Source organism: Stigmatopora nigra, chromosome 2 (assembly GCF_051989575.1).
Source record: "Stigmatopora nigra isolate UIUO_SnigA chromosome 2, RoL_Snig_1.1, whole genome shotgun sequence".
Taxonomy (NCBI): Eukaryota; Metazoa; Chordata; class Actinopteri; order Syngnathiformes; family Syngnathidae; genus Stigmatopora; species Stigmatopora nigra.
Genome location: NC_135509.1, coordinates 10895615 through 11029075, shown reverse-complemented (window position 1 = coordinate 11029075; position 133461 = coordinate 10895615). Strand labels below are relative to the sequence as shown.

At 38.7% G+C, this 133461-nt stretch overlaps 7 protein-coding genes and 1 non-coding gene across 14 annotated transcripts; 2 read left to right on the top strand and 6 right to left on the bottom strand.

Moving 5' to 3' along the window:
- Positions 1–9777: 9777 nt before the first annotated feature.
- Positions 9778–34859, top strand: kitlga (kit ligand a). Its single transcript, XM_077743410.1, has 10 exons — positions 9778–10186; positions 26967–27077; positions 27460–27516; positions 27973–28125; positions 28595–28772; positions 30034–30093; positions 30880–30977; positions 31080–31189; positions 31282–31336; positions 31508–34859. Exons 1-9 carry the CDS (start codon positions 10172–10174, stop codon positions 31310–31312), a joined length of 813 nt encoding a protein of 270 aa, XP_077599536.1. The 5' UTR covers positions 9778–10171; the 3' UTR covers positions 31313–31336; positions 31508–34859.
- Positions 34860–48200: 13341 nt separating this feature from the next.
- Positions 48201–59014, bottom strand: tmtc3 (transmembrane O-mannosyltransferase targeting cadherins 3). The gene is made up of 14 exons (XM_077712339.1): positions 58787–59014; positions 57889–58102; positions 57492–57710; positions 56567–56666; positions 56040–56155; positions 55631–55803; positions 54154–54406; positions 53306–53454; positions 52899–53019; positions 52713–52824; positions 52516–52619; positions 52282–52451; positions 51599–51825; positions 48201–49452 (listed from the first exon to the last, which is right to left on the bottom strand). Exons 2-14 carry the CDS (start codon positions 58075–58077, stop codon positions 48674–48676), a joined length of 2712 nt encoding a protein of 903 aa, XP_077568465.1. The 5' UTR covers positions 58078–58102; positions 58787–59014; the 3' UTR covers positions 48201–48673.
- Positions 59015–61287: 2273 nt separating this feature from the next.
- Positions 61288–89106, bottom strand: LOC144193436 (centrosomal protein of 290 kDa-like). 4 transcript variants are annotated; one of them, XM_077712334.1, is made up of 32 exons: positions 88885–89106; positions 88536–88613; positions 88165–88222; positions 88049–88095; positions 87830–87964; positions 87598–87651; positions 87057–87203; positions 86788–86970; positions 86635–86724; positions 86376–86498; positions 86161–86284; positions 85471–85628; positions 85196–85358; positions 85016–85116; positions 84888–84954; positions 84472–84581; positions 84321–84386; positions 84165–84240; positions 83675–83760; positions 83526–83600; positions 83392–83467; positions 83180–83289; positions 83028–83102; positions 82882–82957; positions 79756–79888; positions 79585–79677; positions 79333–79438; positions 78912–79046; positions 78601–78659; positions 78323–78408; positions 78148–78257; positions 61288–62181 (listed from the first exon to the last, which is right to left on the bottom strand). In XM_077712334.1, the coding sequence occupies exons 1-31, from the start codon at positions 88987–88989 to the stop codon at positions 78166–78168; spliced, it is 3087 nt and encodes a 1028-aa protein (XP_077568460.1). In that variant the 5' UTR covers positions 88990–89106; the 3' UTR covers positions 61288–62181; positions 78148–78165. The 4 variants fall into 4 exon arrangements, with proteins under 4 accessions (XP_077568460.1, XP_077568461.1, XP_077568463.1 ...); XM_077712335.1 differs by lacking the exon at positions 83526–83600; XM_077712337.1 differs by lacking the exons at positions 88536–88613; positions 88885–89106 and having other exon boundaries at positions 87830–87988.
- LOC144193435 (centrosomal protein of 290 kDa-like) lies at positions 61899–78050 on the top strand. 4 transcript variants are annotated; one of them, XM_077712331.1, is made up of 51 exons: positions 61899–62049; positions 62149–62206; positions 62287–62333; positions 62870–63010; positions 63383–63436; positions 63593–63613; positions 64148–64294; positions 64372–64554; positions 64635–64724; positions 65099–65221; positions 65315–65438; positions 65701–65864; positions 66265–66427; positions 66504–66604; positions 66675–66741; positions 67082–67158; positions 67252–67327; positions 67418–67539; positions 67682–67834; positions 68139–68291; positions 68378–68493; positions 68579–68681; positions 68854–69084; positions 69279–69452; positions 69558–69860; positions 70039–70190; positions 70288–70399; positions 70529–70984; positions 71386–71550; positions 71616–71726; positions 71846–71980; positions 72053–72292; positions 72347–72454; positions 72542–72741; positions 72992–73205; positions 73270–73407; positions 73474–73686; positions 73757–73873; positions 73986–74128; positions 74250–74405; positions 74590–74704; positions 74803–75402; positions 75591–75719; positions 75800–75862; positions 75940–76098; positions 76167–76286; positions 76441–76610; positions 76696–76837; positions 77151–77197; positions 77321–77397; positions 77475–78050. In XM_077712331.1, the coding sequence occupies exons 1-51, from the start codon at positions 61945–61947 to the stop codon at positions 77702–77704; spliced, it is 7608 nt and encodes a 2535-aa protein (XP_077568457.1). In that variant the 5' UTR covers positions 61899–61944; the 3' UTR covers positions 77705–78050. The 4 variants fall into 4 exon arrangements, with proteins under 4 accessions (XP_077568457.1, XP_077568456.1, XP_077568458.1 ...); XM_077712330.1 differs by having other exon boundaries at positions 76696–76843; positions 77475–78049; XM_077712332.1 differs by lacking the exon at positions 63593–63613 and having other exon boundaries at positions 76696–76843; positions 77475–78049.
- Positions 89107–90429: 1323 nt separating the features above from the next.
- rlig1 (RNA 5'-phosphate and 3'-OH ligase 1) lies at positions 90430–93567 on the bottom strand. Its single transcript, XM_077709452.1, has 7 exons — positions 93361–93567; positions 92646–92763; positions 92449–92544; positions 92199–92315; positions 91870–92070; positions 91346–91515; positions 90430–91269 (listed from the first exon to the last, which is right to left on the bottom strand). Exons 1-7 carry the CDS (start codon positions 93448–93450, stop codon positions 91081–91083), a joined length of 981 nt encoding a protein of 326 aa, XP_077565578.1. The 5' UTR covers positions 93451–93567; the 3' UTR covers positions 90430–91080.
- A 181-nt stretch (positions 93568–93748) lies between these two features.
- Positions 93749–96490, bottom strand: lyve1b (lymphatic vessel endothelial hyaluronic receptor 1b). Its single transcript, XM_077710754.1, has 6 exons — positions 96371–96490; positions 95542–95704; positions 95266–95405; positions 94531–94824; positions 94321–94402; positions 93749–94181 (listed from the first exon to the last, which is right to left on the bottom strand). The coding sequence occupies exons 1-6, from the start codon at positions 96441–96443 to the stop codon at positions 93971–93973; spliced, it is 963 nt and encodes a 320-aa protein (XP_077566880.1). The 5' UTR covers positions 96444–96490; the 3' UTR covers positions 93749–93970.
- A 3312-nt stretch (positions 96491–99802) lies between these two features.
- Positions 99803–127399, bottom strand: eif4g2b (eukaryotic translation initiation factor 4, gamma 2b). Its single transcript, XM_077735278.1, has 21 exons — positions 127275–127399; positions 107282–107392; positions 106669–106734; positions 106065–106190; positions 105774–105876; positions 105556–105687; positions 104777–104843; positions 104538–104689; positions 104356–104466; positions 104004–104186; positions 103786–103927; positions 103504–103670; positions 103314–103427; positions 102939–103067; positions 102682–102786; positions 102340–102555; positions 102006–102264; positions 101574–101778; positions 101201–101409; positions 100972–101093; positions 99803–100861 (listed from the first exon to the last, which is right to left on the bottom strand). The coding sequence occupies exons 1-21, from the start codon at positions 127397–127399 to the stop codon at positions 100796–100798; spliced, it is 2910 nt and encodes a 969-aa protein (XP_077591404.1). The 3' UTR covers positions 99803–100795.
- LOC144193462 (small nucleolar RNA SNORD97) lies at positions 103131–103282 on the bottom strand. Its single transcript, XR_013325773.1, has one exon. It is a non-coding gene; the product is annotated as a small nucleolar RNA SNORD97 (small nucleolar RNA).
- Positions 127400–133461: the final 6062 nt, after the last annotated feature.

Genomic DNA, 133461 nt, shown 5'->3' with positions numbered 1-133461 from the left:
GGCCCCACGCCCCTCGTATTTGCCTATTAGCCACAAGGGGGAGCCCTATTGAAATACTGTGGGTCACTTAAGGTGCACTTATTGAGCCTTTTGAATGCTTTTCATCCTTTTGGATTAGTGACATTTTCTTGGTTATAATTGAACACACAGCTCTTTCAAAGCCTTAACACTACTTAAACATGAATGTAAACACATTAAACAATTGGAATATGGTCTTTGACACAAGGTGAGGCCATTTTCGTGTATTCACGTGCTTCTGGTTTGTTAAACCCTTCAAGATGTTGTGGATGTCTTGACATGTCACAGTCACCGCAAATAGCCTTGAGGTTCAAGCACAAAGTTGAACAAACTCAAGAACAATGGAATATTGGTGGTCTTTTCATGGAGTTCCTTCTCATGCCATGACTTGCTTATTTCTCGCTTCTCGGTCATTTTTAGGAAGAAGGTAGCACAGTGGTTTTTATTCTTGTCTGGCATGTTACCGATTCTGGGTTCTAATAATGTTCTCTTAGACAAAATGTGTCGTATGACCCCCCCCAACCCCCCTGCCACCCCCAAACCACTGTCTTCATTCAAAAAAAATGTCCAAGTCGGGTTCTTAGAAAATCTTCAATTGCTGTCGGTGTGAGAAAGCTTGTATCCATTGTTAGCAAACTGAAGATCTGCCAATTCTTGTATTCTACTCACTAGAATTCTGTTATTTCCGATCTGACACGTGTTTGTTGTGGCCATCTCCTGCAGCACAGGAAACCTCAATGCCAGATGTGTATCAAGCATTTCATCTTCCACTTCTTCACGATGGATCCCAGGTCCTTGTGTTGAGTGTATCACTGTCGTTTTTCAATATTTAGTCATCTAAATATGTGGGTAATGGTTGGACTTGAGTATTTAACCTCACAAAAAGAATCATACTACATTCTGAGACCCATTGAACATGCAGATATAAAAATATCTTCACTCAAGATGTTTGACAATTGACTATTGTGCAATACACTTGTTTTAGTCTAGATTAGATTAAAATATTTTTTCCTTATCTTAAGTTTATTACTCTTAAAACTTCCATTTTGTAGTTTTTTTGTAATGGGAATAATAATCCATTTAAGCCTTCATCAGAATTGTACAAAAACTTGTTTTGGATATTTTATGCCGAATCTATGTCTATCTCTTCTCGATAGCACCTATTTGCCAATCTGGTGTCTTACAAATGTAATCAGTTGATTGCAGTCAGATGCTGCTTTTTTAAGCTGTCTCTGCTGAATCGGTTGGTTAAACACACGACCCACAGCGGCTCTCAACAACCCGTTTGGCGACTCCTGTTTGAAATTGTCGTGTAGGTTCTCAGCAGCTCAAACATCAAGTTCCAATCAGTCTTCAGTTTTAAAGGTAATTTACCTTATGTGGAAACATTATAAAAAAATTGCACCTGCTTCCTAGTGGATTGTTCAAGCGGATTTCAATTACAGTGAAAGAAGTGTCAGCTAGTTTCCCTTACAAATGTACTCGTGTCGGTTGGAAAGGAACAGATGTTTGTCCAACTTTGGTGAGTTTCCAGCATTTATCTATGCACCGTCTGACAAGTCGAACTTATTGTTGCCAAGTATTTGCACGCTCAGCATTTCCACATCAGCGTGCTCCTTAATTGCATAGCAAGTTGCAACATAGTGCACCACATTGGCAGCAACAACATGCCAGGTGATATCTTGCCGCCTGCCACTTAAGTAGATTAGCATTAATGCTAAAGCTGGGGGGAGTGGGGGGTGATCTCGGGTCGTCTGCTGTACCAGCACGGGTCATGAACTCTTTCCGTCAAATCCCTTTAAATGTAGAGGCCACCTGGTTAAGTTCAAATGGGTTCTTACGCGTGCTCACCAGTAGTCTCTTCAGTAGAGGTAACAAAAAAATCCGTCCCGACCCGACCGGGCCCGTGGGTATTAATTTTTGGTCCGGGCCGAAATTTAACATGATTTGCAGGCCCGAGCCCGGAGCAAACCCAAAATTTCAGGAGGAGTGGTGATTTATGACTGATTAAAGCCTGTGTTTTGTAACGAAATCTAAGTTAAACAAGGCTGTATGAACATTTACATCTTTTATATGATATTATAGATGTTTGACAATATCAACTGTTTATAAATGCCTGCTCAGCGTCGAGGTGCCAGTCTTGACTACATTGACTATGCTCCGCCTCCAATTGCAATGACATTACAGCGTCTTCTGTTTTATCCCAAATTCCAAATGATTTATTTTATAACAAGTTTTCCTTAGTTTAGTATCCACACATTGTTTTACTAAACATTTTTATAAACTTTTTTTATTCAGCGAGAGAGAAGCAGAAGACACTTCAGTTCATGTTTGACAATGTATTAATCTTTATAGAAGCTGCCCTTACTTCTAATACTTTCAACTTTTTTCTTTGCATCCTCCTCCTGTACACTAGCCACATTACATCAAGTATATTCTCCTAGTTTGACCTTTTACCCTCTTCCCTGGCAGTTCCAACCTCAACATCCTTCTACCAAAGCCTCCTCTCCTCTGGACATGCCCTATGTAGTTTCTCTGACCGTATCTCCCAAAACCCCTAACTTTCACTGACCCTCTTAATCATTTCTCAATTGCTTTCTTAGTATTTTTCCCAATCCTGATGTGTTTGACGTATATTTTCTGGGGATTTTTGGTCTCTTGGCTTACACAATGATGGGGGATAAACAACCAGCAATCAGTGTATAACTTTGTGTCCAGTAAATGGAATTAAACCAGGAATGTTTTTACGGCATCAGTGGACTTGCTCTTGGACAATGCTTGTTTTCTTTCAAGTTATTATTTTATCTGGTTGGATCTTAACAAATGAAAGCCATGCGTCTGCTGATTGCATGCATTTTGCTGGCCGGAGAATGAGAAACATTTTCTCAGCAATTGACTAGCGTAACACAAGCCGACAGCTGAAGTGCTATATACGTAAATGTCCTATCTTTTTAATGTTTTTTTTTATATGCATGAGGGGTGGATTTAAAACATATCTATAATAATTGCCAGTAAAATGTTTGATAAGAATAGATGTTTGAATATTTAATTTACCTTTAAAGCATCACTTTAATGGATTATACTTCATGCCAAGTATCCCTAGTAGTGACGTCATTAATGGCTCCTTAAATCCTAAAAGAAATAAAGTACACTCAGATGAATCAGTATAAATAGAGCAAATGTATTTAGCACGATTGATATCACAATAACAGCTCGTATTGGAGCAAAATTAAAGTTACAATGCCATTGGCGCTAGAACGCATGTTAAAGGATGTGACCTGGAAACCAGATTTAATGTGTGTTATCAACCCACAGTGAGATTAAAGCATACTCTCTGAAATAAATAATAATGGTCGACTAGCAGCAGTGATTCTGGTTTGTAATCACATTTTCTTAATCCTTTTCCTCCTACTGTATAAATAAGAATCTTGTCCCCGGCTATCTAAAGAAACCGGTTCTTTGCATTTGGCAGGCTTGATTCCGCACCTAGAGAGTGCTCTTCATTACCTTTTTTTTTCAACATTTTACGCAGGAATGTAAGAAATGACCTATGATTTATATTGGATTGTTTTCCCCTCCCAATTGTTATAAGTTAGTTGTGTGGCTGTGTGTGGGCACACTGCCATGGCATACTGGTTGTGAGTAAAGCTTCCCGAGTCTTCACATGTGGGCGTGCATTTTTGTCTGTCGACGCATGTTTTTAAGTGTTAAAATGCCCCTTCTCCTTCCCAAATCAAGCAAATTCCTTCCCATTAGAACTTGCTCTGGTACAGATAAGGATCTCAATGGTAGGTAATGGATGCTTCTATTTTGAGTGATCATAAGCCAGCATCAGCACCTCCAAAATATCTGTGACTATGCCAGACTTAAGGCTGGAAGGAAACCAGTTTCACATACTTTAATACATTTGCCAGGAAATCAGCAGGGGAAAAATATCAGATCACACTAGCTATTGCATTCTTATGCTAATTAGTGACATTTTTTCTAGCCCCTGTCAGTTACCAAGAGTTTTTCCCCCACACAGTTTTTGAACAGGATTGACAATGAACAACAAATTAGACCAGGCGTCTCCATACCAGTCCTAAAGTGCCACTGTGGGTCTTGTTTTTTTTTGTTGTTGTTGTTTTTTTTTTGCAACTGATCCAGCACAGAAAGTTTACCCAATCAGATTTCTGCTATAACAAGCCTCAGCTGACTGCAACGACCTGATTACACTTGTATGACACCAGATTGGTGAAAATTGTCTTTTTGTTTGGTTGGAATGAAACACTCCTGCAGCCCCTTGCAAATTATTTTGGGACCCCTTGCATCATGCTGTCAGAAATGTAAACATATATTTATTTCCAACATTATGGACTCAATGACAAGATGGTAAGTTTATTCTTGAGAAATCAAACATTTAACATATACAACCATACAAACCAGTGTAAATGTTTGTCAAATTTTTATTTTGGTTGTGTCATGTGCATGTGTTTAAAATCTAAGCTAAGAAAAATAATGTGTTCCCCTAAAAACTTTAAAGGACATGTTATGATTACAGCAACCCATACTACATGTCTCGTCTGAGTGTGAAAGTATGAATTAGTAGTCAGGATTCCTGCACTTATAATAATAGGACCAACACTGGTATGCTTTGTAGTGCAGTTTAATGTTCCATGCGTTTTTTCTTAGGGAGAATTGTGACAGCCTAGGTTCTTGCTGTATGTAAAATTAAGGGTAAGGGGTTGAAAGAGGATTGATTGGGATTGGCCTGAGGATTCATGATTTTTTTCTCTCCCAAAATATAGTGTTCCTTGCCTAATGCCTACAGTTGGCTGGCGTAGGCTCAAGATGACCCTATGACCCTTGTGAGGATAAACAATGCAGAAAATGAATGAATTGAGAGAATAGAGAATCCCTTTGGAGCTACGAAAGATAAGGTAAGTTTGAGTTTTTAATGACTTAACATTTTTTTAAGTCATCTATTGAACAGTTGCATAGTTGCGATTTCTTGTCAATGATAATATCAACAATCGTTGTCTTTCCCTGATTTATGCATTCTACAATCTTTTAAAGACACAACACTATGATTGCTGATATTGACTTTTTATACACTGTATTAGAATGACTGCAGGCCTTTTTTTTAAAAGCCTAATTACAATATGACGATTTATCTTACTCTTACATATATCTTATCAGAACACACAGACACACGCCACCTTGTAATCAATAGACTTTCTTGCACCAAATCACACTTCAAAACTTGACTAATATTCGCTCGTATGATTGAAATCATTCTACTTACATGTGATATATTGTGTCCAAAGCCAAGGCTTAATTTAAATCCTCGAGGCAAGGCCATCGGGTCAAGCTCCTGATGGTCATGTACCAAATTATGGGTTCCGGAAATAAATACTAGATGTAATCTAAATTACAACACAAAGAAAGCCCACATGAGGGGGATGATGACTACATGTCCAGAGTGAAATTGTTGCTTCCGATGTAGCTTTGAAAATGTGGTCACTGGAAGGTTACGGCAAAAACAAGGAGAATGCAGTATTTCAAGTTTTTGTCATCACTTACTGGAATGACCTGCAGGTCTTCCACAGTTAATGTTACCGGTTCACAAAGATTTGTCATTTTGCTAAGTGTGACGAATTGCATTTTTTTTCCAACATTTTTTTTCCTACCACCATTCATTTTCTACTTACCCTCCAAGGGCTTGGGGGTGCCGTAGCTTGTCCTAGATAACATCAGGCTGTAGGCAGGGGTACACCCTGAATTGGTTAGCAGCATTACATACAAACACATACACTCAATCATACCTAAGAGCAAATTTGAGTGGTCTTTCAGCCTACCTACTGGAGAAAACCCACACAGGCAGAGGTATAACATACAAACTCCACATGGGATGGCTGGTCCCCACCAGGGGTCAAACCCTCAATCTTAGAATTGTGAGGCAGACATGTGAACCACACATTCACTGTGTCAACTCCCTTGTCACTAATAAATGTCAAATTGAATGAGCAAATTGCTATCACCACAATCGTGTGGTTTTCTCAGTGCAAGTTGAGCCTTAGTCCACTTTGCCTAAGGTCATTTTGATGACTGTTTCAAATTTCAACTTGCTTCCTGTTTTACTCTTACAGTCGTAAATGCTAGCTTTGATGTGAACAGGGATCAGAGAAAATAAAGTGAATGAGCTTTGATAAAAATCAAGCACAAAAATGTTTTCTAATTATGCAGATGACAATAGAGCATTATGCCGCATCCTGCCTTCATCTGATTTTGCTAAAACGTTTCCCTTGAAACTCCTGAGATAAACTGCAGCACTTGTTTAACTTCCCTGCATGTTATGTGACCATGTTTTGATGTAGGAAACAGTTTTTTTCTGAACATTTTAGTTTCATTAGAAGGAGTCTGGTGTTAAAGTATTAGCCATTCACAATGAGAGGACTTCTTTTATTTCTTTGTTGTCGTGTAATGATATATTTTATGATACTTGTGCAGTTCCCTTCACTACTAAGTTCCTCACTTAGACATTTTTTAATTGTACTTGTTTTAATCATATGAAATGGATGTCGAAGGCACACAGATCAGGAATTCACTGCCAGCTGTAGTTGCTCCATCATCGAGGCTTTTCATAACCTGAATATTTCAAATTTAGATGCTTTCGTAAGTAGAAGTACGATTGTATTCACACCATGAAAGTCCATAGTTTTCTTTCTTTGGTCCGGACCAAATTTACCTCCCAATCGGACCATATTTAAGTCAAAACTTTGACATGTTATGTATGAATTTTGTGTTTTAATTTAAAAACTTTTTTAAAAAAAAGTTAATCTACATTTGGTGGGCAAATGTTCCTTAAATGTGCAAGTTTTTAGCAAAATCTATAGTGAAATTTGCAATTTTATCAGTCCTGAATGGCAAATATGCACCGTTTCAGATATTTTGCAGTGGTTGCGTTCCTTTCGATTTGCCGGAATGTTACTTCACATCTTGCCTTGACTGACAACAAAGGTTTTGAGGGTTTACCGGTTTGTGTCACATAAACAGGTGCTCCAACTGACTCAAATAGGGAATCCAACTGGTTTTGGGTTAGGTTCAAGTCTTTAATTTGCAATATGCAAATGTTTCTAGCATTGTTTTACCAACATACCTCAGGGCATTGCTTGCATATCTTTGTTCAGCCTTTTGTGTGATTATTTATCTATTTTTTGGACACGTTTCTTTTGTTTACTCCTGCAGGCAGTACATAATGTCGTTCAGAAGCAATGACAGGATGATTATCAGAGACATTGTTAAAACCCTGCCCGCCAGGGCAAACACACAGCATGAGAGCTGGCTTAGTGGCTTTATTTTGCAAGACTTGTGTCTCCTTTCCTACACTTAAAGCCAAAATGATGAAATCCCCATTCTTAAAGTATGATTTAATTTTGGATCCAAGCAAAAAAGGCAAATTGGACATTTTCTAAAGAGAAAAAAAATCACTCAAAATGCCACGCTTTTATTTTTAAACTCACTTGGTAATAAAAACCTCAAAAAGTTGACCCAAGTTTGGCACTCGCTTGCTTGTTACATAGTTTCTTGATTGGGCGGTGACTACGAATCCACTAGAAGTGTGTGAGAATATAAGTGCTCCAGAATATACCCCACCCATTCTGAAAAATAAAGTTCTTGCTACTAATTCAAAACAATTAGAATTCCATTATTTATTAGTGAAAAGTCAAAATTCCTTATTTCTTAACACGTGATCATTCCTTTTACACCGAGATCAAGCAATTGTTGGGTCCGATCTTGTTTTAATGATGTCCTTAAGTGTGGTCCAGTGGACTGGTTAGCATGTCGTCATCACAGTTGGAGATAGTGCGTTTGATACCAGGCCCGGACCTTCCCGTGTAGAGTTTTCATGTGTTGGGTTTCTCCGAAAAACCCGGTTTTCTTCCAAACCCCAAAAACATGCAGTGTAGACTGGCTGACCACTGTGAATTGCCCCCAGGTATCAGTGTGAGCGTGAATGGTTGTCCGTCTCCTAGTGTCCTGCAATTGTCTGACAATAAATTCAGGGTGTCACCCCACTTGATCCCTGTGAGGATAAGTGGTATATAAAATGGATCCCAGGCTTTTTGACAGCAGTCTTTATTCCTTCCCCAATGCAACAATATATTCACTGTTACTTCAAGGCTACATTCTTTTTAAACAGTTCATTCACTCTATTCACTTTTTTTATGAAAGAGAATGAAAAGAGGAATTCCTGTCCCAGTATTTGTGCACAAAAGTGTATATACACGCCAACCTACGTACAGTATATCCCGTGGTGACCCAAGAAAACACGAGTGTTATTAGCTTGAGTTTATTTCCTTTGTGTCACATGTGGGTCCGGAGGCAGAATCTCAGTCATGTGTGTGTGTGTTTAACAATAATGAAAAAAGAAAACAAATCATTTTTGGATCATGCAAAAATGTTGGTGGTCACATGTCCCCCCCCCCAACGCTGGGACAGTTTCCGACGATGAAATTTGACAAGGATGTCTGTTGTAGTCCACCGAGACAAATCTGTCTACTGATAAAGACACTCTGTTATAACCTCTGCCCTGACTGCATTCATCTGTTTCCAAGTGGAGAAAAAATACTGCAACAGTCCTAAAAATGTCTGCATGAAATTTTACTCTTAACGGCCGATCAATGTTCTTTTATCTTGTATCGTAAGGTCAAAAAATAACTGTGGAATGCTATGTCATTTCCACAGAATATGGTTTGGATGCTTTCTGAGATAGTTTTAAATTCTTTGAATATATGGTACATACATACCTAAGATTTTGTATCTTATCGTTTTTTTAAAGAATTCAATTGCAAGCTAATGTAGATCGTAGCAGTTCGTGTTTAGCAGATCTGTATTTAGGGAACTGTTCTTAAGATTATGATTGCGATTAAACCAAGCTTAGAAATTATATAATATGATCATCATTTTCTAAACACTAGTTGGGTCTTTTGCTATGATGCTGTTTATTCATGAAAAAAAGTGATTGTTTCGTGTTCTTGAGCAAATTTAGTGCTAACCAAGACTTTTCAAATTTGCCATTTCCAAGTCCGAATCGCTTTTTTTGTTTTGAGAATCTGTCGATAGCGAGTCCCGATCCGATACCCCGAAAATGAATGAAATAGAGGGAAAACTTACCATATCCCATATATATCCGAGGCTGATTTACGATCAATTCCTATCCGATTTTTGATCGTGGACATCCCTAACCCATGTAAAACCATTACTTATTGGTCGGTTCGTAAAGGGTTAAGCGAGTAATGGGTTTTCCTCACCTGGGCGGAGAAAGAAGGAGGCTGTCTCTCACTCTCTTGCTCTCTCTCGCTCTCTCTCTCTCTCTCTGCCCCCTCACTCTCTCCCTCCCTATCTCTCTCTCTCTTGCTCTCTCCCTCCCAATCTTTCTCTCTCTCTCTCTCTTGATCTCTCTCTCTCTCTCTTTCTCTCTCTCACACACACTCTCTCTCTCTGTCTCTTTGCTCTCTCTCTTTGACCCCCCCCCTCTCTCTCTCTCTCTCTCTCTCTCTCTCTCTCTCTCTCTCTCTCTCTCTCTCTCTCTCTCTCTCTCTCTTTCTCTCCTCTCTCTCTCTCTCTCTCTCTCTCTCTCTCTCTCTCTCTCTCTCTCTCTCTCTCTCTCTCGCTTTCTCTCTCTCTCTCTCTCTTCCCCCCCCCCTCTTCTCTCCCTCTCCTCTCCCTCCCCTCTTTCTGTCTCTCGATCTGCCCCCCCCCCCCTGTTTTTTTTCTGGCAGTAGTTTGAATATTATAAAGCTTTGCGCACTCTTTGCACAGAAGCCCCCTGGATTTACGCGCCTTGAGACGCTCTTTGCACGCCGCCTGCAACTCACTCAACTCACGCACACACAAACACGCGCACATACACTCACTCATACACACTCACACCCACACACAGACACACACACTCACACCCTCACTGAGTCCACTCGTCCTACCACATCATTCTCCTTCGGTTTTTTTTTTGTGATTTTATTTTATTTTTTATTTTTTTCCCTCCTCTTCTCGGATACTAATTTTGACGCGTTGGATATGTGCACACAAGATGATGACAACCCCTTTCCTGCCCGTAGAAGTAAAATAAAATAGGCTTTTGCGCACTGTAGCCTCTCCCCTGTCGTTCCATATGAAGAAACCAAAAGTAAGTGTTTTCTTTTCTAGGTCTTAACTATTATTGCAGGCATGCATTGTTGCATTTTTTTCTACTTGTTGACGCATGGGATCATTTAGCACGTACGCAGATCATTTTTAATGGCGCTCCGTGAAAGATCGACATGCGTGTACACGCACACGCACATGCACACGCACACAACCGATTTTTATTAGGATATTGCGTGCGTTTAGAAGCACATTGTATTGTGAACATTGATGCCAACTTGAAATCGATCAAGTAGTGAAGATTGTGTGTCATTACGCACCAATAATGTTATTTTCATTAAAAAATAGTGCAATTTTGTTGTCTTTTACTTGATTTATAAGGGTGATGAGATGTGGTCCTTGAATGGACAGTTGGCTCAGGGCTGTACTATCATCATTTGGTCCCCTGATAAGCGCTCTATAAATAAAAAGTGATTATACACAGCATTTTTGTTAACACTTTACTGCATTAAAGAAGGGGATTTCTTGTCCACTTTGAGTCGTCAAACATGTAATCGTTTTCTGAGATGTTGATGTTTATACAGCATAACTGCCTTTTTAAAAATGCTGTTAATTCGGCATGTTTTATGTTAATATTTATACCTGATCACTCTTCAAAATAGATGTTTTAAAACTGGTAGCTTAATACCACTTTCACTGAGGTGGTCTGGCCTCGGGGTGGAATAAGTGGTGGGTTCCCAAGATTATTCACGGTGGTGTGAGTGTTTTGGGAGGTCACTGGACTCCCCTGGCCCATTCCTTAGGATCCCCAGGGAGCATTGAGTCCACTTCAGCAAGTTTTTTTTCTCCTGATGTGATCCATGAAAACACCACATCTCGCACAGTGGAATATAAGCCGCACCCTCTGATTTCAAAGATGCTTAATTTGCGCATTGATGTCTTATGTATTCATTCATTTTAATAAGCCTCTTTCAGCTAACTATGGGCAGTAGGCCACTTGGATTGCACAAATATACATAAACATGCACACATATGGAATATGTGGACTTAAAAATTATTTAGTGAAACGACAGCCAACAATAGCATTTAGTTTATTGAAACAAAATGTTTTATTCTGAACAAAAAGAATTATAGCCTTGGCGCCATTACACCATGTTGAACGATATAAATATAATAAATATTTCTTCACTTGGATTCATTCCTGGGCTGATAGTATATTTTTTTTAGCAAACAACCAAATGGAGTTATTTTCTTAATCTTTAAAACCCTTAAATTATTCTGAACAATTAATTGAGTGATATATAACTGATAGTCACAGTTCATAAAAAAATGTTGGCACATTTTGTTATGCTTCAAACAAAAGAATATTTTTGGTCCCTTTAGAAGGTTTCAATTGCATCGTTTAAACACACTAATATATTTATAAATATTCTCTTGCCACCTGCATTGTTACTACAGATAGAATACGCCACCCAAGCTCAAATCCCTGCCACATCCATTTTAAGTGAATTGCTTAAACAAAAACAAAAAAGTTCCAAGTTGGAATCTGCCCTGAAACCCATTGATAAAGAATGTACCTGCAGGTTTTTTTTCCTTCCATACACCTGTCTTAACTAAATAGGACATCCAAAGAATTTCAAGTGTTCAACCTAGCATGCATGCTGTGAGAATGTGGGAGGAAAATTGCCTACATGGAAAATAAAAAACCCCACATGGGCCTGTGAAAAACATGCAAACCACACTCCGCAGAGCCGAGGTCGGGTTATTAAACTCTTCGTTTTAGAACTGTGAAGTGTCATGCTTAACAGTCATCCACTGTGCCATCTAATGGAGGTTTTCTTTCTCCATGTATTCCCTAAAGTGATAATTTTTATGTAATCAGATCATTTATTACCCATGTTGGCCGTTGGGGTTTCGCTGAGTAATGGCCCACCCAAACACTGGCATGGTTGCGACTCAAATCGTACTCGAGTGATTTTGAACAGCATGTAGAATCCAGCATTGACTAGCCAGGCTTGACAGCAGATACTGAGTGATAGAATGAAGAGTGAGTTTCCCTTCTAACTTATTAGTGTTTGATTTAATTTCTGTGGCTCCTTGTTCCAGCCTTCTTTTAAAGATTGAATCTGAGCTGTTAAGATGGCAAGTTGTGCTGCATTCTTTCTCATATATCTCATCATATGTATATTCTATGGCTCATTAGTTTTGGTCATCATAGGAGGAAGTCACTTTAAAAATTGTGAATGATGTCCTCTTTGAATTTGCACCTGTTGTTTGCCTGGATTGCTTTTGAGAAGTTGTGGTTTCAAATCTGGTCTGAAATCATTTGATGATCTTGTTAATTTTTGCCCCATTATTTATCTTTGTCATTTAATAGCGTGTAAGTAACAATTTGTCATGAAAATCCCCAGAATATCTTTTTCAAATGATTTCAGTACCAATCCTTAACCTACTTATGGGCTTCATAAGAAGACAAGTTATTACTTCCTTGAGACGATCGTCCAACGGAGGGGTGCTGGCAGAGTATCACTTGCCCGCACCTTTAAACCACCGTCTAACGACAGTGAGAGAAACACTCCCGCTGATAGGCCCCTCTTTATTATATGCCTCAAGGCATATTCTGAATGAAAAGATCAGCTCTACCTGCTGTTTTTATTGGATTGTTTTATAATCATGGCTTTAAATGTTTTTTCCATGAATTGACATAAAGGGAGCATTTTAAAATTGCTGCCAAGCAAGTTCTTTTGTTGCCAAATGCAGTTGAGCGCCAGTTTGAAAAGCTTTTTGGCTCATCTACAACACGTAGTACAAATCACTGGTATACTGTTGTCTGGAGAAAGTTTCTCTGAACAGTAATTATGATTGGGAAAAACATATAATAAAAGCCCTGCTGCGACCACCAATGATGAAAATGAAAATGTTGTTGAAGTGTCTAAATAGTTAAGTATTGTGTAGGAAATTGCAACCACACAAACACTGCTAGTATAAGCCTCTTAATTTTGATGTCTGACTGAGCGGTGAGCTGAGAATCAAACATAAAAGGAAGTGGACCAGCCTGTTAGCAGACTATTTTACTGTTTTAATCAGAATATTTTTGACAAATGGAGTGTGGCCAATGAGTTGGATTGTTTTTTGGAATAAACTTTAGAAAAGTATACTGGTGTTACATGGTTTGCATGTGGTATAGCAGTCCTAGTTAATAGCATAGGAACAAAAAAAAAGCTGTTGTCCAGCAAGTATCGCCAAAAGATTACTAGTGAAAAAGCGCTGGTTTGATTTCAAATGGTAAATTAGTAGATTTTCAATTGTCAGTTTTGCTTGTAGAAGTCATTGGTTGTAAATGTAAGATATTTACCTTTTTAGTAGATCCAATGTGAATGGACCCCAAGACGAATCCATGGCGTGACCGTGTCTCACCTTTTTTGAGTCCTAGCGACCTTGTTTTGGTATTTCAGCCTTTGGTTTGAACTTGTAAGTTCTTCACAATGTATGGCCAATGTTGTATTCCATGATCAAACCAAAAACAACTCGTCTACATACTCTTGTTCCTATTGAAACATACGCCCTCTGCTGGTTTGTACACTCTTGTCACTATCGTTTTATTTCAGAAAACTGATAGTTATATCGTAAATGATTATTTTTGTGTATTTCTGGGATGCATCAGTCCCTGCACACACCGCCAATACTCCCAACCTTCCCATGGACTAAACCAGGGGTGGCCAAGTCTTGACAGATAGGACTGAATTGAGGCTCTCGAGGACCGGACTTGGCCACCCCTGGACTAAACTCTCCGGGTAATCGAAGCATGCAATATGCACTTTAAAGCCAGGCATCTGTATTTTAACAAGCAGTAGGATTTTTGCAGAAGGGGCCAAGAAAAGAACTGAACTTTTAAAGCAATGTCATGCTGAACAGGTAAAATGGCTTCCAAGATCATGAAAACTAACGTAAAAAAAGTTAAAGGGACTATTTAAAGGTTATTTAGCATGTTGTATAGCTATAAGCCTCCCATTTTCATTTCAACACTTTAGATTTAACATTTTGTCTTAGATCACTTACCATGTCCATCTTCAGGGCTTTACGTATTTATCAGCATGTATTTATCCGTGTCAGATTATAAATGTGACGCAAATTGTTCCATGGGGCTGTTTTTATTTTCCACAGCATAGTTACGACAGCAGATCAAAGTGTTGGAATTCCAGCCGCAGTTTAGTGGTTTTAATTTAAAATAATATTCAAAAATAAAAAAATTAAAATATAACAGATGAAAAACTGAAGACTTGCCTGTTATGTATTTGGTTATTGGAAGTGAATCTAGTGCGTGTTTGTTTCGGACGTTCTCAGAAGCAAGATGCTAAGATGAGACTTGGTCCTTTGAAGTGGCACATTTTAACACAACTTCTGTTTTTAATATTCCTTGTCACGTTATTTTTTAAAATGTATATGCTTAGTTTGACGGTCAGTAATCAAACTTTTGCCCCTTTTCAGATAGCATTGCACTTTATTTTACGTTAGATCGGTGAATACTGAAACCCTACCGATACCATGTTTTTATGAAAATATACAGTATTTAATGATAAATTTCAAGACTGATAAATGAGTATAATAATAATTCTTGTCGCCAAACAGTATTTGACCATAATTTTCTAGCTTACTAGAGAAAAATTAACATATTTCAGCATTTTTCTCACTTTTTAATACATTCTTCCCACTTTTCTCTTCACCCTCATTTCAGTCTCAATGTCGTATTGGGGGTCCGTCCAATACTAGTAAATCAAATTGCACCTGTTTAGTCTCAGAACTGTCAGGGCGAAGTTCTAACCACTAATCTGCTTGCCACTTATTGTGTTAAAACAATTGCTGTTGGTAATTTTGAGGGATTTTAAAAAAGGCATCTGTGAAAAAGAAAATTATGGGGCCAATGTCTGACACTTGGCACTCACTTGTCTTGCTCTGTTCAATCTTGAGGTCTGTCTACAAGGAAATGTGGGATATTTCTCTGTGTGTTAGACTCTGCCAGAAATCCAAAGACAAGGGTTGGGAGGAATCGAAGTAGTATTTTTATGGTTGCGTGTGAACGGCTGATGAACCCCTAAATCTTGTATTCCATGTTTGGTGGACCAGCTTTGTATGACATCTGCATGTAAAGGATCAGGTGTATATGTTTTTTTACTCTAAGCCACACCACAAAGTTGTTTTTATTTATTATTTATAGGAGACAAAGTGTAGCAGCAAGAGTGAATAATTATTTGGACTCAGATTTTTTTTTTTTTTTACATGAAGCTTCATACCTGTCCTGTCACTTCTCCTGTCTTGTTGCATTGCAATTGTAACTTTCCAAATACATATGTCAAATCAGAAGCTGGCACGACATTCAGCTTTGGAAACACGCCAATTTTGCTGGAGTTAATTATGAGCACATAAATGCTAGCTTTATTCATTTATACAAGTCTGTGTACAATCTAGTGGGGGGAAAATTGATATAAACGTCCAAAATCCACGTTTATGTTTCACTTTTGAGAAAAAAGATGGTTTTCAGCTATCTGACTTTTGTTTCAAGAAAATGGGTGCCAATGGGGGGCTGGATTTTTGTCCTCTAAGGTGTTTCAAACTACCGTAAAATTACAAAAGAGTTAAGGATGGACTCAAAATTTTGTGTTGTATGTTTAAGAAAAAGGAGAAGAAAGTGATGAAAGGTTACTTTTTGACATGCGAATGTCTCCCATGCAGATTTAATGATTAAGAATTTTGGCAAATAGCTGACGGGGGTGAATTTTCTGATACCCATCCGGTTGTTTTTTATAAAAGCGTTGTCATCTCTTCTTTGATGTAAACATGGTTTTAATTAAGCCAAATCACTTTTAATCATGATTATTTTTCCTTTTGCTTTTTAGTAGCATCAAATGAATTGCTGCAGCATAATTTCCTGCAATACAAAAATGGAAAGAAAATTGGCAGCAACCTGATTACAATCATAAAAAGGATCACAAAAACTTCAAATTGATAATTAATACATCTTACAAAAGCCATGTTACCGTGACATATTTCAGTTTTTTTCCATCCATCATAGCATACATATTTTATGAATGTATGGCAGCCTTGTTAAGATGCATAACTCATTGATTGCGGTTGACGGTGATATTCGATTGTTCCACTCACAGCAAAAAAATGAGCTAAAGGATGCAAAAGTAAACGTTACAGGACATCCATTTGGTAGAATTGTCACATAATATCTTGTGTTTGTCAGATAACTTGACCTCTGTTTAAGTTCATCCCTCAAATAGATGCTGTGCCTGCGATTAAGTGCGGCGTGTTATCGGCTTACGCTCTCTTCAAATGCGTAGGCACCTTTTCCTGCCAAGAAAAACAAACAACTGGTAGTAAATTAAATTATTTCCGCATATACTATATCATCTTAATGAAACGTATAGCTAGCAAGGAGCACATACAGTCGCATTAATGTTTACATGAAGCATTCGATTACCATTAAATGGTTTGGTTTATTCTGTACTTACAATTTGAACAGTCATAGTTGGCGTTTTTCTTGTTTGAGATTTCAGCATGCATTCATTTGTGCCCAAGTGTGACAGTGTGGAATCACAAAGTAGGGTTTTAAAGCCCCACTTTGCACATTCATACTTGGAAGGGCAATTTAGAATATTCATTCAGCCTACCATTCATGCTTTTGGGATCCGGAAAGAAACCGGAAAAACAAAAAACCCAACCAAGCCCGCCTAGAAGACGAAAACTCCACATAGGATGGTCTGAACCTATTATTGAACTTTCGATCTCAGAACTGTGTGCTTGACACGCTAAACACAAAATAGTAAGATGAAAGTGTTTCACAAGTCCAAAAAATGTGAGGCTGTACTGCACAAGTTCAAACCAGACGCTGGAGCACCATACCACCGTGACTCAGAAAACGAGACAGACTGGACATGCAGCTTTGGCTCCATTCACATCAAATCTACTGAATACATAATAACCATTTTCTGATAAAATCATTGATTCGTTGGGGAAAAAAACACTGTTAATGAAACTAAACAGACGAGAATGTAGTGCAATAAGGTGCCATACCCCACTGATGTGGGATTAAAACTGTTTTTTTTGGCGCTTTTCGCTTTAGTTTTTCAAAGAAAATTACTTTGGGTTGTGGCTCAGCGAAGTCCAATATCGAATTCAGTAAAGGTTGATGAGTCGAGGCCAAATTACCCTTGTTTCTTAAACTTCTTATTTATAGATCATCTTGAGTGAATGTTAATCAAGTTGTATAATGTTAAATAAATCCGACAGATTGACGGAAACATTAAGAGGACAACAAGTTAAAAACTCAAATGACATGTTGCCATCCTGTTAGTTGCCTTTCGGATTAGTAAGAAGACTCTCTCTAGGTCCAAGTGTCTGTCTGTCTGGCTCCTGTTCTTCTTCTTCATCCTTATTAGATCGAACACTTTAAGTGCTCTTCAGCAGACGGGCAGAGCTCAAAGGCTAAATTGATTAGAAAATGCAGACCAGTGAGTGATCGAGCAAGAGAGAGAGAGAGAAAGAAAGAGAGAGCCCATCAACAAGGGGCAATGCGTCACATTTCCTGTTTTTCTTTTCTTGCCTGTTTTGGTATTTAGTCATTTTATTCAACCAGCCAGTGGTCTGATTTTGATCAGCATGACTGGTGATTTGATTTGGGGCAATAATAGACGTCGGAAGCTAATCTTCATCATTTCAGTGGCATCGGCCCCATCTGAAAATTGAAACTCTTTCAACTCTGGGAATTAAACGATTCTTTGGAACAAAAAGACTTCAAGGTTTCAAATATTTTTTCCCAAATTTTTATCATATTTTCATGATAACATCAGTACAGTAGGAAAATATCATAATTGCTCAAAATGTATGTATCACGTGTGATTTGTTTGGCCATACACGGTTAAAGCTGAGAGCGGGACAGACATTTTGAGGCAAATTTTCAGACTCTGAAGGAAAAGAGAACATTTGGAGAAGAGATATTGCTTTTAAATCAGCCTTTACTAACCACACGCCACTATTGAAAAAATAGATAAAGTTCACAATTGATCATTTCCTTGCTTTAAAGGACCAACAGGCTGTTGCTTTTTGCTAACCAGTATTAAATTGTCTTTCGAAACTTGTTGCCTGGGATCATTAGAACTTGTGTTATGTAGCAAGTAGCGGAAATGGCCAATTGACTTTTAAATGGAGACATTTTTCAGGCATTTTGCCTGTGAACTTTTAGTGCTTATGTATGGTAAAAATATGCAGAATTATATCCGTTATTTTCATTACAGCTTATCGAAATCAGGCTTGATTGTGTGTTGGATCTGTCTTTGCCGACTTCAGGCTTCAGTCTGGATTCCAACCAATTGAGATCTGAAGTGAAATAGTCTCCAGGGCTCTATTTTCCAAAATGCCTGGGATGCATTTATAAACCATTTGGCAAGTGGTCAAAAGTTTGCACTTATTCTCTTCTCACATGTAATTCGGAAAGCCAAGAATCTTGTCAATTCGGCGTTGTCTGTTTATTCAAGACACGTAAGATTTCGTAGCAGTAAGATGGAAGCTCAAGAAGAAGGTTTATCTTTAATATACACTTGTGAATTGCCCCCAAGTGCATGTTATGGTATTGGGAACCATTTCCAATCAATTGTTTTGTTTGTCAGTGATATCGCGTTACCTGGCAAGCTCTGGTCTCCAGAATTTTGTGGTTTTGTTTGAACGTGTTGCTTAATGTCCCTGCCTTGCTCTCGTTGCAATTGGGTCAACAGTTCAGAGACGGAAGAGTGTGAAATTACTGCGGTGTCAATTTGTTTTTAAAAACTGCTTTCGGTGTCAACTTTAGAGTTTTGGAACAAACTATGCCGATAGTCTTTAATCTTGCAAATCTGGTGTTGTAAACAAACTGTTTGACTGGTTCTCTGTGATCATGTGATCACAACAGGCACTACCGTCAAGTTAAATGTGACTGCATCTGTTCGTGCAGCTTATTGCTGGGAAAAAATGCTGGAAATACAGCAATTAAAAACGGAACAGCATGAGACCAGGAATTGGTCCTGATCCGGACTAACTTCTGCCAGTGATTTAATAGAGCAGCGTGGGTGGGGTCTGGTATCCCGCTCTATTCTGAGTTGATGAGGTTTAGATAAAATTGTGGACACATCTATGGGCACTCTGACTTGAGATGCAAGATGAAAAATAAATGAGACCGCTGGTTTGGTTTTGTGGAGCTTTTAGATCCATCCCTCTTGGCTTAGCATTACATTAGCCTGCATTTAAAACTTGCGTGAAATTGTGTTCCTAAGTTGACAACAGTCATTTGTCTTCTTTTTTTATTGCGTTTATCTCGACCCAGCTTGCAATTCTTTCATAAGTCCTTACATATGTGATTTATTTTGTCCAATCAGATTTCAGCTTCCTCGTCATGAACATGCAATCTGCCCAGTGCATTCAGATACAATATTCATTCATTCATCCGATTATCCTAAATATAAAGTGTGTGAGTATATCTAGGTTATTCACCAGAAAAGTTCCTACAAATTGAAAATGTCTGAGCAAAATTTTAATGCTAAATTTCATATTTTGAGGCATCTTGAAATGGTCACCGTGCAAAAATGGCTGCGTCTTGAGAAAGTCTTTGGATCAAGATACCTAATCTCACCTTGCCAAATCAAACCATGGCTTTTATCACTGCAGCAACAGAATGGCTTACAAAAGAAACTTCTGCCTAAAATCAGTCATTGGAGATCAACATCTGGATGACTCGGGAAGCATTAATCATGGGTGCCACTAATCCTCGTGATGAAAAGTATCATGAAACAATGAGAGAGGACCGGAGATTAGCGTGAAATCATGGAACCCGTCTCATGCGAAGCACTGCATGTTCCGCTTTATGGGATTACGACTAGCTAATGACGCATTTTAGTGGCGACGGGGGAAGGGTCGACGTGGCTGTCATTCGTGGATCAGTCACGCAGCCCACTGCTCACTAGGCAGTGTCATCAGTTCACTTTACTCTTAAATGATTCCCCTTAATTCAATTGTTTTATTTCATTATATATCAGAAATGACAAACACACATAAAGGATGATCACATGAATGAAAAACACAAAATTCAAATAAAGGGAACATTTAATCATTAGTTTTACCCATTTTAGCAGTGATCAGCAAATTTAATTCCACCAATTTGCTTTTAGAGCCCGAAAAAAACATTCACATCTAAAGTTATTAGTGTTCAAACCCTCCTTCCATCTTAGAACTGTGCGGCCAACCCTTGATCTCAAAACTGTGAGGTGGACAAAATATACACATAGTCACAGTGGCAAGATTAGTTAAAATCAGCATTTCACAATTATTGCGTACCCTTGATTTCTAGACAAAAGCTGAGCTGGACTTTTTATGTTAATATTTTGTATACTTTCCATCATTTTGGTATATGAAAATGTCTATAAGTCTCTATTAACCAACCTAGCCAGATTTCTGCATCTTTTTCTCAAGGGGAAAGTGTGTCAGTGACCATAATGTATGTGAGCGTTGAAAATGATTTGATTAGTTTTGTCCATCTTTGAAAACCAGTTCGGCGTCACTCGATCATTTCGAAAGTAACGTTTTTGTTTTTTTGGTCTGGATCTATGTAACGTAACCTTCTCTCTAGGAAATGTACTTATAATTTAGTCATGATTTGGGCAAGTTAGTAGCTTTCGCAAAGTAAATGTTCGGGTATTTTCTCAAAATGGGTATTTCACAAAAAATGTTGAATTGTTTGTTGTGTTGTTTTTGAATTCCTAGGATAAATTGATTTAAGTCATGCTCTGTTCTCACATGATAGATCAAAGTGGAACGGAAAAAAAAATTGGATGAAAAAGGATTTATGTTTTCATCTGAAAATCTGCACAGGGATGTTGATTATCCCGTGCATCTAACTTGTAGCAGTACCGTATCGTGAGTTTGTTGCCAAATCTTTGTTTTCCTTCAAAATGTAGGAAGCAAACACATCAACAACTGTCTTTGATCGCAATAGAAATAGCATGATTAATTAGCACACAGCCCAACTAAGTAGATTTAATTATGTATGGAAACGTGGTGCCATCATTTGCCGTATGCAACCCAGCTGATCTCCTCCCATGGTAAAAACCTCTTCACACTTCTGAAGGGTTTGCTTGCCAAAATTCACGGAAACAAAACTTTGAGCTGCAAACCTTTTTAGTAAAAGTTTCCGAGATGAAGTATAAAATTCATACATTGCATCTAGGGGGCATCGTATCTCATGATGACACGTGAAAAGTGTCTGGTTTCCGTGGAGTAGCTAACATATGCTTCAGATTTTCTGGTCTTCGAACTTCATTCCTTTGCCTTGTATCACATGTTTGCAGTTGTGGGGGAGTAGACGCAATGTCTCAAATGTAAAATAAATAAATAAAAATTAAAAAAAAAAAGCAATTTTGGCGGGGGATTTTGTACCCTTGGGCCATAAGAATTTTAACATAAGCATCATTTCCTTGATCCTTTAAAAAAAACTGTCTAAATTCAATCTTTTTTTGTTCTTGTTTAGGGACCCGACACAGACTCTTCACTTTCCATATCTAACATACTTTGATACTCATTATATCACCTAGTAGAATTGTTTAATTGTGTACTGACAACCAAAATGTTCCAACTAGACTTAAATAGTTGAGTATTGTAAGAGTCTCTACTTGAGATAGCCATCGCTTGGTTCTTAACTAGGCAACATCTGGCATTTAATAGCTAAATGATGCAGTGCAGTAATACCTCGCCATTTTGCGCTTCAATTTTCGTGGCTTTACTACATCGTGGATTTTTTTCTAGGGGAAATTTTTTAAGGATTTTTTTTTAAGTTCATAAAAATTTGAAAATTCACGCTGAAACTTTTAACCAAAAGCCACTCTAGCTACTAGGATTCAGCACTGAAGAAAACCTCCAGTTGAGGCCGAGTAACACTAAATTAAATGTTATTTTACCTTCGATTAAAGTCATTGTGTGTATTGAAAATATTTTTAAAAGGGATGACCCTACTTCACGTTTTTTTATTATCACGGCCTTGTCTGCACAAAGAGGTGCACACTGAAGCTTATAATCGACGCCTCAATAACAAGATTTGAAATACTGCTGGGGGTTCTGTAGTTCAAACGGAGGTTTAGTAATGTGAATGTTACATTTTTATCAAATAAATTGTTTGCAATGTATTTAGTTTGAAAACCCTAAAATCATATGATTTAAGCGTATTTGAACTACTTGAACTTATGACATGTTGCCATATTAGTTGTCTGTACAGCTTATATCATCTTGGTATGCTCTGTACTTTCCAATTAAGCATCTTCTAAGAAATCAAACCAGCTCAAGCAGGTTTGCCAAGAGTCATGCATACCAGCATGATAAAGGTTGCACTTCAGAGATCCTTTGGTCACAAATCTCATGGGTCTTGTAGACTAATTTTATAACTGGGCTTCTGTAACTGCTCTATTAGGCATGTGAAGAGAAACTAAATATAACAATTAAAGACTAAGCATCTGTAATTAAGTGAACGCAATTATAAACTACAAAAAGAATTTTAATCAACCAGTAATTAGTGTTTTAATTATTTTTTCATAATTGATGGAATATTTGAAAAAAAAACAATTGAACAATTTTTCTTACTATTTCTAATTCATTTAATAACAAATAATTTGTTTAGTCCAATTTAACCCAATGTATATTCCACTAATGGTCTACTGAATGATGGTTTATATTGAGTCATACATTGTATTGTGAGAATATGTATAGTGTTAAATAATCCTATATTCACTTTCCCTTTTTTCCATTTTTTTAAATTAAGAAGAATATCAGCTATAACTAGTTTAGAATTGTTGTTCCAGAAAATTGGAGTAAGCTCTTACATCTCCAACCTTTCTCAACTGCTTGAAAGTGAACTTTGCATGCAGTGTGATCAGCTTCGAGTCGAACTTTAAGTGGCTACAGCCCAGACCTTAGCCCTTGAGATCTCTTCCTTAGGGGCTACCTAACAGACTGAGTGCGTGCAAGGAGATCCAAACCCATCACTGATCATCAATCATATCATTTTTAACATGACGCTTTCAAGAGAATAAAGTAGGTTTTGCTGCAGTATGGACTTATTCTAAGAAAAAAAAGACACCTTTTCAATATCACTGCGCGATCTCATGACAACACTTACATCCTGTGGAACACGTGTCAATGGAAAAACAAGACATATGGAAGCTTTTCAAGTATACATCTATATGAGACTAGCGTATCCTAATAGGCTATGCCGGGCCGGAAAATGCTCCACGTCACTAGCGGCAGATGTGATGGATTAGTTTAGGGTTTTATTAAGACCAAAGGGGGTTCTGACAGGGGTGATGGGATGGATCTAATCTGGAAAAGTCTCGCACAGTCATTCTTGACCAAAATTTTAGCGTTAGTATGTACCTCTCTGTATTAGGAAATTACTCCAACTAAAATGTTTCAATATTTCCATTTCACTGTTTACTATTCATTCATTCATGACTTGGTTAGTTGCTGAATATTTCTTTTTTCTCATCAATACCAGTGATAGGCAAGACGTTTAAATGGTCCTCCATTCGATGACATGGCCTGAACTTTAAAACTAGGAAATCGTTCTTGTGTTGAGTTTACATGCTCTCCACAGGCTTGCATGGGTTTTCTCCGGGTACTACAGTGTTCTCCCTCACCCTTAAACCTGGCATGGTAGACTGGATGGATACTCTAAATTGCCCTTAGCAATGAGTGTGAATGTGAATGGTTGGGTGGTTTCGGTTCAGAAACTGAATTAAATGGGCAGGGAGAAGAATTTTTCAATACTATGAAGTACTTGAAGTTGGTTTGATGTTCTTAAGTTATCAATCTCACGACTCAGTGGAGACCAGGGCCGGCCGGGTTAAGTATCCCCACTTATTTTGACAGCTTGCACCTCATCCTGGCACATAAACTCAACGAAAGGACACGGGGGACACATTTCGATGAGCAGAGTCAAGAGAGCTGACATCCGCATGTTTTGGGAAGAGTCCAAATATTTAAGCAGACATTTTTTTTGTCAGGACATTCCTACGAAAGTACCAAGTATGACATTTAGAAATTGAATAAGATCCCGCTTTCTCTTTGTTTTTCTTTTTACGTTTGCATCCTTCCTGCTGCCTTGGACAGCACTGCTGTTTTCTGTTCTTCCTGTTGTGAGCGAGGCAAAGTGTGGATGTAAGCGCTTATCATGCAAATTGCAACAAGTTTCTGCGAGATCAGTGTGGCAATCCAAAACGAATAGCCCCAACAAGGCTCAGCTTGCTGACCTCTATTTGTGAATTGCTGGATGTGTGCTTTTTCTTCTATTCAGCTAAGCTTCACGTGCCACCTTAAATAAACAATATTGAGAAACGACCAGAACGGATTTCATCTTCCAATGAATGAAAGAATCTTTGACATACTTGACATTCTGTTAACTTAAGATGTTGATGTTGAATATCAAAACACACGACTTGATAGTTGAGCAGAGAATAGAATTTAAGCATTGAAGACTATTTAAAGTTGTCAACAATTCCATTTGTTCATCTATCACGACCTACTTACTCTCCAACAATCCTCTCTTTGTGTAAACTACAGATAGCATTTCAATAAAAATAGGCCTAGAGTTTTATCAACTTTGACAACAGCCTTAAACAAACATGTTAGTATATTTTATTTGGGTCTCCGGTCTTGAATAAACTTATAGTGATAACAATTGTTCAAAAAAAAGCTAATTGATGATATACATCTTTTGTAAACACAAGATAAGTAGTAGTAGTTTAGTGTCAATTTTAGGAAGTGTCCAGAATAGAAAAAAAAATCCTTGTGGTCATGTGGTTATTTTTTAGTCCGAAATGTCACACTTGGAAAGTTCTTCATTTGGCCGTCAGATACTAGTGAGGTCATTTTCTTGTGTACATGGTGTGCTGTCCTTGAGCGAGACACTGACTCTGGCCTTGATTGAAATGCATTTGCATAGAGGAGGCCACGCCCACGGCCACACTGCGCTGAGAGCTTTCATTTTATGTTGCAACTCATTGGATGCTAAAAGCCTTCGGGGATCCCCCTTGGCGGTGGTCAGAAAATACTTTTGAAAATGGAACAAAACCAAGCACCCGCAAGCTTTTAAATGTTAACGTGGATTGATGTGAAGAAAGCCTGCTGGTCATTTGAGCTTGAGATTGCTTGAACACTTGTCGGGGGAGTTTTACTATTTATCTTTGGCAAATGTAGTAGTGACAATTTTTTAAGTAGGAAAGGAGTAACACATAAAAATACTCGTTTGATTTATTTGATGAATAATTTTGCGTTGGACTACTGATGGGAAAAATGTCTGCTAGTCAAGACTGTCAAAATAAAACTTTTTCATAGGTTTGCCAATGCTGTGAATTGACCATTTTATAAATGACTATTGAAATGTGGGATTTCTGATTGACAGAATAAGGTATGTTTTTCCCATGTTGCAATTCTATGTGAACACTACTGGTCTGTCTAAGATTCAGAGATAAAAAGCAGAGCTCATTTTTTGTGGGCTTCTTTGATGCTTCATAGGATATTATGTCAAAAATAGGCAGGGAGGGCTGGAAGTAATCACTGAGCATTTTCCTTCCAACAAGATTGGATGTTCGTTGCTGTCATACTTAGCCAGTTAGTTAAAAATGACTAGGGTTCTGTGTTGTTTATCTGAGCCTAAGTATAGAATGATGTTGACCTTGGAATTTCATTACTTTGGAAGTAGATGTGGTGTTGAAGGCGGAGCTTGATACGTGGGAAGGTAGTAGTGCAGGGTTATGACGTTTTACACCTGACTGTGTTTCTTCTGCCAAAACTTGCCTTTTGTCCTGTTCTTTTTATTTTTTGGCTCTTTTGTGAGCACGGACCACCAACATAAAATGGGGTGTTGATGTTCCAACCTCCGTAATAAAACAACTGTGGTTTTGTGAATTTAAGGCTATGCCTGAGGCTGGGGGTGTAGTTGGAAAACTGGGCCCTGCTTCCCCCACTCTATTGTATTGTAAGTCATTTCAGACTTCACGCCAGATGCTAATTTAATGACCTGTTAACATGACGGCTTTGCTCAAAGTCAGTGCACCCTTTATATCCGGTCTTTACTGGTTTTAAAGCAGACACATTTTGATTTTTTAGGACAAGTGCTACTTCCCCTCCCAACAAAGGAACAGATATTGATGAGGTCGGGGACTCGTTAAATGAATTAGTTTGCTATTTCACTTTTTGCTGTAGTTATGAGTTATGAATTTCTTTACTATCACTGTTTAATATACCTGACAATTGTTTAAATAATTCATAAATTTTGGAAAATCTCATTGAATTACTAACTTGTTTGGTACATCCCAGTTTTTCATTGTTTTGAGTTTTGTGAATTTATATCAAGGTATCACATCACTTTAATATTATATTTTAAATTTTGATTGAATTGTGCATGACTATAAAATTAAATATAAATCAGTTAAAAATCCATAATAATTCCCTCCCTGTAATTCGCCTTATATTTAGTTTTTTTAATTCAATTGATATCGTTCCTAAAAATAACCATAGCTTTTTATACGAATGTGACCTTATTCTTTGGAGATTAACAGCTTCTTATTGAATTTTCAAGCAATATTCTATTTTTTGAATGTTCGCTAACAACATCAATGAGTCCTGTTTTTTTTTTCTTTTCTTTTCCGGGAATAGGCCATAATTGAAAGATTTCATTGGAATGTCCGACCTTTAGATCATGTGAGAGCATTATTGCCCCCTAACTTGTTGTTTACTTGTGTGTTTGTTAGATTCGGATACACGTCTGCGTCCATTTACTGCTGCTGATCACGCTCGGGGCATATTCAAGTAAATTTGACGTCAACCCAGTGACAGATGACGTGTCGAGACTCTCGATATTGGTAAGGACTTCAATCCAAAGCAATAAAAATGGCAGTCTACTTTTTGTGAGGTACTGGCATTGAGTTCCATTAAAACAGCCTTACTATATTTACATTTCAAAAAGAATAAAACAAGTTATGAGTACAAAGGGTTTTTCATGGGAGAGAGTGGGGGGGGGGGGGGGGGGGGTAGAAACTAAAAACATCTGGTTGCATCAAGAGACACCAAGCCTCAATATGTAGTTCAGTTAAAAGGTCCTTGAAAATGGTTCCTTGAAATAAACCCATTCAAGTATTTTATAGTAATTTGCCTTCCCATTCATGTTTAGCGCCAAGTTGTGTTTGAAACTTTCCATTGACTGTTTTTTTTGTGTGTTTTTGTTTTTTTGCTTTTTCTTGGCAGAAACACAATATTCCCAAAGACTACAAAATTCCTGTACATTACGTTCCGAAAGAAGAGGTAATACCCTTTTTTTCTTCACTGAAAGCCATTTTTGTTGAATGTTGCGTGTGTGATGCAAATGAATTATGCAAATGAATTGAAAGATGTTACTAGGAAGGGAAAGGGCAAGAATAGCTGGAATTTTATAAGGGAGAATAGAATGATATAAAGTTTAGTTGTTTAAAAATGTCTGGGATAGCCTCTGGCGGCCCTCGTGATCCTTATGAGGATAAACGTATCCAAAAAAGAAAGATTGAAAGTTATATTTACAGAAAAACAGTCAAAAATACCCAAATCTATTAAATAAATTAAGGAAAAATATAGATGTTTTTATATCGTCAAGATAGCATCAAAAAAAAAATGAATGAAAAAGTTTGAGCACTTAAATAAAGTTTTGTAACTGCATTAAAAAGAAGGAAGGCTGCTCATATGTTTCAACCAGTGCTGATTTGTGTTTTGATTTTGTATTTTCAGGGTGGGATGTGCTGGGTCAAGCTCAACGTTTTCTACCTGGAGGAGAGTTTACAAGACTTAGCACACAAATTTGGAAACATTTCTTCCAATAGAAAAGATATTAGCATATTTATACAAATACTTCAAGAGCTACGGCTGAACATGGGCTCTGTGGTAAGAACAACCTTGTTTTGGTTTTGAGAGAAATTAGATTATAAACTGTATATCATTAACCATTTCAGGGACTGTAGTCCATTTTTTTTCTTAAACTAAATTGTCATTGGCCTTTGAAAATTCCTTCCAGTTAAGGCCCAGATTACCACTTGAAATAAAATTTCATTTCTTATATTAAACTCATTGCATGTCATTGACTTTGATAGACGTTCCATTCATTTAAGTGCCATTGATAGTGCTTTAACGGCATTGAGTGAATGTAGAAACATTCTTTCACATTGATGGCAGCAGCCATTGAGTTAAAAAAATCATAATTTGTGCATGAACTGGTTAATAAACTCGACAATTTGGTGGGATATTTGCAGACGCCACGTTGAGATGATACACAGACCTTTTGAAACTTTAGATTTGGTTATTTTATCCAAGTCCATCCAAATCACGTGTGTGGTGTTTTTGTTTGGTCATGCAGGAGGCCGTCATGTACGACTTTGAATGCCACTACCGCGAGGAACGATGGCCCACTGAGCAATACTTTGAGTTTGTGTCCAACTTCCTGGCAAGCGCACAGCGCAGAGACGATTCTGACGACTGCGAGCCACCTCCCTGTCCCACCACGCCCCACACGCCAACAGAACAATATTTGGAAGGTCAGTGGTTATTCAAGCCTTCAGATGTTGACCCATCACTTTTCCCTTGTAATATTACATATTTTCTGTTAGCCATGAATTATTCTGTAGTTTTTTTATTTATTTTTTGTTCTACTCCCTGTCTCACAGTTTAGTTCCTATTTTTAATTGTGGTGCAGGCAAGCGTGGGATCAAGTCCCGCTTGGTGGCTGTGTGATTGTGCATTTGAATGGTTGTATGTCTATGGCTGACTGGCAACCAGTCTAGGGTTTAGCCTGCCTTTTGCCAGTCCGCTGGGATAAAGTCTGGCAACCCTTGCAAGGATATGCAGATGAATGAATTTTAAATGTACTTTTACTGTTATCATCATGTACAACTTTATGGATATCACATGTAAACGCTTTAAAACAAGTTACTTCAAGTTTTTCACTCATCTCATGTCTGCTAATATTCTATCATTGCGCCTGATTTAACTTGAGAAGTAATATTTTTTCAGAACATTTTTCCAGAACATTTTTCATTGAACTTTGAACCACTGCTTCTCGGCTCTGTGGGAAAGTTATTTTAGGAATTGGAACTTTGTCTTGGCCAAATCAAATGTTGATGTATCCCTTGTCCGCACAAGTATTGTAACACCACGCCGTCAAGACGAACGCTATGATTGCGTCTTACTTTTCATTCTTCTTTGCTGGATGTGTGCACGCACACGGAGTCGTTTGGACAATGTGTTTATGTGGAATTGACATTATTGTTTTGCTAACTTTGATGACATTCAAATTCAACAACACAAATCCTTGTCAGGATGGCGGGGTGCTAGACCCCATCCCAGCTGAAAGGCGGTCTACTCTTTCAACTTGTCGCCAGTCAGTCGGAGGCCACACCCAGAGACAGACAACCATTTTTTTCTTTATCACAATCACATCACCACTGAGGAGAAATCATTCCCATACTTGCTTGCACCAAAGTCAGGGAAATGAACCACTATACCAAAAAGTGACTCTAACTTTAATGACATGGAAAAAAAAACAATCAAAGATGCACTTTTGTTATTTTATTTTTTTAGCTTTTTGGAAACCTTGTGGTGTAATTGGAGAGTCAATCAGCTATAAAAAATAGATTTCTAAGTGATTTTTAGTGGGTATTTCTCAATTGCATTTAATGAGGTTGGCTGGATTGAATGTGAATATTTAATGTTTAAATCTTAACTTGGACAAGTTATGTAATTGCCACTGAAAAAAGAATTATTTCAAATCTATGAATGTTTTGTACTTGTTTGTTTCAGTACTGCCGTCATCCAGCAGTAACAACTCAGACTGCGACACGTTCTCAGGCTGCCATACGCGTAGGTTTTCTCATTCAATTGTGTCCTTCCTATATCCACCATGTGTGTGTGGGATGGGATGGGATGGGGTGGGGGGCTCTTTGAGTAGCTGAGGAACGAATCTAGCCTGTCTGTTTGACTGATATTTATTGGAACATTTGGTACCATTGTTTTGCTTTTGAGATTCCTCATGTCTAAAGAGCTTATTGTCCTGAACTCTCTGACTCACTAAAGCCTGCTTTGTCTTCATAAATTGTCATTTGACATCAGAACAAATGGAATGAATCATACTAATAGAAGATGTATCAGTCATCTGTAACAAGCGACACTGTTGCTAATCCCAATTTTTCAGCAAACAATTACATTTTCAGGGAGCTGTTTTAAAGACATATCCCATGACAAAGTGCAGACAATCATGTTTGTCTCTTTTGATAGGTCGTGTTAGTTTACGGTTTTAAAACAATTCATTGTTTCATTTAAGTCTAAAGAGATAGCAACTATTGAGATGCTGTAGTTTGTGCATGTTGAATCAATTTAATGTGTCTCAATGTGGATGAGATTGTGGCAAGACATAAATGCCACATTTACAGTCATGGTTTTTGCAGACAAACCTGTTATGTATCAATTTAGGTTGATGGAACTGTCAATGTAAGGTTGTCTTTCATTTGATGAGATTTTTTTTTCGTAATTATCTTTTTCATTCAGTCAAAATACAAATAAGACTTAATTGTATGGTTGTTGTTGCTATATAAATTGGCTATTGTTACCATTGTATTGTTGATAGTGATGTTAATTGTTTGTGTCCAGACCAAGAAAAGCGTTTGCTCCCAGAGATTGTGGAGCGAAGTTTGCTGTCCTTACTTTTCATCCCTTTTCTGGCGCTCATCTTACTGCTTGTATGGAAGGTAATTCATGCTATTCACCTTCTTTTGTCTTTTTTGTTTCCACCTGTCATTCAATTTTTGTGTGTTAACCTATTTGAAACCACCTTGACTTTCTCCGATCAGCTGAGATCGCGACAAAAGAGCCGAAGTCTTCCACAGACTTCCGGAGAAGGCGTTCTCTTCACGGGAACAGAAGGAAGCTCATCCCCGCTAGATTCGCAAATTACAGAAAAGTATTTCTTTTTCTTTATTTGTTGGGAACAGATGTAAAGAGTTGCTATTTCTTTCCCTTTTTTGACACCTTTCTTTGCTTTCCTGGTTCCAGAAATAGGTTGAAAATGATTGAAACTGTGTAAGGAACACTTCAACTACTTCAGCTGGTAAGATGTTAATTCACCTCTATTTGGATTATTTCCTCACTTTTAGTTGATTTTAACCTACATTTGTGCTTATAAAATTCCAGTTAAGGTTAAATTTAAGGTCATTTATTGAAATCTCATTCAATTCTTTGTCTGGTTACGTCACCGTATTTTGTGTTTGTGACTCTTCAGGTGCTGGAAGTGACATTCCATTGACAAGAAACTTCTGAAGTGATTAAAAAAACAAAAACAAAAAAAGAAAACCACCAAAAAACTTCCAAGCACAAAACCCAACGAAGACCTGTTTCTAAAACGGTTTCTCAGTTTCGACCGCTACTGCCACCATTTGATCTGGTCTGGTTGACCCTTCTACTGTACGGATACACTTTCCCTATTTCATTTGGAACTAGTTTCATTCATTAAGGAATAAGAAACGCAAGGGAAAAAGTCCATTCTTCTCCCAGACTTTATGGCAACCGTTCAAACTTCGAAGGAAGAAGAGAATGCCAAGTAGTTACTATGCTGATGTTTTTTCCCCCTTTTTTTTGGTCCTACCACTCCCTTCACTCAACGGATATCCCATCCTCTTCCTCCACATTCTCCAACACCATCATCTCTATTTTAGTCTCTTTGTGAAGCTTGTAAATTCTATTTATTTATTGCCATATTCCAGGGAGATGTTTCTCTCTCTCACACATTCCCTGTAGGAGTTAGCGGACTGTTGGTTGGTGATACAGAGCGGGTAAAGCTGAAAAACACGGGAAGAAAGAGCATATTATATACTATACATGACCATTTCACTTTCTGAACATTCCAGACTGTCAAACAAGTGAAAAAAATGCATAGCTACAATGAGCATGATTATTAAAAAATACAATAATAACAACTACAAAAGTAATAATTAAACCTCCCAACAGGAAATAAAGCAAATTATGGTTAAATTCTCATGGGAAAATTTCAAGTTTTTACAAATAAATTTGACACAGGCAATTGTACCTCATGACAGCAATTAAAAAAATAATAATATTAATAATAACAACCACACCCTTTTGCTATTTCAGACATCCCAAGTTCCAAAAAAACGATCCAATCCCCCCAAACCAAACCCACCATGCCCATACATACACACTTAAGCTACTCATTTTCACAACTGTATATTATTAACACATTAATAATAATGATAATTTAATGCATTACTTCATTATTGATCATTTAAGGTATTTCTTAATCAACTTAACCTTTGTCAATTTTATGACAGTCTTTAACCTGCAGAAATATAATGCAGGAAAAGGCATGTTAAACTTAGCCTACCTCAAAATGTCTTTTTACAATCATTAAGTCCGGAGTGGGCAATCCTGAAGTTACCATTGGTTGCTATGGGGTGATCATCCATAACCTTTAACTAGACAAGAATATACTATTATATTAGTATTTTCTGGTGTAAAGTTTTGTATTCTCGTTTCTTACTGGAGAATTTAACATTTCCCATTTTCTCGCAATATAATTGAAATAGGCTATTCCACACATGGTGCACGAGTTATGATTTTTCCTCCACATTCTCACTCGTATATGTATAAATATTTTCTTTTTTAATTAAAAGAGAAACTTAATCAAACAGACGCAATATGTTTATCCAACTCGCAAGCATCAGGGAGCTGCTACCAAACTCCGCGTACTCCCGAACTACTGCGAGACTTGGGATGTCTGCTATTTTCCTGCAGTGGTATACAATGTACTTCTCAGTCTCTTAATGTTTTCAGCAATTATCTACCAACAAGTACACTTTGCTGCATTTTAAAAGGAGAACAGAGTACATTTTGGGCTTTGAAAGTTGCTTTGTATTCAAACACAATCCACTAGTTATGGAAAATGCCAAAAAAGTGCCATGAATGAAATATGTGTATCCGACACACACATTTATCATAGCTAATCAACAGCAAATTGAAAAAGCAAGCAAAGTTTAGCACCAGCTAAAGTTAACCGAATAAAACGTCCAGTCTAGAAGACTTCACTCTTTTTGTTTTTTACTTCTATGCGCTTTTTTGACGTGCCAAAAGCTAAATGCACTCAAGCTATAAGCATGAGTCATCTGCGTAAATGCATGCATGCTTTACAAATGCAAAAAAAAAAATACAATTCATGTAAAATGATGAAAAATGTATTAAAAATGTTATATCCCCCCCCCCCCCCAAAAATATTTATTGAATATAATTGGATTGTGATATATCAAAGCATGTATATTGAGCGTAAAAAAAAACATTTTGCATTTCTAACATTGCAAAACTTAATTTAAAAAATAGGAGAAATCTAAATATTGGAGTACTGAAACAGAAAAATATATATCATTTTAAAATGTGTCATTAAATTGTATGCAGAATGAAAAATTCTATATGTATAACTTAAAAAATGGTCCATGATTGCATCAGGTAGTGTTACTACTACACCTATATAAGAATATTTATTATGCAATATTTTCTATTTACTGGCCTCATTTCAACTCAAGTGTAAATAAATTTTAAATGAACATTTTAATTTAAATATAGAGCCATATCTAATCTGTATTATTATCTACTGTAATTGGACCATTCCCTTTTTAATCAGAATCAAACGCTTGAGCCAACATTGGAATCAAATCCAGTTCTCGTTTAATGAATTTGAATGGAAGTTGACTTGGCGCAGCTTTTGACTGATTGGATGGACACTCATGTTTTCACTTTCGAGTGATTGTGTTGAACAATTGTTACAACCTTCCAATGTTGTTTCAAATTTCCATATGCATGTCTGACCCTAAAATAAATACATAAGCGAATGAGCCTAAATGACCAAAAGTTAACTCTAGCGCAATTTTATTTTATTTTTTTCTGGAGTTTTATACACTATTACAACTTATTTTGATTCACCATTCAACAGGGGATAACTGGACAGTTTCAACAGGACAGTCAATGGATGGATTTCTCATTGACTTTAGTACTATTGTACTATTCTATGTACATTTGGCCAATATTTCAACGGAGATTTTTTTTGTCATCGCTTTAAGGACTTCCTTTTCTTCTACAATTTCCCAATCCAGGATGCTACTGCTACAGTTCCGCCCCTTTATTTTTTCTTTTTCCACTCGCCTCGCTGTGACAGCCTCACACTGACTTATGAAGAAAGCTGTGAACGAATGGCAATGTGGCGTTGGTGTGTTTGTTTCAAGAACATTTACACACCTCCTTGAATTCTGTTGTTCCTACTTGTCGTGAATTACACCCCCCCCCCCACACCCCCCCCCCCCTCGGCCCCCCTCCAATTTTTTTTATTTTATCTGACAGTGGGACAATCAAGTCAGCTCCAGTTTTGAAAGTAAATCTGGATCACCCACAAAAAAAGGCAGATATTGATATTATTATTACTATGTTGATGATGATGATGAATTTGATGATGATGATGGTGGTGATGAATACCCAGCTGCTATTCTGGGGGAGAAGTCTACTGTAGTCTGTATTTTTGTATAAATGTAAACAAGCATACATACAATATGAATAAAGTACATGTATCCTGACTAATATGTAAATGACCTTTTCCAAATGGAAGCAAATATTCAGGCATTTGCTTTAGGCCCAAATACTTTACCATTGCCTAAAGGCTAATGTGTCAAAAATTGTGAAGGATTAGCTACAGAAAATGTTTCAGGAGGACCAGGGTGTGGCTACTTTTGACTTTTCTGGGGCTTCATGTAGAAAGGATTGCACGGTTCAACTCATTTGGAAAAGACTGTCAAACTGGGTTAAAGTCCCGCCAGGTTTTTAAGGTGCAAGGGGGGGGGGGGGGGGGGGGTTCCAAATGTCAAGACGTAGAGGGATATATACTTAGTTCCAAACATTTGGTTTGGGCCGTTAGGGAATCCCAAAGTATGCTTTTTGAAATGTTAACTAGGGTGTGTATTGGTGCTGCTGTCAGGATACATGGCTTAAAATGTTGGGAAAAGGAGCCTGTCAGGGATTTTCAAACTGTAGTAAGGAATGATTTGGACTAAGTGTGCAGGGATTGGTCCAGATGTATGCAAGAGTGTGTGCCAAGATTTAAACTGGCGGAAAATGTTTGTCGGGATTCCTAATCTATAGAGTAGTGTTTGAGAGTTTGGGGATTTTTTTTCCCCCTCAAGAATATGTAAAGGGTAGGAAGGGTAAACCAATTGTGTCAACAGATTAAATGTTGGTATGTGCACACGTGGGGATTTAAAGTATGAGTGGGAGACGTGTAGAAAATCAAGAGGGTGGAGAAAGAGTGATAAATTGGAGAAAATGAACTTTTGATGTCCATTGGTACGTTGTATTTGGAGGCATAAGTATACACATTAGTCTTATTTTGACATGATTTCTGAGGTCGAGTTATGCAGGGTTTGCCAAATCTTTCAAGATGTCTAAGGAAGAGAATCGCCGCTCAGAATGAAAGTTTTGGAAAAAGGCTGTCGTGAGTTAACAAAGCTATGGAGATGTGAAAGTAAATCACATTCTCAAACCAAACTTAAAATTCCTTGTTTGAAATCTTAACCTGCGCCTGAAACTCAAACGGCACGTCTTTCTCCCTATCTGTTTACCCTCACTGTCTGTCTCTCTTGCCTTCTGTGTCTATATCTGCGGCTTGCTGTCTTTCTCTGTTTGGCTCTCTTTTTCAGTCTGTCAAACAAAAAGTGTCATTATGCAGCATGCTAAAGGCGTGTGGGAATGAGCACAGTAGCGCAGTCACAGGTCAGGCCTTCTCAGCTTGCCGCAATGATGATGCGTCCTTGGCCATTATGCTGCTCTTCCCCGCAGCCACGGGAGAATACACGGCCCCCGTACGGCCCCGTCCCGAGAGGCCGTAACAGGAGGCTTATCGCCACGTCGGACTGTGCTGTAATACTCCTGTGAAAGGTCCGCCGGGCCGCCTCTCAGTGGAGACTGCTGGGCAGGAGGGAGAGGAGATGCTACCCAAAACAAATGCATCAAAAGTAAAGATTGTCATCCATCTTTTTTAGAAAATTTGCTTCAAATTTGCCTGGAATTGCACAAAACTCCACTCTATCACTAGGCGATCATATTTTGTGAAAACGATGACTATCCCTACGCCTGCAAGAAGGCCTTGGTTAAAGCAACAGTTTTATTGATGCCCCCAGAACTTATTGTGAAGGTTTCCAGGTAGATTTCTGACCCTGGCAACAAATAATGGCTGAAAAGTAATTGGTTAAATGCTTAAATATGAAAACACATACCTGGAAGAAACACAACCAGGGGGAAAGCAATGAAAGGAAGGTAAATAAAGGTGAGTTGATGTAAAGTACTATGTCAAAATTTTACTCAATATTTGGTGAAATAAGTGTACTGACATAATGTTTTATAGCATCAAGACAACAAAAATCCTGTCATCTTCAAAACATGGACATTGAGTTAGGAAGACAAACCACCTCGTGGAGCACGGTAAGCAAGCCACCATCTTTTCTAATAATAATAATAATAATAATAATATGGGCGTGGTTACGCCCACTGTGTACGAAGGTGCGTAAAATTAGACTAGCACACCACCAAGGTAAGTCGTTGAGCAATTTAATGGCCTAAGTGCATTTTTATCACGCTACCGGGATATTTTTTTAGGAATCAATTGAGCCCAAAACGCCAACAAATGTGTTAGTTTAATGCCAGGTTGAACACACTGTCGACAATTTAAGTTTGGGCTACTTTTCCCAACTGGCTGTGTGCCATATGTGGCTAGTTAGCCTTTGGTAATTTCATACATAAAATATGGGAAAAACTAATGTACCCTAATCTGGAAGTGAGTTCAAATACAACATTCGCAAGAATAAATTAAGTAGATTTTAATATTCAAGTTTTTTTTAAGAGGACGAGTACATCAAGAAACCTTCTCTCTTGAATGCTGTAATGTATATACTACTGTAGTATTTGGATTTGAGTACGAAATGTCAAAACCACCAGAAATAGATTAAAGCAAAGGAAACCATTCATTCATCTTCCGTTCTGTTTTAAAACCACAAAAGTACATGCACTAGATATTGAACAAAAACCCTCAGAGAATGTCCCAGTGACACTATAGCACCACATAATGGAGAAGAGAGACAGATATTATTTAATTTGAATAAATGTCTTTCTTTTGTGGGGACATGCATTCATATTGTGGGAACTTCCCAAGAAAAGAAACAGAGTTAAGAAAACTACAACACACGATGAAGGCAACAAGTCCCATGATCAAAACAATGTAAATGCCATCAGTGTTCGATGTGGAAATGCCGTAGGGATTATTAATTAAATTTGCAATAGTATTTGACTTCGATTAGTAACATATCGAAATCAAATGGGAAAGGGCTTTTGTAGAATTCTCTTGCTATGTTACGACTTTCATCCTCCTTTCCTTTCTACTCTGAGCTTGGGAGAAAATTGTGAATTTTTGCAGTATTCCAACAGGAGTACACAAAGTCAATGATGAAAAGCCGCCAGTCTCTGGCGTGGGAGGCCAAAAGAGAGGGCGGGGGTGTTTCTAGCGGCACTTAGATGAATCACTGTGACAAGCACACGCGCGACAACTCCAACCCCCGTCATCTGATCCCATATCAGCTGTGTTCTGTGTGACTAAGTGACCCATCCTTCTACCTTACCCTTTCAGCTCCTCTCAGGGTGGATGAGTCACTCACTCCAAGTAGTTCAGCAGCTCGCCCCCACAACAGAAGAGTCAATGTCAGATGACATACATGCAATGGACTGGTCCTCAGTCAATCTCCAAGCACATAGAAAAGGACACAAATGAAGAGCGGTGGCATGAAAAATACTGTAGAAGTGGAAGTCTTTAGCATGCATTTATTTTCCGTATGTTTGTTCGTAAATAAGATCAGTTCTTAGCCTCACAAAGGTCGTGGGTGGTGGGGGAGCCTATCCCGGCTGACTTCGGGCACCAGGCAGGGGATAACCTGAATTGGCCCGAGACCGGACATTTGGTCGCTGGTTTTTTGGTCGCTGTTTTTTTGGTCGCCGGTCTTTTGGTCGCCGGTCTTTTGGTCGCCGGTCTTTTGGTCGCTGGTCTTTTGGTCGCCGGACTTTTGGTCGCCGGTCTTTTGGTCGCCGGTCTTTTGGTCGCCGGTCTTTAGGTCGCCGGTCTTTTGGTCGCCGGTCTTTTGGTCGCCGGTCTTTTGGTCGCCGGTCTTTTGGTCGCCGGTCTTTTGGTCGCCGGTCTTTTGGTCGCCGGTCTCTTGGTCGCCGGTCTCTTGGTCGCCGGTCTCTTGGTCGCCGGTCTCTTGGTCGCCGGTCTCTTGGTCGCCGGTCTCTTGGTCGCCGGTCTTTTGGTCCCCATTGGTCGCCGTTAGGGTTAGCGTTTAATATCTAAGTACATTTGTACTATTAATACTATTAAGTTCAAGTGATTATGAACTTGGAGCTCTCACTCCAATCATTAAAAAAAAGAAAGAAGAAGATAAAAGCTCTGCCGGGTTGTCTAAAAGGATCTTGTTGGCGCGAGTGGGTGTTGTCACATTGTCTCGACTTCAATGATGAAGAGCCGCCTTCATTTCACTTCCACTTCAAAAAAGAGGGGGGAAAGATGATAGCATTTAAAGAGAAAACGACCTAACAAAAGCAGGGTTCGTCTTTTGGAGAGCGATGACATCGGGGACGTTTGCTCTTTGTCAGACGTCACACAATTGATAAGCATTTTGGAGCTGATATTAGATTGATTTTGAGAAGAGAAGAAAGCATGAGAACAAAAACAGCCATACAAATAACTTAAATACATTCATGCCCCAAACAATCAAACAGAGAATATATTTTTTTCAATGCAGGGAATGACCAAGATCACGAGTGGCAGAGATAAAGAAGCCCTTGACATTCATCCTAGGTCATGCAATTATTCAGCATTGCTCCAAGCATCTTGTATATCTATAGATAAATGATCTTTTGCCATCAAAAGCCCTTTTCATTGTTGATTGAAAGAAAGTTCTCAATTGTTGGTATCATTAAAAGGCCTTACTGTGGAACCTTGAGATGGTGAATATTTCAGTAACTACATAAACATGTTTTTGCTCAAGAAAATAAAATTAATATTACCAAGGTAAGTAATCTACTTACTGCAACCACCTACTATAAAGTAGTAGTATTTACTTAGATTTTACATCTCATTGCTGCTGTATGGTTGTCATACTTGTGTCATGAATATATATTGCATTTATGTCTTGTTCTTGTGGAATAGTCTGACCAAAGTAAGAATTTTCTAAAAGTGCCTGTGTGTTTTTCCTCTTAACATTGTTGACCAAAGTGATGTGCTGTGGTGTACTGTATACACAAAGAAAGCTATTCTTCTTCTTCTTCTATTCTTTGGCATCCCTCAGGATTGGCCTGTCCAACTCAAACAATAACAAGAACGCCTGAGGGAAACATAACATAGTTGGTTTGTCTTAGCAAGGGTGTTAACTAAGTTAGCACATGATCATTTTTGGAACACACTTTCACAAAACAAATTGAGACCGAACAAAAATGCCTGAAAGATTAAGAACCAAAACCACAAAGGAGAAGTAAAGTGTTGAGATTTCTTTAGATTTCCATAAATCTTCCATACCGCCCATCCTCGATAGGATTACTAGAACTTCTACACCACTTGGCTGCCATGATTTGTATTATTTTTTTCCACTTTTACCTGTTTAGTGAACTTTTGTTCATGTTTTATATACATATATATATATTATATATGTGGATGTAAAATTGTAAGAAAGATAAACCGTGAAATATGATATGTACGATATGATCAGGATTAGAGCTGAATTCCACACAACCACTTTGATCTAATGAGTAAGAACTTGCTGTTGAATGACGATGTTTTCTTTCGTTTGAATTTAAAAACATAAGGGTGTCTTTCAAGTCTTTATTCAACCCAAATATTTAGCTTGACTATGTAGAATGTGTGTTGCTGAAAAACAAAAATTGTGGATCAAAGAGGCCCACTGAAGTGTCTAAAGGGTGAAAAATACGAAATAAAGGTCATGGAACAGTGTCCTCGTTATTGATAAGATCTCAAAGCCACAGAAGAAGAAAATAAGGCCACTTTTCAAACAACACCTTTTCTCACACGGCATACAAAAATAAAAGTAAGAGTGACTCGACTCAAAGAAAGTAAATAAACAGTATATTGGTTTAAAAAAGCAATGTCATGCAGATACTGAAAAAGTCATGCTATCATACCTTATCACATGCCGTGTAAATCCATTAAATGATGACTTAATAACCTCCTCTCTAAATTCAAACCTTTTTTCATGAAAGGCAGCTGTATATTTCTCCCATGACATAAAAAAACTAAACCAAAAACAAAATTAACCTATCATGAAGTAAACAATCTGTACAGGAAAAGCCACATATTTGTTAAATGATGGGAACGCCCCAAAACAAACAGCTGGACAGCAACTAAAATAGCCTAATGCAACATTTATGTTTGAGGATAAATCAGGAAAAGAAAGAGCTTTCTTCTTTGAACGCGGCATTAGAGTTAAATATACTTTAACGCCCCTGATGGCTTCCATGTGCACGCAGTTGTGCCTGCCCAGTGTCATTGGAAACAGCTGGAAGCCAGCTACTGTTTGCAACAACTTGCCTGCCTGCGTTGGTTCCATTCAAAGAAAAAAAAAAAAGGATTCAAACTCCATCCTGAGGTCATCGACAGGGTATCTCTCTTTTTTTTCTCCCTTTCTCGTTTGGGGAGTTCAGTCATCATTTCAAATTTCATGGGGTTACTGCAAGATCTGGATCATTCCAGCCATTGGACAGCCTCAAGCATCGCATTGGTGAGTTGAGGCTGGGGGCAATTTTAGCACTAGTAGGCTAACTACCAATTTTTGGCTTAAAACAGTGGTGGTAAACATGCTGCTCTTGAGCTGCATGCGGCTCCTGGCGAAAATGAATGAGGCTATTTGCTTCTTATCATATTTTGTGTATAAAATGGCTCATTTTGTGCTTATCTTATTTTTATATGTTCTTAAAACACACTCAAATTTGTCTGGGCCCGTTAAAAACAAATAATAAATCATATTAAAAAAATAATTTGGTTAGGACGTGTTATGGTGAATAATATGGTTTTAATTGTGTGTTTTTGTAGTTGTGTCTGTCAGTTTTGTGCTTGTTCTTTGAGTCTCACAGTCTCAAATTTTTGCTCTTTGTGTCTAACTTAGGTAACGGAATGTATCTACTCTTGTAGTTTGGACCTGGAAAGAGTAACACCATTGAATAAGCCCTGGAGGGTGAGTTATCATGTTTGAGACATATTGCATAAAACATAAATAGATGTCATACATGGCGTGTGACTGTCAAATATACCTGACATGAAGAAATGTTTAAATGATGATGAATTTTCTATATTTGTACAAAAACGCCTGCAATTGCTGGCAGACGCCAATCTTGGAGCACAAGTGACGTCCAATCACCTTTTTTGTCCAGCAGGACTGCCTTTTCTCACATAAACATGGTCTAAAATGTTGAAGGCCACCCAAACATGGAGTATGAAATGTAAGGAGCAAAGTGAAGCTAATTTCCAACATATGTGCTAGTCACAACTGTGGCCAGGAATTGGACATGTTGACGTCAACATTTGTCTTTGACTGTCATATAGAGTGATGCAAATAAGTATTTGGTATGCCACTAATTGATGAAGTTCTCCCACTTAAAAGAGTAAGGCCTGCCATTTTCATCAGAGCTGGACCTCAACTATGAAAGATGAAATAATAACAATCGTTGATGGAAAAAAAACATGTTTTCAATGGGTCTGTGAAGTGGTTCGCTGCAGAGTAACAGAACAGAACATCAATGTTTGTCAATGTGCTGCTCGACTGTAGAGCAGAAAAGTGTTGATCCTTCAGCCCGCAGTATTTACTTCTCGACACGATAATTATGTATATACTGCAAATCATTTATTAAACAATTGCAGTCAAATATGCTCCATATGCAATCAATCATCAGAAACCAAATGAAGATTCATTAGAAGGGAGTCCAAAAAACTATCAGAACTGCTTTTAGTGATTGACATTTGACAACGAGGAAGCCAGAGATTTTCCATTTGCAATTATTTCAATTGGATCGATGAAAAGTGAAAACCTGAAGTGCAATTAGACAAAAAATGACGGTGTTGTTGTTGATTGCACAACATCAGAAGTTGAATTCATACACTGATGAAAGAGAACAGGAATGAGCAATACCTTTTGTACTGTCATACCTAGAAGGGGGGTTAATACTCCTCCACCTAAAAACCAAAGCCTGTTGAAAAGCGGATGACACGGGATCACCTAGAGGCAGATTGTGCGGAAAAATACATCTGGTTAACCACAGTTGCCGCCATTAGATTGAGGGAAGCCAGGTGTCGGTCGGGCAACTGATTTGTGGAAATACAAGACTTCAAGAACATGATCCATGTCCTAAGAAAAGGTCAAACAGGTGAAATATTCTCTATTCCATTCTGGGGATAAAAGTTAGCAAAAGGTAAAGCAAATACTAAAGTTCCAACTTCTTTTTTACCGACACTAGAAGCAGCCCCATTTACCAGAAAGAGTGGGATTTCAGATATCACCCCCGATTCAAGTCCTGTCAAGTTTTCCCACAGACCATCATGATTCTGTGGCAGGCCGTGGGGGGAAGTGTCTCCTGAGTCCAGCAAGTTCAAAGGCGCTGCCTACATTCCCTTCTTGCTCATCTCATTTCCCACTCTTTGCAACATTGTGTCAAAGCTTTCTACCAATCAGTCACGGACATTTGGCAGTTTGGGAGCACCTGGTGACCTCTATCTAACAACAGAGCAGCAAAAGTGGCAACAAATACAGATTAAACAATTATGACAACATACAAAGAAAATCTTCATTATCCACATGCATCCTACTGAAGTATAGCGATAAAGGAAACAACAACATTGACTATAAAGCTACACTAGCAGCATGAGTACTCAACTATAGCAACATCATATGTGTAAGTATAGTACAGTAATACATTATTTCCAGCAAAAGCCAGACAAAAAAAACATTTTTTTGCTGTATTCCACGATTTTTTTTCGCGTTTTTTTGCATTTTTTTCCGAATTTTGCGGGGAAAATAAACTCGAAAAAAACGCAAAAACCATAAATGTGTCGAATACAAAGTGTTTTTCACCATTTATGGTTTTTACTGTAATACACGCGAGCAGCAGAGTACAATTTACTGTGTGTTAAATGTATGTGAATAGAAAGTCAAAGTATGCCAACGTTGGAATTTAGCATTTGGAATGTTACAGATGTGTGACGGCAAAGACCTCTACAGCTTTGTGTGTGACAAATTTGCCTCATGAGAAAAATATTTTGTCTTAAATGAAAGAAAACAACATTTCACATTTTAGTCATTAACAACAAGACTTTTAATGTTAAGCATCAACAGGCCGCGATTAAGGATCTAGGCTTGGTGACAATAAGAATGTAATTGGCCCAATCAATGTCTTTACTTCCCAGCTGAACACCCAATCAAGTTTCTTTCTATTGTATTCCCTTGCCAATGTGGCCTCAGTAACAACACAACTGAAAATACTGAACATAATAACCCATCAAAAGCAACAGTAACAACATATCTCTTAAAAGTACAGTAACAAGACAGCAAGTGAAGCATTTGCAGTAGCACACAGCCAAGGGTAGAGGTCAGTGAGATTTGTTGTGATTTTTTTAGTTTTTTTGGAGCCTAGGTGTGATGTTTAGCGCCTGAGCGCTGACCGAGGTACTGAGGCGCCATCTAAAAGGGGTCATGTTTGCTCAAAAGACCCCTAAGAAGGTCGTGGGTTGACGTGTAGTCAAAGTTGTTTTGATGTGTGTTAACCATCTGCTCTCTCGTCAATGTGTCTTTTTTTTCAAGGTTGCCAGGCAATAAAGGCAATAAACACAACTGAAACATCACAGGGAATTTCTTTCATATTTTGACCTACATGTCTAATACTTGGCTGTGATTATAAACAACCGCCAGCGGGGTTAAGTTATTCTAACACTTACATTTTAAAAGAAAATCTTTATTACGTCTCAGTATAAAAGATGGTACTTGTTTTCCTACACTAAATTGATTTTGCTGTATTTTTTTCCCTTTTCATAAAGACTGTTTTCTCATTGGAACTTATTATACCCAGTCCTGAGTTTAAGCAGTTTTAATATCGCAGTTTCATTCCTAAATTTTATTTACCTTGTGGTAGAAAAATGACAAACCTATCTGGCTCTCTTTAAAAAAAATGAGTTGAAAATGACAGTCATTCTTACAAAAGGCAGTCCTGGTAAAGTTCAATTCCGTTTTACTGGCTTTATCCAAAGATGATTGCAACCACATTTGTTGAATCAAGAAATCCCTCTCAAATTGAACATGACACAGACAAAATCAAGTAGGCCACAAGACACCAAAATCAAACACATAATACCGCGATCCAAAGATATTCAAGAAGAAATGAAGGAGAAAAACAATTGCTATAAATCGGTTAGTCTGGAAAAGGTTAACAAGTCATTTGAGGCTTCAGAGAACCACTGCCAAGACCATTATGCCCAAATGGGGAAAAATGGGAACTCCGGCAACCCTTTGCAGGAGTAATCAACCAACGAAAATAACTTCAAAAGTACGACAACTGATTCAGGGGGTCATATAACACCCTAAAACAATATTCAAAGAACTGCAAGGCTTTATTTAATGTCAATTAATGTATCTCTGTCGCTCAGTTTCAAGCATTCTTAGATAATACACTTCAACAATGATTCAAAACTGCAAGTCCATCTCTGAAATGCTCCAAAAACCCAAACCATGCAAACAACCGACCACACTCGCATTCATACACAGGCACAAACAACCAAAATTTGGTGAACATATGATTGACATTTTTAAAGTACCCAGAAGCAGCTTGACAAAAATGAAGAAAAAAATGAAAGGCCTATCTATACTTGTTTGCGCTTGTCATTGTTTTGCTGGAGGCCAGCGGTAAAATCCTTCACATTTTGGGGGGAAGAAACAAGCGCACGCACAGAGCAAGCAGGAGGTCACTGCAGTGACAAACACACGATTGACACATGGGTAAAAAAATGTCACATACCAATTTAAGTTCCACTTTAAAACGTAAGTAAAACGTAATAATTGATGTGCTTTGGTAAGTGAGCCACATCTTTGCTGTTGATTTGCGACACTGCCAGGCCAACGGACATTTGCTATTATGGAAGTTATTATTATTAATAATTAGTTCCATTATAGCGGTCGTCGGTTTGTTCAACCACTCATCATTTAAACTTTTAATGGACAGTGGTCAGATATTCAAAAGTTGATACTTAAGCATTTTAACTCTTTATAGGACAAGTGACAAATTTAGCTTTGGAATGTTTTTTTTTAATGCTATTATATATGTTTAATTATAAATCATAATTGCATTTTTTTATAAGGTTTGTATAAATAGCTGCCTGATGACATGATGCCCGATGAGGGCAGGTTCGATTCCTGCTGTATGATCGTGAGTGCGGATGGACGTTTGTCTCTGGCTACCCTACGGCTGACTGGCGACCAATCAAGGGTGTAGTCTGACTTTTGCCTGAAGTCAGCTAGGATAAACTCCAGCTACCCCTGCAACCCTTATGAAGATGTGGGGTAAGAAATATCAAGTATTCAATTTTTTTTTTAAAGTACACAGAGGTCAAGACCCCAAGTATAATACTTTAAAGTCATTTTTTTTTCATTTCTTCATTCATCAGGGGGAAAAAACATCACTTTCTGCTATTTTAACACTGATAGTGAAAGTAGAGATAACAAATATAGTCATGGTTTAGATACAAAATAATAAATAATTGGATATTTTACATCGTTAAACACTTTTAGAACTGCTAATAAACCACCAGTGTTACACACTATATTGCAGTGTGGGATTGAGGGGCGGTGGACAAACGTGGGCGTTGTTTTAGCAAATGTTAGCCTAGCACGGGCAATAACAATCGAGTGAACAGCGACGCTGGGAAGGCAGGAAATGCGCTGGGAGAGATCAATACAGATTAGTGGGCGGTAATGAGTTGGAGGATGTTTTGCTCCAATTCAGGGTGAGGTCTTCATCACCACCATCATCATCCTCGTGGTCACTTCCAGTAATTGTGCTCCTACTTAAGTGGGTGTGTGTGTAAAAAGTCAGCCACGCTGCTACAAAACAACATCCAGTGGTGAATAACCAACTTGTGCTTGTTTTTGACCACGTACAAAAACATGTTGCAGAAGGGAGAAGTGTTGGCCATTTAAAAAGTTTTAGAAAACACCTCAACCGCGGCCAGTGGCAAATATACCCGCAAAAAGGCTTTAGTAGACTTGCCGAAAAAGACACGGGGAGACTATTTAACTTTTTCATGTAGCCATTTAAGGGGTTTGCGGCTATTTCTATGGCAATTGAAACAGGACTAGTCAGACCTTAAAGGGATTACAACCAAAAGTAGATACTGCAGGGGTCGGGGACCTTTTTGACGAAGGGAGCCATAAACAATTCATATTTCCAAACATTAGTCCTTGAGAGTCATAATAAGAATTTAAAAGTAAAAATACATGAAAATGTGTGCATTTATTAATCATTTCACCACTTTGAAAATTAAAAAAAATGTCTGAATTCTTTTGAGAACATTTTGAGCTGTTGCTGATCAATGAGTATCAATGAGAGTAGGCATGCAGAAGAGTCTAATTTATGATTAAAAAGGCGCTAGAGATCACGTTCGGGACTTGGGTCTCTCACCAGCGATACCCATATTTCACCACACAGGTTAGTGGAGAGCCATATACACCCATCAAAAGAGCCACATATGGCTCCCGACCCATAGGTTCCCTCCCCGTGGTATACTTCCAACTGGATAGTTATCAAGAATGTGTTTTCCAGAGTGCGTGTGGGTGCAAATGTGGCGGAAATGCTTTTAGCCAGTGGTTCGGTAGTGCACTCTAAAAGTGGTTTCAAAATTAGCAAAAACAATTTTATTATGCATGGGTAAGACCCTGAAAGTCTTCAACACAGCATTTAGGTGAACGCAGGCGGGAAGTGGTTTAATTTGTCTATTTTAGGCATTTTTTGTTGAAATCAAGGCAGTAGCTGGGTTTTTTTATTTTGTGAAAAAGCTCTCACTTTGGAGAGGTTCTCCAGTGGCCTCCCAAGGGCAAAATTGGATAGGTAATAGCACTACTCCAGCCTTGGTTCTAATGACATATTCCATGCTTTTCCTCAGCTAATGGCCCATAAATAGCTCACATTTCCTTTTTTGTCTGTTTGTGTTCCCCTATTTACAAAATCACATCCTATAATTTCTCAAGTATAGCTCTCTGGTGTATGGCAATCCCCCTGGAATCCCCCATAATGTGCTGGTATCTACACTTAAAGAAAGTTTTTTTTTAAAAAGCACAGTATTATCTGCATAGGTGATTTGATGATTTAAATAAAATGTTTTTTTAGAATAATGCTGGCCGGAGAGACCCGGGTTCGACAAGAAGTCCACAGAAACAACTAAGCGAAAATGTGTCCCAAGCGGGATTCGAACCCAGGTCTCCCAGACAGGAGTCCGGTGAGTTAACCACTACGCCGCCAAGTACCTACATTTCCCTTCGTAATCATTTGACTATCTTGATTGCAAGAACACAGAAACAACTAAGTGAAAATGTGTCCTAACCGGGATTTGAACCCAGGTCTCCCACATGGGAGTCAAGTGACTTAACCTCTACACCACAATTTGGCCACACTTAGGCCACACTTTCTTTTGTCATGAATGGAAGGTCTCGACTACAACTATATAGAAACAACTAAGGGAAAATGTTTCCCATCTACTGAATGTACTGGAATCGCTGGACATGCAATACTTTTGTATTTTTTTAACACATGTTACTGCCAACAAAATTGTGTGGAGGAGACATTTTTCTACATTTATTTTTTTTATCTATTGTAATGTGTAACCACTTACACACACACACACACACACTGTGATGACATTTTTATAATTGAGAAATTGGGTCATTTTAGCTCATTGCAAAGTTTCACATTTTTTGTGCTCTTTGACTTCTATAAATTGGCACACTGTTCAGGGAACACATCTTGACCTATGTAGTTTCCTGACAACATGGCACTTTTTCATATTTTTAAATGTGCTTTTGTAAGAGGCATATCAAAACAATAGGGAAGTGAACAACAATTCCAGGCAGAGGAATTATAACTACATGCAATTTTCCACCATTTCCAAGAGCTGCATCCCAACTCACCTCTACAAACGGGCATATATCGTTACCTTAAAGTAAAAAGTGTAAATATTAAAGAAAAAAATATTCATTAAAAAGAAATCTTTGTAAAAATAGTCTTGGCTCTAGAAAATGAAACAAAAAAAAGATTGTCAATCACCACTTAAAATTCGCTCAATCTCTTCGAGCCTCTTCAAGGCAGCGGCTCTCTTTTGCTCCATTTCGTTCGTCTGCTCGGAGGACTTGACCGCAGTCCGTCTATGGGGCTGGGCGCCATCCAGCTCAGGCAGGTCTATTTTTCTTGGAGATTTCCTCGCATCTTTTTCAACATGTGTACTCGGCCTTGCCTCCTCCTCCTCCATTTTTGGCTTCTCCTCCACTAAGGGCTGTCCGGCCGCGCTCATCGCCGCTATTTTACCCCTGACAATATTGAGATGCCGCCGCACGTACTCCTCGTGCGGTGCCAACTTGAGAGTCTCTTCTAGGCAACGCTCGGCTCGCGGCAGGTCCCGCTCCTCGAAGTAGACCACACAAAGATTGTGCTTACCCTGGACATTGCCAGGGTCCATTTTCAAGATTTTTTGGAAGCAGGCCTTGGCGCCAGCAGTGTCCTTCTTGTGGTTCATCAGGATGTCACCCTTAAGGATGAGGCCCTTAATGTGCTCCGGGTGGTGGCGAAGTAGTTCGTCCAGCACAGGCAAAGCGTCCAGTTCCCGGCGCGATTGCGAATAAAGTAGCGCCAGGTTAAAGAGCGCCGATCGGAAGCCTGTCTGTAGGGCGATGGCCTTGTGCATCCACCGCTCGGCCGCCGCGTTCTCCTCGGCGTCCATGGCCAGCATGCCCAGGTTGAAATAACCGTTTGCGTCATTCGGCTCTTCCTCTATGTAAGCCAAGAAGCGGCGGTTTGCCTCGGGCCAGAATTTGGAGTCGCCTGAGGAGGAAAAAGGGCACACTAAGTCCTCCTTTTTCATGGATAATGCAGACCAGACATGGCCTCGATATATTGGAAAAGTAGGATCAACCCTATTATTACTATATGTTTTCCTGCCTATACGAAAATACAAATACACAATTATCAAGAAATGTATTAATTAAATGTCGCAGTGCCAAGGATATGAAAAGAATAACGTATTAATACCTAAATATAATCTATAAATTAAAAAAAATACAGTTATAGTTATATAATAGTTCCTCTGCGCTTGATTTAAATCAGGTTATTGGCGCTTTAGTCCAAGTCCTCTGTCAGATTCAAGGCATGTTTATTGTACAAATATTGCCGTTCCTGTTGTCTTGACACTGTCAAGACGATTGCCAAATTCAGTGGCTGCGAGCCCGTCATCATCAGTCTCCTTCTGAGTGCTTCCATGCAGTGGGTTGACATCCTATCGTCATGCTGGTTCAATTATTTTATTCCTCAGAGTCAGGGTGTCTTCGTACAGATGGGAATTTGCAATTGCGGACTTTGGAAGATGCAAGCTTTACCATTTTTCACGTCGTCCGGTTGCAAGCTTCAACGTAGGTTTAGACATTTTTATGAATCTTTTAAAATATCCTTCAGAAGAAAATCCACGATGTAGAGACGCCGCCAAAGTTAAAGCCACAAAATGAAGAAGGATCGATCACAATACTTCGATTAGTGAGAGCGCCAGTTTTCGTTTTGGAGTTAATTACTGTTCTATTGATTATTTACAAGGATTTATACGAAGTTGTGCATGTTTTTCTTCTTTTCTAGTTTGTTCTATTACTAATATTTGTAGAAATGAAGGCTACCCCCATCTCCAGTTGAGTACATTAAAAGTCCTCAAAAGCACGGCAATGACCGTTGGTTGAACTTCCATTTGTTATATGATTTGACAACCAGGGTAGCGAGCGCTAACAATGCAGACAATAGTGCCACGCAAGCCATTTGACCACATTCCAATTGTACTTTAGAGTTATTACATGGTAAACATGCTAAGGAAAAGAACACTTCCAGGAAGCTGGTGAGTGTATTAAGTACACGCGACACTTACAGTTGCATGGAAACTCAACCTATGGTATGTCTAAACCTTTACACACCAATATAATAGGTCAAATAGTGGCCAATTTGTAACAAATTGTGCATTGTCCTGAGGAGAAAAGGGACATTTTCCTAATTTTTACTTCAACCAATGCATTAATATTGATCAAAAGTTATTTTGAGGGAAAAACTCCAAAATAAAAGATGTGTTGGCCGAGCGTTATGCCAGTGGGGAAAAGGGAGCTGTTTGAGTGACAGCTTTGACTGATGTATCAACAGTATAAACTGCAGGTGAGGAGGCAAGTTCTAGAAAAAGCCTTTTATGTGAATGACTCACCTCTTTTACTTGCAGCTGTTTGAACATAATTCAGTGCTAATAATGGGATTTTGTAAGCACGCTTTAGCTTGCCATTGCGGGACAATGCAACTAAGTTTACAGAATAGGTTTTAAGTCTTTAAAGCTTGTTAAATGTTTTCTTTTGTGTGTGTGTGCGTGTGTCAGTCAAATGAGAAAAGACTGAAATATGCCAAGTGCACGCAGAGTTCATCCAAGCTCGTTCCACATAATTCGAGTCACGCCCAAACGGTTCTGGCAAGCAGCAGGTGGTGGTGCTTCCTGGTTTTTCAGGTAGTGTGGCATGGTTGAGTACTCTACCGAGATTAAATCTATCAATAAATGTTTCACCTTTTAAAAACATAACCACGACTTTATGTATCAGTTTATCCCAGTGGCGCTCCTGTACGATTATCATATACTGTACAAATGCTATTTTTATAACCCAGTACAGCAGTATAAAATGATTTTTAAAAAATATTGAAGTATTTATAAATGTTTCACATTCAAATCTACATTTGACTTATTTTGACATTGAATGTATTATTTGCTTATTGTTTTTCTCTTTAGATTTACAATTTCTCAATATAGTCTATATACTATATAGACTATATATAGTATATATACTATTTGTCTATAGAAAAAGTTGGACTTTGACCTTTCCAATAATTTTAAAAATATATATTTTTACTAATAAATAAATAATACAATGAATGAAAAGAGAAAAGACTATTGTTTTCCTACCTGACTCCTGCATGAGCAGGGCAGAGTTGAAGAGTGCCAGCTTGTGACGTGGGCTGAGCTGTAATGCCTGTTCAAAAGTGCGTAGCGCCTCGGACGGCTCCTTCATCTCTATGTGCACGATGGCCAGGTTGTACCACAGGTCTGCATTAGAGCGGTCCAACTCCAGCGCTCGAAGGTAAGCATCGCGCGCCTCCGTTAATTTGTTCATCTTCAAAAGCAGCTCCCCTCTGTCGGCATTAGACACACTTGATTAGAGTTCACAATAACAAAGTATTTTTTTTCATGGCCAAAAGAAGTCTTAGCGCACCATTTTCATGTCCCATCTTGCACTTTGTTGCACCGTGCATTGACTTAAACTCAAACGCAATAAGAGATGACATTAGTGGCCACTGTTATTAATTGCTATTGACCTCAATAGATATCCAATCAATTTGAATAGATTTTTATGCTCACCTGCATATGCACTGTGCATTAAGATGGATTAATATTTCTGGAGTTATTGTTGAATAAACCTTTTTTTTGTGAAACTCTCTGAGGATAGTGGCCAGATTATATTGCCAGAAAACACAATTTCATATGCTGAACATAACTGGACATTTGCATTTAAAATAAATGTCAAACAGTTTTACTATTTCTTTGAATAGGATTTTGATTAACATTCACCCTCATCTGCAAACACTTGCCTGCTGATGTACGCCTGCTTAAAGTCGGGTCTCATACTGATGGCCTGTCGATAGAGTTGGTCGGCTTCCTCCAGCCGGGATTCGTCGGAGCGGATAAGATTGGCCAAGTTGATGTAAACATTGAGATGGTTCGGAGCCACACGCGTCGCATACTTTTTCCCAGGAATGATCTGTGGAGGAAAACACTGTCAAACTCTGACGTCAGTGATTGAAGATTCCAAAAGGTTTACTTGCCTGAGGCATGAGGGATTTGGCGACGAGATAGGCATCTTCAGCTTCTTTAGACTTGTTCAGGTTCTTGTAGGTTCTCCCCACATTCATATGAGCCCCGATGTCATCTGAGACAGTAGAGATAATAAAGTGCATATTCATATCAGGTAAGAGTTGAGATTTACTGTCTTAAAAGCCTTTTTTCCAAATTTTCAAGTTACCTGGCTGAACTGAGGTGGCCTGTAGAAAATAGCGTAGCGCTTTGGCATAATTGTTCTGGTTCTCCAACGCGTGGCCAACGTTGTTCCACAGCTTGGCATTGTTTTTGTTCACCTGTCAAAGAAAAAATGCATAAAAGAAAGTTTGATTAACAGACCTCGCATGGCATTCATTTCCTTTGGTTTCACCTTGAGAGCCGACATGAACAATGTATATTCTGACTCCCAATCCCAATTTCTGTTAAACGTCTTGACAGCATGTGTGGTCAGCAACACGCCAATCATTAACCAAGACATCTTCCTCAAGTACCTACAAAGTAAAGCAACATTTTCAGTTTCACAGTGTCAACTACAAATATTGATTTTAAAATGCCAGCTTTTGGAATGTATGGAGAACTGAAAATATCCAAATAAGACCCACATAAACACCTAAAGGACAGGGTAAATGTTCAACATATATATACCATATTTTACTATCCACTTGGGTCTGTGTTTTTGTTTTTTTTACACTTGGACAAATTTAAAATACACAAAAATGGACACTTAAGAATGTAAATGTAGTAAGCAGACAGGACGGGCAGATGATATCCACTCACCCTTTGTTCGAAACCATCTTGAATCCGTGTGCAACCAGTACGCAGAAGCCCATGCTAGGGACATAGAGGACCCTCTCAGCTACAACGAACCCAACAGGGAAGAAGAGGTTGGATGCAGGAATAAAAGGGAGGACAATCAAGGACAAAGCCTGGTAGGAGACAAGAAAAGACATTTGGAAAAAAATCTTCATGCTATCAAAACAACCACCTATAGCTTGACATGCGGTCTGCTGATAAAAATGTGCAAATTAAAAAAAATCACGTGGTGAAAAGCATAAATTAGTAAAATAGAGCAGGCTAACCTGGTGGAGAAAAATAAAACATGCATGCACACCACTTTCTGAATAACCACAATATTAGCAACTAAATGCCTCGGAAGAAAAAAAAATGTAATTAAGAAAAAATTAGCTTTAACATTAAAAAGGTCAAAACGAGTCACACAATGTCACAGTGACGCGAACAATTCCGCCTATTTAATACGAGTCTCCTGAAAAGCAATCGTTGTTAAATAAGTAGTTGCTACAGACCACAAGATCATCTTTTAAAGATAATCTTAATGAGCAATACGCCACAAACATAGTTTCCCAGAAGATAAAAATGTCTGCATATTTGCGGGGTTTAATAGAATGCTTTATCAAAGATGCCCTATTCAAATAAGACTAAATTCCATTTAGAGTGCACTTCATGAGTAACTGCTACGTTGCATAATTAATTGACAAGTAATTGCCAAGATTTAGTAAAATGCTAGTAGGCAACACTTTGTCGAAATACCATTCTAAACTTTTTTTTTTTAACAAAAGACAGAGTAGCATTGTGATGTGAACACATAAGAAGTGGGAGCATCATACCATGATTACTGTCTTAGCTGAGCTGTGCGAGCATGTGATGCTGCGGTATGCCAGCAGGCCCAAAAGGACGTAGAAAACCAGCGTGGCCAGGTTACGTTGGTCCAGGGCAGATTCCACCAAGGGAATTGTCCCCATCGTCCAATCGCAGCACAACTCAGACGGATTAAGTAGCAGCCACGCATTGACGGGAAGCAAGTAGTTGAAAGTCAGTTGGCGGGTTGGTGTAGGGCTGACGGCCGCTGGGTTGTCAAATCTGGAAAAGACATGTTTTTTTTTTTTTTAACTTCTATACATAGTTGCCTTGCCTAGCTCACAGATAATGGAAACGGTTCCAACTATTTGATTTAATTGATCTTTTTTGTTTTTAAATGATTGACCTATATGAACAAGTACAGTTCACCAATTCTAGTGCAAAATGAGACACAGCATTTGGTTTTCACATTTTTTTCCAGGGTTAACCTGTGTCAGCTGCTTTTTCTTATCTGTTAAACAAAAAAATTCAAATTTTCTACCAAATTAGGAAATGTCTGAATACAGGATCACACAACCCCTTCTGATGTGGCTATCTCTGAATCAAAGAGCAAGTTTGGGCAAATGATGTTCATCTTAATCCTCCTCATGTCCCTATGTTATGGCTCGTCCCTCTTATAGTCGGAACCCAGGCCCAAATCCAACAAACCAAGACGGTATGAAGCTTTTATGTAAGAGATAATTGTTAGGGAATGTGTATCAGTGCGATTTTCTGTTTGATGGCTGGTGGAGATGACCAACTTTTAAGAACAATGGCAGGATAATGGGGCAGCAGCATGAGACTAGTCATAGAACTTAGTGACTTGATTAGTGTGCATCTGTGTGTGAGAGGTAGGGAGGGAGAGTTGGTTTTTGGGTTCCATGCCCTTATTAACTTAGAAATACATCATTCAACAGTGTGTCCTGCTAGACCAAAGGTAGGGAACCTATGGCTCGGGAGCCATATGTGGCTCTTTTAATGGGTGTATATGACTCTCCGCCTTTTTAAAATCATATTTTTTTCATTAGACTCTTCTGCATGTATACTCTCATTGATTAGCGACAGTTAAATAATGTTCTCAAAATATTTCAGACTTTTTTTACTTTCAAAGTAATGAAATGAATACTAAATGCTCACATTTTCATGTATTTTACTTTTAAATTCTGAGTATGGCTCTCAAGGAATAATGTTTGAAAATATGAATTGTTTATGGCTCTCTTTGTCAAAAAGGTTCCTGACCCCTGAGCTGGATAGCCTGTTATGAGAATCTAATTTATCACATTATAGATTCGTCATCAAATTGTAATGAAAACAATACCATTCCATCACAATGTAATAATGACTGAAACTCGGGCCTTAAACATAATTATTCTCAAGCCCCGTAACTTGCGATGGCCCTATGGTTGGCAGACACCAACTAAGTTGAATCAAAGCCTAAAGGAAACATTAATTTTGAGTACAGCCTACCTGGTAAATACTGGCAACTGTGACTGGATGACCTGGACACGCACAATGACAAGCAGCAGTGTGCTGATGACCAACACAATGAGCTTTAGTAGCATTTGGAGGACGCCGTATGGGAAGGTGCCCTTTCCACGCAAAGCTTGCCGTAGTGTGTTCAGCAGCACGGGAAGAGTGAACTTAGGAGCACAGAAAATTAGCAATATTACATTGATTGTGAAATGTATAATGAAATTGTCCTTTAAATTAGTGACCAGAAATATTCAATCATTATATTAAAGACATGGCTTGCCAAATTCCAATTTCTTTCCACAGTTTTATACAATAAGTAGATCAAAAAGGATTTAAGCATGCAAATCGGCAATTTCTTAAACCCCTCATGAAGAAAACAATCTCTATTCTTATCTTTACTTACCCCTTGCGCCACAAACACCTCATATACGCAGCAAATGCCAACAACAGTGATTCCTTGCTCTTTGCACAATGTTGCTGCTGCCACAAGCACAACGGTCAAAGCAATGGGAGACCACACTAATAAACAAAAGGGAAACAAAAAGAAATATCAAAGGATTATTTAGACTGTTATATCGGCTGCAAAATGGTGAGATGCCACTTACAGTCTACCCGATAATAATAATTAGGCACCAGCCTATTATAGCCTCATTCCAAAAATGGAATAACATTCATAACATTCATTTTCTCCTCAAGATTCTCCACGCCAACAACACACCATAATGACGTTGTGAGTAAAGGTTGTTGTTGTTTTTTTTGCAAATTCTTTGAAAACTAAATGCCAATAGCCTCTGAGAAGTGCCTAAAGCTCATTAGTTCTCAGAAACAATTCAAATTATGAAACCACTTCTGGAATGAATTCATTTCCTAAATACGGGTATCATTGTATAACTGCTCACCTCATGCTGACAAAAAGGGAATAAAACTCACCTATAGAATGGTTGGCACTTGTGGATTTGGTATAGGCTAGGAAAGCAGCCAGAAGGAAGATGGATGACAAAAGTTCAGCTCTTCCAACAACACCAGTAACCTGGTAAATAAAGAACGGTAAAATGAATGTCTGGCAGCTGGATTTGTTTTCTGGAAAATAGTGCCAATGTTCTATTGTGTTGTGTTGCAATGTCTTTGCATTTATTATTCATTTTAATGGGTTAATTGATTATTAAATTATTTTTTGGTTCCATAAATATATATGCATATATATTTAATACAAAATGAGTATACTTTTATACAAATGTATGAGTTTAGAGGGCAATATTGATAATCTTGGAATTAATGATGGTGTTTCAATGTAAAATATGTCTGTGCTTACAAAATAATACAAGTTACAAAACAATTTCTAGAACTAATTCATTAAACTTCAGGTTTCTGTGATTGAACCGTCAGAAAAATAGCAGAAAAATACTTGAAACATTTGAACTTTTAGAGGCTATGATACGACAGGAACAAACGGCGTGTCTGTTAACAAGGTGGCACATTTACACAAACATTGAGTGCCCTCATGTGGACGTACCAAAACGAATAACAGAACACATCAAAGGAACCTGACTTCTAAAACTTCCGACTTGATTTTCTGCCCAAGGGAGCAAATTACACTGATGTCATTTAAAAAATATATTTTTATCCTGTCGGATCAGCAGTATCTTTATGCAAGTCTGAACTCTTCTGAGGCTTCCTAAAACTGACTTATTAAAGGCTGAGAACCATTTTGGAAGTGTTTTAAATTGCAGAAATTGGTCCAAAAGACTAAATGTTCTGCACTAGTGTACTGATATTTTTAGGGATTTAAGTGGGTAAAGTTTAATGTAATATAGTAAATATGATGTGTAAAATGGAAGCATAGAGAACCACTTACAGCCTCTGTGTGGATGGGGTGAACTGCAAAGAGCAATGCTGCCATCAGGCCAGAAGTGTGGTCCAGAAAGAGGCGGCACACATGCAAGAAAAGCAGGCAGGCGGCCACGTGCAATACTATGTTGAAAAGGTGGTAGGAGGATGGGCTGAGCTCACTCATGAGATAGTTGAGACGGAAAGTCAGTACTGTCAGCGGACGGTAAGACTTATGGCTTCGTTCCTGAAATAAAAAAACACAATATCCCAAAACAGTGGTGTTTAATAAAGTGGAAAGGCATTTGTTTTTGTTTGGACACATTTAGGTGAAGGGGTACAGATGATATATCAGATAATATATTTTATCATTATTCTATGCTTTTCCAAAAACAAGTATATATAAGTAGTAAAAGGGGACATACCTCTACCATTGGTGTACCCCAAAAGTCATTGAGGAAGAGGTTTCTCAGCGGTGTGGTGGGCCGCAGGTCTTTGTTATCGAGAATGGCCGAGACATCGTCAAAAACGAATCCGCAAGAGAGGCTGTTCCAGTAACATGCTACAACCAAGGTGGTCAGCAGCAGCACCTCTTTCCACGAAACGGCAGCCATGGCGCAGGGACGCCGTCATGGATTGCTGTACACAATGACTTGGTTGGTGAGTCATTTCTTAGGTTGAGCTGCCTTGTGAGTGTCATCAAATGGCGTTTAGCAGCTCTCAAATTAAAGATTATATATATTCACACATACACAAACCTATACATAATACATATAAATAGCTGTTTGACTGTATGTGCCCTGCCATTGGTTGGCAACCAAATCAGGGTGTGTCCCACCCACTCCCCAGAGTTGGCTGTGTAGGATCCAGCGCCCCCCTGATAACAATAAGCGGCATATTATATAAATAAATGCCGATCGTCTTAATTTTGCTCGCTTTTTTGTACTTTTCACAAATACAGTGCTATTTAGAATTAAATTTCCGCCACTCTTATATCTCAATTAAAATACATCATTTTGTTATCATTTGGAAATGGACATTGGTTGTTTTTATGTGCACGTGTTTGTTTTTAATTTGATTTTTTAAAAACTTTTGTATACATGGACAAGTGATTGAAAACCTTCTAACTGACTTAAACCCCTCAAATGGATTTAGGGTGTGACTTGCCTTGTTGGGGATCCCCGATCTAACTCCCTAGTTATTATTCCAATGATATTAGAGTATCGTGGTTCTAGTTTTGACACAATCATAATTTATTTGCACAATCTGTGTCGCTGGTTTTGCACAACTAACCCACCAACCCACCAACCAAGAATGACTTACTTTCGCAGCTAATGCTAGTTGGCCGCACAACGCACGTTGCGATCCTTTCGCCAAGCAGCGTGTCCTCTAATTTCAGGTCATCACGTACCTTGTCCGCATGATAACCGATGTGCAATAGGTTAGGGGAAATATTGCAATAGGTGAATCAATTTCTGCAAAATTATCTTCCAGATTGGGCAAACTGAGTTTCAGGCGCACGCATGCGCAACCCAAATCGCACCGAATGATTACTTCCGGAACAGGATGACAGAAATAATTTTTATATTTTATTATATCATGTGGCTGTGTGTTGGAAGAAAATACATGTTGTCACAATATGAAGAATTATTCTTTTAATTGCCTTCTTAAGATTAAAAAAAATCACCGTACTTCTACGGTACATAACTAAATCTTTAGATGGCGGTAAATAGCATTGACTGCATTGAGAATGCCATTGGACACATTATACCAGAAGAAGAAAATGCCGAGGAACTACAACAACAAAAATAAAATGATGCCGCGTAAAAAGATTTTTTTTAAAGGATTGATTTAAGAAAGCATCGATCGTCTTATTAAAACTTTGTACATAGTCAGAAGGTAATGGAAGTCTTTTGGACATAACGTGATGCATCTTCATTTGCGATTTTAGATAGAACAAACACTCGTTAATACATAATACAAAATATTAATTTCGTTTCACAGAACGGTCTAAAGGATCTTTTCATGGTTTGATGATTTGATGGTTAAAAAAATCAGATCGTTTCGATTTGCTGCTAAACGTGATCTGTGGGTTGGTTTTGCAATAGTTAAACTATATTGTTAGGATATATTTGTATTAATATAAGTCCGTTGCGTTTTTCTCGGTGAAAGCTCCCATCAGCTGTCTGTGGCATCGCCATGGCTGGGATGCCTGTTGCTCTTGAGTGGGATGAAGTGAGGAAGATCGAGGCGCAGAACTTCCATGAATATGACAAAGATGAACTGGACGATCTTGTCACACGCATCACCTCGGTAACTATCCAACTCCAAAAAAGTTTTTTTAAACCATCTGAAAAGGGCTGAGTGCGTCATAAATTTGAAGAAGAAAAAAAATCATTACATCTATACCCATCTCATTTTCTGAACCGCTTTATCTCACTGGGATCGCGGGGGGTGCTGGGGCATATCCCTGGTGACATCGGGCCAGAGGCGGGGGACACTCATGAATTGTTGGCTAGCCAATTGCAGGGCACAAGGACACGGACAACCATGCACACTCACACCCATACCTAGGGGCAATTTAAAGTGTCCAATCAACCTACCATTCATGTTTTTGGAATGAGGGGACCCACAGGAAACCCACACAGGCTTCGGGAGAACATGCAAAGTCCACACATTTGGACCGACCTGGATTTGAAACTTCTGATGTATTCTTGTAGAAATGCATTCTTAAACCCCTACAACATATGAGCTAGAATACTGTGAATTTCATATTAAATTCACCATCATTTCTAAAATATAAATAAAATCTATTGTGGAAAATTATTGCATTTATAAGATATAATTTTAAAGGTACAACTGCAATACTATGAAACTGAAATATTTTTGTCAAACTTTTTCCTAGTATGAAAAATCCTATAGCAACCAGTATTTTGGTACTGTAACAACACTACATGGATGCATATGATTCCTTCCTTGTGTTTATTATCCTTTCCATTTTCAGCCTTTCTTACTTTATTGCACAACTCTTCTTGACTCAAACTATTTTCCATTATTCATAGGGTCTACGCAAACATTCTTTTCCATTTCTCATGGGGTCTATGAAAACAAAGATTTAAAAAGTGTTGACTGAAACACTTGATCTTCATGTTATTCCACATCGGTCATGTTTCATGACGACCACCTGGCCTAATAAAATGTTCATTTAAATCATGTATTTAAAAGGAAACATGAACAGTATAATTCTCCCATAATGTAAATAATGTTCTAATGGTGCATACAATTTGGAATAGCATTACACGATAGGATCGACACATTTTCAGACCACCGTCACTTGCAAAAAAATCTTAAAACTCTGGAAAAAGCTCATTTTGTTGAGTACCAAAGGACTGAATGTAGGATATTTTGAAAAATAAAGACGTCATTACAATTTAAATGACATTTGACATGAGCAGTATATTTCTGAATGAACTACTCCTTAAGTGAGGTTGACAGGTAGCTTTGATTTCCACCGTTTATCATACCAAAAGCATGAATGTTATCAGTGTGTTTTGCTAAGGCCTCGGCCTTTTTCACCAGCATCTGCATTTATTTGTTTTGGTTGTAACAATTCCAGCAACCAAGCATAAATATCTCGCTCAAATATGCCACAGCAGTGAAGATGAAAATGATCCACACAATAAGTGGAACATTTTGTATTATTCCAGATGGTGGATTGTTTATATAAACATGCAGCGATGCCACACAGCGTCAAACGTACTACAAAAAAATCAGCCGAACAATAACTAGTGGGGTACAAGTTGAAACTATTCTCATACAACCACTTCAGGGAAAATTTTATTGTTTGGCAATTTTAAAGCCAGATTCATTGAAAACCTCAACAGATTTCATTCTCACGTTTTTTTTTTTTGTCCACTCAATACTTTCCTGCTGCGAGACAAACAAAACAAACTGATATTCATTAATCCCTTTATTTTCTGAACCGCTTATTCTGACAAGGATCATGGGGGGTGCTGGAGCCTATCTCAGCTAACTATGGCCACCATGCCAGGGACAGCTTAAATCAGTGGCCAGCCTATAGCAGTGAACAAGTTGTCGGACAACTATTCAACGCTCATACTCATACCTGGGGGAAATTTAAAGTATTCAACAAGCCTACCAAGCATGTTTTTGTGATGTGGGAATAAACCTAAATACTCAGAAAAAACCCCACCCTGGAAAACATGCAAACTCCACAGCATCAGGACTAACCTGGGATTGAACCTACAACCCCAGAACTGTGAGGCAGACGCGCGAACCACTTGGCCGCCAGGCCACCCCTAACTAGTTGACGGATGTCTGAAAATATATTGATCAAATAAATGTCAAAACAGTTAGTTTGTGTATACCGGTAAATGTAAAGATGCAGTTAAGGGGCCTTTGCATAGCTCTTTTTCCATGCACATTATTTGCCTGAAAGGGTTCTACTTATTTGTATACTAATGTACTGTGTCTGGATTGTGTCACAGACAGAAGAGTGGAAGTTGGAGAATCAAGCTCAGGAAGATGTTGTCCATCTACTTCGAGTGTTTCAGTCCCTGCTCAAGGTCTGCTCTCATTTGCAATGTCTAATAAACTATTTTGGGAAATAAGCAGCAGCAATAGTGCCTCAGTTTAAACACCATGTTGTCTTAACAATGGCGCAGACGAAACATCAGGAATCATCCCTCGCCATGCAGCTGGTGGAAGAGCAAGAGAAAAATGGTTAGTGCATATATCACTCTCACAGGGGAAGACATTTCCTATGTTTTGTTTTTTTTGGTAATAGATTTTTTGCTGTCTAGAAAATAAACTTCAAGCCAAGGTGATGAGACTGGAGGATGACCTCAAGGTAAGGCTTTTTTTTATTGGGCTAAATGCAGAAGACCGTCGAACGTCCTTTAGTCAATATCACCTCGGAAGAAAACTTTTGAAAAAGAGTTGCAGAAATTCCACATAAATTACTTCATAAGTCATATTCAGTCTAGATTGACACTTTTCGTACTATCAATATACGTTTTAATATTGCCTTTTGTGGTATTTATGGTTACGGGGCATTAAATACTATGTTATTAACTTTTATACTTTTATGTGTACACTTCTAATAAGTCAAAAAATGCCTCTTAACTAGCCCAACGATGCATGTATAAATGGCTGCATTGTGATTGGTTGAACACCTAAGAGGATTAAACTTAATTCTGAGCATAGAGACAGTAAAGCCCATTTGTACTGTGAGGCTCTACATTTCATTGTTTTTACACGCAACAGAACTAGAGATACTGTTCACATTGCAAAGAAGATGTAATTTGAGAGATCCATGTCTTTAAAAGTGTACATCAGCACTATTATTAATGCAATTGTATTTCCATTTTTTGTGTCTGGTCGCAGTTCGCCAAGAGTGGCGGTGGTACAGACAACCGCTTCCTGAGGAATGAAATCAGTGAGCTAGAGACTCAACTGGAACAGAAAGAAAAGGAGGTGACACACTTGAGAAGAGAGATGGGAGGAAGCAAGAAGACTATTGAAGAGGTAGGGCCATCCTAGTAGACTAGTTAGGGCTAGGATTCCAAACTGTGTTTAAAAGTGGCTCTGAAAAAATATTTTGCAGTTGCTATTTCATCTAATAGATAGAAAAACAATAACAGTTGGTCATTTGTTGTTTTGCTTATATCTCAATGAACCAGTTCAACTGTAGGAAGTGAACTCAAGAAACATAAAGCTTATAATAAAGTTTACTAGCAATAAAACTGTTATTCATTGGGTCATCCTGAAGCTCACTTTTTTGACTCAAGAGTTTGTCCTGATAGAATGAAGAAAAACATTTGGATTAATTAAAAGTCATAAACCAGTATTATTACTGTTAAAGATGATTTTGTTTGGGATTTCTGTTTCCTTCTGTAGTTAGTCAAGCGGGCAGAGGCAGCTGAAGACGAGGTGAAGACGTTGCGGAAAGAAGTACGTGGCTGCCATGCACTCCCAAAACTTTGTCTTTTTTCCCCTCTTAGCTTTTCACCTTTTCTGTCTTAATACATCATTCATCAAATTTCATTTGCCATCTGCTTTTTTTCCTGACATCTTTTCCATTGCTCTCTTTGATCTGCTTTGCCAAAGATAAAAAAGTTCAAAAAGAAGGTAAGACTTGTAGATTATGCAATAAACTTTGATTAAAGGGCTCAAGTTTCCCACGTTAAAAAAAAATGACAATCGTAGTCAGCATTCGTAAACATTGACTTTCTCAAGTCAAGGCCATTTTGCATTGAGGAATCCATCAAAAAAGAAGAAGAAAGTGCCTATGATGGGGCTTAAATGTTCAAAAGCTAGTTGCATTTAGGAAAAAAAACTATCTTTCAAAGACTTACTTGTCAGCCGGGTTTAAGTTGGAAAACTTGAAATGTTTTGAAAGAAACAAAAACGTCTCTCATGCCATGCCTTGAAGGAACAAACAAGTTTGACGTTTTGGCTCCAAACGTTATTTAAAGATTGATTTCCAAGGATCGGTCAAGGACAAACAAACCTTCCAGATTTCTGTGTGCCTGGAATTTATTATGCATAAAACAATTGATTCATTTTTGGGGTCATTTTTATTGCTAGGTTTATAGAGCTAGAATTGTAAGTCTTGTAGAAGGAGAAATATGTAAAAAAAAAATACATTTGTCCTGGGGCCAGAACACCCAGCTCCAACAGGATGCAGACTTTTATCAAGGAGAGTTGGAACGTAAGGAGTCAGAAGCATCCAAAGAGGAAAATGCTGAGACTCAGAGAAAGCTCAACTCAGCTAACCGACAACTATCCCAATGCCTGGATGAACTGCAGGTATCCAATTTGCAGCATCCAAACTGCCATTTTCATCATCGAGTGATCAAAATTGTACTGATATGTTATCATCTTAGCAAGCAGAAGATGAGATGGCACGACTAAAGGCAGACAACCTCCACATGCAAAAATGTGTGATGGAGTCCGCCAAGGAGATGGAGAAGATGAGCGATGAGTACAATAAGATCAAGATAGCCGTCCATCAATGCGACTCTCTAACGGACCAGCTGCGGAAAGAGAGGGACCGTGCCGAGCTTCAGGTAGTTATAAAATAAAAAATAAATTAAAATAAACATCTTTAGGCACGTTGAAATGTTACTGTCTTCCACTTTATGTGCAGGTCAGAGAGTTGACACAGAAAATTTACGACACGACGGAAGAAAATGACCCCATTATGGCAGCAGTCAACGCCAAAGTGGACCAATGGAAGGTGAGTTGATACCTTCTCAGCAACTTGAAACGGTGAATTAATCAAAGTCAAAAGTATTTGCCATCACTTGCATGTGCATTCCAAATAGTGTTCAGCAACAACAAACACACAAATAACTGGATTTCCCCACTTAACACACTTGCAGTATGGCAAATAATAATCGAACCCACAACCTGAGAAGCCAACACGCTAATCACTTGTTCACTAGGCCACCAGCATTGGTCTTTTTAACCCTCATTTTTTGCCCAAATTTCTATACTGGTTACGCCATCCAAGTTGTTTATTAGCTTGCCTAATTTCAAGTACCTCAATTCCCAATGTTAAGCAAATGTGTTCCCCCCTACATTAAGAATCTTTGCCTCATTTTTTCACAGCAAGTGCTCTCTGGAAAGGATGAGGAGATCTTGGTGTACCAGCAGATGATACGTGACCTCCAGCACAAATTGCGCACGGCTCAATTGGACCAGGACAGAAGCAATGTTGTGACATTGCAACAGGTCTTTTCTGCACTACATGCATACATACCCCCTCTCCTAATCCTCTCTCTGATTCTAACAAAGACAATTGTTTGGTGATCGAATGCTTTGCAGTCTGTGGAAGACCGAGATGAACAGATCAAGACGCTGAGAGAGCAAATTGAGCAGTTTACAGGTGAAATGGAGAAACAAACACTGCTTATGGAGGGTTTGAAGGTGCCCAAAAAGGAAAGCGGAAGTGAGTAGCCTGACACAACAAAAACACTTGTGATTCCAAAAAAAGCTATTTTGAAGTTTGACAAAACATTTAGAGTGTAAACAAAACATATTTTGTAATTTAAGGATGTTAATACAAAACAATTAGGATGTTTTGCCTTTTAAGTGGCAGAACTCCAGTACATTTATGTGTGTTAGAGGTTTGGCAATTTATTTTTGTCTTCTGAGCAAAACAATTTGAAGAATTTGGTGGTCCAAGCAGAACAATTGTGGTTGTTTTAAAGTGCTGGTCCAGCAGAGAAAGATGGAGGAGCTCACATCCAAAATTCATGCTGCTGAAATGAGAGCAGCAGCCGCGGAGGAGGCTTTGAGAAGAGCCGAAACTCACGCGGAAGAAAAAGACCAGGAGATCATTGAAGCCATCAAGCGCCTGAAAGATTATGAGCGGGTAAGGTGACCATACACGTTCGTTTAAAAGGAACTAACAAGCATACTTTGTTATGGAACTGCAACTAATTTTCAATAATATCAATTCATTTTGGCGCCATCTGTGAACAAGTGATTTCCTCTGGAATGTTCCATTTTTGATCAACAAAATAAGCACGACCTTGTATGTTTTAGAGTGAGGTTGTTTGTGTTGATCACAGGACTGGAAACCCAATACGAGTAAATTAGCAATGTTTTGTCATTCAGACACTGATATTTGTTGTTTTAGAAAGGCTCTTTGTCATTCATGTGATGCCACTGGAGTAAATGTGTGTCCAATCAATTGGGACTTCTTTGAAAAGAACTTAAGACAAACGGGTTAAGTGAAGACTCTCTCATGATGAATGCTCACTCTATTCCAGGGTATATACGGCCTCGAAGAAGCCATCAATGAGATCAAGGAGTGTAAAAGTCAAATCCAAAAGAAAGATTTGGAGTTGGGCGCTGTGACAAAAGAGATTAACCAAGCGTACATAACAATCAACCAGGTCGCAGAGGAAAATGAGGATTTCCGAGAAAGACTTGGTGATTATTATTTTTTTTTTTTTATCACATTACAAAAACATAACCTTGTCTGACTCTTGTTTATTTCTTTTCAAAGGTTATGAACCAAGGCATGAAGTGGACCTTGACGAATTTAAGCACGCCAGAAGCCTCAGACAACGGCAGTATAAGGCTGAAAATCAAATACTCACTAAAGAGGTATAAGTAATCCAATATTTATACTATTTTTCCATTTGTTACCATTGGTTTAAGACATCTTGTCGTTCAGATTGAACGTCTTGAAGAGGAACGGATAGAAATGAAGAAGCAAATCAGACTAATGGCCAAAGAGAGAGGTGACAATACAAGTTCGAAAAATAGATTCCAGCCATTTCTATCTGGTTAAAAACCAAATTGATCATATTTTTTGCTAAAAAATATTAGGTAGTCCCTTTACTAGCCTAAAAATGTTGTCATTTGTTGCAAAAGAATTACAAAAGATGATTAGACAAGAAAGTTGTGTGTTCCAGGGAACTATGCGCTGTCTGTCTTACTTCCTGGTAGTTATTATATAATCTTTTTACTTTATTTAACTGTTCATCTACATTTGAGTAATCGGTATTTGAATGGTAAATAGAAGCCATTTTGTGGCCACTTCCAGGGATTCAATCCACGGTTGTACTTTTGTGTCTTTAGGGCTACCTCCATCCCTTTTAGTGGAGGACGATGCAAAGTTGCTCAAGATTCACATGGATGATGAGCTACGAGCCAAGGTCAGTTCCAGAGGGACCACTTTAGTACGTGGTCAGGATTAAAAGGCTTTTCAAGTCCTAGTGGTCAACCATTTCAAAACATTTTGTCTACAGAATGAGCACCTTGAAGAAGAAGTAAAAATGCAGAAAAGACAACTGGAGCTACGCAAAACTGAGTTTCAACTCAAACGTAAACAGAATATTACCATTCATTCCATCAGTTTGTCCAGTCAGTCCATTTTAATGCTTACATTTGATTATTTTCTGACTTTCCTCAAAGTGGAGCAGCTCTCCAAGGAAAAGGGAGATATAGAAGCTGAACTAAAAAATGTCCTCCAGTCTTTGAAAACCGATGGGACCTTACCACCCAATGCTCATTCTAGTATTACCGGTCTGGTGGATGTAAGTGATCTGACTGTCAAGGTTCTAATCCTTTGAATCTATTCTAGTCTGTTGTCATGTGTCTCCAAGGCAGCCATAAAAGGAACTTCCTACACTTCCGAATCCTTTTTTTTTAATTTATTGAGTCCTTTCGTTCGAATAGGAGGAGAACTTAGGAGGCAAACATCTGACAGTGGATCTTAAATCTCAAATCCATGAGCTTGTGGGCAGGAATGAGGAGCTGCGGCGTGAACTGAAGTCCACCCGTGAGGAAGCAACTGGCAACATTGCTCAACTCGCTGCTTCTAAAGAGAAGGTGCATCCGGGCAATGGCAGCATTTTTCTTAGAAAGATGTCCACCAAATTTCCAGTTGGTTGGTCAAACAGTTTTGGGTTTTACAAAGAGCTTTTCCTTAGGCAATTTAGCACCTGTATGTGATATTTGCTTTCAATACTGGTTGGGAGAATAAGAACTATGATTCTGAAACGTTTCAAAATTCTATACTGTTAAAAAAGAAAATCTTGAATCTTCAAGTGTTTCCATTAAAACCAACATGAACTGATTGGTTGCCAATGTTAGCAATGTTTTAACTGAGAGCTTTCTTTTTCTATGGTGTCAGATAAGTCGCCTGGAGGGCGAACTGGAACACATAAGGAAGTCTGGCAACACAGGTGGAGGCCTTTTCAAGCCCTTGAGTCTCCCCCAAGGTCTAGAGCCGAGCAGTATGGAGGTCATCAACTCTTTAAATGAGTACGCCATCCGTCTTCTGCAGGTTTGTATTATTTCCCTGTGTCCCATTGTTGGACAAATAAAAAGTATGAGTACTAAATTTTGTCCTCTCTTCTTGATGACAACCAGGAGCTTCAAAACCAGGAGAATACAAAGGATATGCTGACTAAAACATTGGAGAAATACAAAGAGAAGTTTGCAATTATCAACCACCAGCAAGGGCTTCTCTATGAGGAATACCTCAGGTTTAAGAGATTCAACTTTCCTCATTGGATTTGTGTGAATAATGTTTTCAATTGGCTCAATGTTCCATATGTCATTTTTTTTCAGTGAAAAGTCTCAATGGGAGAAGGAAAAGAATGCTCTGATATACAACAGAACTAGACTTGAAGAGCAAGGGCAGGTGGATGCAGTTAAAATCCAGCAGTTCAACGTAAGGCAATATTGAGACTGCAAAACTTCTGCCTTACTGAAGACTGACATTTCCCCCGCCAATGTCTTTCATGCACTTTTTTTTCCATTGCATTAGCCAGACGGGTTAGACTAAGTTAGACTCTTAAGACTGTAATACTGCTAAAAAAAGACTTTCATCTCCCTGATTGTAGGAGCTACTGGATACCCTTGAGAAGGACCCAGAGGAAGTCAGGCGGCATCTAAGCGAAGTGCTTCGCCAGCTGACCTTGTCGAAAGTGAACGAGAAGAAGCTGAGTCGACGCTGCACCACCTTATTGGAGCAGGAACGACATTTGCAAAAGGAAAATGGCCGATTAAGGGATGCTGATGTTCAAATGCAGACTACCGTCACACAGAGGATCGGTTCCCTTCTTAGAAGCAAGGTACAAAAAATTCATTTTTGAGCATATAGTCCAAATGCATGGTTTTTCTTGCAGAAAAATTGAGGCAGAGGTGGTACATTTTTCAATTGATTTGACAGAACTTGCTTCTTTAAAAGGTTTTAGGTGTATCTTCCATTTCAAGAATAAACCCATTGTCGTTTTTAGTAGCCTTTTTGTGGTTTTTCTATTAAAAGGAATCAGCAGCGTACAGGATGGCTGCCCTGCAGAAAGCTGTGGACGAAAGTGTGCCGGCATCTGAGCTAGAGAAGGCTAACAGGCAGTACACAGAACTCACCGTCAAGTACAGGGATGTATTGCAGAGAGATGGCATGCTGGTCAAGAGAACCACTAATTTGGAAAATCTGGAGGTGGGTAAACACAACATGATGAAACTTAGAAAGTATAACTGTTTCCTTTTGGACAATGGTTCTTACTTTGGAGGTACCCCTCCATTCTATTTTTTCTCCCTATAGAGTGAGAATACATCTCTAAGAGGCCAAATGTCCACCATCAGCAAAGAATTGGAAATCACAAAGGAGAAGTTGTACAAGTTGGAGCATGCATGGGAGAATGCTAAGTCGGAAAGGAGCGAAGGCAACACAGAGAAGGGTTCAGACCAGGGGACATCGGCTGCCAGGCAGATGGCCACACTGGAGATGAAGGAGTTGAATGAACGACAACGGGCGGAGCATGCCAGCAGCATGTACGAACAGCTGAAACGCTCCCTTAGCAAAGTGGAGGAACGAAATGCTGAGCTAGAGGCCAAGTTTGCTGAGGTAAGTTAGGAAGTTAAAGGATTTCTTTTATTTATGACTTCTATATATATTATTGAAAGACATCCTCATTTAGAGAGTTTAAAAAACTAAAGATGGAGTTCTTTTGTCTCTTATTCATGAAGCAGCCTTTCTATAGAATCATAGCGTCATGCTCAACTGTTTTTATTTCCCTCCTCAGATGACGAAAATGAACGTAGAGGCACAACACGTGGAGCGAGAACTCAGGGACGAGCTGGCCGAATGCGGAACCAAAGCGGCCGGAGATGCCGACCGGGCAAAGATCACAGAGCTGGAAGCCGTAGAAGCACAACTACGAGCTGAGCTTTCAAAGTATAACTAAAAAGCAGTACAATTATCTACCATGTATTCATTTGTACGTCATTTTTAAAGGAAGCTTTTATGTATTTTTATCTGTGAACCACCATAGGCTTCGGGAGGTTTCTGACATTGCCATGAAACAGGCATCGGTGTTCCAGGCCCGACAACATTCTAAAGATAAAGAAGTGGAATCTTTGAGAAGACAAATCTTAGACTACCAAGTAAGTGTCTATCTAACCTAATCCAATGCACCTGTTCTTATTTGATAAAAATTCAATGATTCATCTTTCTGATGCCGACTAAAATGAGGTCAAAAACATCACCATGTCCACTCTTTCTTTTGTTTTCAGTCTCAATCGGATGAGAAAGCCATGCTGGCCAAGCTCCACCAACACATAGTGGCATTACAACTCAGCGAGTCAGACGCCTTGGCCAAACTAGCTGCTTCCGTTGCCCACGTTCGCCATCTGGAGGCGCTTTTGCGGCGCACCGAGCAGCGTCTTGACGCCAGCGAGCAGGCGCTATACCTGGCCCGCCAAGAGGCCGGCAACCGGTGTAGGCGTCTGCGGCAGACGGTGCAATCCCTACGCCGGCAATTCGCCGGCGCGCTGCCACTGAAGCAACAGGAGAAATTCTCATCTACCCTGCTGGGACTCCAGGAGGAGCGTGCAAAGGCTTGCCAAGAGAGAAGGAAAGCAGAAGAGGCACGCAGGGGTGCCGAATGTCGAGCAGAGGAACTGGAGTTGAGGCTCCAAGGCCTGGAAGAGCTTTGTGCTACACTGAAAGATGCCAAAGGGGCCCAGAAGGTTGGTTGTCCTCTATGCCTTGCCATGTGTGTCAGTGTGGAAGCATACTTCCTCTGTGTCAATGTGGAATAATCAAATTAAATCAATATGCTCGGCCAACACATTGAAGGCAACTGCCAAGACACAACACTGTCACCATCAATCCTTTTTGTGTAATACTTGTCTTTAGTCAGGCTAAATGTGTATGTGTGTAATGTGTTTGGGGAAAGGCAGGGCATTGGGACATTGAATAGAATGTATCTGTTCAAAAAAAGACAATTTGACTGTGGAGCAGATAAGAGGCTTACCTAATAATGTTTTTTTTTTGTTTAAATAAACAGTACAGCAGATAGTCAGTAGTTCATTCCATTTACAATGTATTCTGCTGATAATGCAACTAAACCTGTTGCCATTCACCCCAGGTACGCGAGTGGCACAAGAAGTTGGAAGAAGCACATTTGCAGGAACTGAGGAAAAGGAGGGAGGTAGTTGTTCAGAAGGAGGAAATCCGCTACCTTAAGAACTTGCTGGAGGAGCAGGAAAGAAATATCCATTCACTCGAAGAGGAGATAGTGCAGCTGAATACAGTGAGTGTATGAAGTTCCTTACTTGTAGACATTTTAGCATTAAATTATTTTGTGTGTGTGTGAAGATTCAAGAAGAGCGGCAACTTGCATGGGATCAGCGTGAGTTGGAGTTGGAAGGTCAACTAGATCAGCGCGAAAGCCACCCAAAGGAGTTACTGGGAGATGATGATGAAAAGGTTTATTCACACAATATATATTTATTATTTACCATCATTTATATCTATCATCAAAATAGAAAAGGTCAATTAAGATTGAATTTTTGTTTTCTAATAACCATAACCCATTAATAAACTAGGCAGAAGATGCGCCCAGCTATGTTCCAGATACAAATCTACCGCTCACTCAACAACTCGAGCTTGCCTTGAGAAAAATCACCGTGCAAGCCGATGCCATCTCAGAGTCGCAAGCAGCTTACAAACGTTTGGATGAGGCATGTTCTTTTATTTCCCATTTTCTTCCTCTACAATGACATCATATAACCACCTTCAATTCTGTCAAACAGAAACTGAAAGAAAAAGAATCGGCTTTGCGAAAGTCTGAACAGAATGTGGTTTCCAGAGACAAAGTTATCAATGAGCTGCGAATCCGCCTCCCAAATCTTGTCACCGATGGTGGGCGTTCCATGGTGGACACGGAAGCTCGCAAATTTGTGCACAAGACTGTCAAAGACCTTCAAGAGCGGCTAGATAAGAAAGATATTGTTCTCAAGAAATACCAGAACCAGTTGACGCAAGCTGTAAAGGTACGGTGATACAAACTTAAGGATTAGTTCTTCTGACTAACCCATTCTATTTAGGATCAAGAAGAAATGATCAAGAGACATGACGAAGAGCTGAGGACCCTCTATCAGAAGCTGGACTCCAACAACGACACCACACTGGACCGCCTCAAACAGCAGGCAGCGGTACTCATATTTTATATCATGTTCCTAAAAACACGAGTGGGAAATTATTAGTCATTAGTGCTCAATTGTCTCTGTCATGTCTGCCAGGAGATGATGAAGAAACCCAGGATCATTGTGCCAAGCTCCAAACATCTGGACCACGTGGCTGAGTTGGAGCAGACAGTTTTTGAACAAGATGTGTCCCTCACATCCATCACCAAGAAGCTGAAAATGGCCGCCATGGAGCTGGAGCAGTTCAAGATGGCAATGGAAACACAGGACAAGAAACACATTGATGAGATTTCCAGGTTGTGTTATTTCCTGAACTTTGGGTTCACTTCTAATAGGTACAACTTTTGGATCAGTTAAAAATAGTTCCAATTTATAACTGACTCGGTTGACAAGACAAAACTTAAAAACACGACAGAGCATACCATTAAATTAAAATGTATTGGAGTACAGCCTGTGGACAATGGATGATACAATCTATAGAAAGCTGTGGTAATGGTCAAAGAAATAATATTAAACTACCATTTTAATTTGGTCCATTTGGCACAGGCTGAAGGAGTCTCACAGTGTTGAGGTCGAAGATCTGGCCATGGAGAATAAAGACCAGAGAAGAGAGATAATGGACCTGAAGAAGGAGGTGGACAACCTACAGAATGAGCTGGAGATCCAAAAGGAGGCCAATGTTCTGTCGCCCAGCAACACCATGAAAAACTTGGTGGAACGTCTTAGACTTCAGCTTGTCCACAAAGAAAAACAGATCAAGGTACTGATGTCTGTCTGTTTTATAACTATAGGCTTGGTTGATCTCATGGTTCTTATTTCTACAGGCTCTTAGCAAAGTTCTCTTAGAACTGCGAACCCAGATGACATCTGCTGCTGAGCAACAAGTCTTGACTAATGCCGCACAGACCGAAGAGAGGCTCAATATACAAAAATTGGTTGACAAGCACACCAAAGACCTAAAGGTGGGCTTCACGGATCAAAAACAACATTGTCCATGATTCATGATCTGTGTGTATCACTCCCTGAAGGCTAAGGTTCAAGAGCTTAATGATGAGTTACAAGCAGCAAAGGAGTCAGCCAGGAAAGGTGAAAACATCCACAGAAAAGAGTTGGACAGTCTGAAACAAGAGTTAGATAAGAGCCAAAGCCATCTGAAGAGCCTTCAGGCCAAGAAGGAGGGGGGAGAACAAGAAATAGAAGAGTTGCAAAAACAAGTCAAGAGGCTGAGCAGCTGCATTCAGGTAAGAAAAAAAATGAAGGATGATAAAAACACTGCAGTCTTATTCTAAACTAAAATATTTGTTGATTTAGAGTCAACCTGTGATAGAGGGAAAGGGGCAAACCATTGAGAATCTGCAGAAAAAAATCAAGAAGTTGGAGTCAGACCTGGAGAAGAGTGCCGAACTCAAAAGAGTCAATCAGGGAAAGGTTTGTAAAACTCTGACCCTTACTGTACAGATCCACAGTAATTTACAAATTCTGTTTGTTCCAAGCTCATCTTAATTGATTTGTTACGGTAATGAGGACTTATATTTAACAGAACAAAGAGGAACTCCTGCTGTGGGAGGAAGGTAAGAAGTGGCAATCTAAACTGGAGAAGGTGAAGACTGCTCTTAAGGACAAGGAACAGGAAAACGACACTGTGTCTAAACAGCTCACCACTATGAAAGACCTCTATACCAGGTGTTGAATTCAATTTCCTTTTGAAATGGTATGGCCTTCCCTAGGAACTGTTGTGCAACTCTCGCCTTTAAAGGACCGTGGAAGGACAATTGATTAACTTTTATTAATGGGGTTTATATAGACTGGAGCGAGAGAGGAACATTCTGCAGAGGAAGACAAAGGCTCGAGGAGTAACGGCCGACCAGGTGGCAGGAGCAAGACGCGATGAGATGGAAAAGGAGATCCAGGAGCTGACCAAAAAGAATGCAGATCTGGAGACTCACTTGATCACCATCAAGTAAGTATGTGTACTGCATTTTGGCAGATGTTGACTGTGGTAAATTTGACTTTGAAACAATGTAACTACTCTTTGTGAAGAACAGTGCAGCTCCATGCATTTTGTCAACGCAATTTTTGCCTTAAGATTAGATAAACCACCGAAAGTCTGTTACAAATTGTTGTTTATTTGGGGAACTTTTTAGGCAGCAACAGGCTTTAAGTCATGATGAGGCTGTGGAAGATCTGACTCGGAGGAACCGCCAACTGGAGGAAAGACTGGAAGCCATTGAGAATCAGATATGCCCCTCAAGACCACATGTAAATATTCACACAGGATTATTTTCTTACATTCTCTACTATTCATGATAAATCCATGTTGTTTTTCACTCTCTATTTTCTTTTTCGACGGGCATCAGTCTGCTCCGTCCGCTCCACTACGTACAGAAGGGGGAAACTTGAAGGCTTTTAAAGGCATGACTTTTGATGTGGATTACGGGCCATCAGATGCAAGTGTAGTGTTCAATAAAGGTGAACCATTGGGTACTTCTGAGAACCCGGAAGTTTACAAAAATACTACTGAAAAATTGGAATCTCATAGCAACCCTGACGAAAAGCATACAAGCCTTGAAGTGGCCGAAAACCTGGCAACAGACATGGGGGAAGAAGACCTAGATAATAGGACAGGAAAAGAAAGTCAATCTGTAGAGACCACATCTGGTTTGGAAAGTGGACTCCGTGAATCAGAACGACGCAAATCAGGTACTTTATCCATCTTGGCAGAAGATGAAAGGAATGATGGCGTAGGTAAAGATGATGAAGTGGCTAGTAATAGTAGTAAGGATGAGGTAGAATTAGGTACAGAAAAGCCTATAGAAGATGATGATGTGGCTACAGGAGTGGCAAGGAACGATATTCCAAATGTGACCAAACCAAGCCACAACCTTGACAATTCTGACAGGAAACAAATCGGGGATGGTGTGAAAAAACTGAAAAGCAGATTGCAAAAGAATCTAAAGGTACTCCAGGCCAATTCAGTCTTCTAGTGCTCTAATAGTTCTGTAGCATCCCTACATAGCAGAGCCCGAGAGTGTTCCCCTTCAGTATCTTACTTTTCCACCGTAGTGTTGTAGGTACAGATTCCACACAGAGCTTTATATGTTTCACTTTTTACCTAAGTTTACTTTTTTTTTTTTACCTGTTCTAGATATCAGAGCAAGATAGCAAGTCGTCAAGAGACTTGGACACGAAAAAAGAAAATCTTAAACTGGCTTCAGAGAATCTGGAGTTCCGTCTCCAACTGGCACAGGCCAACATAGATTTGCCAAAACTGAAGGTACACAAATATGTCCTTTAAATATTTCTAGTTAGTAGAATCTTGGGTTGTGTTTTGATATTTTGATATTTTTTTTGTAGAGTAAAGTTGCAGAACAAGAAGACATAATCAGTGTACTGAAAAAGGAACTGGCCAATAGCAAAGTATGTTTCTTTAGAAATGAATAAACTCATTTCCTTTCATAAAATCAGACAGTCATTTGTTATGGGCTTTTTGACAGATTGTCTGCAGCGGTAAAACGGTTTCTGAACTCGAAACAACCATCCAGTCTATGAAGAAGGTGGTGGAGAGGGTAAAAAAAGAGAATGAGACACTAAAGAAAACCTCCACAATTCAGAGTCAGGATAAGGCTTTGGAGCAGGAATACAAAGACCTACAGGTTTGTTGTTTGCTTGATATGTACCTTTTTACCAAAGTACGATCTAACACAGGTCTTTTGTCATCTAGGCCAAATACGACCAAGTGAAGGGTGAACATGCTGCTGAGATCCGTAAATTGGAATCTAAATGCAGAGGACTGGCGAAGATCGTGATGGAGAATGAACGGCTACGAAAGCAAATTAAACGGGTAACGATACAGACGGAGTTGATTAAATAATAATAACCAAACAATAACTTCAATTTTCAGTTCTAAATGTTTAAACTAATATTCAGCTTTAGAATGGAAAAACTCCAGTTATGTGACCACTTAGTTTAGTGTTGTCAAACATTGTCGTCGTCAGGAAGCGGAGGCTGCAGAAAAGTTGCAACTGTCTAAAACAAGCTTGGAGCTGTCCTGTGAGAAGTTGGAAGCCGAGCTGGAGGAAACAAAGGAAAGACTCCGCGATGCTCTGTCACGGCCCACTGTGGATGTTACTAATGTAAAGTCCACCAAGGCATCTGTTGTAACCCGGTAAGAGGGCATGCTTTGACCATCTAAAGTTGCTTCCCATTATTGCGGTTTTTCTCTTTTGATTTTTTTGTTGCTGTGTCCTTAGAATGTTTGAGAACAAGATGAAGGAGCTGGAAAAGGAGCTTGTGACTAAAAACTCTAGCCTGGCAGAACTCAAACAGAAGTTGAAGGAGGCAAACCAAAACCTAGAGACTGCCCAAATCCAGATAAACCGACTCGAAGACCAGGTCGAGGTCTGACACTTACTTTGTGCTTTTCCAACTGCTGGGAAACAATACATTTTACTCAAACACAAGCTTTTTTTTTTTTTGCTTTTTGATCTCTGCAGTCCAGTTACAGTTTGATTTGTAAAATAGGTCATAATCTCCCAGATTAAATTCCGATGGTGAATCAATTAGTCTCCATTTAACTATTGAGTATTCTGATTGGTTACCTAAACCCATAAAACAAAGTTGGAACAAAATAGGCAGTTCACAGGCTAAACTGTTCAGTTCGCTACTTCCTTCACTGCAAAGTAATCTTTATCTTTCATTTCTACAGGCTCACCAAGCAAAGTGTGCAGAAGCAGCTGTCTCAAAGGAAATGGGGTATGCAGCTTTATTTTGTAGTCTTTGTATTTTTCTTGCCTTTTACTAAACGTCATATGTGCAGCTCGATTTGGGAATTTTACTATATTAGTGTAAATTAAGACGAATAATATTTATCTTCAGTGACTTGAGGAGAGATAACACCAAGTTAAAGCAAAGACTTGACGTGTACAGCGAGCAACGTGGTAAACAAGAAACAGGTGAGACTCTCATTTGTACTCAATTTGACATTTTACCCTTTGGGAACTAAATCCTTTTTTTCCTACTTGATGTTAAGATTACAAGAGGCTGAGAGATCTCCTGAAATCAGTAGAGGGTGAGAAAAGGGGATTGCAAGGCCAAGTTCAAGAGTTAAAGAATGAACTGGGCAAATTGGATGCAGCATTTTTTGACGAGATTGAGGACTTGAAATACAACTACAACATGGAGGTGAAAAAGAACATCAAGCTGGAGGAGCAGCTCAAGAAAGTGCGTGACCGTGGCGGCCAAAGAGCTGCTGTTAGTTGAGATTAAACTTGGTTCAGTCGTTCTCATTTCAAACCTTTGTGTCTTATTTTACATTTTAAAACATATTTCTGTACCTTTGTAGTCATCACTGCCATTGGAACTTTGTTGTCACTTGAACGTTATTTTTAACATGACAAACTGTCTTAAAAAATCCAAGCTAGTTGAATATTACTTATCTTTAAATGTACATTATTTATTCAATGATTAACAGTGTTTTTTATAAATGTCATTGAACATTTGGATTATGAATAAAACATTACTACATTGGTTATTTATGGAAAGTCACTGACATGTTTATCTAACATTCCGAATTGTCTTTTGAATAAAAAGATGGCAATAGTTATAACATTGCTTCTGGTATGCTCTTATATTACAGTTCATTACTAGTTTATAATCATTATAGAATACCCTCCACTAACACTGATATTTAAAAATAAAATTACCTCCAAAATTGAGATGGATCATAGACACGTGATGTCTTCTTCTATGTCAGAGTCACTGAGGTCTTTCTCTGCTTCTGATGCTGGAGTCAGATTTTTTGGCACAATATCATCTAAGTGAAACAAATTGGACTTTAGAATAAATGGTCAATACAGTAGAGCACATGCTGGAATGCACCTGTGTCACTTTTAGGTATCTTTACTGGTAGATCGTCTGTCTCCTCTGTGTTATGTTCCCACTCTGCGATGTCTTTCGTCACGTTACTGGTAGCACGAATTGAGAATTTATAGGAGCAAGCTTAGCATAGTGATATTTTTGTTTGCTTCTTTCCTTTTTTTGTGATGTTATACAATAAGCTACCGTTTTTTCATCAGTGAGTGTCATAACAAGCATCAAAGACTAATTTATTGTAGATTTTTTTTTCAAAAAGTAGTATTTTCTTTAAGTGGGCTTACCTGAGTGTGGCAAAATCTGTTTCTGCTGCCACACTTTCAGGAATGTTTATCTTTTCCACCTGAAGATGAAAAAAATCACTCACATTAGGCGCCATTTAAAAAAAGGCAAAACAAAAAAGGTCTTTCATGTAACTCTAACACAGAAACAATGGCAGTGACTTATGTCGCTTTGTAATTGGCCAGATAGCATTGCCTTGTAACTTGGGTAATGCAAAAAAATCAAATAAATCTTAGGGGCATCATGATTGGAATCTACAGCTATTTAAACATTATTATTTTGATTGTTTATTTTTGTGAGCCGAAATGTGTACCTTGAAAGTCGGCAGGTCTAGGTTCACCTCGGCGAGCTGGAGACGCAGGTTATGATTCTCTGAAGCCAATTTGAGATTTTCCTTCTCGAGGTCCTTGTCACTTTGCAACTGCACTCCGGAATCTTTCTTTGGCACCTGAAGAAGAAACTACATCTAAATAGCCATACATTTACTATACTCTGATATAATGTAAACCACGGGTGTAAAACTGATTCCAAAAAGGGCTGAGTGGCAACAATTTTTTCTTCCAACTGACAAGCACAGACAGTTTTGACCAATGAGGTTTCTGCTATCAACTGATTGCAGTTGTAAGAACAGACTTTGGGAAAAGATGTCTTCTTCAGTGTCCACCTACTTGGTCCTTTCTGATATCGCTTTGAAACCTGTGATTTAAACCATTATAAAAAAAAATTGAACTCACAAGTGATGCTTCCAAAGACTTGTTGGAAATTTGCTTTTGTAGTAATTGCAGTATCTCTTCCAGTGACTGGTTTTTGGCCTCACAGACCTTCATAGATTGCGGTAGTCTGCAAGGTTACCGAAAAAAACAAGATTTTGGAATACCAAACATTTGTTAGACAAGTTTTCCAAAGACTAAGCAACACATTGTTGTTGTTTTAGGTGAATAACAGTAGATGTGGGTGGACGTTATATTACTGGGACTGAGACGTACTTGGCGGACAAGTGAGGCTCTTCAACAACCGGATCGTTCGTCAGTCCTTTGGCTTTGATTTTCCTTTGCATCATGTTTTTCTCTCGTTCAAGCCTGCATCAACACAATCAATGGGGTTCAATTGTGATTGACTTAAAGAAGATGCTTTGCTGCTAGAAAAAATACACTGACTTGGCATTAACGTCTTTTAGAGAAGTTAGTTGCATTGACAGAAAGTCATTCTGCTGTTCCTTGTCTTTCAGAACATTTTTCACCTTGTCCAACCGAGATTGCCACTTCTTTGCCTCCTCCCACTGCTCCACTTTCTCTTTACTCTGTCAAATGAGAGCATTTAAATCAATAAAGGGAAATTGTGATGTGTCTTACCCTCTGAAGAACAGTGTAAAGGTTTTCTTTAAACTTGGCATATCATTTGGTAAATACCTACCTGGAATGTATTATTATTCTTATTATTGAGTCATAATGCATTATTGGAATAAATCACATTTCCCATCGATAGGCTTAATTATGATTAGAGTGATTTCTTTTGGAATTTGAATTGCACAAAATGATGTGTGTCATCTGACAGGTTATACCCAATTTAAACATCCCCCTTTTTAACAACCTGAGCAGTGTCACTGCGGCTCTTGATTTGCTTTCGCAGCTCTTGGAAGGACTGTTCTTTCTCCTCCAATTGTGTACGAAGTGCCTTCTGAATATTGAGGCTCCTTTGCAGCTTCTTGTTGAGGATGTCCACCTGAACTTTGAGTCTGGTTTCGGTCTTTCTGGACGAGACATTTATTGTCTCCAATTGGTCACTAAGTTCCTGCACCTGAATCTGAGTGAGAGATAATTGCTTAACGAGGAAAATTAATGCAAGTGATCATACAAGATTGTCTCTGTATTTCTTTCCTTAGAAAAAATAGTATAAACATATTCAGAGTCCGCTAAGACTATTACAACCAATGAATGTCCCGAATAATATGACAATCTGCATACATGAGAATAATTACAGACAAGTTTCCAATTTTGACTATTCAGTGACATTTGTCACTCACCTTAAGGTCTTTAGTGTTCTTGTCAACCAGCTTCTGAATGCTGAGTTTCTCTTCAGTCTGTGAAGCCAAAACTTGTTCTGCAGCGGAAGTCACCTGGGCTCGCATACCAAGGAGAACTTTGCTGAGAGCCTAAGGAAAAGATGCAATATGACAACAAGATCCTAAATGCCTGCTATGGAAAAGCCAAACTATTAAGGAATCCTTGTTGAAAATAATTGTGCCAGCACTATTTCTAACCTGGAGTAATCATTGAAAACAATATCTCTACCTTGATCTGCTTCTCTTTGTGAACCAGCTCTTCCCTTAGGCGTTCCACCATGTTTTTCAAGGTGTTGCTGGGGGACACAACGCTAGCGTCCTTTTGCCTCCCCAGCTCAATCTGGAGGGATTCAATTCCTTTCCTTAGTTCCATTATCTGGCTCCTCCTGTCATTGGACTCAAAATGTGCATCTTGCATCTCTGCCGCATGAGATCTCTTCAGTCTATGGTGAGAATTCACGCTGTTAGCAGATTGGGGCTACTTTTGACAAAAATATTTTTTTTTTAAAATCACCTGGATATCACATCAGTATGCTTCTTGATCTGTGTTTCCATGGCAGCCTTCTGACACTCCAATTCAGTGGCAGCCATCTTAAGCTTCCTGTTAACAGACGCGATAGAAATGTCCTGCTCGATCACCAATTGCTCCAAATCAGCCATACGGTCCAGATTTTTGGATGACGAAGTGCTCATGATGGGGTTCTTCATGGCATCCTGTGGATAAGACTGAAACAAAGATCTCTGATGGCTTTATTCAAATCATCATATATCAGTGCTGTTAACTCATTGGCTTCCATTTAAATAATATGAACTGAATTAAAGAAGGAAGATCTAGAAATCTATTTAAACTGAAAAGTGGATTGGACATCTAGTGCTGTCAATGGAAGCCATTCAGTTGAATTTTCCAACCCTAAGTAGGAAAGGTTGGGTAAAGGAAGTTATACTACCACACAAGTACTCTGGTTTAGCAATTTATTAATTTATAAACCCTAAATTATAGAACATAGGCCTTATTTTCAATTGTCACGGCCATGTCTGCTTTATATTATCTGTGAAATTTGAGGGAATACCATCTTTTTTGTACATTAGTACTATTAGTATACGTAGTAGTACCAGTGTCTGGCGTCTGAGGCGATCCAGGGCAAAGTTGTTGTTGGCGTCCAATTTATCATACAGCATCTTCATCTCCTCTGCGTGTGTCTTGATCAAATCTTCTTGATTCTTTTGACAACCGCAAAGTTAGAGACACAGTATACAAGGTATATGTACCTCTTTGAAGTCATCGTTGGCCAATACAAAAGCCACAAGGAAGCCGTGCCAACACTGTCAATTGTACCTTTCCTGCTTGAATCAGCTGGTTCTGGTACTTTTTGATCACTTCCTCTTTATTGTTGAGTCGACATTGTAAATCTTTTATGCTCTTATAAGCCAGCATCAGGGCAGCCTGGTTTTCTGTATCATTACTGGACTTTTCCTTGAGTTTCTGTATTGGAAGGAAAGGACTCCTCATGATTTGAAGCATTGCTGTGAAATAATAACTTTGAATGGCTTATATCTAACTATTATCTCTTTGTTTTTGTGACTGTCCACCCAAATATGTTAAATCTTATGTTTTATATCTCCCTTTTACTCGGGTACCTCCTCCAGAAAACTGCAGGTCTGCTTCATCTCCTGGAATCTCTGGTCATGATTGTGACTCGACCTCTTGCTCTCTTTCTCAATTTTCATTTTCTCCTGGAGGGCCTGAGTGTAGTTAGCTTGAAGGCTCGACACTATATCAGTGATGAAGACCTTTAAGTTGGGCTAGGAAAGAATAGTGAGTAGGTAAAAGGTAGAGGGATTCATATGATTTAAAAAAATAACATATTTTATTATAAAGGCCACACCAACCGAGTCCTACTTACATTGGCCAGCTTTTGCAGACTGGGAATGTTTGTGGTGTTATTTTTCAAGGCATCTAGAACATCTTTGAGTGCAGCCTCCAGAGCTTCCTTTTCTTTTATGAGTTGCTCTACTTCTAGGTGACAAGTAAAAGCACATATGTGAACTTTTTTTTTTTAAAGAGAAAAACTTATTTTAAAAAAGCGTAAGTGAAATTAAACATGTAAACATACTATTTTATTTTCAATTTGTAATCAAAATGAAATGTTAAGTCATGGCAGAGGTATAAAAGACTTACTAAAAAAAAGAGCCCAAAATGAAGTAAAATAGTTGTAATTACGCTTAAGATGGAATTTCTGGGATTCTGCTTCCTTCTGCATCATCATCATCATCATCGCCTCTTTCCCACATTCACCCTGACAACACAAGTTTCATTTAAAAAAAAATTGATATTAAAGTTGATTTTCAATGTTAGGTGTTATTTACCTGACATGTTACAACAGGAATGCTCCTGACTTCATCAGAGATGTCATGTAATGGCATGTGATGCGTCTTTGACAGCTGATGTTGATTACAGCATTTATTTTTAATTGTTTAATTCCAAATATTTCAAGCTTTAATATTGGCTAACAGCTAACCTTGTAATATGCCTCTTGGTTTTCATGAGTGCTGCTTTTTTGAGTCAGAGTCGGTGGCTGTTTTACGTAGGGGACGTTTTCCTCTTGTGAGATAGATGATGGTGGCAGTCCTACAGAAACACAAGTGCACTAAGATTTATTTAAAAATCGCTCTAAGCATACTAAAATCAATCAAATGTTAAAATACAATGGAGTTGAATAGATGGAATTACGATTAGGCTGGAGCTGGTAGTTGAAGACTTCTGCCTGTCTTTTTGGCTTCATCACAGCATCTTCCCCAACTTCGCCCTTACAACACAAGATGGTATTACATTTGTTTTTCTAGATACACGATTATATCTCTTACCGGAGACGTTTCAGATGCGATTTTCTTTTCACCCTCAGCGGTATCACCAGTTTGCATGCGAAGTGCCTTTAACAGCTGATTAGAGAACTCATTTTGAAATGTTTTATACAAAATTGTGAGAGGCTTTTATCCTTTTTTAAAGTGCCAACCTTGACTTTTGCTGCTTCGTTTTCGTTGCTGTTTTGGGTAAAAGTTGGCGGCTGTTTTAAAACTGTTTCCTCCAGCAAAACGGGCCCTATAGAAACACTAATGTGAGTTGAAAGTGAACACAAGAATTGCAGAGTACTAAAACATTGGTACTTATTGGAGCATGGTATAAATAAACAGAAAGTGACAAAACTTTCCTGTCTATTGTGTGACCTCAAAGTAGAAGTGCTATTTTTACCCCGAATTGGTTACCAGACAATCATGGGGCACAATAATACACAATCCATTCACTCACACACATACCTAGGTGTTCAACCATCATACCATGCATGTTTTTGGGATGTGAGGAAAAACCTGGAGTACCCGGAGAAAACCCCACGCAGGTAAACTCCACACAGGAAGCTATAAATCCAATTGGGATTGAACCCTCAACCTCAGAACTGTGAGGTGGGCATGCTAACCACCAAAAGGGGCTACAATATTAATAATTACGCTTAGACCGGAGCTGGTAGTTGCGGAGTTCCGCCTCCGTCTTTGGTATCATCACCACAGCTTCACCAGGTTCACCCTGATGACACAATTGGGTTTCACTTCTAATGAGATATTAGAAAAATGTGTGGGTTTTTTTTCAAAACAGATGTCCTTTACCTGAAATGTTTCAACGAGAATTCTCTTGTCTGCCTTAGCGTTGTCACCAGTTTGCATGCGACATGCCTTTAAGAGGTGATGTTGTTTAAAGGATTAATTTTGAATTGTTTCATGGAAAATTGGGAGATATTTCATATTTTACAGTGCCAACCTTGACCTGCGGCTCTTCATTTTCGGGAACGTTGCTCTTTTGTGTCAGAGTTTGCTCGAGTTCTTTAATCCTTGCAATATTGTCCTCCTTCAACATGGATGGTGGAAGCACTACCGAAAAAAAAATATTGGGTAAAGACTGAAAGGCTTAGTTTATTTTTTAACTATTCCTGGAAATTGCCTTGAATTTTACTCATGTATTCAATTTCCATACTGTTATTCTCACAGGAGTTGTTCAATTAATGTCATTAATTAAAGTTTATTTTTGATTTTTAAGTGGACCTTTAATTCCCACGTTTTTTTTTGTAACCTCCTCAGTGAGATAATTGTAATCAGACCATTTTAAGACAAAGAGGAAGTGTCTATTCAAAGGAAGAATGTAGTATGTTTAAGTGTATCAGACAAAAATATTGATACCAGTCTGCTTGGCCAAATTTCGGACTTGTTTCTTCATCTCCAGTCGTTCTTCTTCAAGACGTTCAATCTGAACAAAAACATTTGGATTTACCATTGAAAAGAAAAACATCATTTTGGATGGTGTTTACCTCTTTACTCAGGATTTTATTTTCCGCTCTGTACTGCCATTGTTTAAGGCCTCTGGCTCGCCTGAACGGACTCAGGTCCACAAACTGACTTGGTTCATACCCTTAGAGAATAAACAAACAAGAGTCAAAGTAGCATTTAATTTGGTTGTATAGTGATGGGAAAATTAAAAAAAAAATCACCAAGTCTTTCACGGAAGTCTTCATTTTCCTCTGCGATCTGTTCGATTGTTATGTATGCTTGGTTAATTTCTTTGGTTGCTGCCTCCAAATCCAAATCTTTCCTTTGGATTTGAATTTTACACTCCCTAATTTCACAAACTGCTTCTTCCAGGCCCCGAATGCCCTATAAAAGAGGAAAAGATGGTCAATCATGACACCAAGAAGTGGTGTCAAAGTCAGCAACACACAATGGCAGTCAAGGAAGACCCAAGTGTGTTGTTGTTCCTTATACTTACACGCTCATATTCTGTCAGGCGCTTGGAGAGCTCAATGATCTCCCGGTCTTTTTCCTCTGCATGTGTTTGGGCGACTTTCAAAGCCTCCTCAGCTTCTGCAGCTTTCACCTCGGAGGAGTTCCACTTGAGCTGGAATTCCTTCATTTTTCGTTGATGGACTAGCGTTTAGAGTGTTCAGAAAGATGCCACTTTCTGTTAGAGTCTCGTGTTCTTAGCTTAAAAAGTAGTATCATTCAGTTGCTTTTGCTCAACATGGAAATACAGAGATTTTTTTTAGATTTAGGAGAATAGAAGAATTAAAAAAGGATTAGAACCTAAATATTGGGAATTGAGCCATCTAGAGATAAAGGGAAACTTGTGTAATTTTGATTGGGGCCAATTATGTTGCTTCTTGGCACCAACAATCCAAGGAATTGTCAGCCAGAGGCAAAAAAAATAAATAAAAATGATGAGGAAAAAAAGAAATTATGGGAAATGCCATAATTCTGTTGGAAGCAAAACATAGATGGAATTAAGACCACTTTGGAGCTAAAAGATATCAGGAGAATTTTGCCACTACTCCAGGCATTATTGAAGCTTTTTGACAAATTTCACTCATTACTCTGACAGTTGTTTGGAATCCAAGAAATAAAAAATGATGTTTTTTACCCACTTCAAGAACCATATCAGGGTCTAATGCGAGTGACTCACTTCCACTTTCCTTCTTGGGCACCTTCACACCTTCCATAAGGACAGTCTGTTTCTTCATTTCAATAGTGTACTGCTCCACTTGCTCTCTCAAGAACTTGATCTGATCATCTCGCTCATCCAAAGCCTGCAGAGCATTTCATCAACCAGTAATGCTCTTCATTAATATCTGTGCCTTGTTGAGGGGCAAAAGAAGTACAAATATGTGGTCAGCAGACCTGCTGCAAGGCAAGAATGTTGTTTCTCTCCGTATCCATCTGTGCCATTCGCAACTTCTGCTGAATTTCACGGATCATTTGCTGATACACTAAAATCTCTTCATCCTTTTCAGAGAGCACTTTCTGTGAATAAAACTCAAGTTATTCCCCTTCAATACTAGAAAATCTGCTAAAAGGTAAAGACAAAATGTTTCTTTGCTGGTGTATGTATGAGTAGAGCTAAAATATTAAAGTATGGAAGGCTCAATTGTCTGTTAACCTTCCATTTGTCCACTTGCGCATCCACTGCTGCTATGATGGGTCCGTCCTCCTCCGTCATATCATTTATCTTCTGCGTTAGGTCTTTAATCTGCAAATGAAGCGAGTTAGTTTGATGGAAAAAAAACTGATCTATTCGAAGGAGGGTGTTCACCTGCAGCTTAGCGTGATCCCGCTCTTTTCTGAGCTTGTCCGTTTCAGTGTCACACTGATGGACAGCCATCTTGATCTGATTATACTCATTACTCATCTTCTCCATCTCCTTGGTTGAATCCATCACACATTTCTCCATGCGGAGGGTGTCCGCCTTCAGCAGGGAGATCTCCTCCTCCGCTTTCTTTAAAAAACAAAAAAGAAAAAACAGAAATACCATGTCATGTGAGGAATATAGATAGGTTTACACAAAGGAGGCAAGTAGGGTACCAGTAGGTTGTCCATGCATTGGGTGAGCTGACGGGTTGTCGAAATAAGCTTTCTCTGAGTCTCAGCGTTCTCATTTTTGGACACATCTGACTCCTTAAGTGCCAATTCTTCTTGATAGAAGTCGATGTCCTGCTGGAGCTGTGTGTTCTGATGCAGGACACATTATCTTTAACCACATAATGTGACTCAACCATTTTAGAGGACTTCAAATTGAGGCTCATTCAAAATGTGAGGAGAAACGGAATACGATCTCTTGAATATAGCTTTGTTTTCTTGGAGAGGTAACCCTCATTTCAACACATTTACAGCTAATCATTAACAAAAAAACAAACTTTTTCACTAGATAGGAAAGGGCTCCACATTATATGGGTTCTATACGTCACAAAATGATGATTTATGGTCAGATGGAATCAAAACAGTAGAATTACTTTACATTTTCAGTAATGTTTTCTATGGACCTGCTCATCAATGAATCTATTTTTACTTCGTTATTTTTTTTAAAGCAATCATGTGGTTGAGTGATTTGTCAGCAATGTGCTACCTCTCTTTTTAATATCTTCAGGTCTTCCTCAGCAACTTCTGCTCGTGAAAACAACTAGTTAAGAAGACACAAACAGATATATTACGATTCATGTTGGAATAAATTGTCAACCAGCATACTGGAACTAATTGTGTTGTACCTTGAAATATCTGAAAACAATCCTCCACGTAACCTTTTTTGATTCATTGACCATTTTATTTTAGGTTGTGTATATATATAAAAGGTGTAAAACCTTCTCTGTGGTCTTCTTCTCTCTGTATATTTCCTTCTTCAGTTGGTTGATCATCTCCTCCTTGCGCACCAACTGGCCCTTCAGTTGTCGAGTCTCATTCCTCAGGAAGCGATTGTCCGGTCCTGTGCCAGTATACTAAGTGTAGTGTAGTATAGAGGGCTAAAAAAGTTTAGGATCACATGGTTTTCATAACAACTGATTGCCTTTTATGAGACTCACTGAAAGTTCTTCCTCAAGTCTGGACACCTTGCCGAGAAGTGCGTTTTCTAAATGACAAAGATGGTTTGAAAGTAGTATTAAAATAAAAAATAAAATAAATAAACATTCAAACAAACCATTTCTCTCTTGTGCCTCTACTAACTCTTCAGCCAAAGTCGCTTCTCGATGCTTCATCTGTGACACAAACAATACTTATTTTTAATAAGGAAATAAATAAAAGAAAAAAAGTTGCACTCATAGTTTTTATGCTAAATCCATATTCATAAAATTCATTTTTTATATTGTCTTTAGATTTATTCACACAGATTTTAGTTGTATTATCTAAATTATTATTATTATTAGACATTATTCTGTCCCACCTTCGTTTTACTGCTTATTGAAGTGAGAAGAAAATACCTTGTGTTTACAAGAGTGGAGGAACTGCAGTATTCTTATGAAACGTAAACATGTTTGCATAGTACAGAAGTGAGCATACGAGGTATTGCACCTTGAGCAAGGCCTGAAATACTCGCAAAATATGTTCGACATCCTCTTGACTTTGTCGCTCCACCTCCCACACGTTTGTCTGGAACACAAAAAAAAGGCCCAAATAAGGAAAAACTGGAGGTCATGGTCAATATTTCCAATGAGTCTACATAAATATTTCACTTAAACATGCAAATGACTTTTAGAATAGCATCAGCCAAGTCAAAAATTGTGAGTTGAAATAATGTTGATGTAAGCAAGTAACCTTATCTGGTAAAAAAAAAAAAACGGCCCCCGAGCGGCCCAGCTTGAAATAATATCAAACATGTGCAAGTTTGCAAATTTGCCAACACGAGTCAATGCATGCTTACCGATGTGAGTAGGTTGATGACACTGTCCAGTTCATCCTTGTAACTTTCGTGAAGGGTGAGAGGGTCAAGCTTCTTCACATTGTCCCACTCAACAGCAGCAGGCATCCCGAGCCCTAAAATGACCACAAGCACATTAAGAAGACAAAAACAATCATCCAATGTTGGCTTTTAATTTTAACAAATAAGACTGAGACATGACAAAACGATGCTAGAGCTTTAGTTTCTGTGGCTTTGTCACTACGACATCATAAAAGGATAGTCAGTAAGGTAAAAATCCTTGCATCTAAATGTCTTTGTTTAGCAAAACAAAACAACAAAGTCAATAGAATGCACTTAAAATATATGGCAATCGCTTCACGGTCATCCATTCTGGGATTAATGGGCAGTGCCACCTATTAGATTAGCGTTGAGCAAACTTTTGGGCCCGGGGACCACATTGACTTTAAAAATTTGACAGATGGGGGCGGCACAAGATACGATACAGATAAAAAAGTGCATCCGTTAACAGTACATATGAAACATAAACAGAAAAATAGGACAAAAGTATTAACATACGCATCACTCATCATTAAAGTAGAAAGTACAAAGTAAAGTAAAAAGGAATGTATTAAGAAATATTAAAATGTCATTTAAAAAAAGATAGAAGGGCTGTAACACACGAAAAACAAATAAGAGTTGGACATAGCTACTGCCACTGGTTTCTGCGTGACGTTGCCATCTTGGGATTAAAAAGCCTAATGGGCCGTATGTGGCCCGTGGGCCGTAGTTTGCCGATGCTGTACTAGATGGTACTTTCAGGCCTAGGTGGCGGACGCCATTTGTGGATAACGGCTGTCATCACAGTTGACTGAAACTTCAGAAAGTGATTTGGAATGATTGATAGACTGAATTATGACAATGACTGTATTTTGCTATCTGTTCTTGAACTTCTCAGGATTGTGGATGAGTGGTTGGCACGTCTTCCTTAGTTTTGGTGGGAATTCTTCCACCTCCCAATTGACATGCATGGTAGGCTGATTGAACACTTGGAATTGTCCATAGGTAAGTGTCTGCAAAAATGTCATATGTCCTGCAATGGACGAGCAACCAGTTCAGGATGTAGCCCGCCTCTTGCCCGTTGTGGCCTGTGATAGGTTAGGAATCAATTAAATATTACATTTGAAAGTCTCCATTGTATTATTTACTAAAAGTTTGTGTAACTTGTAAAAACAGCATGGTGGACTTTAACATCATCATCCAAGTCTCAAGATAGCGACTTTTCCATCAGATATATTTTCTTGGACAGACTAAAGAACGTCATCCAAGTTGACGTTCAAGAGAGATGATTTATAACTCCTCCAAAACTTGCAAATGGGAGTTTAAACTATCTGCAGATTGAAAGCATTTATCATCATTTAGCAGTGACAATAAATCTCAATTTTGGCAAGAGAAACTTGTCTGGTTGGCTGCAGTGTTTGGAATGATAACCAGAGTGAAGTGCAGTAGAGGCTTTCAGCTAGTTTAAGGCCAGCAATGACACAATAATCACATAAACAGAAGCTGTTGTTCCCTTTTTTTGTACAATTTAGTCATGTATTTTGCAATTGCCTCAATGCATTTTCGTTATAAACAACAACAACATGCATCAGTTTCTAGGGCAATCTTTAAGACTGGTATACATAATAGGTGGGCTCCACCAAGGTGAATGGAAATGACAGAATGACATTTTCCATTACATAGTCTTATGAGAAGAATTCCACAATGAATGAGTGGCATTTCTATAGAGGCAAACATGTTTCGTATCAGGTCTTACGTTTGATGGAAACATAGATTTTAACAATGAAGCTATTTTAGTAACCTCAGAAATTCAGTCGCCCCACAAGACAACTTTCATTGTTTTTAAATGATCTAAAATAATCAAATTGATCTTGCATTTAGCTTAATGCTCCTGATGACTGGCTTGCAACTGTGCCATAAATTATATACATAAATGTAAATACAGAATTCCAGTCATGCTTGCTGTATTAAAGGAACTTATATTACACCGAGGCAACATGTTTAGTTCTAATTAATGACTGAAATGTATTTCCTGTGAAGCTTGGCAACTGTTTTCTACGACATGGTTTTAGGAGTTTTCCCCCTTTTGTGGGCTCAAAATGCAAGTGCTGCTCAAAGCCAAGTGGAAAGGGAAAATGCTATCAATGCTGCGGCCTCAATTCACGAGTCAAAGTGGATGTCACGCAGGCGGCTAAAAGAGTGTCCATTGAGGCGGGAAAATGAGGCCAACAGACTTTTGCTGCCGTCCCCCGCCGCAACTGCTGACCCACACACACGGACAAAGGCAGGCTTGTTGCCTAGGTGAGTGTCCTTAGCTGGCCATTCCAGGCCGAGGTGGTGGCGATGAACCTGTTGAGAGAATCAGCATATTTGAAATGGGGCAAGAACAAGTGCAGAGTAACATAAAAGCTGATTGGATCCTGACCTTGAAGAGTGACCCATTGCCGCAGTGCCAAACGATACCCTCCACAAGGCCTTCGTCGTTACTAGAGAACCACGAGTAGAGCTGCTGGAAGTCCACTAGTGGCATATTCTGGATGCAGATGCTCCCATGAGACACCAACAGATGGACAGGCTGCTTTTTGCACCCTAACCCTGTCAACAGGAGGTTATAAAACAGTAACTACCAAAATTTAATTACACATTAACTACCAGAAAGCAGAAGCCACTTGTTGCTTTAAAGGTGAAAAGCCTTGCTTATTTTTAGCTATCAAAAAAATTCTAACTACATAAGGATTTTTAGAGTGGAAAACAGGGTTTAAAAACATCATCAAACATGGAACAGGGTGCCGGGTAGTGAATAGTTGGTCATAAATTGGATATTAATGAGGCAAAAATGTTCAATTTAACTCCATAGAAGACTGACATACACTCTAGCTGGAGACCACAACATGTAGTGACCACCTTCAAACAATTTAATTCCACAGAGAAACATAAATAAACAACTACCATAGGCGTTTCCATTGATGTTGGTCCCGATCAGTTCTAGAGTTTGTTCCTGCAGATCTGTCAATGGCACAGCGGCAATTTCCAACGTGTCGTAGTCATTGTTGGTAGTGGGACGGAGAACCAGCGCAGTTCCCGTGCTGTAATCCACCACAGACGAGTGCCAGCAATACTGTTTGTTGCCATCCTCCACTGGAACCCAACCTGATGTGTGCATTAAAAGCATTGTGTAAAATCTCTGAGAAAAGAAACCTAAAACCATTTTAAAAGTTTGCCTTTATCCACACAGACAAACTGAAGACCCATTTATACTGCCTGAAAAGTGAGCAGACCTGGAATATGTCCGTGTTCATCAGGGATGGGAAGACCGTTGTGATGTTTGACTTGGTGAGCCGGGATCCAAGTGTCAGGCACTGCTTTAAAGTCCTCCTCCACGTTCCACGTGAAATCTAGAAATGCAAAGCACAAATATTTTGTAAGCCACTTTATGATGGTAACTATCATGACGTGAACTTTCATCCTAATCACAATGCTTTGGAACACAACTCTTCACAAATCGATTACCTTATCATACTACTTTACCTTTAGAGCTTCTGTGAGAGTACTGATATTTCTTGAATCGCTTTTCTGCCTGTTTGTTGGCTTTCCTATCCAGCCGAGCCCAGAGATGTGGCTTCCCTTAATTATGTGGGAGGTAAGAAAATAACAGTTTTTGTGAGACCACTGCCAGAAAGGTTAAAGACGTACATTGTTTTGAGGTTTTCATCAGGAATGATCACCTTTGTAGTGTGTAACATAGCAGCAGGTGCCATCTAGTTTCTCTGTGGCGAGCGCAGAGCTGATGTCGGCTTCCAGTACGGCAGGGTTCAAAATAGTGGTGGCGACCACATGAAATGGCTGCCAAATTCAACAGCAGGATGATGATGATAATGTATTGACAATAATTGGTATTTTCTTTTACGCGGAAAAGCTGTGTATTCACAGTACAAATATAGGGAATACATGTATGAAGTTGTCAATGGTATATTATTCTCAGATTTAAGCAACATTGAAAGAAATGCTGTTTCAATCAGCATTTGTATATTTAAGCAAATTTAAAAGCTGAACATCAAATTGTGAAATGTCATATGGTTGGGTGAGAAATCTGGCCCAATATTCCCAATATGTAATGCACACATGCAATCTCTCTCTTTTTGTGAATTCATTTTCACGATGAGAAAGATTGACATATGATCATCAGAGATTAAGATGTCATTGACTGATGGGATCACACATGTCAACAAACTGTATCCATGTGGGGAAACCTGCAGTGTGATGGTAGATTTCACTCATACAGTATGGAAAATCGACGAGTATTCAAGCGATACAGTTGACAATAATTACAAAATGGTGCTAATATTTGACAGCAGTAACGTTCACAAACGATGACACATTATCTTAAGCTGTCGTTCCTTCACACATGTCAAAGCAAAGCGTTCAGCCTTTCACACTCACTTGGCGATCACGTTTTTTGGATGGTTCTTCCTTGACTTCCGTCATAAAAACACACGAGATCTTCTGCTGGACCGAGCCGAGACGTCGCATTTTGCCAGATTTTTAAATAAATATAAAAATAATTGCAAAAGACTATTTTGCATTAGGTGCAACGGATTGTTGATCAGTTGTATTGATTTTACACCCGAACACGTGACCCGTTTCTTCTTCTGCGATTCATTTAAGAATCCTCCCAAAGCTATTAATAGTTAAGTGCGCCACTGGATGGACGGAAGGATACTTTCCTAGACATCAATGTATATGTGCTCATAATTTTCTTTTTCATTTTAATTATTTCCATATAAAGACATACTATTAGAAGTACCAAGTATTAATTCATAACAAAATTTCTTTAAAAAAAACATTAGAACAAATGTTCATCATTAGAATTGTTGTCTGCATAAAGCATCACAGCGAAGTTGTTAACCTCCAATTGACATTTAACGAATATACCGTATATGCAATCTAAATGTAAATGTTTTGTAGGAAATTGGGACAGCAGCCATCAAGAGATTCATTCACTAATAATGTATATGATTGATTATTTGGCTTCCATTAAAGGCAAGAGGCCTCATGACATAGTGTTGCCACCCCTAAATTGAGGGTTCACACACAGCATAATGTCACTGGAGTACTTTGCATCTCTTTGCTCCTCTTCTTCCTCTTCCCCATGGTCTTCTTTAAGCTGATCATGTAGATCTGTCGGGCTGTCAGTGGGCTTCCACATTTCGGCTTCCACGTCGTCCCCCTGTTGGGCCCTTGACCTAAAGGGCTCATTTTTCCTGGCCCAAAAGAAAATAACAATAGTATTTCATCAGCATAAAAAGTGTTTTAAAAATTATTTTATTATTATTGAAACATTTTTAAAACTGATGTCATTTTTCGTAATGAAAGGTGTATTATATCTTATATGACACTTACAGTTTGTAGTAATAACACAATACTCCGGTCACTATCACCCCCATGAGGACGACAGCCAGGACGATGAGCACTGACCAAAATGCTATGAATTAAAACAGTAGCCAGAGTTTATCTGCTTGTATTTTGCTTTTAAAATATCAAATCAAAAATGTTTCAGAAAATATTGAACGTCAATAAGTGGCAAAGGATAAATTCACGTCCGGGATGTACCTTTCAAAGGGGCCTTGGAGGGTCTATGCTGATTAACAGCATGAGTCAGGGTGGGGGTAGACGCCAATGATGATGTTCCTACGTGAGAAGGAAAAGGATGGGCCGAGGAAGATGAATAGAAAGAATGAGGAGGGAGAGGTGGAGAGGAAGTGGAGGTATGGGCTGAAATGAATGTCCAAAGGAGGGGCACTTTGTTGGTTGTGGCTGGTGAAGTGGTTGTTGAGGAAGGGAGTGGCGCTGCGGTGGGTGTTGTCGAGAAAAAAGTTGAGGAGGTCACAGAGTAATTTCGAAGGACTGTTGATGAAAAGGTCAAAAGCTTCATTGGGAATTTAGTATTCTACAAATGCATGCAAGTAGGATATAAATATATATATCACTATTATTAGGATGTACTCGACAATTATTGGGGGAAGGTATAAATATACAGACAAAATTTCCAAAATATTCAATAAAAATATTAGAAAAAATACAAATATTTGGCAGCAATATTATCGGAATGCTACAATAAATACAAAAACATGAAAAATAAAGACATGGTGAAAAATACATAAATGTAAACCATTTTAAATAATCACAACATTTTGGGCCAATGATATTTGAAGAAATACCAAACATGTCCTTATACAAAAGTATTTTAAACATTTGCAAACATGCTTAAAAATTCAAAAATATTAAAAAATATTGATGTGTAACGGGGTCATTTTACTACAAGGCCTTATTTGAAAGCAATACTACCTGTGGCAGAGAAGCAGAAGACTCCAAAAGTCGTGTCCGGGCTGGCAAACCATTTGACTAATCCCGTTTTTCCATTTCCACACCTGGCATTCGCCGTGACTCTGGGGACGACGGCCACCTGTTCTGCCACCCATCCAAATCTGGGAAGGCAGCGCAAAACGCCACATGACAAGTTGGCATTAAAATAGTCAGTGTGACATTTGGTTCTCTCAGATGAGCCATTTCTAAAAACAAATTCAACAGAAGTGGTCTAAAAACACACAAAAATTCACTAACTTGCAGGTCTCCAGTCCATGCCGCAGCGCCTCCTCCATATTGGTGGTGGTCGCCATGGTAGCTTGACGTGATTTGCATGCGGTAGACGCAGCAGTGAAGTTCAAGTTGTAACTTTGGTATTCCATGAGCAGGAAGACCCCAGCGGCGCTCTGGCCTTCAGAGACTGAGAAAGAAAGACGACTACACACGCGTTAGGTCTGTCCAGCCGTCTTTTTCCAATACATCGGAGGTCGGCTTGTGGTGCCCGTTTCTTTAGTTAGGAAGCCCATGCAGGCTTTGCCTAATTCTGTCTGAGTTCTCAGACTATCTTTATTTATTCAGGAGTCTCAATTCAGTGGCTTGTGACTGGGATTTTCTTCTTTCAGTCAGTCATGACCCACAGATGCATCTCCCAGATTTGTCTTGCTAACATAACATAAATCATTTCTACTGTTGTTCTAACATTGAAACGACAACAACCACTGACAACAATAAAACAATCAATTGAAGTTGTTGTGGCAAATTCATTGCAACAAGGGTTAATTTACAGTTTTGCTCATAAATTAAAAACGCAGAGAATTACCAAGATCATTAGAATTACAAGAAACAATCAAGCAAAACAGATTAATTTTTATATTTCATGGGATACAAAATTAAATAACTACAGGTTAGAATAGTGGTAGGTAAGCCTTATTGATTTTTTCCCCCTAAAATTCTAACACGGTAGCTAAAGTTATGCGCACCAACATAAACACAAAAGATACCTCCTCATGGATAACTAAAGGATTCATTAGTCTTAGTACCTAATGAAGAAAGCATCTTCACATTCATATTCATCCTATTATATTACCTTTTAGGAGTGAGGCGGTGATCGTCAACGTCAACAAAGAAGTCAACAGGTTGGAATCAGTCAAAACCACCATCCTGATGATCTAACGTGCCAGGACAAAATGCAATGTGACAGTCAAAAAATAAAGCAGAATGAGCGCGATGGACGATGGGAGGAAACAGGAAGTAAAGGTCAACTCTGCAGCATGGCCCGTTGACCAGATAACCACTAAACCCACCAGAGTTATCTATCTTCTTGTAGTTGCCAAACATAGCAACAACAAATATCTACAAAACTTGTTTCCACAATGGAAACATCACCACTGTATAATTTAACTAAGTCCCTAATTGTTTAAGGCATAGTTGTTTTTTGAGCCAGGATTTTATTGCCAAGTCAGCTCTGAATTCCAGGTGGGAGAAAAAAAATGGAATTTCCGTCACAATGGGCTTCTGCTGTTCGTCTCCTCTTAACTTGAAAGTTCATCCGGAGGCCTCGTAAAACACATTCTGCTCACAAAGGATATATCAGACAGTTCAAGTCAAAGTAATAGAGCTATTATTTGGGCAATACAGTCCTGATATGAGGTTAAAAAAATGACGATACATTGCAAAAGTGACTGTAAAATTGACACACTTGGTTTATTATAATAATTTTACAATGACTGACATAAAAAGGTTGTACTTACAATGCATTGAAAATATTTGACTGATTTGAAATGGCCAGTCGCAAATAAAACATCACTATAATAGTAGTACTAATAATACTATTACTACAACAGAAAATCAAGTTAATTGCCAAATAAATGCATTAAAAATGCATTCATTGTTGCACCTTTAGTAGCAATGTTAAAAAGCAAATTAAAACATTGTAAGGGAGGTTGCTAAAGTTTTTATGACAAAGACAGCTAAAGGACTCTGGTGTCAAGTGTTCTCTTGTTACCGGATTTGAATATTGGATGAAGTTCAGGTGATGACCGAGTCAAAGTGAGTGAAAAGCGGATTCTCTCTCAGTCAGGGGGAGAAAATGTCGCTCCAAGCCAAATCCCTGACGGACCTGCGTTCGCCCAGCTCCTCCGATGACGGCTTGGGCAAATCTCTCACCATGAGCGTCGTGCGCTTCGGGAAAGGGACAAACGAGCTGGAGGACGGGGTTCGACTTCTTTCCAGACCCACACGGAAGCCCCTGAGAGTGGTGAGGCCTGTCAGTGCCGGTTTGAACTCCAATGCCTCCTTCCTGCACATAAACCACTTGCAGGGAGAGCTGGTTCGCAAAAGGAAGGTAAGAAGACGATAAGCATGTTTTTACAGTACAGTATTTCATCATTTCTACCTTAATACTTGATACATTTCCAATCAGACGACTCGGATAAAGGTAAAATGTCGCAATCGACTCTTATATTCAGGAGTGTGAAGACCTTAGAAAGGAGAATAAGTTCCTCTCGGATGAGATCCGCATGGAAAGGATCACCATGCGCTCAGAGAACGAGCTCGCCATGAGTAACTTAAGGACCATCAACCAGGAACTGCGGGGGCAAGTCAAAGATGTACGTCAATGTGCTCTCTGAGTCGGAGTCAACTAATTTGTTCCAATTGATGACAAGGAATGCTACTCATGTTTCTAGCTCAAGCAGCGCTTGTGCCTGAGCCAGGAGAGGGCGGCGTTGTGTTCGCAGGCTGTTGATGAGGCAGAGGCACGGCGAGGAGAGGCCGATAAGGGTTTAGTCCTTGCCGAAGCCCGCATCATTGCCGGCCGGCGGGAAACAGAGGATGCCCAAGAACAAGGGACGAGACTGACGGGACGAGTGGAAGAGCTTAAGAAGGAGGTGAAACGCACAGATGTGAATGCAACTTGCTTTCAATTTTAGGCAAAACTCAGTATTTCGAACTAAATGGGTTATTTTTTAATCCTCATCTTTCTATTTTCAGCGCTCCGATCTACAACTAGTTCTGGTTCGGACAGAGAAGAACCTGTTCGAAGTCCAGCTGAAAGTAAAGCGAGAGACGGCAGACAAGGAAGCCCTGCTGCGGGAGAACGAGAACCTGCAGAAAGACCGAGATGCCCTTCGTCTCAAGTTGAGAAAGATCACTGATGACAACCACCAACTCAGAGAGAGGCTAGTAAAATACCTGTGTAGCTTAAGCATCTATGTGTTTCATTCCAACCCATAAAAGTGGACACCCTTTCGCCAATCTGTTATTCTACAATTGCAATCAGTGGATTGCAGTCAGGTGCTTATTGTATTCTGCAGAAATCTCATTGGTCAAAGTGCCTGTGATGGATCAGTTGGAACAAAAACCTGCAAGGGCCTTCCTTTAACTTTTTATTTAAAAATGGTATTAGATGTCCAATCCATTTTGACTGATGAGACAAACCCATTCAAACTCATATCTAGAAATTGAGAGTGTTCAACCATTTTTTTGTGTTTGTTCCTTCTCCAGTGTGGCGGAATGGCAACGTCAGGCCAATGCATCACGGGAGGCGAGTGAGCGGGCCGAGCGTGGACGCAATGAGGCTGAGGCCGGGCGACGCTTGGCAGAGCGAGAGCGGCAGAATTGGGCGGACGAGTCTCGCGACTGGAAGGAGAAGCACGGGGAACTGGACACCACCTTTAGAGCACAAGAACACATGAAGGCCATGCGTCGGGACAAAAGCGTGAGGAGACAGACACCTCACACAAAAATATTTACTTTTACCTTGACTTAAGAGCAGGGGCGGATGGAGATTTTTCTATTTGGTACACGGGTGAAATAAGTGACAAGCTTTTTGACAGAACAAATACAAAATAAGACTAGGGACAACTCAATGGATGATTAAATACAATGTGTCTGTTCTGTTTTCCAAGAGAAACAATCCCTTGAATGTGTTTTTTTTTAACTTATCACACCAAGCAATTTGGATGCCTAATGGTTTCTACTCCTTGTTTAGTGTCAAGCTAACATCAAGATGTACTTCCTGTGCATGACTGAGACTGATCAGAGGGTCAAAATTCTCAAAAATCAAGATGGCTCAATGAAAAGTTTTACGGTAAAATTAATGAATAATTTCATAACATAAATCCTAGAACTATATGTCATTTTTATTCATTTTTTTTTTGCCCCGTGACAGGATGAGGACCCAGTTTACATCTCCACCACACCAGAGTCCAACCTAGAAGAACCTGAGGGGAGCTCATCCAGGTAAACACTGTAACCATAGTTTGGACACCACTACTGCAGCTGAACACATCCCCATCATGTTTCCTGTCCACTAGCACCACATCTCGTGTAAGCCCACTGCTCAGTGCAAAAGACTTTGGACCAGGGCACTTTGACGAACTTCCTTCTTTGGAGGGAAGGTCCCAGGAATCGACGACAGCTCATCGAAGGAGCAGAAAGTTGGTGGAATATTTCTGGATCCCCACAGACCAGGAATAATTTGCTAAGGCTACGACAATTCGTACAAGTGATGACACCATTGTGTTTATGTACTGACTTTATTGACATTAAAGCAGGTGCACAATCATGATGAATAAGTACAATTATGTTCTCTTACAATGACGGGGCAGTTTATAAGTAAGGAAAAATAAGTGGGATGGGGGCACTTGCAGCTATTTCTTGTTTGGAATTAAAAAAAACTTGTGTTGAATGTATATGCTATTTGCTGCAATTAGTGGATTGTTGCCACATTTCTTTAGAATGACAGCTGGGAGTGGGAAGGTTACTGTTATCAGTATATAACAATTTAGCTCATGTGAAATGGGGTTTAAAAGGAAAATGCACAGCATTGTGGAGCAACCCGAACACTAAACATTGCTTGGTAGCTTTTTCAAAACTGCCACCATAACTGATGCCTTGATTCAATTTTTTTTCAATAGCAATCAATAAGATAACCAGAAGATTTCATATAATAAGTTCAGCTTTGATGCATGGTAACTTCATTGTTTAGGTGCCTCACAAGGTTTTATTTCACATTTTCCCAAAGTCATTGACGTGTGACCAGTGAACCTAGAGAAGTAAACACTTCTATTTTTTTTTTTTATGTGAAGCGTTTCTTAATCAAGTGTACTTGTAATTGAGGCCTTTATTTGAATATACAGTCTCAAGCACTGGCCACAGGGGCTTAGATTTACACGGAAAGTCCGCCTTAAGAGGTAGAACGTCATTGGTGTTTGGATGAGGAGGAGCTTTCGGGGGCAATTCTTTGCCGCAAAAAAACCCAAGCACAGGCCGACTAAACCAATTGATTTTCCAACCTTCCATGTTTGTTTCAGGGCAAGTTAATGAGTCCAAAGGAGGAAGAAGCATTACAAAGAAATGTCGAGTCACTCCACACATGGCCACAGAATTGGGAAGAGGAAATAGGTGTGGGAGAAGTGGCGGTGTCACTAGTTAGTGGTTAATCAATAAAAGGTGGAGGTGATCACAACGGAAAAGGCAAAGTGTAAGTAATCTTGTGGATGGCGCTCATTTAATCGCCGTCGTCCTCAGACTCCTCTTCCTCGGCTGTTTCCAACCATGTGAGCCATTGATTGACCTGAAGGAAAAATGAATGATTGGCTTTTGGTGATGGAGAACTTTTGTCCAAACCATAGTTTTTTCTTTGCAATGCCTTACAATTTAAAGGAAATGAGGCATTCAACCTACCTGGAACAATGCTTTTCCTTTTCCTGGGAATTCTTGTGTTATGTCTTCTTTCCATGCGAGGAAGGCTTCTTCTTCAATGATCTCCATGTCGTAAAAGTAGACAAAGTAGCGCAGCAGCATGCCTTAAAAAAGAACAAGTAATTATACATATGAACCCAGTATATACAGACAGCCCATTGCATCCAAAGGAAAAAACAGTGACTGGCCATCTTTTTGATTAGTAGCATACCTTTGGGGAAGCCATTGGCATTGCATTGCACCTGTAGAGCATAGAGGGCGCTAACTTGCAGCTGAGTGTGGTCGTGCAGGAACTTCTGCATGACGGGTTTAAAGGCCAGGAGCAGGGCCTTCTCCTGATCCAGCTGCTCCTTGGAGGGGGCAGACAATTGCTCGTCGCCCTCCGACACACACAGCTCCTGGGCGATGTATTGCAGGAAGCTGTAACACACACACACAAACTAAGGTTGAGAAAAAGGAACTCCATGTGTTTGGGAAATATTCTCTAGAACTAGTATGATCAAATTTTTTTTTAAGATTACCCGAGACATAACATGGTTTGAAATGTTTTTGTTTTGTTTAGGTGCCAGAGCAATTTTCCTCACCTGGTCATAAGGATGTTGACAAAGCCTTTGTCCGTGTGAAGCTTGGGCGAGATGTTGTCTTTGATCCACTTGTAGATGGACTGTGGAGACGGGTCTGCCGTGATCTGCTGCAGCAGTTCCTTTTCCAGCTTTAGCAGCGGGAATAGGAAGCTCAGGCCTTTGCCTTCTAGAATCTCCAGCATGCGGTCCTTGTTCTGGTCAATTTCTACAAATAGAAGAGGAATGTAGCTGTGGTGCCTTACATGAATAGTGGCTACTACAGTAGACAACTCTTTAGAGGTTGACACTTTTTTTTAAAGTGATTATACTCAGTACTTAATAAATAGCAATTATCTTTATTATTAATCAGGGTATTTATTTTTTTTACAATTTAGTCTTGGTCTGCTATTGTAGTAAAAACAGGTAGTGAATTTTTACAAATTAGGGACCTACCTGGCAGCATCTTCTGCATGTTGACTTTGCTCTGCTGGAAGATATCGGTGAGCCACTCTCGGTCCTTGAGTTTAGCGGTTTGCTGCAGGCAGAGCAGGAAAAGCGGGAAGTGGGTGCCATTCTCAAGCGGATGGGCTAGCACATCCACGCTCAACAGCTCAGCGATGACTGCACGTGCGGCGAACTGGGCCAGGTAGGACTTAACCAGTGGCACGTCCACTTCGATCTTGGGACACTGGTCCAGGACGCTGAGGAAAGCCTGTAAATTAAAGAGATTTGACATTGTCATTGTCTTTCTTGACAGACAACATGTGTATTCAACCTGCGTGCCGACCTGCATGAAATTCTCAGCTGTGATGATTCCGTCAAGACGCAGCCCATTAATAAGGGTGCTGGCATGCTCCTTGTCTTCATCGGGTCGGTCCAGAGAGCACACTATGATCTTGCTCAGCATGTCGGACAGGAAGTGCTTAGGGGCCTTCATTTCACGGAAGCTGCTGACCGCCTCGCTTAGGTTCTTGCTGGTATAGTACTCGCTCATGGCTGTTTCCTTTGGAAATTAATTGGACGTATTATACAAAAAAAGCTAATACAAGAGGTTTGGCATAGTGCAGCTTGCCATTTGGCCTGAAAGTGTCCCATTTTGATAAACATGGCAATAATATTTGTGACTTACGGTCATCTTTAGTAGCTCCTCTCGAGTTGGAGGTGGTTTCTTGATGGTCTTAGCAGGCTTCTCTTGGATGGGTGGCGGGTTGGTTTTTAAACCAAGCTGAGGAGGCTGAGATCAAAAGGTCCAACATTAATATTCAGGGTTTTATAAAAACATGGCAAATGTGAACACAACTTGTAACCCTGTGCTTGTAAAAGTATGGAAAGACAAGTCGTGCTGTTTAAAGTCAAAGGTATTTCCTTATGGACAAAATGACTTACCTTTCCCAGGGGTGGGGTTTGCGTGCGAGGGGGCTGGGCACTGGGGGGCATCATGGAGGGGATCTGCGGCGTGAGTTTGGGAACCTGGCTCTTGTTGAGGAGGAAGGATTGAGCTGGTCGCAGACTTATCTATATGAACAGACAATTAAGAAAAGTCAGTATAAAAACAACGCCTGAGCACCAACTGTGGTCATGCCCTCAGATCTCATAATTACAGTCAGAGGACCACCAACCAGCATGAGGGAGAAAAGCAGATGTAGGAGGAGGGAAAAAGATAGAAAAGAAGAGGGCTGGAGGCAGTTTACTTCCTCAGAATAACGATTTTTTTTATCAACACTGAGCACACACACTAGAGGAAAAAGTGGTTCTAATTACCTCGTCTGCATTAAGCTGTCCTTTCTTGCTGAAGCGAGGAGGCAATTCCTTAGACTGGGCCTGCTGCTGGGCCACATGGTTCTGGCTTTGACTGAGAAAATGCTGGTTCTGAACCTTCATAAACAGATCGGACAGTAAGAGATTTGGGATAGGAGAGAGTGTCGTTTAAGTGGCAAGGCTGCTCGCTTGCCTGGCTGGACTTTACAAAGGAGGACTTGGACCCGATGTCGAACTGTGACTGCGGCTGAGGAGCGATGAGGCCGCCGTGACCGTTGAAGAGCGGGTTGGCGCGATGGCGTCCCATGGTGGGCGAGTATCTGTCCTGGATGACTCCTGGTCCTGTCCCAATCCCACCGCCTGGAGGAAGACCACAAAAATAAAAACTTATTAAACTCTGTGCTTTTTCTTTTAAGAGAGCAAGAAATCCATCAAAGTGGGTGTATAGATGGTTCATTTCCTTATCAACTCTTACCCGGCATTTGTCCAAACATGTCAGCCAATCCGCCAAGCGTCTCCCTGTCCAGCTTCATTCTGTTAGGCATAAAGGGGCTTTCCAGGAAGAAATCCATCCTCATGCCATGCGACATGGGTGCGGGGATAAAAACGCCCAAATCCTGTAGAGAGAGAGAAGTCAGTACGAAAACAAAAAACAGCACAAGTAATGTATCTTTCAGTCAAGGACTCGCTAACCTTCACTGCGTCCTGTCGGATCTGGTTGATCGTCTTTGGTCCATTGTCGAAGAAAGCCTTGCGGGGGATCCAGTTGTTCTCTCGTAGCTCCACTGTGTCTTGAAGCAGGAAGCGGATCCTCGCTGGCATATCCTTGTTGTTCATTAAGGATCGCATACGGCCAAAGTACTGATCCATTAAAGACTGCGGAGTGGAGAGAAAAAATATTTTCACATAACCAAAACAACAAAAATGATACATAGGCTAAGTGCAATGGTTAATTGTTCCGCTATTCTTCATTTCAAGCCCAAGAATGGACAGTTCGGCTTAAGAGTTAAGTGTAGGTGCAGTAGGGAGGCTGTAATTCTTTCACCTTTGCTTTCGCATGGTCGAGTCTAGGCCCGACAGTCCTCATTATCTGACAGAGACACTCCAGATCCTCTCCCATATCCTTAAATTGAACTCTTTTCTTCTTTTCCAGAAGCTTTAGGGTGATAAACGAGAATCACAGTTAATCAACAAAATATATTTCCAAAAATTGTCAAGAATGCGTACTGTTTTGATGCACTTATGAAGGATAGATTCGTGGATGAGGTCGAGTTTGCCAAGTTCCCCGATGAATTTAATGTTGCCAAGCATCTTGATCTTGGCAATGGCCCTTTGCTCCTCCTCCTCAGAAGTAAGAGGGTTGTCATGTTTATCATAGACTGAGGACAGAAAATGAGGCAGATATTAACGAAATAACCAGACAATAACATTCAAATGTCAGGATCCGTGCTTTTGAGTGGACTTACTTTCAACATTTCTGGCGCGGTTTTCAAATTCATCTTGAAGCTTGGAAATCAGCAGTCTTCTAAAGGTCTGGAAGAGTAGCACAATCAATAAGGAAGGTCTTTTTTTTGGCCAAATAAAAGAATGGTGAATAATGAATATTTTAAACTGAGGATGACTGGCCATTAATTTATATGGATAAAGTAGTTGTCAAGGCCAAAAAACAACTGTAAAAACAATGATAATTGAAATAGTAGTCTCAAAATACAAATAAAATATGCTAAGATCCGATGATCACATATTGTTAAGTTAAAAACAAATGCTTATCCTTATTGGTGGTTATCCCAGTCAATCACAGTTGAAAGCCACCAAAACAACATTTCACATACTTTTGGACAATTTTAGAGCCGTCAATCAATCTACAGTGAATATGTTTGGAAAATAAAATTTCATTCATAAAAGGAAAGCCAAAGCATGAATTCAAATGCCCAACTTAAAAGTTGAAATGTTATCTTGTCCACATCTGAGGATGTGGAAGTAATACTTTTACTGGTAAAAAAAAAAAATCTGGGCAGAACCCACCGCATCTTCTCCGCATAAAATAATTCCATCTTTCATCCAATGAAAAATCATTTACATGCTCCAATGCCTGCCTTTTCAGTTTTCTTATAGCAAGTGGGAGGCATCTATTTCAGAAAGGTGTCCCTTTTTTTAAGTGCATGACTCACCAGAGGCTTGTGCTTATTTTTTAAAAAAATTTGTACACCATGTTTCATATGTTAAGTGTAATAATCATACGCACTGTGCTCTGCTTTTGGGAGGTTTGAATCTCAGTTGAAGGGCCATCAAAGTTTGGTGCATCCTCTGCCAAGCGCAGACATAGCTGAGCATAGAGCGAGCTATACTTGGGCTCTTCTAGGGCTTTGTCCACAATCTGTGTGAGACAGATCAAGTGGTCAAGAGTCACCTGGTAAAATTGTGCAAGAACACATTTGAAGCACAGTGTGTGCATGTACATACCAGCAAGATGATACCTTTAAGGACGAGTTTGGAGTCTACGCCCACATTCAGGAGCTCAAGGCATAGCTTGTCAAACTTATCAGGGGTGAGTTTGTTGAGTATGCTGGAGGAACACAAATGTAAGTATGAGTACAACGGCCAATGAGTAGTCATATTTGCACTTTAAAACCTTAAAACAAATCATCAACTTTTCGTAAAATATTGCCAAAGAAAGGCCCATTGTAAATCATGGTTAGAAGTATTGCAGGCATGAATGAGTTTGTAAGACATTATAAAATGGAGCATGCTTACCCTCTCACTTTCCTGAATATCGCATCATGCCGCTCTTTTTCGTTGCTGGAGTTGGCATCTCGTCTAGTGCTTCGTGAAGGAACCCATCTCTGAACGCTTTGCCCTGGGGTTTTCCCCAGGAACTCGCTAAAGAACATCACACCAAACCAATGATATTTCACACACCACTTGTGTATTTTTTCCCAATCAAAATCACACAAGACCTAAAGTTTCTTATGTGCACGAGTTATGATTTATTTTGCCAACTACTTTGGTTAAAGAGATAAACCTATCAATTATAAACAAACAAAAAAACGCCATGGGGAATATAATATAAATTCCAAAGTACATTTAATTTATTAAAATAAAGAAAACCCTTCAACCCTGTCTGCCATTAACGGAAATGATCGTCCAATCAATTTTAATTGGGAGGAGCCTGGTGCAATTGATTGATCGCTTCCAGTCCTTCCAGGTTGAAATTCATATTAAAATCGATCATTTATAATTATTACCGTTAATATGTATTTTCAATATCAATTTCCCTCTTTTACAGGTATGGATTAAGAAGTAGTAATTGTTAAAACACAGCAACTGCAGGAGGGGAATTGTTGATGCGGTGACATACCTGTTGCCGACAGTCTTGGGATAGTGCTGAGGTGCACCCCTACCACCTCCTCCCCCCGTAGAAGCACTGCACCAGAGAGCACAAGCAAAATTGCAATTTGAGAAAAATAAATTGTGAATGTTACATAGATAATATTAACCATTAGCAAAACATACTATGAGATTGCTCATTAACAATCCATTTACAATCACATTTATTGTACTATATAAATAATATTGACCCTGTTTATGGTATATACAAGAAACAATCGAATAATTATGGGAAATAATGTGTATATATTTGAGTTCATTGTTGCAGGGACAGCGGCTTAGGTTTGGAGTCTACTACGTTAATCTGTGGATATATCTATGTTTAATAACAGTAACCCTTGCATCACACGCCCAACCAATGGCGTGCACATTACAGCGGGTTTGTGCAGCCGTCCACCAACACCCAGAGGACTCAAATTATCAGAAGGCTCTTATCAACAGAACAGAACATCTCACTCCCTCCATCCCCCGCCTCCTCACTTTACCCCTGCGGCTGCACAAACAGCCATTTTGAGCTTTCCCACATTCTGCTTTGTTCTCCTTGGAGAAGAAAATTAGAAATAGTTAAACACAAGGATTATTACCTGAAACGAGAAGCACCCCCTTCTGCAATCACACTCTCCACTTTGGCGGCTTGACAATGAAGAATAGTGGAAAGAATAAGGATAATAGGAAGGGATGGGGGGAATACGGTGCTGGGAAAGAAGATGAACAACAGCCGAGTCAATAATCAGACAACAATCATCATCACTAACCCTATAGGGTTTGCACTCATTTTATTTCATATTTAAAATCGATAGTAGCTTCCTTTACTGATTGGCCTCGTCACTGATGAATACGCACAATATGAAAGCATTCATGTAGGAAATGCGAAATTACACGCATGATGCCGTATGTATACATTTAATGCCCACCCGTTTGTGTATCTGTAATGGTTCGGAAACGAGTGACAAGACGTGGAAAAAGTCATTCGTGGTCGTCTTTGTTAGAACAAAGCATTCCTCCGTCTCTCTAAGTGCTAACAGACTAATGCCAATACGCTAACCCGGCTGTTAGCGACACGACGTTGCTTGCCAAAGGAGTCATTATATATCTAAAAATATCACAACGATAACCGGTTATGCTTAGGGTGAATGTGATATGGTATCGTATTTAATGTTAGTTTATTGAGATCGCAAAAACAAAACAAAAAAACACTGGAGATGGAATGAATGCAACGGGGCGCCGCGATTAGCAATTTTCTGGAGCTCGAATTCGAACACTAAAGGCGATTTCAACTAGATCAGGAGGAAACAAACTGCGTTTAATATCACGTCGAATCACGGAACCACCGGCAAGACCACAACGCAGCTTCGTGCCGAGGCTACTTTACTATATACCGGCACCGATGGTTGCAGGTCAATGGGAAATTTTCACTTGGGCTCTAACGGGACGCCATTTTGGATCAACCGGTGCGGCGTTTGGGTCGCAGAGAGAAAAAAATCCGCCTTACCTTTAGCAAGACACCGTCAGTGTTGTAAATGTTTTGTGACTATCAAAGAGAAATGGAATGGTGGAAAGTATACGAAATGAGCGGACTTTGTGAGGGCAAACAGGATGGCGAGGAGCAGAAAGATGAGCACAAAAATTCATGCATCAATCTTTCCCTTTTGCTCGCTTTGGCGTGTTTGCATTAGCTGCCTAGCTGCTCCGGTTAAAGTGGGGCAAGGGAGTCGCCAATCAAAACGTTCCATATTAGCACCGTATATTGTTGCTGGACAGATTCAGACCAATGAAATGGTAGGAAAACAGTTTATGAGACGTGAACTGGAAGCTCACCAACCAATGAACTGCTTCGTCTGTAGAAACAGGACCGCCCATTTTTCATGATTGACATTTACTATCACATCTGCAGTGCAGGGAACTACAGAATTTGCGTTTATTTTTTATATTATTTGAGAATCACAAATTTCATAGTAGTTTAATAAATCAAAATCTAATCAGTTTAAAAACGTTTATTGTGAGGGTTCACACTATTCAAACAAAGATTGATCTCCACAATACTAAACATTAAACTGAATACATTTATTGTCATTATCTAAGTAAATTGAGATTTAAAACTCCACCAAGAAGTGTACAAATAACAACAACAAACACATTGACAAATAAATGAACAATGAATGAGTAATGAAAAAAATAGTCAAGTAGTAGTAGCAGTAGTAGTAGTATAAAACAATATAACTCAGTCTCCATTAGAGAGCAGTATAGTCCCTCCTGTTGAGAAAAAAACCTGACCACTGTAAAAAGGCAAATTGGACCTTCCCCATAATAGGACAACCCACAAGATCCAATTTAAAGCAAAATTCAACCCCACCAGTCTAAACATCATTACATCTTCATTGTTACTTTCCGTATCAACATGAGAAGGAAAAGAAGAAGGTATATGAGCTGTAGTACAAAGTGATTTGTGGCACATTTTAATGGCCTGTTTTATACAATAGTACATTCAGGTGTAATGCTGAAAATATTCCAGAATGTACTGTATTTTATAGTAGACTATATCAACATCAGTACATATAAATATGACACAATCTCCAACTTGTGTGATACACGCATTCGGAAATGTTTGTGGGTTGGAGTTCAATATGAACGGAAGCCAAAAGACTTTTTGTAGTTGGTATTATTTTTATTCACTATTGAAGAAAAACACGCGCGGAAATCACGGTTGCAAGAAAAAAAGATATTTTGAATACCTGGCCGTGATGAACAAGAAGACCAGCTACAATTTGCCCCGCGTGAACCAAACAGAGGTGCTAAAAAAATGACACTTTTATCACTACAAGAAATACTATTCAAAATAAAAAAAAACATGTTTGTCATACTTCATCCTTGGGGTTGTTTGCCAGATGCCTGGCTTTTTATGATGACATTCTGGAAAGTTAAATTGTGGAAAATAACGCACAATACAGTTTTAAGAAGACCTCTGTGTATTTTTAAAATGAGAAACACGCTGAGATAAAAAGGATGCCAGTTATTCAAATGTGACAAGTGTGACCTTCTCCCAGACGTGCTCTTCTTAGAAAAAAGTTGAAGCCTCAGGCAGACAGAATTTGGCTCTTAATTCCATCCTAAGGGCAAGCACAGTAAAATAGTCATTTTTTCTGATTTGGATATCCCCAAAGTGTCTTTTCCCTTCTCCTAAACACTCCACCGATACCGGCATACCTTTTCACACTTGCCCCTGATGCCAACCTTTGAGTGGGTCTACTATAATGAGACAGAAAGGTCAAAGGTTACACTCCCCTATTAGATGCAATGACCACACTGACAGGTTCCCGTGGAGCCCTTGTAAATATGGAATAGAGTATGTAGTAGTCGTGTAATGATCACAAATGTTGGCAATATACAATTGCTTCTTGTGGATTATAAATGCCACTACACAGGGGATTTCTTCTAAAAGCTGCCTTCTTTAATTTGCATAAGGCTTAGGGCTCTATTTTCAGGTCCAGAACAAATCTAGACTGACATTCTTATGAAGGGATGGGCAATATGGCTAATATAAAATGCATTACATATGTAATATGAGTCGAAACATGGTGATCAGTTTTTTCCCCCTAAAACTAAATTAAATTTTAAAATAGTATTTCACGGACTTAGTATGAAATACTTGTCAAACACATGACGATCCAAAGAGAAGAAAATACTATTCAAAATATCTAACGGTAAAACTACTTTTATTGTGTACAATGTTGTGCAATGTTGACAAATATTTTCATATGGTGCTTTTTATTTCAATGGCAAAAACAACGAGAGCAAATTCAACGAAACTCCTCATAGAACACGACATAAAACGAACACAATAATACCAATAATATGAATTATTTATTCATAAAAAGAAATAGCAGTAGTATCTTGTCAAGTACAAATTCTTGAACTAATACTTTCACTCTAAATTTACCTCATTAGCTGGCTTATTGTTGGTTTCCAAACTTTAGGAATTACTTTTTAATATTATTTTTTTAATACTATTCAAGTTGTAAAAGTACCCAACAAATTGGACATTAAGACGTACGCTTGTAAAAAACAGAAAGCAAGCAAGAAAGAAATACTGCATAGCCATTTACGTTGTGTCAAATGTACATGGATGTGCATTTTCCATCGTGTGAAATTATAGAGAGCAAAACAGGAATGAGCTGGTTTGATTCGGATGCGGTGTCAGATAGTGATAATCTTTTGTCAAACGACGTGATGAGACTGTCAGATAAGGTGTAATTGATAGTGGGGGAGATTAAAAAAGAAGATATCACCGCTGATTATCGATTCTCTCGTGAAGAGGGTCATCAAGAATGCACTTCATCAGAGGAAAGCTACCAATGTTGGTGGACATTATTTGAAATGAGCTATGTTTTCATGGTCTTTTACATCTAAGCCAAGGGTCTCCAAACAAGATGCCACCTTTGCAAAACATTTCACATTTAAAGAAATCTCTAAGTGCTACATAAAAACAACAGCAGGGATACAAATCTGGGGAAAAAATCATCATGGAAAACAACAGCAGGGGTAAAAATCATGTAAAAAAGTTTCTTGCAATCAGGTAAGTTTTAAGAGCTCCCATAAAGCATCCACAGCCCAACTGCCCTTTTCAAGGCTTTGTATAAAAATAGGAGGCTGGAGACTCAACTTCATTGTTGTAATCTTAATGTTTCCACTTGACTGGCAATTACCAAAATATACTCATTGATTTGTATGACAATAAATATAATTTATTCTTTGGCTGAGCCATTTCTTGATTTTAGCATAACTTTTCATGGATTAATTCATATTTTTTTGTCCTATTTTGACATCATCCCATAAATAATTCTACCACACCAAACACATCATGTGTAGGAAGACGAGAATATTCCCAATATATTCTCATTAACTTGTAAAATCATTCAAGATTTTTTTAATGACATCATCAAATAAAATCCCAGCACTGAAGTCCAACCTGTGATAGACTCATTAACTGATTAAACATAACCACACATGAGCTCCTAATCATGTTTTCCCTCACTAAATCAACTATTGTGTTTCCAAAGTGAGGGCGTAGACTCTGCTGAGCCAAATCGGCTTTTCATTTGCCCTCCATCTTTATCTCAGCCATGCAGATTAAAGCAAACATGAGCTTTTCTGTCCATTCAATCCCACTGGCTGTGTGGCTTTCTCTGCCTTTTGCCATTCAAAATACCAACTCGTCTATCGCGTTGGCACAAGGAGACGGAAAACAATTCACACTCACCGCCAGTGAGAGATACGCCATAACTTTAATTAGTTTTATTAAATCATCATTGAAATCACTCCTTTTTCAAGTCAATTTTAATCTATTTTCATCAATGCATTTATTCATCATTATCCCTGTTTTTCTTTATGTGAAGTGTCTGAATTGTAATGTTATTTTTTTCTTGTGCACTATATGTCACCAACCTGTCATTTTCTGCAATTTTAGATGGTGACTCAAGCAAGTCAACATCTTTTTCAGTCATTGTGTGGTACATTTCAAAAGGGAAAGACAAAAGCCTCTTTGATTGGTTTTGCAATTGACCTTACAAATGCACATTTGCGCTCAAGAGCAAAATAAAGTAGACATTGAAAATCCAAGTCGCTGTCTTTTGTTCATAAAAGCTGCTTTTTGCCCAACACAGAGAGGAAAAACATATCCTTTAAAATAAAAATGCTATTAATTTGCATTCTCAACATGTACAAAACCCTTTTTTTTTTCAAAACCATAGTACAACTTCTCTAAAACGACCAACCTGCGAGGCAAGAACCAAACCATGACATCAGGGCATTCCGACTTTAGGATGTATAGTATTTTCCACTTCTGTGATGTTGAAGTTCAAAGACATCCTTCAATTTTATTCATATTTTTCTCCAAAGGAAAAAGAAGCTATTTATTTCCTCTAAAATGGCAGAACCTGCCGGATGTTCCGCTCGGTGAGCAACTGTCCAGGTCATTTACTCTTTCCATTTGTTAGGCCCGAGTGTGGACGTTGCGCACCATCTGCGAGTGTTTCCTACTGCAAAACACGCTTCGGCTTGTTGTAAAATAAGATTTATTACATGCGTGAAAGCGGCAATCCTGGTGGTCTGTATGACCTCCTTTTGGTTTCACATCACTGCTTCAAATGCCAAGAAAAAGCCAACAGAACTAAGCCCACCTCTATGTGGCTACATTTTGGAAAGGGTAATCCCTTTCCAAAAATTAACTACATTTTTCAAAATTATTTATTTCATTCAATCTCTGCCCACATTTATGTTCAGCACCCAAACACAAAAAAAATAATTTAAATTTATTGTCTTTGTTTAATTAGAAGATTAATCTTGAATTATCTGTCCATGTTTCCTTATTCTATGCTTTCATGTTTTTATTTTACCATTGAGGGTTATATGGATTTATAGTTATTCCTAAATTAATAAAGCCCTAATGTTTGTCCTGTTTTGATCAAACAATCTTTATTTTTTTATTATTTTTTATTATTGAAAGGTGAACTATTCACTTAAAAGGTCAAATATAAAGAAAAAAAAATGCCCATTCCTAATATCCCACCCCACACAAGGAAAATTAGACCCCCTTTTCTATTTTGTTCCCAAGTGGCAACCATAAATAAAAGTCCTGGAAAACATTGATTTTTCCCCCTTCCAGTCACTGCCATGCCCTTTTTTCCTGTCAGTATTATTCTCCAGTATACATAATTTAATCTATCATTTAGATCTAATTTAACTCCCAATTTAACCACAATAAAACATTGTTACCTGTCACCTTATTCTCTTTTGAGACTGCTTCAGGCACAGACGCATCACTGATGGTAAAACCCCCGCCGGGTTGTGAGCCGGGTGCTATTGATCCTCCTCTGAGAAGATAACTTGCTCCCATTTCGCCTGTGTTCAACAGCGTCGATGCAGCTGGAATTATTTGGCAAGAGCATGCAACATCTTTTTTTCTTTTTAAATGCCAAACCACGTTAGCTCTCGAGCAATACTTAGTACTATATCAAAAACATTACTGTTATTAGAGCAAGATGCATGAAATGTAGAAATTTCAACTAAAAAAATCCTGAACCTTTTTAACTTGTATTGCTCAACCAATGTGAAAAGAAACTGGATTTATTTTCCAATGTCCAATGATTCTTGAATGTGTAAGCAAAATCTTATCCGTTAGAAAAACAACAAAACAAGTGGTCATATAGTGCAGAAAAAGCACGTGACTTCTGCTGCAGAGCTAATAAAGGTGAAATACAGTGAGTATTGATCATGTGACCATGTGATTGACTCTCCTGGGGCCCAGATGGGGAAGTAGGAGGCCCCCTCTTGCGCGGATCCACCGGTTTCGATCCATGCTTGTAGGAGGGCTTGAATACCACCACCACCACACAACAACACATTCACTGCTTGAGACCTTTACCCCTTTATTACCTATTATTCTTGTGCTAAAAATCCCTGGTCAAAACATCAACTCAAGCCAACAATCTTGAGTCATATTCTCATTTTTTTACTGAATAATTCCCCCTACTTCTCTGTCACTGAGTAGAAAAAAGATTGTTGGATCTTTCCTCTGTTTTTTTTGACAATGTCTTGTACATTGTACGAGATCCCTCCACCCCTCCTTTTTTTAATAAAAATGTCTTATGTTTGACATTCAACGGTCCTTGAACATTCTAATATGATTTTTTTTTGATACTTCAGATAGAACAACAAGTTTTGACATTTCTATGTGGTTATTCCAAATTAACATGTCCACAGATCTCCACAGGGAAGGTTTAGACATTAATATGCTAATGGTAATGTAAAACACGCTTGTGTGATTCTAATTTAGATAGCAAATAGAGTGGTAGTGCTGTGCCTGAGGCACCTTTTCTGTTGGCCATGAGCAGTAAAAGCACTAAAATCTGAACCATGCAGATTGGATTATGATGATGATGTTTATTAACATGAATCGAATATTGATGTAATTATTAAACTTTAAACAGAGGTCACTGGGGTCATCCTCTGGAGCCTGACCTGGAGGTTTGGCGCAATGACGAGTCTGCACCTGGGGGGCACACTTTTTAGAGCCAGAGTGATTAAGGCCCAATGAGGTCAGGAACAAGATGAGCTGGAAGGTCCAGGACCTAAAACTGATCTCTGGCTTCTTGAAGTTGGTTAAACATTTTCACCAATCTGGTGTTATAAGTGTAATCAGTTGATTGCCGCCACAGATTCCAGAAGAAACCTCATTGGTTAAAATGTCTGTGCTGGAACAGTTGGAACAAAAACCTGCACCCACTGCGGCTATTTGTGCAATAGTTTGGACACCCCAGGTGTAGGTGCTTTGAAGTTGGTAGTCCGAATAGTTCAAAGACCTCCTCAGATCCACTGAAAGAGTTTCACATGAAGAAGAAGAGTTTGGGTGAGATCCGTCCATAGTCTCTAACGGCATTGGATGTGTTGGTGTTCTGGTCGACATGCCATTGAAACATCGCGTGGACGTCACTAGAGGTCTGTAAAAGTGAAAGTTGTTTTGATTAAAAAGCAGCAGGAGAACACCACACCTCAAGGACAATGTGGTCACTCTCGATTAAAAATAATTAGAAAAGAGATGGAGGCAAAAGGGTAGGTGATCTCAAGGTTTACTGACTGTAAATATCCACCAAAAATAATTAAACTCCTCTTCTCATGGAATCAATTATTTAACATTCTGGAAAAAAAGTGCATATTTGTCGAAAACGATCATTTGTCTTTGAGGTTTTTTTAATGACACGTTGCACCATTAAACTAAATTGCTATTTGCACAAACATCGATGATAGTGTGAAGGTTCAATGACAATAACAAGGATGGATAACATTTTCAGTGTGTCAGCATTGTCCTTGATATTTAAAAAAAACACATTTTTACAGGTTTCTTAAGTTTTAAGGTGGTGGTGACGATATAAAAATGGAATTTGCTTTCACCACAGCGCAGCACTGAGTAGTTTTAGGCTTTCAATTGTCCTTGATGAATCTAGACCTTCTTTAATTAGCTATGGAATTCTACTACTACTACTCAACTGTGGAATTAGCCTATCTTCTTGATCTGCTAATTCATTTGGAGAGGGAAAAATTAAGGCCGTCTTCTTTCTCTATTTGGGTGGGAAATTTACATCCGGACCCTCGTCTCATCGCTCCTTGTTACGGCCAAGGCCATGCATCACTTTTTGACAGCAATAATCACGCTGTCACTGCGTGTACCGCGGCTGCGGTTAAATCACATTCTGTGTTGAAAGTGGGACCGCACCGTAATGAAATATTCAAATGTTGGAGCGGATGGTTGGTAATAAAAAAAATAAAAAGCCGGGAGCAATAAATGGGATTCATGGGGGGATGATTTCGGCGTGACTGATTAGGCTGACAAAGTGGGTCAGGAGCACTGCTTGGTGGACTTGTGTGTGTATCAGAAATCATGGGGTGGTTATGTCCCACCTGTTGCCACTTTCAGCTCAACAATAAAGCCAGTCCTATTAAATGAACAACTTCAGACAGTGTATTATTATTATTATTATTATTATTATTTTGGAAAGACAACACTTACCAATCAAGCACACATTATGAAAGCTTCCATCAAAGTAGAATTTGAAGGTTTGTTGTAGACTCGCTCTTATTTTGATGTTATAATAGTAATTGTATTTGTCTTTTTTTTTTAATCATTGGGTACCATTGATTGTAGAAACGTCAAGATGTCAATCTGAAATTTCTACTTCAATTACTATAATATTGAGGACATTATTATTACTTTAAACAGTGTGTTCCTCTGGAGCCTGACGTGAAGTTTTGACACGATGATGAGAGCCCGGAGGCTGACGACATTTTTAATTCACAGCAGAAGGATGAAAAGTGCCACATGATTGAATGTCTATCATTGTCCCAATGGCACTGAAAGAGTTAAAGAGTTTTTTCCCTAACGACAGACACTTGATTTGGCTAAAAGCGTTCACTCAGGTGGCTTTGTTTCATTGTTTGTGAAGCAATATCTTGCTCATTTGTAATCATCAGCGACTTAACATGCTGCGCCGAACATTTCACACTTTTTTTTGTTTTGTTGGCAAAGCGATGCATCAGCCACTAATGCTTATGTCATTCACGTTGTGTCTCAGCCTAATGATGCAAGCAAAAAAACAACGCTGTTTTGACTTAAGAAGGAGGCTGCTGAGATTATCTGTCTCGTAATGAAGCCCATGACATTTCTTAACGACCTTCCCGCTCATTTTTCAGACGCCACAGTGAGAGTGTCTCCGACGTAAACAAAAAACAATGGAAAACACCACTAAAGAAGATGACAAAGGATAAAACCATTTGTTGTTTGTTGTGGTGCAATCAAAGTTTTGGCTAGTATTCAAAAGAGCCAGTATGCGTTCAGTTGTTTCATTCAAATTGTACTCTATTGTTAAAGTCCTATGTATAATTTTTTTGAAGTGTGTTTTTTGTATCACATTAAAAGCCCTTAAAATCAAGTGTGGAAGGTTATAAATTCAAATGCAAATAGTTTGAAAAGATCTACTGTGAGTATATTCACTAATTTTCTCTCTTTGAAATTCAATAGAGGCTCAAAATACAATTTTTGGCAAATAGAGTGGATTTGGAAGGGTTTAAAAATACTAGGACCATGTATTTTTGTGCTTGCATGAGCGTGGATATGTGATATTATTCAAAATCAATAGGGCTCAACTCTTCTAGTGTTTTGCATGTAGATTAATGTTCAAAATCAATAGAGCTCAAAAGGGACAATGTGTCTTTAGTTTGTCAGGATGACAGTCGATGTTTTGTTTTATTTCGTTTTTTTAATCACTAAGATTGAAAAATGAAAGGGGTGTTTTGTTGCAATATGAATGGAGATGAGATAATATTCCAAATCCATCGAGATCAAATTTTCTATCACATTTTGTTCCGCTTGATTGCGATTGGATTTGAGATATTATTCCAAATCAATACGTTGGAAATGGCGTAGTATATAATGAAATGTTGTGTGTCTTGTATCAGTGTCACAGTAGAAAAGCTGACTAGGCTTGCCCTCTCAAAAGAGGACGACGTGGCAGCAAAGGTGAGCGTCCTCCTCTCCGCTGACCCAGCACTTAACGGGATAGGCCGCCCAAGTCGGCGTGAGTCGAGGATGCCGTGATATAGCCGTGCACTTTATCTTTGGCCCTTAGGTTGGCACAAAAATGCTTCCTGGCCAGACAGTGATGAAGCACCACAGTTCCTGTGGACAAAAAGGTCATCGCTTTGCTGTAAGTGCGATTTTGACATCGAACCGGACCTCCCATGCCCTATCCTACCAAATCCTAAATAGCAGGACTAATATCCCTGCCTTTTTGTTTGATCCAACACATTTCTGTAAATTGGTTTTCTGGGGAAAATGAGTACATGCAAGTATGTCAGTCAAACATTCTAAATTGTCCACATTCATTGCAGTGAAATGTTGTGTGTCTTATGATTGGCTTGCAAACTGTTCAGAGTGTTCCTCACCTTCTGCTCGTTGTCAGGTGGGATAAGCTCCAGCACCCCCGTAATCCTCGATAAGTGTTATGGAACATGGGTGGATAGTTAAATAGTGAATCTGAGGTGTCAAAATGGACAGGTAGAATTTTCAGATCACATTAACGGGGCAATTATTCCATAGTATTGAGGGCACTAAACGGGTAATAGCCTCTCGTGACATTGGATCAACACTATCACTGTATAGGGTCCAATTTTGCAGAAAGTGCTGGACTCTTCCCTTCACTGACTCCTCATCATGACGGAGGACCAAAAGAGTCACAAACCTATCCGAGGATGTAGACCACCTGGTGGGCCCATATCCAGCATTGCTTCTGACTTATTATCCTCTTTATCCCGGTTAAAGGCCGCGCTGTGTGTATGCGTGGCTGTGTACGTGATTGTGTGTGTGCGATGCATTTGTCCGCCCACAGTCCTCACGGGGGCTCTGCCAGCCTCGCTGCCAACTCTAAGCACTCTTATTTAGAGTGATGCATTTCCCTCGGCCTCCCCACTGGAGAGGACCCTCCATCAACCCTACTCACATACAAACGCACACACACACATGCTACCAGTGTGTGTTGCAGGAAAGAACTGGAGCGGACACTGTTTGTGTGTCTGTTGCATCAAGAAAAAGTTCTCCTATACAGGCTGCTACATACAGCAACCACTCTGCCTCTGTGTATAATATGAATCACAAAGATAACAACCAGCATAATACTTTTAAAAAGAGTACACTTATAAAAAAAAGAGTGTACTACAATATGCACATTGTTATACCTTCAAACTTCCTTTATATATATATATATATATATATATATATATATATATATATATATATATATATATATATATATACAGTATGTATGATTATGATTACAGTCCGACAGGTAGATTTAAACACACATACACAGTCGCAAGCACACACACACCTACATAAATGTAATAAAAGTATAGCCAGATAAGGTAGAAAGCGAGGAGACGCGACGCGCATGAGAGATGAGCGCGTGGGACAGTCTGAGGCGTCCCTGAGAGTTTAAGCTTTGAAAGCAGCTCATTCATATTTGAATCACACGGCAGCTCAATTAATCATGGCACATTTTAAGGTTGAAAGTGATGAATATTCAACCAACCGAGAAGCTCGACTTCTGACCCCCGCCGGGTAATATTCCCACGCAGCTCTACTCCTCCACTGCGCGACTCCTCAAGGTTTTCCGAGGTCGTTACTTTCATTGCCTGACATACTCAAGATGTTTGTGCTTTATTTGAAAATTAAATAAAGCATCAAATGTTTGTTGTCTGGAAGGATCTACTGTGAAGAGAAGATACATCATCAAAAACACACCCTATAGATGACACAATATTTTCAATGACTTCATGATTAGTTGTTATTCATCTTCCATTCTACAGGCAGAGTGGGTTTGAAAAAAAATTATTATTTTATTTTAAGTAACACTCTTTCCTTTCAATGAAATAAAAAAAACACTTTGGAAATTCACTATATTCACTCTTTCGAGATGATTTTTCTCTTTCACTTAGATGATTTAATGTGTTTTTATAAGCACAGTCCCAGAACAATGAAATTACCTCACACAAGCACAATTATCCAGTAGTCTGTATTTTTTTTTAAATCCAAAATAATCACCAAGATGGAGTGTAAGAAGTGGTGAGAATAAAAGTATCCGAGTTTGGGTCATTTGTCACGGTACACAAAGCCCCCGTCTTGGCGTCCCGGCCCACTTGTGCAGCCGAGCGACCTGTGTTTCTGACCCACTTTTTGCCCTCATCCATCACACCAGACTATTGTTCATTCCCCCAAGAATCCCATTTAATCCCACTGGGATCCTATGTCTTCATTACCTACTCCCTTCTTCCCCCATTTGAATATTTCCTCATAAATATGACACTAAATTGGGATTAATACAGGTGAAGGCAGAGGGGGTGTTCTGATGTATTCTTATGGGCAACCTTAAGAATAATCACCATGCGAGGGAAAAAATAGCGGTCCTTGATGACCTCGGTGGAGGAAACCAGACAGAATTGATTTGAAAGCCTTACCTTCAAGAGCTTTCAAATGGATCTGTAACATATTCAGCACCTGTTTTAACACAGCCTGGAAAGAACACTTCACAGTATTGTATCACAAAGTCATTTGGTAGAAAAAACATTTCTGAAAGAGAGAGCAAATATGCTTTATTCCAGGCATTCAGCAGTGGAACATTAATATGTTTTGGTAATCAGATAAAATCGATGCAAGGATGTGAAAATCGATACTGCTCAGTTGCCTGGCAGTTTTGTTACATCGATACACCTAAGCCCTCTCGGTAAGTAGTTTTAGTACATAAATAAAGTTGTGTTTATTTAACAATTGAAAATTTCTTCAACATTTTCAGACCATATTCCCTTAAAAAAATGCCTGGTTATTATTCAAGGGTAAGTTGAGGGCTCTGTGGTCAAGGGTCTTCTAATGAACTTTTACCAGAAGTAAATGCATCTCTTTTTGCACCTTGATCCAAGTATCAAATCATTAAAAAGAAACAATTCCCCATTGAATTTCTGCTGGAGGTGCTCTGGCACACTCATTTTGTTTATTGCGAATCACAACAGAGCGCATGGGGAAAGAACCTCATTACAAATGCAAATTTCCAATAAGTGCCTGCGAGCTTTTGTGCACAAAAAAAAACTCTGAAGGATATAATTACAGTGCTGCCTTGATTACCTTTAACAAGCGGATGAGGACTGAGGTCTTCGATTCGGGCTGGAAAACAAACGGGGGGGAAAAAAACTCGCCAGCGTGTCATTTGAATTAAACTGATTGCAGTGTCGGGCTGGGGGAAAGAGCTGTAGTGTGAAGTGGCTCCTCTCGGAACACTTTATTATCACTCATAAAACGCAGCGTGACCGCAGCTCTGGTTTGTGAGGCCAGGCCCTTATTCCTATTCATTACAACAACACCCGGAAAACAATTTTCGCACTATAAGTAGCACCCACAAAAATTCTTACTCGTTTAGTCAGGTAGTGTTTGTTAATTGATTAGTAGAGACTGCTGTGTCTATCCTGTTGGTTTGGTACCCCAATAGCTGAATAGGTTGATAATTCATGTGCTGGTCCTTTCTCTGGTGCTCGGACGTTTGGTCGCCGGTCTTTTGGTCGCCAGTTAAATGGTGACAGAGAATTTACTGTTGAAACCAGCTCTCAAAATTATATTCATGAGAGAGAGTTAAATATCTAAGAGCTAAGAGGGACAGTTTAATATCTAAAAGAGAGAGATTAATATATAAGTACTGTTTAATATCTAAGTATTTTTTAATGTAAGTACATTTGACCGGCGACCAAAAGACCGGCGACCAAACGTCCAGTCACGCTTTCTCTTAGTTTAATTGGTTATGCATTTAGTTTTTCCTTTTATCAGCTAGCAGGGCAATTAGTCTCTCCATCGTTAATTTAGTTGGTCATTCAACTTGTTTTTTGCCAGTTGATCGTTTTGCTTAAATCCAATTTTTATTTCGGATGGCTCCACACACATCCAGTATAAAATTCTCATGAGCAATGATTTGGATTGAGCCGTGGTTTTAAGGCTACATGGGAAAAAAAAGACAACTTTGACCACCAGAATGACGACGAAGTGGCCACACTTTAAAAAGCAGTGTCAATTTGTAACCACTGTTTACAGAACAATCAAATGGGTCTAAAAAACATTGATTATAAAATCAGCCCTCACTATGTTCAAAAGGCACTTGAATAGAATCCTTTCATCCACTCTTTTCTGTATCGTCATGACGTGGCAGGCGCCAGCTTGGTCGTTGTGACCTTTCTGTGTTGGGCTGCCAATATAGATAATGATTCCTCAGCGGCACGCCGTCCCTCCAACAGAGAACTATAGCCATATTCACAAAAATAGCTAGAGCCAAGCACACCACTGGGAAGAGCTTTTGGAAAAATATCAGAGGCTGGACGGGTGCTTATTCTTTCTTCCATTTATACGTTATGTGAACATATTGATTGCGGTCAGTCCACCTCACATTCACAGCAGAGCTCTTAATGATTGGTCAGTCATTAAACACATCACTGATACAAATCCTGGCATGTTAGTCATTTTGTTGGTTACTCAACATTTCGATCAACAGCATTGATTGTTTGTCCACCTCTGTTGCTCATAAAATGTTTTTTTTTTCTTCTTCTGTTGCAAATCAGGGTAATAATAAAAATAAGCATAGATAATTTGACTAACTTCTATAGTGAAGATTAGTTTGTCCATATGACAGTCATTCGCTACTGCATTTTGTTGCATTTTTTCTTCTTATTTCTAATGTGAGCATTGGTTAGGTTAAATGTAATCTTTTGCTTCTTTTATGGCACAGTATTTTCTATTAGGGAAGGGTACTCATCTCTTTTCCCTTAACATGTTGATGTAATGTTGTAATACAATATAAGGGGCAAGAAAACAAAGATACAAAATAATAATGTAGAACTATCATCCATTCACTCTGAATGACAATTAAAAACACTACAAAATTGATTGTTTGGTCATTAAACTATTGCCCTGTGGAAACATAATTAAGTCCATAGCGTCATTAATTGATTTGTTACCTGGAGCTTTTCTTCACATCAGTTGGCTTTTTCCATCATACCTCATTCAAACATTGCTACATATCACTTTATTCGTAACTTCACTTTTTTTTACTGCAGCTTATTTCATTAGTTAATGTCACGGCGGCTAATCAATGGGATATGTGAATTCATCCATTTTATCCAATGATTCAAGAGAGTATGGCTGATCAGCCTTTGCTTAACATGTGTTTACGGGTTCCTCATCCAGCTGAAACATTAAAATGTGGTTGCAAGCTTTTTTGCTTCTAGCAAGCGTCGCGCTTTATTATGTATGCACGTCTACGAGGGTTTGACAGCGATCCACCAGGCTGCGGGGCTTTGAGTTTTAACGCATCAGCCGAGTCGGCTAAACCGCACGAGCCCACTAGCACCAGCTCCCCCGACCTGTTATATTGCTCGATGAGCCAAACACTAAGCGTTACATGCTGTTGTGCCTGTAGCATACAGCTGCCCATTTGGGATGGCCTGCATTTTGCTGATGTTTATACTGACATGCAAAAAAAAATGATTTATCAGGATGGCTGCCGGCATCCTTGCTCCTGAAACCAAGTCAAGATGTTTAGATACTTCTCGCTTGAAGATGAAGCAGCTCCTCTCCCTGACTGAAGTTTAATTTGCTGTAAAAGCAGAATCATGTGGAACACAAAAAAAAATGCTACATGAAAGCAACAACATACATGGTCCTGAAGTCTGAAAATAACGATTCATCATGCAGTTTGAGCTTGGCTCAACAAACTTACAGTCAAATATTAATGGAAAAATAATATATCCTAGTTATTAGTCAAATTAAATGAACAAAAAAACTAACCAACTGAATAAGAATAAATGACCAGCCAAGCAAACAAAAAGAAAATAAATGAACGAGCTAATTAAATGGCTTACCAACAAAACTAAGATGTAAGAATTTATTCAAATAAATAAATAAATCCAACTAAATAAGCATCAAACTAAGCTGGCATAAACAGAAAAATTACCAAACAAGATGAAATAAACTACCTAAATAAATTAAAACCACACAAATGGCATGTGGTGATTTTATTACAGCAAAAAAACTTTTCTAAGATTCCTGTTCACATGATTGTGGAACAATCCTCACAATCAAATGGTTCCACTCTGGAACATGCATTTGAAAGTTTGCTTCTCTGGATTACCCGTTGCTGCAAAACAATCGTTACGGATTGCAGTGGGAGTATTTCCACGTAAATGGCCCCCTAGAGAATCTCTCATTAAGTCCACAGTTTGATCATAAGGCCAACGCAATTGTGTGAGCATCAATTTGTATTCTGACCTTCAGGAATGTCATGGCTTATCTTGTCAGTCAAGAAAAACACAACTCACTGCTTATTAGTGATGAACTTGGATACACGTTTGCAGTTTGTTAGTGCTTATGACTTTTGAAAACACTATTTCGAACTTTAATCAGTCGAACAAACCATTCCTGAGTCATGATGCCGGTTTGCTATATTGAGCTGTTTAGGAAGCGCACTACATTTTGAAAAGGCTCATTAGGATTAAACAATAAGGTAGATTTATAGTGATTGGATTTTAATTTTTTTGCAAGTAGACAACACAGTACAAGAGTGGTTAGCACACATCTGCTTCACAATTCTAAAATCACAGGCTTTGGTGGGTGAGAGGTTGTTTTGTGTACAAATTTAGAGGTGCAAAAACTAAAAAAAAGTGTGCAAGGCTTTTAAAGGTAATGAAGATTTTGAGCTTTATGCTAAACTATCTGGAAATCATAATGGCAACAAAACATACGACCTTTTGGAATGAACCAAAAACTATTCAAAGCATACTTGCTGTTTATTTTCATCCCCGATGTAAAAAAAAAAAAGCTGTCATGGAAATTTATGTAATGAAAATATAAGCAAAACTATCAACAATTAATTTCACTGGGACATGTCTTCCCCTCTCAATAAGTTTTTAATGACTTCCTCTGAGGTTAGGTAGCACTTTTTGCATTTTTTTTGTCACTGAAGAAAACTGAGTAAACAAACATTTTTTCTCTTCAGAGAGACTACTTTTTCTCTTTTTGTTTTTTTTTTGTTTATTGATGACATTCACTCGGAGGCCGTCACAGTAACAAACAGGCTGCTCGCTTGGCCGTCATCCCTCCCTGGAGGCCCATCCATCACTCCCGACATCTACTTTGTTGTGCGATTGATCTGCAGATTTAAACACTATATAAACTATACAACTAGGCACAAGCACCACGCGGTGCTTTATCCGATAAAAGAATGCCCAAAATAACAACAAACCACACATATTGTAACATTTAAATTCTGTCAACCCTTTTTTTACCTCAAACTGTCATTGGGTAGCATTTTTTTTTAAATCTGCCGCCATTATACTTAAACATAGCAGCTAGTTTTTGGCGTACACGGCATGAACATCTCACTGAAAAACCCCAAACAATGTAAAGCCAATTATGGTTGAAGCGTTAAGAAACAGGTAGGGCGTGAAAAAGAACCTGCATGAATATGTTGTTAGTAGTACTTTCATTTTCAGAGCCCTGATACAAAATAGAGGAAAAAAAGACTAGTACATAGTATTCTTTTTTGCTCTAAAACATTAAGATCACGGATTTGCCACATAGTGAAGACTCTCAAACATGAAAGAAGAGCATTAAGTTCATCTGCCGCCTTTGAGGGTCGTCAATAATGCCGCAAGCTATTGTCATCTTAATTAGAACGCTCTCGTTATCATCACCACCATCATCATCTTTGTTGGTGTCGCCGTCGTGTCTGACAACATCATTTTCTTCTGACTAACGGCGTGCCTAGTTGACTCATACATATTTATGAGCTTTGCCAGCGTCTGGCGCGCCGAGTAATGGTGGGATGATGATGGCCATTAGCTGAGTGGAAAGATGTCCTTTCTGCGTCTGTATTATGTATTAGGGAACTATTTACATGATAAATTATTTTATCATTAACTTTGTGATGCACTACGACGAGGCTCAAACATTGTCGCCTTCACGGAAGGATAGATACAAGCTTTTCTTTCTATTTTAAACTGATTGAATTGTCAAACCTGTCGAATTAAGTGGAAAAAAACAGAACTATACAATAGAACAGTCCCTTTCATGCCACTATCATTGTAAAATTCATTGAATATTAGTCATTTAAATTCTGTAGCTGTTAAGAATAAAGTCCAATTTTTTTTTTTAAAAACTTCAAGGAATGTTACAGTTGTCCAAATCATAATAATTAATTCAACTGATAAATGTTTGATTACTTTGACTAATGTTACTTATTGATAATGTTTTGTATAGTTGTTAATTATATTGTTCATCCTAATATGGCAGGAAAAAAATAATCTTTTCTCTAATTGGTCAAATTAACAACAACAACTACAACAACAACAAAAACTCAATTAACATTTTTAATAGATTTAAGCAGAACACGTTTTTAAACAAGAGCAGTAAATGTCGATAATACTTCCATGTCTACCTGTGTTTAAATTGCGTATTTTAGCCGGTCCATGAAAGTGACCAAAGTCAGACGATGAACTTTTGAACACAGAGCCAAAATCCTAGAGCCATTTCTATACAGTATCGCAGCACGAAAATCAATGTGATGAACTTTAGTGCAGTGGCAAATTCCTAGAGTAATTCTGATGCAATTTTGCAGCACGAAAATCAATGCGATGATGACATAGCATTCTAGTCTAGTCAACTAGCATTCAATAAACGTTTTGGTCCCGCAAGTCAGAGTGGAAAATCCGATGGGACTTTGAGAGCTCGACATGGCATAAAATGACATTTGACTATTGATTTATTTCCCATTTGGAGCTCACTTTCTCCTGTTGATTCATTTTTTTTTGACAGGCCTTTGTCTCACTTTTCCTTTTCACGCACTAGAATAAGGCGACTCATACTAATGTCTTTTTTTTCTTGGAAGTCATTCTTTGCATGCTTTTTTTGCTTGAGTTTTTCTGTTAAGACTGTAATTACTTTTAGCATATAAATAACAGTACATGGACGACATACAATGATGAATTAGTGCAATTTGTAATTAGAAAGTGACATTTTATTAATTATTATCGCACGTGACATTATAAAATCTAATTCTAATTTTAGTAAACGTTCCCAAGATCAGCATTCTTGTGGTTCATAAGATTTTATACTGCTATCATGGATCTGTATATTATAGTTAAAAGTATTCAATTAGGTAACATAATGTTACATAATATTTGTTTGTATATATGGACCACTTTACCCCTGAGTTTGCACAATTCTAACTGCTGTCATAATAAGATGTTAGCATGAAATAAAAAAGATGAAAGGATAACACTGTATGACATATTTAAGTATTTTCTGCTCGGAATTTGAATGCCCCCCCCAAGTACTAACTTGCTTAAATGCTAAATGTATGTAGGCCAAGGACATTAGACATTGTTATATTTTGTTTATTCTGCCTTTTCAAAGCATATTGCATACATCGTAAGCTATTTTATTACGGAATCTTGAATTTGTAGCCACGGGCAACATTGTCGGACATATTGTCATCATTCCCTTGCTTGCTTTGGGTCAGGAAGGAGTGGAGCGAAGAAGCCACAGCAGCAGCCACAACAGTTGTCGTCATAGTTGTGCAAATGCATAAAATACGAGGCACATCCCTGGGGCTGTACTGTTTACAACACTGGGGCAAACAAAGACACAGGCGGGGGATTATTTTGGGATCACAAGCACCCTTTTTTTCACAGTTTTAATAAGAAATGAAGGCGAACCAAATGTATCCAAAGGCTAAAAACATTTTAGGTTTAAAAGGGGGATGAATTACATACACCAAAAGGTTTATTTATTAATGTACTGTGTTAATATGCTTTCATGTGCTTACGGCAAACTTCATGAGACTATAAAGCAAGAAATTGAAAGCTAATTGAAAATCAAAGATTAACTCCATAAATGCATGAATGCTTCACAACAAACTGAGATTCAAAAGAAATACAAGGTCTATTAAACCACTTTTTATTTGTTTTATTTGTTTATAGTTAAAAGGCTATTATGAAAATGTGGAAGTACGATCTCATTCTTCTCTTTGTATAAATTGCAATCAGGCAGGAGGAACATTTGACAATGGATCAATAGCATACAAGCATGTTCTTATTAAATAGAACATAAAATTAGTACTTGTAAAGACATAGTGTCCATCCATCCAAACGTCTAATAATTATTACACATAGGAAGCGACATCATTGCAAAGAGCGTTTGAACAAGCCCATTAAACCTTTTCAGCAAAATATGTTCACGTTTGCCTTCCGAGGTCATTTTTCAACACCGGGGAATAAAGTGGTTTCTCCCTCTTGTTACAGAGGGCACTCAATTGATTTCTTGGATGGCCTCATTATTGGACTACACAAGAGGAAATAGGCTCCAGCGGTAATTAAAAAGTGTTTTTTTTTTTTTTTGGCCTTTTGCTGCGCCTCATTAAAATCGCAGAATTATCTTATGAAAAAACACTCAGGTAGTTGTCAAAATGGCTGTAATGAATCCTGAACAATAGGTGGTGATTTGCGTACACCTCAACAACGGAAAATAACCAGTGGTCTTGAACGTCACCATCTCGTTTCACAAATAGGCGTGTAAGTGAAAAGGTTAAACCCTTGTTAATTCTTTGAGCCTCATCGCTCTTCTTAGGTAGTGGTCATCCAACTATCTATGTCAGCATGAGCTTTAGATGGATTTGCTACTGTCGAGCCATGCGTGATCTTTGACCAATGTCAATAATTTGAACTAAAGCCATACTAGCCAGCTAACTTACAACATTCATAATTTTTTGAGAGACCTGACATATTTAAAAGGCAGTTCACGTTACTGTAATACATCTATGTCTAATTTTTTGGGGAGATCTGTTCAAAGGGCAATTGATGAGACAGTAGTTGTTTCCAAAGACTTTGTTGTGGGCATTTGTCATTTTGGCTTTTTCTTCTCTTTTAAATGTTCATTTGTAGTTATAGAATATCAAATGAAATGACTATTAGGAAAGGATGCGGAAAGAAACAAGGTGGAGAAAAACAAACATGGCTTTTTTTTGTGTCAGTTGACTCCATTGAGAATCCTTGTTTTCTTTTTCCACTTAACTAGGCAACGAACACATTTTTTTTACAAAAATTGTATGTCATATTGAAGGCCTTGTTTGGCGCCTTCCGGAATTGTCGTTGGTATGAACTAATAAAATTAAGCAATAGAGAGAAACATCAACAATTCACATTTTACTAACCTTTGACAGCGCTTCCCAGATTTGTCACTAATCAAACAAAATTGAATATGTCTAAGATTTTATTTGTAAATTCAGTTGATCAGTTAAAACTAGGTCAAAATTCTAAATTTCCACAAATCCCAAGGACTCATATGTCATATTAAATGCTTTTACGAGCACTTTTTTTTACCTGTACGTATTTTGTCGTAATATCCATGGTTTATGTATTGCTGAGGTGGAAGAAACAAGGATTGTGTGCAAAAAAAAAAACAAGCAGGTGGTTGTTTAATTTACCCCCTAAAGTTGATGGTAAAGAAAACAACAACTGGATCATAAAAGAGTGGAGAATGTGTGTTTATGTTTTTTTTTTAAGGCTACTGCCAATTTTTGCATTGGGAATGTGCTAAGGGTTCATTTTGAATCTCGCCTTCATGAGCCTGTCATCTTTGCTTACAGACAGCAAGACACTGCATGATCATATGCAAAGGGTGGTCCCGCCTACACCACCAGCAACAACAACAAGACACACCAATCTGTCACTTGACAATGCAACCTGCGTTCTAAAAGAGGCCAAGTCATCATTTTAACCGTCCGTCCACAAGATGGATGTCCCCTAATTCCCTCTGCCCGGGCACAGCAAAACAAATTTACGACAGCAGCCCCCACAGATGAACGATGACACGGCCTCGAGAAGGAGAGGTAATTCGCTCTTAATGTAGTGCCATAAACATTTATCATCACTGGAAAAGGGATGGAGGCGATTCTGACGAGTGTCGTAGTGCCATCACGCCACCTTAACTCGCTTAAGATCCTTAAAAGACAACAAGAGACACTTAAAAGGCTTGACCTTTAAAAAAATACAACATTGATTTAGTTATGTTGCTTTTGGAATACAGTCATAACTTGAGATATGAGCTTAATGCGTTCCGGGCGGGACTGAGCTCGTATGTCGATTTACGCGTATCTCAAATCAACGTTTCCCATAGAAATGAACTAATATCCTACATATCTGTTATAATGGTGATTTTGTGCTTTTCCTACAGCAAAGGCAAATCAATTCAGACATCATTGACAATTCAGTACTGTGAAGCAGTCAATAAATGTTATTTGCTTCATTAAGGTGACCCTTTTTACCCCAATTATCCTCCCCAATTAGTAGCACGGCTCTAAGATCGTCCATCAGTGTACATTTCTTTCTAATACAACGAATGAGTGCAAATCGTTCCGTGTACAACGAAGGCTGCAATTAGCAAAATGTCGTTGTTCTTCAAGTTGCTCTGTATTGTGACTACTGAAGTCATCTACATCAGCACTTTGTTACCAGACAAATTAATTAAATCATTTTTTCATTTATTCATCATTTCCCGAGTACTGTATGAATAAAGTTTAATCTCATCTCATAAGGATGGCGGGAATTTTTCTTTCACTTTTCAACTGATGTGTAATAATGACCAGAGCTCTTTGTCATTTTCTTTTTTGTGATGAAATAGCACATCGAGTAGAGAAAAATAGTTACATTTGGGACCGCCCGGTTTTGTTTCAGAGGCTGTCCTGACTATTCAAACATAAAACTAAAGCCTTTTGTCATCATATTTGGGATTTATGGGTGTACCCATGTGAAAAGAAATTAGAGAAATAAATCAGTTTTGCATCTTTGTGACTATTGCTGCATAACAAAAAATACTCTACTCTGCTTTGTGTGATAAATGCAGCACATTTATTATAGAAATAACCTTCTGTATATTTGTCCAAACATCCAAGTGAAGACAGTCATATGCTTTTGAGAACATAGTAAATGTTAACATAAAATAATAATAGTTACCCTCTGAAATTGTAAGTGTCAATCACATAATCTCTGCTAGTTTAACAATAACATACACACGGGGAAACGCCAGAGGCGGAGAAGGGCATACCAATTAGCCTTGGTGGGCTGGTGGTATTTAGGCAAATGGATGTCTGAACACAAACGTCAATTGCTAACCCATAATCATAAGCATTTATCTGTTGTAAACAACATCTTATCGCACAGCAGAATTAGCTTTTTAAAATTTTAATTGCAGGAAGTATTAACATTAAACCTTCATACTATTGCATTTTGTTGTATTGTTATTTTACATTTTAGATCGTCACATACATTCTCTTGAAGTTCGAAGGAATATGCGAAACTCTAATGCACATGTGTCAAAGTGGCGGCCCGGGGGCCAAATTTGGCCCGCCGCATCATTTTGTGTGGCCCGGGAAAGTAAATCATGAATGCCGACTTTCTGTTTTAGGATGAAATTACAATAAACATTGTTTTAGATCTATAAAAAAATGAATATTCAGGGTATTTAAGTCAGTTATTTTATCCATTTATTTAAAAAATCTAAATATTATATCTAAAATGGTCCGGCCCACATGAAAACAACCCGAGTCTGACACTCTTGCTCTAATGATTAAAATGACTTCATCATGACTTGTGCTGCAAAACACTTGACAATAACACATTTTCCCCTCATATTTGCAATAAATGGTCAATCAAGAGGAGGTAAATCGGCGTTTAAATGTCTTTCCCTTCCTCTTTTTTGGAATACTCAGCACCATTTTGTGGCTATTACAGTGCAACACTTGCCACAAGCATTTGTCTTTGTCTTCAATGACAGTTCAATTGTAAAGAAATCAGAGAGAATACTCAGTATCGTTTCGGATTCCTGGCAGCCTACTCTTCACAGTTGTGACTTTCGCAGCAAAATACTGACAATAGCTTTTCATTCTCGCCATTCAAGTGTAAAAAAAAAGTGAGAAAATATGATTTGGCAAGCATGGTGAGGAATTTTATCTGCTTTGTCCTTGGCGCATTGTTACCAGCTATTTTTGGTCATTAGTGGCCCAGCCATGATTCAACCGCGAGGTGTGACGTGCATGTGTGTATTATTAACTAATGGTCACTCTGGTTCATCACCAAATTGCTCCTTTGGGCCAAAAAGGGAAACAAAAAAAAAACAAAGACGTTCAATACTAAATGATATTATAACTACCTCATCTCATCCGTTTGAGGTTTGCTGCTTTTTTACTTCGATAACCTTTCTCCTTTGCCTTCCACTTTTTTTTGTTTCCCTCTCACGTTCAGCACAAGTCATAACGTTTTAATGCTCTTTTTTTACTGCCACTGGGACCTAGTCATCGATGCGTCATCTTGAAATTTCTCTAAGCGTACGTTTCATTGTCACTGGCAATATAGTCCAAACCAGGTGATGCCACACCATGACGCGTGGCAGAAGAGTTGGAAAACAATGCACCCTGCTGCCTTATGTTCACACTTGGTTCCTTCTCAGCACTCCTTACTCAGATTTTCACTTCCTGTACTACAATAAGAAAGCAAATATAAAATACACAAACACAACAACTATAGTTATCTTTTTTATATCTTAAATTATGTCTATTGACAGCTTGTATGACAGATATTTGAATTCAGAAAGTTTTATACCTACTGGAATTTACCTTTAAAGTGTAGGTCATAGTCAGAATTTTCTAATTTGTTTTAAAAGAAATAAGTTACTCTTAGTAAAAATGGCATGCATACTAAGAGTAGAGTCTACTTTTTAAATAGAAGAATTATTCCTTCAAGGCTTCATGACAAGTTGACAAATGCTAAGTTGTTATGGAATTTCAGTTCCTATAACTCCAAATCTAAATATTATTATATAAAATGTCCTCTACATGTGGTGTTTTTGGACAAAATAAATCTCCTTGATGGTTATTTGACAAGTAAAAGAAAAAAAATCTTTCTATGAGCAGTTGTTCTACATGCACAAACAAAATAATTTTCATTTGCGTCAGTCACCGCTAGTCAGAGTTGCGTGAAATTATTCGGGAGTAAAACATAGAATAGGAATAATTACTGGATGGCTTTTTAAATAATGCAATCAGCATTTTAATGCGCGAGACAGGCGAGATAATTTCCATGTGCTGTAATGCGCTTCTGTTAATCAGTGTTTCTGTATGCAAATGTTATGGAGAATAATGCTGTTTTTTTTTTGGTTAAAAAGGTATGCTGCATTAATAGTCAATTGCTAATTGTTATGTAAATGACTGCTATCATGTGTTCTGGTAGTGAACAAACAAATAGGGAACTTGCAGACTCTCTTACCACCTGCAGCTACAAGTCTGATGATTTCCTCTAAATAACAGATAACTCCACATGACCAACTTTAAATAAAAAAAAATGAAATTAAAAGATGAAAGAATGTTAATGATGGACCTTGTAGCAAATATATGGATGATATTTTTAAGCATGAGTGATTTGGCTGATGACATTTCCTTGCCAAAATGTGACCTCACCAAGAAATTAAATGGTTTCATAAAGGTAGCTAATGATAATGTTAATTAATTCCTTGAAAATGGTATTGGATTGAACCTTGGCACTAATGTGGATTGAGTTCTATCAATTCTAAAGCGCATGAGTG

Coding starts and splice junctions, on each gene's coding strand:
- LOC144193435 (XM_077712330.1), top strand. CDS start 61,945: ATGTACTGTGTCTGGATTGTGTCACAGACAGAAGAGTGGAAGTTGGAG. Junction 75,403..75,590: donor GATTGCAAAAGAATCTAAAG/GTACTCCAGGCC, acceptor TACCTGTTCTAG/ATATCAGAGCAAGATAGCAA. Junction 76,099..76,166: donor AGGAATACAAAGACCTACAG/GTTTGTTGTTTG, acceptor TTTGTCATCTAG/GCCAAATACGACCAAGTGAA.
- kitlga (XM_077743410.1), top strand. Junction 28,773..30,033: donor AACAGAACAATATTTGGAAG/GTCAGTGGTTAT, acceptor TGTTTGTTTCAG/TACTGCCGTCATCCAGCAGT. Junction 30,094..30,879: donor GTTCTCAGGCTGCCATACGC/GTAGGTTTTCTC, acceptor GTTTGTGTCCAG/ACCAAGAAAAGCGTTTGCTC.
- tmtc3 (XM_077712339.1), bottom strand. CDS start 58,077: ATGGCTGCCGTTTCGTGGAAAGAGGTGCTGCTGCTGACCACCTTGGTT. Junction 57,711..57,888: donor GGGGTACACCAATGGTAGAG/GTATGTCCCCTT, acceptor TTTTTATTTCAG/GAACGAAGCCATAAGTCTTA. Junction 52,620..52,712: donor GGCCACCTCAGTTCAGCCAG/GTAACTTGAAAA, acceptor CTACTGTCTCAG/ATGACATCGGGGCTCATATG.
- rlig1 (XM_077709452.1), bottom strand. CDS start 93,450: ATGCGACGTCTCGGCTCGGTCCAGCAGAAGATCTCGTGTGTTTTTATG. Junction 92,545..92,645: donor CTATGTTACACACTACAAAG/GTGATCATTCCT, acceptor CACATAATTAAG/GGAAGCCACATCTCTGGGCT. Junction 91,516..91,869: donor CATCAATGGAAACGCCTATG/GTAGTTGTTTAT, acceptor TCCTGTTGACAG/GGTTAGGGTGCAAAAAGCAG.
- lyve1b (XM_077710754.1), bottom strand. CDS start 96,443: ATGGTGGTTTTGACTGATTCCAACCTGTTGACTTCTTTGTTGACGTTG. Junction 94,825..95,265: donor CTTCTGCTTCTCTGCCACAG/GTAGTATTGCTT, acceptor TTTCATCAACAG/TCCTTCGAAATTACTCTGTG. Junction 94,182..94,320: donor TTGTGTTATTACTACAAACT/GTAAGTGTCATA, acceptor CTTTTGGGCCAG/GAAAAATGAGCCCTTTAGGT.
- eif4g2b (XM_077735278.1), bottom strand. CDS start 127,399: ATGACGACAACTGTTGTGGCTGCTGCTGTGGCTTCTTCGCTCCACTCC. Junction 105,877..106,064: donor ATATTCAGGAAAGTGAGAGG/GTAAGCATGCTC, acceptor GTGTTCCTCCAG/CATACTCAACAAACTCACCC. Junction 104,844..105,555: donor CCTCCCAAAAGCAGAGCACA/GTGCGTATGATT, acceptor CTACTCTTCCAG/ACCTTTAGAAGACTGCTGAT.
- LOC144193436 (XM_077712334.1), bottom strand. CDS start 88,989: ATGCCTGCTGCTGTTGAGTGGGACAATGTGAAGAAGCTTGACCCTCTC. Junction 83,290..83,391: donor CTACCAGCTCCAGCCTAATC/GTAATTCCATCT, acceptor GTGTTTCTGTAG/GACTGCCACCATCATCTATC. Junction 78,409..78,600: donor ACAGATTTTGCCACACTCAG/GTAAGCCCACTT, acceptor TCGTGCTACCAG/TAACGTGACGAAAGACATCG.